Source organism: Haliotis cracherodii, unplaced genomic scaffold (genome assembly GCF_022045235.1).
Source record: "Haliotis cracherodii isolate W230 unplaced genomic scaffold, xgHalCrac1.p SCAF_7, whole genome shotgun sequence".
In the NCBI taxonomy this organism is placed as follows: Eukaryota; Metazoa; Mollusca; class Gastropoda; order Lepetellida; family Haliotidae; genus Haliotis; species Haliotis cracherodii.
In genome coordinates this window covers 5,135,089-5,279,267 of record NW_027266330.1, presented here as the reverse complement: position 1 = coordinate 5,279,267, position 144,179 = coordinate 5,135,089, and the positions used below count along the sequence as shown (strand labels likewise).

Below are 144,179 nucleotides of genomic sequence, written 5' to 3'. Positions count from 1 at the left end.
GAGATTGTAGTTTGATAAGATTCGCCGGGCTTAAGACTGCAGTCCGTGTTGATATCATGCACACACCACCCCTTTAACGGCCTCACTTACTGCATGACTCGTGTGCTCAGCTACACCGGAACGCAGGTCAACAAAGCCTTCTTGCAAGTGTTATTTCCCGTGAAATGAAATTGTTACCCATTGAATTATTTCTTCAATATCACTGGAGCCAGTTGTTCTTTGGTTGTACTTTATAAATAGTTATAAACTACTTGTTTGAAAACCGATTATGTTTTTGTAATAGTTTGTAGAGAATATGTGTGTTGATATCGGTGCGGCGTAGATTGTGATATGAGGTAACAGGTGACACGTCAAAGTTTTTCATAGGTATGGTTGATCTGTTTACTCTGCTTGTCGTCTGTGTATGCAATGTTTGTTTTATAACCTCAAAACTGAATCAGTATTAACGTATTACTGTGAGAGTAGTATGATCAATTAACGAGATCATATGTCAAAAAGGGCCTTAAGTCAGTGTTTGGTGTTGTCGTTGTTAGAACGCACATTATCCTTGTCTCGCAGATGGACATTAATCATAGTGCAGTGAAGGAAAAGGACTTTTTGATATTCACAGAAGGGATTAGAGACCAGTGGAAATAATACCATGTGGATTCTCAAAAACTCAAAGATGTGTTTGAATTGCTTTGCGATCTCAAAAATGTACCAAGTTAATAACGTCAAAACACCACTTAACTTGGTAACCATAGATATTGAGACATCTCTCTCTTTGAAGTCTAAGGACAATTTAAACATTACGACAATTTAATGTCACTAATGTTATATTTGGGATAACACTTTCTTAGTAAAGTACAGATTCTAGTACTTTTTTTTTTGATTCGAACCCACACCTGCCAGGGTGAGGCACCTAATCGCCAGCACACAAAGTCAGCGATCTAACCCACTCAGCCACCGAGGCTTCCACAAAAAAGAAAGTCCGACAACTTGTAGTCTAGATCCCGTACTTTGAGTACCCCCCTGACAAATGTAAATTGGCACGGCTCCCATGGCCGAAAGCTATGAATACACAATGCCATTTAGAAAGTGGTCAAATGTAACTAATGTTATATTTGGGATAACACTTTCTTAGTAATATATATATTCGAATCCCGGACGGGACTCAACCCCAAAAAAGTACTAGAATCTGTACTTTACTAAGAAAGTGTTAACATTAGTTACACATACACTACTAGATGTAGTGTTTCTTGAGCCGTCTTGCTATATATTAGATTATCTTTGGCATATCGAAATTGGCTGTACATCTTATCACTGGTACAGTTTATCACAAGCTAAAGACATGTTCCCTTATATTTCCGCTGCAAAGTGCTTTTGTTTTTGCAAGCGTCATTTCATTCCGTTTCAGTGTTTCATCTTGCTATCTTAGTTTCACATGAAACATTTGAAAACTGGGAAAATGGGAAAGTTAAAGCAATTTACTATATGCATAGCAAAAAGGTGTTCAAGGTGTTTCGCGTGGAGTGTGTTGCTGTGTGAAGAGATGGATTAAAGTGGACTCACAGCCAGTTCTGTCCTCTTCATCTGTGTCACACGCACTGTCTTTATCAGTGTCCTGGTCCGTAGATTTATGGTCTTCTGTCATTTTCGTGTCAGTAATAACATTTTCCTCTGATGATATAAATATCTTATATAATGACTAGAAAATAATGACAATATTCAAACAAACTGACTGTATATCATATGATTATGTTATTTTGTGATAGGTGAGGCCGTAAACTCACTGTATTGACTTACTGGTTGGAATTGAACAACAACCTTAGTTTACAAAAGGTTATAGAAATGTTTTGTCGCCTTTAATCACACAGGCTATGGACCCTTCTCAAAGCTTTCTTGAAGATGATCCCAAATATGATCGTGTTCTCCTTCACGTTCTTCCTTTTTACTGGGGCACTGACCATTTGATATTCTGGAATATTGCCACAAAAAGTACATTGTTGCAAGTGTTTTGTTTTTTTATAAAGAACATATGCAGGCTCATAGTTTTAATTTAAAAAAAATATATTTTGCAGTTGTAGCTGAGACAAAATCACAGTAGTCCGCTACCTGTCTATGGAACTATGTTTCATATTCTCTCTCTGGGGAATCCATGTTGTCATAACATATCTTAGGTAACCATATTGATACTCCCTGCCCAAGGTTAACACTTGCACATTCCCTGTCCGAGGTAAATATGGTGCACGTTACCTGTCTGAGGTAAACATGTTGCTCATTCTCTGTCCAAGGTAAATGTGTTGCTAGTTACATGCAGCTGTCTGGGGTAAACATGCTGCACGTTACCTGTCTGAGGTACACATTGTTGCACGTTACCTGTCTGAGGTACACATTGTTGCACGTTACCTGTCTGAGGTACACATTGTTGCACGTTACCCGTTTGAAGTAAACATGATGCACGTATCTGTCTGAGATAAACATGATGCTCGTTCTCTGTCTGAGGTAAAACCATACTGCACGTTCTCTGCCTGAGATAAACATGTTGCACGTTCTCTGTATGAGGAATAAACATGTTGCACATTATCTGTATGAGGTATAAACATGTTGCACGTTCTCTGTCCGAGGTATAAACATGATGCACTTTCTCTGTATGAAGAATAAACATGTTGCACATTATCTGTATGAGGTATAAACATGTTGCACATTCCCTGTCCGAGGTAAATATGGTGCACGTTACCTGCCTGAGGTAAACATGTTGCTCATTCTCTGTCCAAGGTAAATGTGTTGCTAGTTACATGCAGCTGTCTGGGGTAAACATGCTGCACGTTACCTGTCTGAGGTACACATTGTTGCACGTTACCTGTCTGAGGTACACATTGTTGCACGTTACCTGTCTGAGGTACACATTGTTTCACGTTACCCGTTTGAAGTAAACATGATGCACGTATCTGTCTGAGATAAACATGATGCTCGTTCTCTGTCTGAGGTAAAATCATAATGCACGTTCTCTGCCTGAGATAAACATGTTGCACGTTCTCTGTATGAGGAATAAACATGTTGCACATTATCTGTATGAGGTATAAACATGTTGCACGTTCTCTGTCTGAGGTATAAACATGATGCACGTTCTCTGTCCGAGGTATAAACATGATGCACATTCTCTGTCTGAGATAAACATGATGCACGTTCTCTGTCTGAGATAAACAAGATGCACGTTCTCTGTCTGAGATAAACATGATGCACGTTCTCTGTCTGAGATAAACATGATGCATGTTCTCTGTCCGAGGTATAAACATGATGCACAATCTCTGTCTGAGATAAACATGATGCACGTTCTCTGACCGAGGTATAAACATGTTGCACGTTCTCTGTCTGAGGTATGAATATGTTGCACGTTCTCCGTCTGAGATAAACATGTTGCTCGTTCTCTTTCCGAGGTATAAGCATGTTGCACGTTTTCTGTCTGAGGTATGAATATGTTGCACGTTCTCCGTCTGAGATAAACATGTTGCTCGTTCTCTGTCCGAGGTATAAACATGATGCACATTCTCTGTCTGAGATAAACATGATGCACGTTTTCTGTCCGAGGTATAAACATGATGCACGTTCTCTGTCTGAGGTATAAACATGATGCACGTATCTGTCTGAGGTATAAACATGATGCATGTTTTCTGTCTGAAGTATAAACACGATGCACGTTCTCTGTCTGAGGTATAAACATGTTGCACGTTTTCTTTCTTAGGTATAAACATGTTGCACATTCCCTGTCCGAGGTAAATATGTTGCTCATTCTCTGTCCAAGGTAAATGTGTTGCTAGTTACATGCAGCTGTCTGGGGTTAACATGCTGCACGTTACCTGTCTGAGATATACATTGTTGCACGTTACCAGTTTGAGGTAAACATGATGCCTGTTCTCTGTCCGAGGTATAAACATGATGCACGTTCTCTGTCAGAGGTATAAACATGATGCACGTTCTCTGTCAGAGGTATAAATATTTTGCACTTTCTCTGTCAGAGGTATAAACATGATGCACGTTTTCTGTCTGAGGTATAAACATGTTGCACATTCTCTGTCTGAGGTACAAACATAATGCACGTTCTCTCTGTCTAATGTATACACATGTTGCACGTTTTCTTTCTTAGGTATAAACATCATGCACATTCCCTGTCCGAGGTAAATATGTTGCTCATTCTCTGTCCAAGGTAAATGTGTTGCTAGTTACATGCAGCTGTCTGGGGTAAACATGCTGCACGTTACCTGTCTGAGATAAACGTGTTGCTCGTTCTCTGTCTGAGGTATACACATGTTGAACGTTTTCTGTCTGAGGTATAAACATGTTGCATGTTCTCTGTCTGAGTTGTAAACATGTTGCACGTTCTCTGTCCGAGGTATAAACATGATGAACGTTCTCTCTCTGAGGTATAAACATGTTGCACGTTCTCTGTCTGAGGTCTAAACATGGTGCACATTCTCTGTCTGAGGTATAAACATGATGCACGTTCTCTGTCTGATGTATAAACATGATGCATGTTTTCTCTCCGAGGTATAAACATGATGCACGTTTTCTGTTTGAGGTATAAACATGATGCATGTTTTCTGTCCGAGGTATAAACATGATGCACGTTCTTTGTCTGAGGTATAAATATGCTGCACGTTCTCTGTCTGAGGTATAAATATAGTGCACGTTCTCTGTCTGAGGTATAAACATGATGCATGTTCTCTGTCTGAGTTGTAAACATGTTGCTCGTTCTCTGTCCGAGGTATAAACATGATGCACGTTCTCTCTCTGGGGTATAAACATGTTGCACATTCTCTGTCTGAGGTCTAAACATGTTGCACGTTCTCTGTCTGAGGTCTAAACATGGTGCACATTCTCTGTCTGAGGTACAAACATGTTGCACTTTCTCTGTCCGAGGTATAAACACGTTGCACGTTTTCTGTCTGAGGTATAAACATGATGCATTTTTTCTGTCCGAGGTATAAACATGATGCACGTTCTCTGTTTTAGGTATAAACATGATGCACGTTCTCTGTCTGAGGTTTAAACATGATGCACGGTCACTGTCTGAGGTATAAAGATGTTGCACATTTCCTGTCTGAGGTATAATCTGAATCTGAGATTAAAATGTTGCAAGTTCTCTGTGTGAGATAAATATGTTCCACCTAGTGAGTGTGAGTGTTTTTTTTTTAACGTCACATGGGCAATATTTCAGCCATATCGTGACGAGAAGTTACATTTATGATACATTTATCATACATTTATGATACATTTCTGATTTATTTCTGATACATATATTTAGACTGGATAAAAAGCTGTCAACGAAGGACAGTAGAATAACTAGAATATCACAGACTTGATTTAAAACTAGTTGAGAATAGTAAAAGGCAGTAAGCATTAATGAACACTACAATATAAAAATGGGCTAGAAATCGTCAGCAACTGAAGGGAGATCACCATATAGGGGACCATGGGGACTTACAGTAATTTTGCTTCCTACATGGACCCCGGCAGGATTTATATCATCCCTTAAGTCACTTGCGACACTTAAGCCTTAGATTAAAATAACGAAGATACTACGTTAAAAAGCCTTGTGTGCATAAAAATACTTCGAATGATATGGGACTTACATACCCTCTTAGGGAAACAATAATTTTACGCTACTTCAACCCCACTCAAGGGTACAGCCACTAACAATCTAAGTTATGAATTTTGCACTACCAATTTTTAAAAACAATACAATTAGTACATCAAAATTTATGAACAAGTTCTATTTCCTTTAAAAAACATAATATTAAACGAGAATAAACATCATTAAAAAGGTCCTTAATTGTTTTTACATTTATAAATATTTATCCCTTGTGATTGAAAAATCAACACAGTCAAGCAGGACATGCTTGACTGTGATTCTTTCATCACAAGGGATACAAAATGGAGGATCCTCACCTTTTAACAAATATTCATGGGTATATCTTGAATGGCCAATACGGCATCGTCGCATAATGACCTCTTCAAATCTGGACTGACAGCCCAAGTGTAACCGATATATGGTTTAATTTGATGTAATTTATTAATACCTACTTTGGTGTCCCACTTCTTTTGCATCAGATCACGGATGTAAGATCTAATGACATGTTTAAAATCAGTGTAGGGGATCAGAAGTGGTGTCACATATTTGTTGAGTGCTGCCTTGCAGCAGCATCAGCCATTGTGTTACCAATGATACAAACATGGCTTGGTAACCAACAAAAGACGATGTCATATTGGCCAGTAGCAAGATCATTTATTAATTGGAGAATCTGGATCAAAAGTGGATGTTTGGGTGACATATTTTTTATCGCCTAAAGGCATGAAAGTGAATCAGAAAATATTTTTTTTGTTTAGATTGATGACTGATATATTTTAGTGCTGTGAAAATGGCATGTGCTTCTGCTGTAAATACGGAACTGTTATCTGGTAATCGTGAAGATATTGTACTGGATCCAATGACAGTGGCACTAGCAACTGCGCCACCATCCTTGGATCCATCTGTAAATATAGATTTATAAGAGTCGTAAGTGTTTCTTAATTGAAGGTATTCTTGAGCTACTCATGGAGATTGTGAGCGGGAGGAAGGTCCAGTCCCATGTCCCATGGACTGGGACTGAGGGACTAACCTCCATCTCCAGAGGCTCAAAAGGATTATGAACCTCTATAGGTGTAGTTATAGGAGAAGGCGCCTCCAAGTGCTGTAGTGCCCTGCCTTTCTTTTTCAAGTGCTTTTAGTCTGCTTCGACAAGTGGGCTTCACATGAAACTGTTTGCATTTTAGTGGATGTTTCTGGTTCAATCAGTTCAGTATTTTTAGGTGTCGCAAGCAAGGTCTCTGTTTGGGAAGCAGATGTTACTTTTGACGGAACTTTGAGAGAATCTCGGTTTCATCAATGGTAATCTGTTCATCCTGAACCCAAGAGATATCGGTTTGTGTAGAGATTGTCGTATACGACCAGCATACGTCTTGGTTGACGGTGTTTGCAATGGAAGTAACTTTTTGGCCTCAGTGTAAGAAAGATTGTTTGTGACTTTGATTTTTAATATTTTGGCTTCATGTTCAAATATAGGACAGGATTTAAACGAGGACAAGTGCTTTCCGTCGCAGTTTGCACATTTGATGTCACTTGTGCAGTCTGAACTGTCATGAGTTCCACTACAACGGAAGCATCTTGCCTTAGCAGTGCAAAATGTAGCTCGGTGGCCGAAATTTTGACACTTATAACACCGGAGTGGATTTGGGACATAAACCTCCACTCCGATGTTAAAGTAACCAGCTTTAATTGATTTAGGAAGAGTTGACATTGCAAAAGTGAAAAGATAAGTTTGTGTGTTGACACTCTTACCATCCTGTGTCTTTCTGGTAAATCGTTTTACTGCAGTGACGCCTTGGTTTTGTAATTCAGTTGCTATGTCCTCTTCTGCCATGTCTGACAGACAGCGAGCGCAATCTCTCACAATACCTCTGCAAGAATTCAGTGTCTTGTGCACTGAGACAACAACCTTTGTGTTAACAAACTGCTGGAGACCCAGCAGATTAACGGATTGTTGTCTATGTGCACATTCAACAAGGATTGAGCCAGAACGAAGACGTGTGACATTTTTGACTTCCCCACAGGTACTTTGGATTCCCTTGGAGATGACAAAAGGATTTAGCTTTAAAGGAGAGCTATCAGCAGATGAAATGACGATGAACCTAGGCCAAGAATCGGCCACTTGAGGAGATACATCTTCATCAGACGAGACAGAATCTGTATGCCTACGCTTGTTTGTTTTTGAAGAACCAGAGTGCAGATTTTGAGATATGTTGTAAGTATAAGTTTCAGCATCCCTGCTCCCCACCCGCCATCGAGTGTCAACAAGGACGGTGTGCAGTGGAAGCCAGGCTACAACACCAAGGTTACAGGGATGTTATACTCCAGAAATAAAGACTTGAAAAGCTATGAAAACTAAAAGAAGTAATGTCAGGCTGGTACGGCCCATGACAAAATTCCCAAGAACCACAGATTTCAGAGGTCTGTATCACCAGATTGGCCCATGAGCCACCGCCTTCTGGCATAGGACTCTAGGCAATAATATACAGATATGCATTAATAACAATATCATATTTCAAAATGAACCAGTTTTTAATATGATATTTCTGAGATATGTTTTCCATGCACAGGGCATAGCATGACCAACCGATTGATAGAATCGGGCCAATTCTACGACCCGTCTAGGCGAAGTAAGGGTCGAAGTGGTGTGTTGGGCAAAAGGAACAATGTTCCTGGAACCAGTGCCCTCAACCACCAGAATCCCGTCCTCCGCCGACACAGGGGCACAACCCACGGCAAACGGGTTGCCCAATTCGGTCGCCTTTTACGACCAGCAATGGGGTGCTGTGGACAAATTCTACGACAAGTCCACACTTGGAAAGAGCTATTATCGCTACCCAGCACTCACCACGAGGAGGTTGCTCTTCACGAGTGAGTGAGTGAGTGAGTGAGTGAGTGAGTGAGTGAGTGAGTGAGTTTAAGTTTAACGTCACATAGGCAATATTTCAGCCACATCGTGACGAAAGAAAAATTGACATCAACAATATATTTTAAACGGTATAAAATTCTGCCGACGAAGGGCAGTACAATAACTAGAATATCACAGATTTACATAAAACCAGTCAGAGAACATGTAAAAATATATTAATCATTTTACAACACAACATAAAAACAGGCTATAGATCGCCAACAACTGAAGGTAGATCACCACGCTAGGGTCCATGTGGACTTAAAGTACTTTTGCTACCTGCATGGACTCCAGCAGGATTTACACCATCCCTTCAATTGTTGGGCGATTATTGTCAACTTAGCCGAATTAAAAGAACACATATTCTGCGATTAAAAACATGGTTGTAATAAATATACTGTGAATGACGTGGACTTACGTACCATCTCCGGGTGACAATAATTTTACACTACTTCAACCCCCTTCGAGGTACAGCCACTGACAATCTTAGTTATCCAGTTTATTCGACCAATATTAAAAGATCATTTATTAATTACAAAACACATTTATCAAAATTTATGTACAAGTTCTATTTCTTTTAAAAAGCTAATTATTAAATGAGACGAAACATTATTAAAAAAGATCCATTATTGATGTTACAATGAAATATTTATGTGATGGAAAAATCAATACAGTCAAGCAGGACATGCATTAGATCACGTACATAAGATCTAATCACGGGTTTATAATCACTGTATGGAATAAGAAGTGGTGTCACAGATTTGTTGAGTGCTGCCTTGGCTGCAGCATCGGCCTTTGTGTTCCCAATGATTCCAACATGGCTGGGTAACCAACAAAAAACGATGTCATATTGGCCAGTAGCAAGATGATTGTATAATTCAATAATTTCAATTAAAAGTGGATGCTTACATGATATATTTTTAATAGCCTGAAGACACGAGAGGGAGTCCGAAAATAATATAAATTGCTTATTCCTAGTTTGTTTACCAATATATGTTAGAGCTGTTAAAATTGTATGGGATTCGGCTGTAAAAATAGAACTATAACCAGGCAGTCGTGAAGACATAATCCTAGATCCAACGACGGTGGTGCTAGCAACCGCGTCACCATCCTTGGAACCGTCTGTAAATATAGATTTGAATGTTTGATATGTGTTCCGCAGTTCATTAAATTCTTGTTGAAAAATTTGTTGTTTTTTCGGATTTCTTAAGTTTAGTTAAGGACAGGTCAACCTCTGGCTGTACCAACTGCCATGGGGGAGAGGACAAAAGCTGAGTTTGAGCTATATTTTCAAGATTGATTTTGGCAGCAGAAATGTCAGATTTGATTCGTAGACCAAGTGGAGGAACAAGGGATGACTTTTTATGGTACATATCCTCATAGAGAGGATTAAAAACGCAATCATATGCAGGGTTAGTATGATTTGAATAGAGCTTTGTGAGGTATTGAAATGAGAGTTTAATTCAACGTTGTTTTAGTGAGGGCTCATCCGCCTCTACATACAGGCCATTGACAGGGGATGTTCTAAAGGCTCCAAGGCTTAGCCTCAGGCTTGATGCTGAATACTATCTAATAATTGTAAATTACAATAGATGATGGAGCCATAATCCAGTTTAGAGCAGATAGGTGTCCTGTACAATTGGAGGAGGGTCTTCTGATCCTCTCCCCACTTTGAATTTGAAACGACTTTCAGAAGGTCAAGTGCCTTCAGGCATTTATTTTTCAAATACTTGATGTGTGGTAATAAGGTTAAATGGTGATCAAAAATAATACCCAGGAATTTAGCCTCTTTTACAACTTTAATTGGAGTGCTATCTAAAACTAAATCAGGGTCTTTAAGAGGTTTATATTTTCTACAAAAATGTATACAATTTGTTTTGGATTTTGAAAATTTCAAACCATTTTCCAACGACCATTTATTTATTCTTATTTAGACACAGTTGTAATTGTCTTTCTATAGCACGCATGTTTTTACCACAACATGATATGTTTAATTCTCCCATAACAGGGCTTGATCTTCAATCGCCAGCAGTGGTTTATTTTTTTTCACCTAATCTGATTGGCTGCCTGAGAGTGGAGAGTTGTGTCATCGTGTTTTGATTGGCTGGCTAAAAATAATTGACGGCACTATTTTCGGATCGGGGATACCCGAGGTCGTCTAGTACAGGAAATCCCCAGCAGGCAAAACATTACCGTAGTGACAATGTTTCCATTGCCGAAAGTTGATGACCGAAGGAAAGTTTGTGGGGGAAGAAGGGGTATGATATATGGAGATATATCACAGAATTTCGGCTTCCCAATGTACCAGATTCAGTTGCAGAATGAGAAGACGGTAACCGAAGCGAGATACCGCATCGATATCACGGGACCAGGGGAGCAACTCCGGTACATTCTTTACTGGGCGTTTTCAAGGCTAATAACAAAGCTCATGAAACAGTTAATTAATTCATGTAAAAGTACCGATGAAATAGTGAAACAAACCATATTGTTTGGTATTTTTAAAAAACAACAACTGTCAACCACATAAGAAATGTCACCTTCCAACAAAGTTTTGATCTAGAGCCGATCGATCAAAAACATATTTCATAGATCTATTAAATTAATCGAGACTTAAATTTCATATTTTAAGAAAATAAACACTCAAATAATTTGGATCTAGAGCAATACTCAATTTTAATGCAGGAAACGATCAATCTTTGCTGGACGGACCGTACATCTCACGACCAAGATGTTTTGCAACCACAGCAGTTGTTTCCCCTTTCAACAGGTGGAGTTTACCAAGATCAATATAATTAATGTATTTTGGCCTATAATTATTTGGTATTTCTTAAACATTAAGACTTCAATTATTTAAACATACTATCTCAGGACAATTAAGAAACTCATTATGAAAAAAAACAACATTACCCCGTTAAAACTTGAATATATTAAGTCATACCTAAATCTAAATAAACTCCAGAGAGTAAAATATGAATTTATATTTTTTCTTAACTATTTTGATTTATTATAGGGAGCAGACAAAATGATGAAGATAAAGATAGTGGGCACCAATCAACCTTTTTTAGGTATTTTTTTCAAAAGCAATATTCTTTTTTTTCAACAATGATGTACATTTATGCATCTTAAAATATATTGTGTATTTTAGATAGGATGAAATAATCTCAAAATTAATTTCTTATTATAAGTTTTAGGTAGAAACTCAATATCACAGTCAATTATTTTCAGAATTTACAGACAATACAGAGTATTAAGACATGTAGAATTAGGTTTGTCTCAAGTATATTCTTTAAACCAAAGATTTATTATTTACCATGATTACTGAAAAAACCCACTTCTTTAGAAATGCATTAGGATTGTCTAATTTTAATTTAAATACTTTTTGCCAAAAAAAGTCACATATGAACAGGCCCCGATTTCTCGAAACAAACTTAAGTTTTTACTCAAATCTCAAACTGAGTATGCAAAAAAACTCGAATCAAACTCAGCAAAAACTCAGCTGAGTTTTCAACTCAGGACTTAAGTCCGATCTCAGTAGGTTTTTTTTATGTGATGTAAGCGGCCTTGGCGCGAGATTTGACTTCCGTTTTCAATGTAAACACTGGACCGTAAACACTTTGCCGTTTGCACATGAGTGTCAACGTACGAGACACGACGGTTTCATGTCGATGGTGGCAAGAGGAGGCCGAATTGGACCGAGGGGGAGAGGTAGCTACTTGTTGAAGGAGTTCATATGCGACACGATCGCTGTTTTGGAAAATTCAAGGGGTGCGGCATTGGCGCAAAGAACAAGGAGCAGTCGTCGGGAGCAGATTACCGAGGGCCTAAATGCGTAAGTTAATGCACATTAATATTCGGATGTAACATTGAATGTAGAAATCGAAATACCTTGCTGGATACACTGAGCCTTTGACAACGAGAACCATAGCATGTCTACACGCATCCCAGCCGAGACTGTCGGACCCCATCGTGGCGACACGTATTCATAGCCCTCATTAAAATAATTAACACTGCCAAAAATTCACCAATTTTCTAAATTCTGGACCTGCCTTTGTTAATGATGTTGTTGAAAATGAATGATATAATGTTACAGTAGCCTATTTTAGTAACAGTACATATATCAGTGAGAATTTTTTAAATAATCGAAAATATTGGATAATTTGTGAATGACATATTTGAAAATTGTATATTGAAATGAAGCAAATCGTATTCCAGAAAATACAATTATGTGTGAATATTTGCAGATGAGGTCAGGAAGCAATATGGTACTTGAAACAGAGATGTATGTTTTAAAAATGATACTGTTTTTTTTTGTATTTTGTATGCAACTTGCTATTAATTATTATTGTTTGCACAATTTCATAAATGTTTTCACAATTTCATAAATGTTTTCATCATTTTCATAAATAAATATCCCCATCTTCCCTTGTATTATTCACTCATAACTCACTGTAAGAAATATGTTAAAATACCTCCTATTTTTTACAAGAAACAGCGACATGTTACAATACAATTATTATACATACATAAGATTATTCAGTCTTGCGTGACCATTGATACAATGCCGAGGTATACCGGTAATGAACATATTCTAAGTGATGGAACTGTTTATTGAAAATGTAGACATTATGTTCTGATTAATTTATCTCAAGTTTACATAACACATTTATCAACAACACAATATTTCATTGGGTGGCGTCTCCTGCAGTCTACAGGCGACAGGTTTATTCAAAGCTAATATGTATAGTAGTGCCAGTGCAGTCAAACAGGTATAAACCATCAGAGGTAGGGCTAAGTACATGTTTGCATATGTGCTAATGTTGCATTACTTATTGTGCTGTAGATGGGGATTCAGCTGCAGTTTTACTCCCATAAGCAGTGACACCAACAGAAAGTGCCTTTTGTGACAATGGTAAGACATTATAATCTTATGTCAATAGTATATGTATTTGTATGTATTTGCAGAAATACAAGCTGCCCCTTCACCACAAATAGTTTTCCCTCCAAATTTTTGCTTGCAACCAGTTCAATACACACCAACAAGTTCAGCATGGGACTCATAAAATGAATCTTATGCTGGTATGACCTGTCGGTGGCCATGGACATCCTTACATACTATCAATACAAGATTCATAAGCAATGAGCACAGGCGAATGATTTATAACATTCTCAATATATATATTCAGTGATCCACATCAACTTGTCCAGACTACTGATATGCAGTATATGATTTTGCATCAGTGTTGCAGGGACAGGAGCATGGATGTCTTAATATCCCTGGTTGGGATACTACATACAGCGCCAAAAGTAACCGAGGCCTCAACATGTACAAGCGGGGAAAAAAACACAGAAAAAGTAACGTTTGTGAGGAAGAAATAACCACACAACAAGGGAAATGTTCTTATTAGATAATAAAGATATGAGAAGAAACTGAGTAAATATTGGCAAGCTAGTTTTTCATTGTTTGCCCTAAATTTGTGTTACTGAATGTAAGCCATTTTTGCCAATTTCCTTCAATGAACTCTTACTTTAAGAGAAATGAAAACCTGTGTGATGATGAGCAGGTATATTCCTGATCCTTGAGTTCAATAACATTACATGTAACCTAATCTTTGCAACTGAACTCATATATTTGGTTTGGCCCCCAAAACAATTTGATCAATTTATTGGAATGGATGTTATATGGATAACACTGATAACATTGATAAGGGAGATAATCTGATTTTTAATCAATGTTTTACTGTTAATAAATGTTGAACTTGAAATACTATTGTGGATTTATTTACTATCCCCTGCTATGAAGTGGAAGGGGGACAGATGAATGTGTGCTGTCTGTCTGTCCATTCACATGAAATATGCCAAACTATTGGAGGTATTCTTTCAATAAATGTTGACCATTTTAGTCATGCAAAAATGTTCTTATCTTTCATTACTACAGATGCATCTATACAGATAAATTTCAGTGGAAACAGTGGGTTTATACCACATCAACTGGACACTTAATAATGCACACATCCTCTTACACAAATCAAACATTTTGGTACACAATTACATATGTATATATAATCACATATGATGCACATATGTATTCATGCATCAAATTCACACCTCAGTTCATAAGATGTATCTGCTTACAGAATGAACATTTTAGTCATTCGTTAAAACAAGCATCAGGTATGGTGACTAAATCTTACCTTCCATACATCAAATAGATTTATGAAAAGAATGACTCGCATATGTAATTTCTGACATTAACACCACTCCATTTTCCATTCCAGCAGAGGGTTCATGATGCAAATTAATTATGTCTTTCCTATCAATTCCTATGTTGTGAAGTACTACACATGCTGTGATAATTTGACAGGCCCTCTCTGGTGATGTTCCAAGGCCACTATGTAAACAAGAAAATCGCCGCTTTAAGATGCCAAAGCTTTGTTCTATTAAAACTCTGGTTCGGACATGGCAGCGGTTATATTTTTCTTGACTTCTAGATGCTGGAGAGAGGAATGGTGTCATCAGGTAGGTTTTGCAGGGGTAGGCTGAATCCCCTAACAAAAAACCTTTGTATGTGCCTGTAACATACAAAAATAAGAACACATGACATATCAAATTCTGTCACCCAAATATTTGGAACGGCAGGGGAGATAAATTGATAGACATGATCACACTATACAAATGAGAACTTAAGTATTTCACATCATAATGCTAGCGCTGTCTGTCTGGTAAGGATGCTAGAATATCGTGAATGGTGCTTTTACATTTCTTCATGAAAACATTGCAACATGCCAGCTCAAGAATTATTTAACAACTTCAGTGGTTATGTGATCATAATTTATTTCTGACAAAACCGGCTTTGAGAAATATTCACGTTACTTGTATTTTTTATTTAATAGTCATTTGTACCGATGTTCATAGCAACTACAAAGTCTGGTAATCAAATGTGATACCTACCATTTTCAAACGCAACACTGATTCTGCTGTCCCTGAATATCCTGCTGTCATGTACACTTCCTGGCCATTTTGCTACACAGTTGATAAATCTGTATTCTGCATCACAGATCATCTGAAAGGGAGCAGAGGCCTGTTTTCATTGGTACTGAAATATACTTTCATTTGTAAATAATGACATTAAATTCCCATTATTTGTTAGGGATCATGTAATCATAATTTAATTTTTTGTTGGTGTTAATAAATACATAACTTGTGTGAACCATTTATATACATACCTGAACATTCATCAAATGATAGCCTTTACGATTCAGGTAGTCACCTTCATTCACCTTTGGGCCTATGATTCTTACAAATGTGCCATCTACACACCCTAGCACATTTGGAAATCCTGAAAGAAAATGATTTTATTTTTAATTGGTTGGAATCTTATATTTGTGTAAAAACATTCATCCTCCTAATTAAGGTTAAATGAAGTGAACATAATATGGAACAGCAAAATACTTGTAAATATTACTCAAATAAGCATGTCAAGTTTCAGCTTTATGAATAAACTTACTGATATGATCAAGGTCAATGCACACTACTTTTGAAAATGTCAGATAATTCAAATACTTGTTAATGATTTATTATTTGATAAACATACCAAACATTCTTATTTTTTATTATTTTTATTGGTTAATAGGATGATGGTGGATGGTAATTTCATATTGATTCATACCTGAACATTTTACACTATACAATTACAGAATGTAGCCTAAGGGAACTATTATGCCTGTTCAAAACAATGCCGTTTTCCGTTTTCTAAACTCCGAATTCTAGCATTGCTCTAACTTGCACATAGAGTTATGCCCCCTTTACTTTTATAACGTAATGTTAAAACGGTTGAAAGATCGATGAATTACCTGCGATTTTGTGAAACTTCTGTTTTGTGGTGTCTGCGTCTGATCCTGTCGGCATCCTCACAAACTGGTAAGCAGCTGAACATAGACTGGTGCAAACATCTCGGACAGACCGGAAGACCGACGGTGCAGATATTGCCGAGAAGGAGTCAGAAATTAGGGAATAAAAGCCTCCCGTAGCAAGGAATCTCAGCGTAACAAGTACCTGTGTTAGGGGTGGAAGGGGGCTGTTACGTTGAGTGGGTCTTTGCAGTCTGTTGGACACGAGTGACACGATGTAAAGAATCGTTTCCGCCCGAAACCTAAATCTAAGGAACAAATCATCGTCCGACATGTATTCCAGTGGGTTTTCACGATCGGTAAGCCGCCTGGAAATAACCTGTCTCCTTCTCGATCTCCGCTTACGTCTATTAGCAATCGCCATTTTTGTCCGAATAAAAACTTAAGTTACCATGTAGGCTTACTTAAGTTTTATGTGGTTTCGAACTCAGTTTGAGTCGAAAATTGAACTCAGTTTGGTTTGAGAAATGCATTTTGCTGAGTTTTCTCAGATTTGAGTAAAAACTCAGACTTGAGTTAGTTTTTTAACTTAAGTTTGTTTCGAGAAATCGGGGCCAGGTCACTCAAATACATATTTAATATGTCTTGTTTTCATGAAGATAAAAAGAATGTTTAAGAACATGTTAATTTTAAACTACCTTATCAGTAAGTCTTAATTCTAATCTGATAAAATAACAAAAGAATAAAGTTTGGAGGTAACTGTTGCAGTAAAATTACATTGTAAAATTACAAGGGTATTAAAATGCAAATATTTGTAGAACTACTGAAATGATAATTTATTGTTTACATACTATCCTATGTATTTATGTTTCACACACAAAAAACTATTGTGCTTGTCAAATTCACATTGTTTCTTGTCATTCACAAATATGGGGAAATTAGATGACTCATTTAGTAACATTTGGTGTCATGATGTTAAATATTATGTTCAAAAGAAAAACTGTCACCTGAAAAGGGTTTTTTTATATCATAAAAACACATGGGCTCACAATGTTCAGGAACAAAAAAACTTGTAAAAAAGATGACTTGAAATATTCATCATTTTACACATTAAATTATTCACTGTAAAACTAGTTTTAAAGAGGTAAATTCGTCCAAAAGATTTTCAATCCATTGAAGGATTTGAGAAGATGTAATCAGCTGATCAGTTGCCTGAGTTGGTAATATTATAAAATCTTGCCTGATCAATCCTGCTGACAGTTCCTTTGGGCACTTGTTTTTCGTTAACAATAGTTCACAATATATAAGACAATATTTAATTTCCTCTTAATTGGGTTTATAACATTTGTTTCTAGCGAACAAATAAACGAATAACGTATTTACACTAAAAAGTGGGCCTATTTAGTGTTGCGCATTGACAATGATAGTCACGACGAGACGAATGCAAATAAAGTTATGGGCCGAGAAATCCAAAACCATTAACAAATATCAAATCACATTACTAATTCTCAAAACGTTACCCCCATCAGCTTTTAATAGTTAACAAAAAACATAACACGAATGCTAACAAGTGGCTTGCCTGTCACGGAAACTTCGTGTGAGTTGTCTTCGCTAGAACCTTTTTACCTGTTTATGTTACAGAACATATTCGAAAACGACGCTGGGGGGAATCCCGAGTGGTTACTAAACACGGGAAATCTTCAACTACGAGCTCGACTTTTTATGGCATATTGTTATGGGAGAAAAAGGATTAACCACTGTGTTCGGTTGTTACCGAAAAATCTACACACGAGTGATTAATCTGTCACGATTAGAACGAGGCAATCGTGACAGATTAATCACTCGTGTGTAGATTTTTCGGTAACAACCGAACGCAGTGGTTAATCCTCTATATCATCCAAAAAAAGTGATCCATCAACTGAATCGTTTAAAACTTTGGAAAGACTATTTATCTTAATGCTGAACAATGTAACAGATAAAATACTGCCTTGTGGGACACCCTGATGCTGATTATAATGATCAGACAGGTTTGAGCCCACACGGACTTGAAATTGTCTGTGTGATAAAAAGTTGGATATAAACTGAGGCAAACTCATGTAAATCTTTTAAAATACCATGTTTGCATGTAGTGTCATATGCTTTTTCTAGATTGAAAAAAATAGACACTGCATGTGATTTGTTTATAACGGCATTCTTAACAAATGATTCCAATAGAACTAAATGGTTAATGGTACTGCGATTTTTACGGAAACCACAATGAATATTTGTAATTCAATCATTTGATTCCAAGTACCAGGTTAATCTATTATTTGCAAACGCAGCTAGTCAATGAAATGGGCCAATTATTGGAAGGATCAGTATGATCACGTCCAGGTTTAGGTATGGGAACAATTATAGCCTCACGCCATGAAGAAGGAAATTCTCCTGACGTCCAGATTTTATCAAATATTATCAAAAGGGTTTCTAAACAGGATTGCGGTAAATGTTTTAGAAGTTGATAGTGTATTTTATCAGACCCTGTAGCAGTATCATGAGCTTGCCCAGGGGCAGTATGAAGCTCATGAATGGAAAAGACTGCATTATTGGAATTAAAGTGTATAGTTTTCTTTTCCTGCTGCTTTTGGTAGTTTTGAAATTGAGGAACATAGTTAACCGAGGAAGAGTGCTTAGCAAGCGTGTCACCAAGTTTATTCGCAATATCTGATGTATCAGTTAACAATTGATCCCCATCTTGAAGATGGTGTATGCTTGATTAAGTACCCTTACCTTTGATTTTCTGAATCATGTTCCATACCTTGGAAATAGGCGTCCGTAAATTAATCGTAGATACATAATTTTGCCAAGATTGGCATTTGTTTTGTTTGAAAGTGCGCCGTGTTTTAGCATTTACAATTTTGAATTTATTTAGATTATGTACCATCGGATGGCGACGGAAATACTTTTCAGCCTTTTTCCGTGCTTTCCTAGCTTGTTTAAATTCATTGGTAAACCATGGTTTATGTATGTGAGGATTTGTGGAGGACTTCGGAATACATTCATCAGCTATTCTATTTCGTTCATCAGAGAAAAGTTGTATAGGGTCCGGAACATCAATTAAAAACTTCAGGTTTGAGTTCGTTTGTAGAAAGGATTTCATATAATTGCCAGCTGGCTTTAGTAAAATTCCGTTGTGATGATGGAGGAACATCAGAAGGTGTAACAGATTTTAAAATGGAAGGAAAATGGTCACTTCCACAGAGGTCGTCGTGGACTGACCATTCAAATTCACTTATTAAGTGAGAATCTACAACTGATAAAAATCCAGACAAGAGTAAGTACCAGTTGTGGGATGTAGATATGTGTTAGAGCCATCATTAAAAAAGAAAAATCATTATTTAAGAAAAAGTCTTCAAGTAATTTACCCTTTGTATTGCTGTCAGTACTACCCCAAAGTGGGTTATGGCCATTCAAAATCTCACAGTGTGACTGTGACACAGACTGAGCCGGAGTCACAGTCTAAGGCACTATTTGCTGCTCAGGCTGAATCTCAGTCTGCGAGGCAGACATGGAAGATTTCTTGCTATCTCCAGAAATGGAATGTGTAAGTGTCTGATTGTCGGAAACCCAGCAGATGTTTGTTTGACATGCACTGTCCAATTTGCGGGTTGGGGAGGCAACTGCAGCAGAGTAGGAGAATGAGGAAGGAGTTGTATGAGTTTGAGTTGGCAGTAATTTAATGGCATCGGAAAATGAAATGTTGTTGGTATATTTTATTTTGAGAATCTGTGAGTTAGAAGAGGAGGAGTATTCACCATGGCAGTTTGCACAACGGATGTCTGCTGAGCAGTCAGTGCTGTCATGATGTTTACTGCAACAGAACCTCACAGGTGATTTGTCACAAGACCTGGCCCCATGCCCAAACTTCTGACACTTGTAACATCGGATTAGGTATATAAACGTCCCCTCCAATGTTGAAGTAACCCGCTTTGAGGGAAGAAGGAACTTTAGGAAGAGAAAATGTGAGAAGGTAAGTGTTAGTGTGCACAACTCTGTCATGATCTTTCCTGGTGAATCTTTTCACACAGGTGACTCCTTGAGATTGAAGTTCTACAGCAATTTCCTCCTCGGACATGTCAGAAAGACATCTGGCACGATCTTGAATGACACCTCTGCATGATTTCAGAGACTTGTGAGCAGATACAGCAACTTCAGTTGGTCCAAAATTATGAGCATTATGTAGGTTAATAGACAGTTGTCGTTTTTAACATTCGACATGCAGGGATCCGTTCCGGAGACGAGTGACATTCTTGACGTCTCCGCAAATGCCTTCAGGGCTTTTGAAACAACAAAAGGGTTGATTTTAAGTGGCACTCCATCAACCACCAGAAAGCGGGGCCAGGAGTCAACATTAATTCGTGACGTACACTCATCAGAGGATGAATTAGTATCTATGTCTAAATGTCTTCTCTTTTTTTTTTTAACAAGAACCAGTGTATTGGAGGGTAGCCATGATAAAGAAAGCTGATTCAACATCCCTGCTCCCCACCCACCATGGAGTGTCAACAAGGATGATGCTGTAGTGGAAGCCGACTACAAACATCAGGGCTACAGGGATGCTATACTCCAACAAGAAGGACACAGGTAGCTAAGTATGTCAAACAGAATAATAGTCAGGCTGGTTCGGCCCATGACAATTATCTCCAGAAAAATAGAACCCGGAGGTCAATTATGCCAGATTGGCCCATGAGCCACCACCTTCAGGCTTTTGACTCTAGGCAGTGTTATAGTCATGCATTGGGAATGAATTATAAAGTTCATAATACAAGTAATAGAATATAAAGTAGTAACCATGCCAGGGCATGACATGACCAGCCGATTGATAGAACTGGGCCCATTCTACCACCCGTCTAGGCTAAGTAAGGGTCAAAGCAGTGTGTTGGGCAAAGGAACACTGTTCCTGGAACCAGTGCCCTCAACCACCAGAATCCCGTCCTCTGCCGACACAGGGGTGCAGCCCAAGGCAAACAGGCTGCCCTATTCGGTCGCCTTTTACGACCAGCCATGGGGTGCTGTGGAAATATTCTGCCCCTGTTCCACACTGGGGAAGAGCTATTACGGTTACCCAGCACTCACCACGAGGAGGTTGCTCTTCACGAGTGCCTGTTCCCTTTCTGAGGTAAATAACACACACAAGGAAATAATGAATGATATTTATTCAGAAACGTCTTCAATTATTTAACTCATCAACTGATATGATTATTTAGTGTAGTTCACATGGTGTTCGATAAAGAAACCTCTGTCCATCAAATCCTGCAACGGGTATGTGTTAGAGTTCATATCATCCAAGGTCAATCGATTCCTTTGCTATATTTGATCTCTCTGTTTCATACCTTCAGCACAATTGGCCAGCTGGTTACAGCCGACGGTGAAACTGAACCATCATTTTCAAATGTATAGTCATAAATCTGTTGCCAAATATACCGTGTGTTGCGCCTTTGATCTCTCCTCCATCCTTGATAGATTCCTTCTCAAATAGGTTTTTTGACAGCCGTTATCCAACGTCATATTTATATTCATTATTAAGAGCAAAGATATTAAAAATAACAAAATGGAATTTCAAAGCATATAAGAACCCATCACCTCTCATAATCGGAAAACAATCAAGTTAAAATATACGCTGACTATATACTTCATATAAAACGTGAGGAATAATATGATATAAAGTGTATAAGCACAGGCATCTGGAAACAATAGTGTCCTATGTAATGGACAAGTACCACAAACGTTAGGTTGAATTTAGAAATTTCTGCTATTGGGAACATCTTGATAATCATGTCACTCAGACAGTAGTTCTTCTTTTGTCGTTTCCTGTGCTATTATTGTTTCCATTAGTTGTGTATATATGACAACATTACATAGTGTGTAGGATGTGTATGAGTACAGAGTTCATTTCTGAGAAGCATGGCAACATGGTGATCAAGCCAAGCAAAATAGCGTCATGCCATATTCATTTAATAACACATAGGTATAAATGTCGGACTTTGCGAAGAAGGTTTACTCTGTTGGTGTGTGTGTACTCCGTGAGTGCATACTCAGTGATTGTGGACCCGACAGTCCCTTATGGCTTCTTAGAAATCATCTCGCCCAGTAACTACATGCCCAGTTGTAAGTGTTGACATGCAATCTACATGTTTAACACATATTTGATACAGATGCCAGGATAGTTGGCAACAAAGTACTTTGCTTATTATAGACTACACCACCACCTCTATCAAGTTCAACTTGAATACACACAACAACAGGAAGCTAATCGTAAATATATAGTTACTACTGTGTTCTGTTTGTAACCATTACACAATAAAACCCATTTAACTGAATGTTTAAAGCCTGAATTCTATTACAGTCCCACATGTTTGAAACTGCACAGTTTTGTGACGCAGGTGCCGAAACTCATCTCCAGGTGTAAGCTTGCCATTCTCCAAAGATATTTGTATGTCAAACAATCTGTACAGTTGATACAGCTGCGGTCAGGAGACGTTCAGTAATCGAATCCTGTTCCTTGGTGTTAGGACATGGATGTGCGCAGTTGCATACGGGACCGGTTCCCTGACATGAACTTCACATGAGTCGCAAAAATTGTCGTAGTCCAGGTCCAGTTTGAAATGATAACATCCTGGCTTGGGGCAGGATGTGTAGACTTCAACATCAATTCCTTCAAGTGTGCCTGTCTGGAATCTCCGGTCGATATTGATAGCTTGGAATCCTGATTGAGAGAGTCCCTGAAAAAAATCACAGTGAGATTTTACCATAAGAAATAGATTTGAAAACGCGAACAGTGTCACTAAATATTGCAATATGAAAGGTATTACGAATTTACACCTGTACTACTTCAACATCCTTTTAAACTGAATGGTCGGAATACTGATATTTTGTTATGCACGTGACAGTATCTGATAGTTGTATGTATTTTGGGAGTTTGGGAGTTTATTTGTTTAGCTTGTATCAAGTTTGTTGTAAACATTATACACTTCCAACTTCAGCTTTCCTAATTCTCTGGTTCAGCTTACCACATTAGTAATTGTCCACAGCCTCAATCACTTAGTGCGTAATCACACAATAGCGCCCCTTTGTGTTCAACTTTATCGTTCACTGTCTCCAGTTTAAAGGGTTTAATTTGAGCACAGCTTATACACTGAACAACAAAAGTTCCTGTGACAGTGAATAATATTTAATGTAAAGTTATGTTCTTTACCAAATCTGAAACAATTTCGGTTTGCAACAGATAAAAGACTCCTGTAAGTGTTCAAATGATTTAATTTGCCACACTAACTTCAGAAAAAGCGTGATTTCGTAAAAAAAACACATGAACATGACAAAATGTCAATTTACAAATCAATAGCGTGCGTGTCCACCTCTGGTTGCGAAGCAAGCAACACATCTTTGTCTCATGGAATGGACCAGGCGTTGCACAAAGTCCTGTGGGATATCTGTCCATATCTGCTGGAGCATGTTTCGAAGTTCCTGGAGTGTCTGTGGAACAGGTGGTTGACGTCAAAGGCGCCGATCCATCTCATCCCACATGTGCTCGATTGGTGAGAAATCAGGGGAGCGAGCCGGCCAGGGGATGACATTCACTTTGTTTTGTTGAAGAGGATCCTGAACAAGTCAAGCAATATTAGCCCAGTTGAAATGTTGAAAGGTAATGCCTGGGCCATGACGACGCAATAACGGTAGAACAACAGGGCTGACGATCTCGTCGCGCTAGCGCTGTCCACTGAGATTTCCCTCTACCACTATCAAACGGGTCCTCTGTCTTGCTGTAATCCCACGCCATACCATAACGCTGCCTCCCCCGAACCGATCTTCTTCCATGACACAATGATTGACGTAACGTTCACCTTGACGTCGGTACACTCGAATCCGTCCATCGCTGTGGCTGAGGTGAAAACGAGACTCGTCAGTGAATGGAACTTGTCAACACTGCATGGCCGTCCAGCATAGACGCTGTCTGTACCACTGTAGACGTGATTGACGGTCGAAGGCCAGGGATGCTTCTTGCAGCCACTGTTGCTGGCTGGAATCAATTTCGTATCTGTGTTGTTCGAATCCAGTTGTCTTGTCGATTATTGGTTTCGCGTGGCCTGCCACTCCGAGGATGGTCTCTGACTGCATTCGTCTGTTGCCAACGTTGCCATAAACATAAAATGGTGTTTTTGTGGATGTTGAATTGTCTTGCAACATCACGTTGACTCGATCCTGCTTCAAGCTTACCAATGGCTCGCAGACGCTCATTTTCAGACAGGCCTGGCATTTCGTAATGTTAAAAAAATTGCATATAATTTTACTAAATCTTCAGGTACTGTGATGCTAATGTATGATTGTGTGAAGTATGAAAGTAAGAATGTAAAACATATGTGTTACATATTGGTATATATGAATGTGTAATGTATAAATTAGAAGAAATACCTACTGTGTTTTGATGCAGTCCCACTGTAGAGTATATGCCTCATATTTTAATTTGGAACCGAGTGCTTTAACCATTATGGCAACAACTCTTTGAAAATTGGGTTCTATTGCAACGCGTAACAACAAGGGGTACAAAGGTCCGCAGTCTTAGAACATTCTGAAAAGTGGTAACAGGTAGTCATATATGTAACAAATATCAAAAAAGTTTCATTTTGCACATGTGATGAAAATATTCATTTATTTGTCGTGCAGATGTAGCTGTACCTGTGCACAGGTCTGTGTCTGCACTGATGAACCCAGGTCCACACACTTGGTTGGTTTACCAGGTTTTCTATATATTTCTCATATATTGTATATTGTATGTCTACTATCTATTGGCAGTTATAACTTGTTGTATATCGTTCAATTTAATTAATATTTGATGTCAAGATATATTTATATTTTGTCTATTGAATGTTTTACAATTGTTTCAGGGTTTAATTTCAAATTTAGTATTAAACACCTGTGTCTGTCCTTCATGTCATGACGCAGTCTTTCTTTCACTCTTGATATATCTGTTATTTTCAGTTGACAAACTAAGAATGAAATTGCTGTAAACATATTAAAATATGTAAAACTATTTGTGGTATGACTGTAAATTATTCGTGGGGAAAGAATACAGAATATGATTGGGAATGCATATCTATTTTTAAAAAATTAATATAACTTCATAAAGATATGATGTGCAATGAGTGAAGTCCATTGCTGGAATATTGCTTAAAGCAACATTTAACCATACTCAATCACATTGCAAGTCCTGGCACTTATTCGAAAAGGCAATTGGTTCATTTAAACCTTCTTAGTGTGCTAACAACAAGCTCGAGCTATGAATATGTTTTGGCTGAATAACGAAGGGAGGTGAGGGTACGCTACCTCGATACGTGTCTTCCTTGTGGTTGTCACTTGGGGTTCAGGATTAAATTTCTGTATTTTGCAGCCTGTGATGCGGATGACATCACCAGCTTTAAGGTTGACAGCATCATCCCCCCAGACGTGAACATTCACAAAACCTGACCCGTCTTTCAGTTTGATTTGACGGTGTGTCATCAGGAACTTTCCATATGCATATTCTTTAGTGAGAACTGATTGCTGAAACAGAACAACTTAAACCATACAAAACTGCGTACAAGATGAATGGATAGGATGCAGAACAAAAGGAATCATTTTTGTAATCATATACCATCATGTTCACTTCATTACAGCCAAGGTTAGTGGGTGAAGTGTCGGTTCCTCACAATATAGCTTGAGATCAAGGTCCGATTCCTACGCTGATAGAATGAATGAAATTCATTTGTGTCCCTTATCATGACATTGTTCAAGCTCTACTCTCTCACTCGTTTGATAAAATGCAACTACCATGGGTATTGCAACTATTGCCATACTGCTGTTGCTTTAGCTGCTGCTGTTGTCTCTTTAACATTAAGCCTGACTGGTCTTTCATGCTAATCAGTATAGGTATTGCAGTTTACAGTTTTGTGCGTCTGGTTGCAGTGGTGGGAAGTTTCTAAAAAAATATTTACGATCACAACATTACCATCAACATAAACACCTAGGTGGACTTTCTATTACCATATCAAACTTACCTTCACAATCTTTCCTTTAAGGGCAACCCATGACTTGGCCGTAAGGGCACAGGCTCTCTTAATGGAAACAGTCTCTTCTTGTCCAAAGGCGTCTTGAGCAAGAGAAGGAGGAATTTCGATCCGTTCAACTCTTGTTGCTGTTGATTCCTCGTTTACAAATAAAACATTTCCGCTCCACGTAATGTTTTCCAAGATAAGCCCATCATCAACCTTGAATTTGTTAAACAGGTCCTTGTTCCCAACACAAATGTCAACGGCAGATGTTTCATCGGCAACTACTGCCATAAACTGTTCCTTGCCACGTCTTATTTCAGTGTTGCTCCTCTCAACAACTGTCACACGCACTGATAGATGCGGGATTTTTGGTGCCGTCTTAATATCTTCAAGATTCATCATCTGGAATATCATAAAGTTGTTTTTACGTGTATCAACTGTTGTGATGGTTTATTTACCCTAAGTTCATTAGTTTCTGTTTCAATGTTTCATTTTGCCATATTCTGTATTAATTTCACATGATGACAATGCGATTTGAAATCACATTAGTATACACATGCACAAAAGTTATGCGCCACCAACCATATTTGTGTGCTGTTACTTTTGGCACTTAATGATGACTATTATAACAAGATGTATGATTGTTATAAGCCGTATATGTAAACCTCATGTGATGCAAAAGTTTATCTTTTGTTCCAAAAGAATATGAGCAGAAGGACCAGAAATTGAAGGATTAGAAAACATTGAAAAACTTTTTTTGTCATGTAACTGTCAAGATATCAGCAGACCATATCAGGTGTCACATAGACACCCTAGGGAGTGCAGAGTCTATTGCACGACAGAAACGTCAGTAACGTGTGTATGATCCACAGACACTGACCACAGCTTCAACCCTACGCCTTATACTAATAACAAGTCGTTGAATGCTTCTCTGAGGCAAACGGATCCATTCTTCATGAAGTGCAGCTTCAAGTCCAGCGAGATATTGAACTGGGGGATCACGATGTCTGATTTTCCGTCCAAGAATGTCCCAGAGATGCTCAATCGGATTAAGATCCACACTACAGGCCAGCCAAGGAAGAGTGGCAATAGAATCTTGATGCAAATAAGGCAAAAATGCCGGAGATCTGTGTTGTCGAGCATTGTCGTCTATGTAAACAGGTCTTGTCTGAAGAGGATAGTTGTCAAAATGAGGGATTACCACTGGACGAAGAATGGCATCTTGGTATTGTTGGCCATTCGGGTTTCCACGAATTGTCACCAGCGGAAGTTTGCAGCCGAAGTAAACACAACCCCATTTCATGACAGACTCTCCGTTACGTGCTAGGGTCTTCTGGATGTTCCTTGGTGCAAAACGAGTGATATGTTGCCTCCAAACACGTATTCGACCATCAACAGTTCGTAGCAGCATTCGACACTCGTCAGACCAATGGATCCTTCTCCAGCTGGCCAAGTTTGAACGACTACTGGCATGTACCCCTGTCAGTGGAAGACGTTTTACTGGTCTTCTTGCATTATAACCAGCTGCTCTGAGGCGACGCCTTACGGTCATCATCGAGAGTCTCTGATGGGTAATCCACTGCAGTCTGTTGAAGTGGCAAATGGATCTCGTCTGACTATCCTGAAAAGACGGCTATCCTCTCTGTTAGAGGTCGTTCTTGGCCTACCAGACCTATGTCTGTCATTGACATCATTGGTTTGACCATGTTTGACAATCAAACGAGCGATAACACTGTGATGACGACCCATTTGTCTTGCAATGGCCCTGCATGACATGCCAGCATTTTTCATGACTATAACATTCAGCGTTCGTTAACTTTCTCCTCACCATGGCTGATTTTCAACCTCTATTGGAAGGGGAATCCCACACAGGAGCAAAATGTCTGAAACTTGAATTTCACTTTTTATAGGGTAGGGGAACTGCAGCAAAATGTAAAGCACGCTTTCCTTGTGGTAGCTGGACAACTTTGGGTTCATGAAACTATGGAAGCCTTCTTCAGTCATACATCATCATATTTCGTATTTCTGATTCCCACACATGAAATCAAGTGACAATGAATATGGTGGCGCACAACTTTTGTGCATGTGTATATAAGCATAGCATACAACAGATATATCAAATAATTATGATACTTGGAATGTTGGGTCTAGTTTGGAGAGAGGAGTATACTCCACTAAGGAGCAATGGATAAAACAGATAACTTGACTCACTGGGTGACCGCTGTCTTCCTCACTGTCTTCATCTTCACTGCAAGGTCTTTCCTCCTGAATGCTGTTTACATCACCATCTTTTTTAGTGTCTTCATCCATAGGTTCATGGCTCGCCACCATATCCGTATCAGTTTTAGCATTTTCCTCTGCAGATGCTGCTGAAATGACTACTAAATATTTACATAGTAATCAAACATATAGACTGCATATCAAACGACTGAGCTACTTTGTGATGGTTGAGGTCTTGTACTTACTCCAACATTTACAGATATAATCACCATGAATCATTTTACTCAACAATGTATAGTACAGACCGATAGTGTTTACATATTTCCTTGTCTGTATGTGTATGGGAATCATACAATGGTCTCTGCTTTTAGCAGAGATTTCTTATGATATGGAAATGGTTTTGTTACTTATATTTTATAGTCACTCTGCCTAACTTCTCCAAGCAGTCTTAAAGATGTTCCTTAATATGATCTTGTTCCTCTTCAAATGAAATGTTTGAAATCACATCCTGGCCTTTTCATCAAGAAAAAACCAAGGGTTTCGATCTTTTTATTCCTGTGTTTGATACCTCCTATCTGTTGCATCTGGTCGCGAGTGAGGACCTTATTTGCGAATAGATGGCCTATGAGACTTGTACCTGTCAGTTCTAGGTCAGACATCAGTGATACCTCAGAAGGATTAAAGCTGGACATTTTCCTGAAACAAACATGACTTATTAATAATATGAGTTTAGATCATACTTTATGCCACATAAAATATATTGAAAGGAGTTCTCTCAAGCTGTACCCCACCCTGTTTGTGGTCGTCTGATTACATAATTATTTATTGTAAAGACGTCTTCAATCTAGGTGTTTAAATAGTTTGTACACATGTGTTTAGATACTGCTTGTTGTCAAATATTGTCTTTATATCGAATACATATGCATAGAGCCTTTAAGTAGGTATTGATACGTTTGTCATATATCTAATATCTGAGTGAGTGAGTGAATATGCGAGTATAGTTTTACGCCATTTTGTACAATATTTCAGGAATATCTCGACGAGGGACACCAGAAATTGGCTTCATACATCCAATATGTAATATATTTACATAATAATCTTAATATAACATATATCAGGGGATGGTTTGCTACCATAATACATAAACATATCTGACTTAAATGTAATCCATGCTGCAATGGCAAGAGAGAGATGATTATGGCAACTATTGTCCAAGTACGCTGAGGAAGTCCATTCACAATGGGATTCATTCAGTTCCCTACAATATAACAGCAGCAGTGAATAGCATGGAATATTCCCTTTCTTCCTGGTTGATGGAAGATATCCAACGACACTTCTGGATATCACCCTTCCTTCCCTGGATATTCCCAAGTCTGCATCTTCCTATGTGGTTTCAGTATTGGAAGGTGTAGAGCTGACTTGCAGGTGACTTGTTTTGTCGTGAATTTACATTTGCTTGATTTTAGAGTCCTGCTTCTTTTATCTTTTTTGAGTAATGCATGATTCAAATGTTCAGAAAACCTTTAAAAGAAGCTATTGTGATTTCATCTACATGTATTAATATGTAAAGCCAATTAATTTCTTTTAGTGCCTGAAATGTTTTTTTTAAAATGACATATGAGCATTTTTGAGGCCGAAAGGGAGGCGATTCCATTCACAAACAACATGTAATAAATGCCGACTTGTGTTATGTATCTGGATAGAGTGGTATTTGCCAAAAGCCACAAGCACACTCAAGGACACTTAAAATGTTAGCATGGCTGTCAACAACACCTTCAATAAGTGACAATATATGAGTTTGGTAACTGCATTGAGTCTTCTATAATCTACAGCAAAGCGATAAGAGCTATCCCTCTTTTTAAAGGGGTACTGATCTACAGCAATTCACCAGGATTGGTGGTTACCTTGGTTACTGTTTTTCCCGTGAGTACCCTGATGATATAGCAAAAATCCAGACTAGTTTTGCGACCTGTGCTACGCCGTTTCGAAGCTCTTTTGTCGTTTTTATTAATAGTATAAGGGCGTATGATCAAATTGATAAAAAAATGCTTGATAAGTTTTGCTTGGCATTGTGTGACTTGCCTCTAAGTTTATTTAGCTCTCCTTGCAGTCGGTAGCCCAGTCTCTTGTCACGCTCAGTTGTGTTAGGGCACTCGTGAAGAGTGGTGAGTGCTAGGTAATGTCCACACGGGGTAGAATTTGTCCACAGCACCCCATAGCTGGTCTTAAAAAGTGACCAAACTGGGCAACCTGTTTGCCGTGGGTTGCGCCCCTGTGTCGGTCGAGGAAGGGATTCTGGTGGTTGAGGGCACTGGAGCCAGGAACCAGCATTCATTTTGTTCAACACACCACTTTGACCTTGACTTCACGTAGACAGGTGGTAGAATGGGCCTGATTCTATCAATTGGCTGGTAACGCCATGCCCTGAACATGGGAAATATTGACGTTGAATGTATTTTGCTTTAACAATATTTTGATGCACATTGCACAACATTTTCTATTGACAATACAGATTTTGCCTAGAGTCCTATGCCAGAAGGCAGTGGCTCATGGGCCAATCTGGTTATACAGACCCCTGAATTCTGTATTTCTTGAGATGCATGTCATGGGCAGAACCATCCTGGCACTTGTTCTTTTAGTTATCATCACTATTCATGTCTTCATGTACTGGAGTATAACACCCCTGTAGCCCTGGTGCTGCAGACTGGCTTCCATTGTATCAACGTCCTTGTTGACACTCCATGGCGGGTGGAGACCAGGGATATAGAATTATATTATCACATCATGTCTCTCCACAATCAATCTGGTTCTTCTAAAGCAAACAAACGTAGACACATAGAGTCTGATGAAGTGTCTTCACAAAGTTCTGATTCTTGGCCAAGGTTTATCGTCACTGCTTCTGCAGTCTTCCATTGAAGCTAAACCCTTTTGCTATCTCCAAGGGGATCCAAGGTGTCTGTGGAGAAGTTAAAAATGTCACCTGCCTCCGTAATGCTTCACTGTTAGTGGAATGTGCTACGAGCCAACAATCTGTCAATCTGCTAGGTCTCAAGCAGTTTGTTAATACTCAAGCAGTTTGTTAATACTCAAGCAGAGGGATTATCAGATATTGAGCTCGATGTCTTTCATACATGAGTGAAGAAGAAAATGTAGCCGAACTTTCCAGTCAAGGTGTCATCGGTGTAAAGCGTTTCACCAGAAAGCTGTCCAACTGTTCCCAAATCCATTAAAGCTGGATATTTCAACATTGGAGTGGAGGTACACATACCGAACCCACTCCGATGTTTTAACTGCCAAAACTTTGGTCATGGGGCAAAGTCCTGTCATGGGAAAAAGACTGTTTGCTTCCATTGCAGTGGAGCCCATGAGAGTTCCGAGTGCACATCTGAATCTCTCAAGTGAGCAAACTGCAGTGGGGAGCATGTAGCCTCTTCCAAATCATGCCCTGTCTGAACGTGAATCAAAGATACTGAAAATTAAACACACTTATAATATTCCATATCACAAAGCCAAAAAACTAGTTCCTCTCTCTTCTCAAGCTACTTCAACAATTACTTATTCAGCTGCAGTTTCCTGTTAATCTATGTCTTGCCAAACATCAATCAGTAAATGATGATCAGATCATTCTTGAGCCAATTGTCTCTGTACCAACAACATCAGTATCAGAAACACAAACAGATGTCCAAGGACACAACAACCAGAAATAACATCAGACCAAAAATGTGTTCAGAATGAATTAGTTCAGGGAGTTACCCATCAAACCAGACATGAAAAGAGAAAAATGAGAAGAAAGACCAGGGCCATCCAACACTTGGAGTTGCCTTCTTCCCTCTCAGCCCCTGTCCAGGTTCACAATCAGTTTGAACCTTTGGACATGGAGGTCAGCCCTTCACTTCCTGTTCTTAGGACTGGGCCTCCCTCACGCTTGCGTTCACCGGTTGAACCACCAAAGGACACAGCCATGTACTACAGTGGAATTGCAGAGGACTGAAGAATAATTATAATGATTTACAGTTATTGATTCAAGATTTGGAGCCATCAGCATTTTGTTTACAAGAAACATTCTTGAAAAATACGGATTAACTCAGTATCAGAAAATATGATTCATATCATTTCTTTTCTCCTCAAGGAGGGGATCTTCAATCTTTGTGAGGCAGGGCGTTATACATAGTCCTATTCTTCTCGATAACCCTTTTCAAGCTGTTGCAGTTTTTATCACTATGCACATCGTTTTTACTTTCTGCTCACTTAACATTCCTCTGTCTTCTTCACTTCAGCAAACTGATCTTCAAGCTCTTTATGACCAGCTTCGTAAGCCCTGTATCATAACGGGCGTAATCCATTTTGGGGTAGTGTCCATACAAGTAGTAAGGGAAAGATTCTAGAAGATTTTATTTCTAATAATGATTTATGCATTTTTAATGACAGTTCGAAAACTTATTTACATCGTGGTACAGGTACTTACTCATGACTTGATTTGTCCATTACAGACCCAGATCTGCTGAATGAATTTGAGTGGTCAGTCCACGATGACCTCTGTGGAAGTGACCACTTTCCAACCATTCTGACACCTGTTATCCCGTCTCATGTCCGCCATCCTCCAGTTGGAATTTTTCGGAAGCAAACTGGCCTTTGTTTGATCTACTGTCTTCAAGCAAATTAACACCTGATTTGTTTATCAACGTTCCTGACCCCGTTCAATTATTCTCTGATGAATTAAACAAAATTGCTGATGAATGTATTCCAAAGTCCTCTGCAAATCCACACATCTGTAAACCATGGTTTAACAGTGACTGCAAACAAGCTAGGAAGGCACAGAAGAAAGCTGAACACTTTTTCCGTCGCCATCCCATGATAAATAATTGGAATAAACTTAAAAATGTAAATGCTAAAGGCAGGCGTACTTTTAAACAAAATAAACGCCAGTCTTGGAAAGATTATTTTTCAAAATTAAATTCAGGATCGCCCATGTCTAAAGTATGGAACATGATACAGAAAATTCAAGGTAAGGGTTCGAAATCTAGCATCCACCATCATAAAAATGGGGATGGACTATTAACTAATAAATCGGATATTGCAAAAAAACTTGGTGAAACGTTAGCAAAACATTCTTCCTCCTCAAACTATGTACCTCAATTCCAAAAATACCAAAAACAGCAGGAAAAGAAAACTATTGATTTTAAATCAGATAATGTGGTAGATTATAATGAAATATTTTCAATCCATGAGCTTCATACTGCCCTTGAACAGGCTCACAATACTGCTACAGGAGCTGAAAATATACACTATCAACTCCTGAAGCACTTACCAGAACGGGGGCACGGGTGGCCCAGTCATCTAAGGCACCGCGATTCGCTGTGCAGAGTTGCGTCCCTTGGGCACGCCAGAAACCTATGATTGTGGGTTCGAATCCCGGTTCGCCCCGATTATGTTTCTAGGTTTGTCAGCACCATACCCGTGCTCGTGGGTTTCACCGAAGTGGTAAACGTCTGAGACCTGCATCACTTTGGGCTTTCCTCCCACATTAAGCTGACACGCCGTGATATAACTGGAATACTGTTAAAAGCGCTGTTAAACCCAACTCACTCACTCACTTACCAGAACCGTGTTTAGGAACCCTTTTGTTAATCTGGACATCAGGTAAATTTCCTTCTTCATGGCGTGATGCCATAGTAGTACCAATACTGAAACCTGGACGGGATCATACTGATCCATCAAATTATAGACCCATTTCATTGACCAGTTGCGTTTGCAAAACCAGGGAACACATCGTCAACAATAGATTAACATTGTACTTAGAATCTAAGAATTTAATAACAAATATTCAGTGTGGTTTCAGAAGGAATCGAAGTTCTCTTGACCATTTAGTTCGGTTAGAGTCATTTGTAAAAAATGCAATTATTAATAACCAGCATGCAGTGTCTATATTTTTTTACTTAGAAAAAGCATATGACACTACCTGGAAACATGGGGTTTTAAAAGATTTACATGATTTTGGATTGAGAGCCCGTTTGCCTCAATTCATATCCAGATTTTTAACTGACAGACAATTTCAAGTCCGCATCTGCTCAACCCTGTCTGATCATTATAATCAGGATCAAGGTGTCCCACAAGGCATTATTTTGTCTGTTACACTATTTAGTGTTAAGATAAATAGCCTGTCTAAGGTTTTAAATGATTTACTTGATGGTGAGGTGAGGTGAAATTGGGTTTAACGTCGCGTCCAAGATTATTGCACTTATATAGCGACGTGCATGCACGTGTATGTGTGTGTGTGGCTGCTTGTACTAGTCCGGACTGATGCCGATTTATAGTGCTAGCTCACTGAGATACCATGCCGCAGTTTAACACGAATACCCCACTCAGACACAGTATACTGACTCCGAGCCGACCAGTCCTTGTTTTAGCCCCTTAATGCCGAGCGCCAGACAGGGTAACAACAAGTACAATCTTTTAACGTCTTTTTGTATGACGCGGCCTGGGATCGAACCCTGGACCTTCCGCTCTCCGGGCGGACGCTCTACCACAAGACCACGGAGGCGGTCTTTACTTGATGGACCTCTATTCGTGTATGATTTTAATATTTCATGCCGTGGTAATATTATGAATACTGTCGAAAGGCAACTAAAATTGTGTCCAAATAAAATCCATAAATGGTCATTAGAAAATGGTTTTAAATTTTCAAAATCTACAAAATAAACTGCATCCACTTTTACAGAAAATACAAACCTCATAAAGACCCAGAACTAGTTCTAGCTGGCAATCCTATTAAAGTTGTAAAGGAGGTCAAGTTTTTGGGCATCATTTTCAATCACCATTTGACCTTCTTACCCCACATTAAGTATTTGAAAAGTAAATGCCTGAAGGCCCTTGACTTGTTGAAAGTTGTTTCAAATTCCAAGTGGGGAGGGGATCAGAAAACCCTCCTCCAACTTTATAGAGCACTTATCTGCTCCAAACTGGATTACAATGTATGGCTCCATCATATATGGTGGAGCCTGTAAAAGTAATTTAAAATTATTAGATAAAAGACATCATCAAACCCTGCGGCTTTGCCTTGGTGAATTCAGAACTTCACCCATTAATAGTCTGTACGTGGAGGCTAATGAGCCATCTCTAAAACAACGTCGTATAAAACTATCATTACAATACATCACAAAACTATTTCCAATCAATCTTATCCAGCATATGACTGCGTTTTTCCTCCTCTATATGAGGATTGGTATCAAAAGAAACCATCCCTCACTCCACCTCTTGGAATAAGAATAAAACTTGAAATATCTGCTGCAAAAATTGATCTCAATAACATCTCTCCCACTCAAATACTGTTGTCTCCTCCATGGCAACTGGTAGAGCCACAAGAAGATCTTTCCTTAACTAAAATAAAGAAATCAGACACTAACCAACTAATGTATCAGCAAGAATATAATCAATTAAGAAGCACTTACAATACTTCCAAGTCCATATTTACTGATGGATCCAATGACATAAGCAGTTCATCATATTTTCTGATTCCATTTCCTGTCTTCAGGCCATTAAAAATATTTCATATGAACATCCACTTTTATGTGAAATTATAGAATTACATAAGCACCTTGCGACTGGACAGTACGGCATCGTCTTTTGTTGGTTACCTAGCCACGTTGGAATAATTGGTAACAGAATGGCCGATGCTGCTGCAAAAGCAGCACTCAACAAATCTGTGACACCACTTCTGATTTGACGTAAAGCATTAACTCACTCACTCACTCAGTTGTGTTAGTGAGCAAATCGACTCACGGTACCTAGCGGTCAGTGTAATACAGCCGAGAAGAAGCCAGAGAATACTGCCACTTTAACCATGACAACGGGAGAGTGGCATTCAGAAGAACTGGGCTGAATGATTTTAGCTTCTTACACTTCTTGCACCTGTCTGGGACATTCTTTTCAAATGCTGTGTTTTGCTTATACAAAGGGAGTCTAATGGGTCTGGCGTCACCTGTTTCTATTTCGTGATGATGTAAGTGAGTATGTGAAAATCCTGATCAATCTGAGGGAAAAACTGATCTGTGTGATTGGAAAAATGCATTTACTATATAATGGTAAGTAAGGATAAGAATTTATGGATGAACAACTTCTTTATTACAATTAAGAGCGACGTTTCGGTGTAGGTTCTAACACCGTTATCAAGCAAGTGATTTACAGAGTGCAGTAAGCAAGTATATGTACACGTAGGAGGCAATGTTTATACAGTAGGGTAGATATACTGGAGTAGCGAAGCCTGCTGTGTACACACAAGGGCAGTGATGATGACCATGGGTGAAGTCAGTGCCATGATACAAAGGATGAAGCCAGTAATGTAAACAACGGGATTATGGCTGATTGGGGTCTTTGATGAGTTGATGGTACGCCAGGGGTATGTAATAGCCTTGGTCACGGTTGATTGAGGGCTGAAGTCTTTTGATGTTGATGGCTTCTTGTAGTTGATGTACTCGTACAGAAAGATAAAAACGCCAAACTTCAGACCACTGTTTATAGGAAACCCACCCACACAGATCAATACTTACACTATGCATCCAACCATCCACCTCAAGTCAAGAAGGGAATTGTATGAACCCTAGCAAGACGAGCCCACAGCATCTGCTCCACGAAGCAACATCTAACTACTGAACTTAGCCACCTCAAACAAGTATTCACACAGCATAAGTGCTATCCTGAGCAGCTAGTACAACAGACGATAAAGACCATCACCAAGAAATCCCAGAAATCCCCACGTCCATAGTCTGCACCCTTTGTGATCAGCCTCCCCTACATTGGAACAGTTAGCCACAAAATCCAGAGACTCTTAAAGAAACAGGCCAACAGTGATGTAGTCTTCAAAAGAAGTCAGACTATTCAGAACTCTATTCAAGCCACAGGGAAACCACCATCCAGCCACAAGCCAGAACCATCAGGAGCAGTGTACCACATTCCGTGCAATTGTGGACAAGCTTACATAGGAGAAACATCCAGGCCCCTCAAAACCCGAATTAAAGAACATCAAAGCTCAGTCTCCAAAGATGACTCTAAATCAGCTCTATCAGACCACATCCGTGACAACCCAAGCCACAACATCCAGTGGGAGAGAGTCACAACCCTCGCCACCAACCTCAAAGACTTCAAGATCAGGAAACTACAAGAAGCCATCAACATCAAAAGACTTCAGCCCTCAATCAACCGTGACCAAGGCTATTACATACCCCTGGCGTACCATCAACTCATCAAAGACCCCAATCAGCCATAATCCCGTTGTTTACATTACTGGCTTCATCCTTTGTATCATGGCACTGACTTCACCCATGGTCATCATCACTGCCCTTGTGTGTACACAGCAGGCTTCGCTACTCCAGTATATCTACCCTACTGTAAAAACATTGCCTCCTACGTGTACATATACTTGCTTACTGCACTCTGTAAACAGTGCACCCAAGGGAAACCGACGAGGACCTCGACATATACGCCAAAGAAGCTAACACTATCCAAACCCAACCACAAATAACTAGCCTCCGCAGGATTAAATCAAACAGAAACGGGAAAACCACCCCCACACCTATTGTAATAATAAACTTCAAAAAAACAGCTAAACACCCTGAAGCCCCCAAACATATCACTTTCGGCGCTAACCATAACTTAGAGGTCAAACCATACATCAAGCAAGTAAAGCAATGTTCTAATTGCCTACAATATAATCACACCGCTAACCAATGTACTTTCAAAAAAACTAAATGCAAAAACTGTGCTCAAACGGACTGCCCAGGCATATGCACACCCTGGTGCATCCACTGCAAATCCATAAAACACTCATCACTCTCGAACCAATGCCCCCACAGACTATCACTCACCCAACAGGCCAACAGACATATAGACATAAACACGGCCAAAATCCAAACCAAAAAACCCACACCGCAAGCATACAAACCACTACTACCACCCCCACCCCCAAACAACAACACTCACGCACGCAAAACAGTATACCCAGTCTCCGTATGGGACCCAAATCAGCGAGACGCATACACCGCAAATGAAATAAACACCCCACACATCCCACAAACTCACACTCTCACCCTCCCCGCCTCTCACCCTACAATTACCACATCTACACCCGCAAGCAAAACCCAACGCACAACGACCACCACACAACCAGCACCAACACAAGCCATCACAGCCACAAGGGCAACAACACTCCCAAACCTACAGGCAACCCCCGAACACCCAGTCAACAGGGAAACTACAGAAACCACTCAGACTCTCGCACCCAAACCCAGCATGCAACCCACCACCGAACAGATTGACCAAACTAAAGACAACTTAACCGAAGAGGACCAGTACACATCCTCAGAGGAAATAAACGAGCTTACCTTGTCAGCCCCAAAAACCAAAAGCTATAGAAAAAAACTCACCCAAAACGTAGCAAGCAAAAATCTGAACAACTTAGTCCTCCTACTAGCTTACGTGTTAAAGCAGTCTAATCCAGAAGCCAGCTCCAAAGCCTTCTTTGGTGTAGCACATAAACTAAAACTCGTCACCACCTCTTTCGAACGTTTCAGCAGCAACCTTAATAACCTACTAAAGTAAATACCTAAACCAAGCCTAAACCAAACATAAATCCACCCATTTTCCCAATGGAAGGCCTAAACATTTTTCAATGGAATGCCAATGGCCTCGCCGGCCATGGTTCTGAACTCAAAGCTAAATTCAAAATAGATAAAGGTCCCCATGTAGCTTGTATTCAAGAAACCAAATTCTCACATAAAACTAAATTCAACCTACCAAATTATAACGCAGTGAGAACCGACAGGTCCAAAACCATGCCAGGCAGAACAGGAGGAGGTCTAATCATCTACGTTAGAGAGGATATTAACTACGAGGAAGTTAAAGTAAACACTCCTAATCTAGAAGCTAATGGAATCCAAGTCACCATCAATAACCAAAAAATAAAAATCATTAACATCTATCACTCAACACTAAAACCAATTAAAGATACAGACCTAGATGTCCTTTACCAATTAGGAAATAAATCAACCATCTTCCTAGGAGACTTCAATGCCCATCATCCTACCTGGGGCATTGCAGATAAACTAGACAACCATGGACAACTAATATCAGAGTGGATCGAAAAAAATGACCTAATACTATTAAACAATAACCAACCAACTAGGTACGACAAAACCCACCACACCATGTCGGCTATCGACTTAACAATATGTACGCCAGACTTAGCACAAAGTCTGATGTGGGACGTCCACCCAGTACCTCTAGGCAGCGACCACTTTCCCATAAATATAACCCTAGGAAATATAAAAATACCAAATCAAACCCCTAAACAGGAACCTAAATTTCAGTACAAAAACGCCAACTGGGACCAATTCCAAGAATTATGCAACGAAGCTAATCTAAACGATTTAGAAACAACAGACCCCGAAACATTCTGTCAAAACCTAACTAACTTCATAATCAACGCAGCCAAATCCGCAATCCCCTTCAAATCATCCAACCCAGGAAAACCCACTGTCCCTTGGTGGAATGAGGAAATAGAGCTAACTAGACTAAAACGCAAATCAGCTTTCAACAGAGCTAAACGAGACCCCTCTCATCTCAAAACAGCTCATGAACTTAACCACCAAGTGCAAAACCTAGTTAAAACTGCTAAAACCAAAAACTGGAAAAAATTCTGTGAGGAGCTAAATCACCACACCGACGCTAGGAAGGTGTGGCGCAAAATTCACGCCATCCGAGGCATCAAACGGCACAAAAAAAGCCCCAATATAAACAACTCAACTAACCCCACCCAAAAGGCCAACAACCTAGCCAAACACTTCTCTAAAGTTAGCAGCAACAGTAACTTCAGTAAGAAATTCCAAGATACACTAAATAAAGAAACCAAATTCTCCAAAGAAAACAGACAAGACAACCTAGAAATAAATCAACCTTACACCATAGAAGAACTAAATCACGTACTAAACAATAGAAAAAAAGGAACAGCCCCTGGCCTAGACCTCACCTCTTACCAAATAATCAAACACTTACCTACCAAACTACTCCAAACTTTACTTAAACTATACAACCTAGTCTACCTAAACGGACAGGTCCCATCCTCATGGAAGGAAGCTCTAGTAATCCCAATACCTAAACCAAATAAACCAGCAGATCAGGCAAACTCCTATAGGCCCATCTCCTTAACCTCAAATCTCTGCAAAATAATGGAACTTATGACTAAAAATAGGCTACAGCACTACCTAGACCAAAACAACATCATAAACCCTGACCAAAGCGGCTTCACTCCTGGCCGATCAACTCTCGATAACCTTGCCCGACTAGAACAGGATATAAAAACAGGACAGTTAAACAAGCAATACACCATAGGCATATTCCTCGACTTCTCTAAAGCTTTCGATATGGTATGGCACCAAGGGCTAATACAAAAACTAAAAAAAATAGGACTAAAAGGTCAAATAATAAACTTCATCCAAGATTTCCTAAACAATCGCAAAATTACCGTGGGTATAGACCATACACTATCGGACCAGTGTCCCCTAGAAAATGGCACTCCCCAGGGCAGCATCCTCAGCCCAACCCTCTTCAATATAATGATAAATGATCTATTCGAGGGCTTATCCCCTAAACTAAACACTTCAAAATTCGCGGATGACGGAGCCCTATGGATCCGCACTAAAAGCATTAAAATGGCAGAAAACTTAATCCAAAAATCTCTAAATAAAATACAACAATGGGCAGACAAATGGGGCTTCTCCCTTAACTCAGATAAAACAACAGGAATAGTATTCAAACATAAAAACATGAAACCTGCCTACCCAATCCTCCAGCTAAACAACCAAACAATCAAATTCCAAAAACAAACAAAATTCTTAGGACTTATTTTCGATCAACACCTCACCTGGGAGGCTCACGTCCAAAACCTAAAAACTAGATGCAGCAAAGACCTTAACACATTAAGATGTCTCACCGGCTCTAACTGGGGAGCCTCCAAAGATACTCTCCTCTCACTATATACAACACTAATTAGATCAAAACTAGACTACGGCTGTGCCATATACAATACCCTAAACAACTCTCTTTCTAAAAAACTTGACTCAATACAATATCAGGCTCTCAAACTAATTACACGCACCCAACATGGCACCTCTTACACCTCACTTCAGGCCCTTACAGGAGAAATGCCACTAAATCTACGCAGGGAACATCTAAGCCTTAATTTCTGGGCCGCGTCCCAAACAAACCCTCTCATCCAAAACCTAATTAACCAAAACATTAGCCCAAGAAACCAAGCTCTAGCTCGCAAACACCCCTTACTCACCCCAATATCCCAAAGAATAACTAACTACCTCAATGAACACCAAACTCAAAATCTTAAACAAAACTGCAAAAAATCAAATATCTTCACCCCTAAACTCAAAATACCCCAAATAGACACAACGCTAGCTAACCAAATAAATAAACAAACCGACCCAAACATAGCTAAAACCACCACACTTGCATACATACACGAAAATTGGCCAAATTGGTGTCACATATACACTGACGGATCTTCAGACCCGATCTCCAACCACACAGGCTTCGGAGTCCATACCACACAACCAGTTATATCCACACAATCTTACCGACTCCCTAACAACCAATCAATATTCACGGCCGAACTTATGGGCATGGCCTCAGCCCTGCATAACCAACAATCTAAAAACAACAAAAAAATCCTAATTCTCACTGACTCCCTTAGTGGACTACAAGCCCTCCAAAACAAAAATACCAAAAAACGACCTAAATTAATAAACCAAATACTTAAAAGCTCCAACGACCTAACAAAAGCAGGCAAACAAATAACCTTCTTGTGGATCCCCGCCCACGTAGGAATTTACGGCAATGAAAGCGCCGATAAAGCAGCTAAATTATCTCTCAAAATACCAGAAATAAGCCTAAACCTACCCATCTCAAAATCAGAAATTAAAAGTGTAAACAAACAAAAAATAACCAAAAAATGGCATAATCAATATCAAAACTCAAATAGCCAAATAAAAAAAGTGCTCAGAAAACCACTAGCCAAACCTAAAATCCTACACCCCTCTAAAAAAATTGACAGATTAATTACAAAACTCCAAACAGGACACACCAACCTAAATAACCACCTAAAACAACTTAAAAGACACACCACAGGCAACTGCCCCCACTGCAAACAACCCGAAACCACAGAACACGCACTCATTCACTGCACCCACTATCAAACACACAGAACCACACTACAAACCGCCCTCAATCTAAATAAGGTTCCTACTCTAGATGAAATACTAAACCCTCAAAATAAACTAGAAAACTTCAAGGCCCTAGGCGTATTCCTAATCAAAACAGACCTAATTAAGCGCATCTAAAAATTAATTAATCTACCAATCCAAAATCCAATAAACATACAAACACGCACCTCACCCGGCTCCCTTAGTTCCCTCCTCCACCCACCTCGGCATTTATTCCAAATTTAAAAATTTCAAAAAATCAATATAAGCAACCCCTAAAAGCCCCCTCTTGGGTTGCACACACCACTTTCACCCTTCTCGGAATACACTAAATGGTCCGGCCAGGCCCGTGTGCGAAATACGCTGTAGTCGGAAAGCGCACGTTAAATCTTTTATATCAGTCAGTCAGTCTCTGTAAATCACTTGCTTGATAACGGTGTTAGAACCTACACCGAAACGTCGCTCTTAATTGTAATAAAGAAGTTGTTCATCCATAAATTCTTATCCTTACTTAGTACTCCAACTTCTAAATGCCTATCAAAGAAGTTATATAATGGTACTTTCAAAATTTTTAAAATGCCTTTGAGGACAAAAGCATCTTTACATTCAAGGGTATTGTTATAGTGCAAATCATTTCAATAGGTTTCTGTAAAACTTCATTTATCCAAAATACCTAACTTAATATATGTTTCCAAAGTGCACAGAAATTCTCTCTCCTTTCTCTGTTTAATGTGTACAGCAAAGATTCGGCGTATCCCCTCTAATCAGAAGCCCCCTCCGGGCAGGACTCTTAATCCCCAGCGTTATCTATAAATGTCAATTAACACCTGCTTATATCGCGGTATCTTACATATGGTCATTTTTCACAAAAAAATTCTTCAATATGTTGCTATTTTCATTCACAAATCACCTACATCTGTACAGTTATTATGTTTAAGTGAACAGTGAGAAACTTTTAACATTCTTTCCATGAGTTGAATTTGAAATGTGCAGTAAATATAATTTCTCAGCTCTCTCTTCAGAAGAAAATAAGATCCTGCCAACCACAACTAGTGCCGATGAACAAAACATCTTCTTCAGGAACAACTTAGGGATGCAAAACGACAGAGCACATTATTGCGTCATTGTAAACAATTGGCTACCAGTTCCCTCGCAATGTTAAGGTAATACAACAATATAGTGGGTGTTGGAAAAATGATTGGAGGATGAATTATACATGCGAGGTATAAACGTGTATCAAAACTATAATGGCGTAGACTATGCATATGGTTTTACAAATTGTCTTCAGTTTACAAAACACTTCTTAAACCAGATGTCAATAAGCAATGTGATGCCAAAGGAGGATAAAGCTATACGACATTTATTATTACACAACTTCTATATGTATCGAAATTAACTTCACCATCACCCTTGTTAGGGCTCCTAGGTAGAATGACTTACAACAGCCTTTATAGCGATGCATGAAGCAAGTTCAGTCTTGTCTTCAAAGTCTTCTGCGCTGGGTGTATGTATTTTTTCAGCCTTGTAATCCTACAAAGCGGGAGGGGGATTTCCAGTGGGTTCTGTCCACCCCTCCTTCCGTCAGTTATTGGAGGCCCTTCAATATGTTGAAACCAAATTTTGCACAAACATCTGACTAACCATGCTAACTGGTGCCTTTTTGTGTTAAGGATATTTTAGGATTTTTCTCTTCCAGTTTCCATGTCAAAAATTCGGCATAGGTTCAGATGAGGGTGGGGCTTGTTTCCAGAGGAAAGGTCAGACACTGTTCAATATTTCTGGACCATATATTGTTTTATTTCAGTTTCCATGATAGCAAATTGGACTTTGTTCAAATGAGAGTAGGGTTTGTATCTGGGCGATAAGTTAAAGAACGTTAAAAAATTCTGGATCACACTTTCCGCACAGATATCAGTAGGACCCGTGAAGATCCCGGGGTCTTCAGCAACCCATGCTTGCCGTAAAAGGCGACTATGATTGTCGTAAAAGGCGACTAATGGGATCGGGTGGACAGGCTCGCTGACTTGATTGATGCATTTCATCGTTCCCAATTGCGTGGATCGATGCTCATAATATTGTTCACAGGATTGTTTGGTCCAGACTCGATTATGTACAGACCTCCGTCATATAGCTGGAATATTGCTGAGCACGGCGTTAAATAACAAACTGAGAGAGAGAGAGAGAGAGAGCGAGAGAGAGAGAGAGACATGAACTGGTGCCTTTTGGTGTTGAAGAAAATATTTTTTCCTGTGTTATTTGGAAATTTTGGACAATGTTGAATGAATGAATGAATGAATGAATGAATGAATGAATGACTTACAGTAAAAGGATCCCTTCTGTTATGTAGTTATTTTTATTTAGTTTCAATGCAAGTTGTCATTTTCTTTCAAACCAGAAGTAACGAAATCCAAATACAAAGAACCAATTAAATTGCTTGCTTTAAACTGAGCTAGAACTTTCTGGTTTCATAGATGAAGAAACCGATGTACTAATGACTTTGTCAAAAAGGAGCCCAAACTATTGGACTTTCTGGTATAAAGTTCAGATGCTGTTTGAAATGTGACATTATTCAAACTTGAAATAGTAATACCTTTCTGATAAACTGAGCTAGAACCATGAGAGTCTCCAGTTTAAAATTATGATGCAGTAAAACTGTGTTTTGTGTAGGCTTTAGAGACATGCAACTGAAACTGAAAGACGACTAACAGTCTTGTGGAAAGTGTTTTGAAAATCTGATCTAAATACAAAACATGAAGCGGTCTCACTGGTCTCGTTTATTTCTAATTCAGGGGGGTAAATCAGTGGAAGGGAATTGGCTATTTGGTGGTTATTGAATGATATCAGATCCTAGATTTTCCTGAAGCTTAAGTTAAACAGCTTGGCGATGTTACCTTGTTTTGACTTTTGTTAATCCGAGCAAGAAGAGGAGCACAAGTGATGCCTATGCCTAAATGTCTTTTCCATTAATTTTACACAGATGAGGAAATTTAATGAGGAATTCCATCGGCAATATTCCAGCTATATGACGGCAGTCTGTAAATAAGCGAGTCTTGACCAGAGTGTATTTCAAGTTTTAGAGACCACAGAAAGCTTGCAATTTGGCGCTTTTCTGTAGCCAACAGTCACAATAAATGAAGAGACGTCATATTGTGACGTACGATGTAGAACTAAACCTTGTGAAGTTTACTTAATTGTCTTAGGGGTACCCTTTCATTTTTTCTTATGAAGATGCTGTTCTGCAAATTTTCAAAGTATGTTTCATATGCGATTACAAAAAAAACATGTTTGCTCATATACATCACCAACCTTTGGCTAATATCGGGGTTTCCTTAATTCATATAGACATCCCACTACAAACCTGCATGTGCACTCGGCCCATTCCGCTTCACTCAACATCAAAGTCAATTTAGCGCGGTTAAATTTACAGGTAACCCAGCTCTACAATGAAAATACATTATGTTTAGCTCATAATATATAATTCAAAATGAAGGACATTCACGTTTGACCTCATTTGACTAAATCCTTGTTCTCAGCTAGTTATTTTGCAGCATTACAAACAGTTTGGCATCACTCCTGCCCAACTCTGTCCTGTCTTTGCACTGCTATACTTTGTACAGGGGCACAAACAGAAAAAAATGAGCGACGGCACCAACATATGCACCTGGGAAATTTCAGTTATCACGGCGACCCAAATATAATTGAGTGTTTGCCAGGCAAACCTGTGGCTGTTAATTCTTCCCCGCCCTTAAGGCCACGCCATTTCGCTAAAGTTAACCGGGCTATATTTTGTAAGAATAAACTATTGCGCATTGAGCGATTATCTCCTTTAGCTAAAGGCGTAGTATAGAAGTGATAACTCACGCACTGACCTTGCATTGCTGTACATCGTATCTTATTCAAGCTGTATCACTGAGAGTGAGTGATTATCTCCCTTACCCGAATAGCTCAATTGCGCACTGCCTTTGCAATGTATCGTATGTTATTCAGGCAGCCATCGAGAAACGTTCAAGGAAGGAATTTAGGCCAAGCCTGTCACGCGCACTCAATTTTCACACTGCAATTGCACCATATTGTTCAACACGATTAAATAACAGGCTTCTATAAAGTATTACTTTGTTTAATAAACAACACATGTAAAACAACGGGTTTGATATGAGAATTTGTTTATTAGTTGTCTTCATAATCACATGTATGGCGCTTGCTGTGCATAGTTGAGCACAGCATTGTTTTAAATAGTTCACTGTATGTAATGTATGGTACATACCGTTTCATGCGGCGGTTTACGCTTCTGCATGGTTTATTGCTTTGACAAAAAAAATAACTTCCAGCAGAGATCATACACCCGTATATGTTCTTTGCTTCTGGATACATCAGGTTGGTCTGTAGTTTGCAATTATTTTCCAAAAAGATAATACGGTTGCATGATATCTTCACGATGTTTGGGTTGAACATAGTAACTTTCCTATTAACAAATTTCAAATCTAAGCCGGAAGCAATCACAACACAAACCCAGTTAACCAAACGGAACCATACACAAGAGTGAGTGAGGTAGTTGGGTTTAACGCCGTCTTGAATGGTATTCCGTGTCAGCTTGATGTGGGAGGAAAGTCTGAAGTGATGCAGGACTTAGACGTTCACCACTTTGGTGAAACCAACGAGCAAGGGTTTTGTGCTGACAACAAAATCGGGGCGAACCGAGATTCAAACACACTGTCATAGGTTTCTGGCGTGCCCAAGGGACACAACTCTGCATAGCGAATTGCAGCGCCTTCGGCGACTGGGCCATCCGTGCCCCCATAAACAACTGTAAGAAACTATTATACAACAAAGATGTTTTAGATGAGATATGTATTGCGGAACATTCCATGAAGAAACAGTGGCAATATTACACAATCACAAACTACAAAATACATGCACTATTAACGACAATTAAAAAACACAGGAACATTCAACATTTAAAAGAGGTACATTATAACAATTTAATTTCTAAAATAAGTGTATTATAATGATATGGAAACAATATGAGAATTGAGCAAAACTTTGGTAATGTTGTACATACATGTACAAGGAATTTGTTTGTAATTGTTGATATGTTAACAGATCTTGGACGTTGTTTCTGGATAACTGTTGGTAAACTTATTAAGAATCTGCTCCTTTTAACAGAGTGTACCTAATTCTTTATCATGATTGGGGATTATTTGTGATTCTCTTTCTTGGTTGCGTAATGTTGTTCATCTTCTGAGACATCACATGTTTCACAGAGACGTTGTTCAAATGGGGTTGGTGTTTTTGTATATCTACAATTTTTTCAATTTTTAGTTTGTGATTACTTAAACGAAGTTATAAGAAAAGTGACCTATGGCCTTTGTTTTTCCAATATGTAAGATAATTCTCAATATTTATAGATAACGTGACCAAACTGTATGTTCCTAACTTGCTGCTAGATAAATGGGAATCCATTAATGATTGCATGAATTTTAACGTTTGAACTGAAGTATATTTAGAGTGGATTCATGACATTTTTGGTGTTTACTATTTTAAAAGTTTGCTTTATTTAACCCAACCAACATTTTGACCAGACATATTGATATTTGCTGCACAAGCATGCTTTAGAATGACATTTGTTGTGTTATCTATATAGGATTGTTTTTTATTGGTACTAATAGTGGGTATATATCAAGTTTTGCCTGACAGGCCCAGTTTTCTTGCCTGGGATTTCTTTGTGCTGACCAATTAAAGACACTGTTTCTTTTATTGTGCTTTCCAAAGATAAGTACATTAATAACAACCAATTTGTACTTAACACAAATTCTCTCCTCCCATAGCTTACACTTCCTTCCTCTGCACATACCATTATATTGCGGGGAGCTATTGATGCTCTGCAGCAATCTCTACTTGTATGACCAACGAATAATGTGATCGGGGCGCAGTTACAAACACTCGGCAAGGGCACTCGCTTTAACCACTAATTGTAACTCTGACACTGGGGACCCTTCCCCTTCCCAGAGCTTCTGCCCCTGATTCCCCACAGGGGCTGCACAAATGTAGCGAGGTGAAGTCAATTGGGTTTTACGTCACGTTCAAGATTATTGCACGTATATCGCGACGTGTATTCGCTATGTGTGCGCGTGTGTGACTGCTTGTAGTAGTCTGGAGTTATGACGTTTTTAAAGTGTTAGCCCATTAAGAGTGAGTGAGTTGGGTTTAACGCTGCTTTGACCACAATTCTAGTTATATCGGCGTAGCCCAAGAATATACCATGCCGCAGTTTAACATGGATACCAGACATCCCTGACGATCTGTCCTTGTCTTATCACCTTAATGCAGAGTCCCAGGCAGGGTAACAACAAGTACAATCTGTTAATGTATTTTTCTAATGACGCGGCCAAGGATCGAACAACCAACCTTCCGCTCTCCGGCAAAACGCTCTATCCACAAATTAAATGCTCCTTCATCTCTGAGATTATATGAGAGAAGATATTTACCTCATTATGTCATGTTTCCACAGTAACCTTGTATATACTGACAACCACATGCAAATGTGACCCACGCATGTTGATTATTTTTTTTAACGGAATAATGTACGATCCATATGATACCATTGCAATAAATTGATAGCAACTTAACAAAGTTGCGTCCCTTAGTAGTCAAATCAAGTAAATCACCACTGTGTGATGAGCCGCTTCAATAAGATTGACAGAAGTAATGGTCCCAGAGTTTGTATGTGTTTTTGTGTTATATTTTACGAATACGTGTTATATTTTGCGAACAAACGTTCTTACATAGGATAATTGTCACCATCCCTTATATTTGTTTTAACACTTGGTGTTTATATTACATCATCCCCTACGTTTTCTGAAAAGTTTGTATCGTAACACATATCAATAAACCCAGAAACCCTGCGCTTAAAACTTGTCTGGCAATGTAATGGGTATTATTGGCCTTCATATTGAAACAAAACTGAATGTCTGCATACAGACTGGCAACGTGCAAGTTGCTAGTGCAAGTTAGAATCTCCAGAAATGACGTCATGAAGTTATTTTTATCGTGAAATAATCAACGCTTCGTTCTTCATTGTTCTTTGTGATGTATCTTATAACTATCTTATATTACAGGATAAAGTACAGTCAGCGCCTTTGATCTTTTAGCGAAGCATTTTTGTATGCCACATTATTTCTCTTTGTCCCCATTCTGCTTTCACTCCGACGAAGCCCCAGCATACATGTACATGTGCCAGCTAGCCTAATCGAAGTGATAAATGTCTACGTTGTTTGGCTTTTCTCCAAGTCTGAACCCCTCTTTAAGGCAGGTCTTAAGTCCACTCTCAAGCACTCCTTTCTCTTGACTCCAGTTGCCTTAGAGTTCATGTAACACGAGAAAGATATTTGCAGCTTGATATATTTACATAACTGCACACGTACCAGACAGAGCCACACGCTCACAAAATGTAAACTTTAAAATTTACAAACAGGAAGGTCAGCCAGTCTATCCTGCTGTGCATGATATATGACCACCTAAGAGGCCTAACTGAGCTGATATTGTTTGCATAACAGCGAACTGAGATAAGGCACGTAGTTTAAACTCGCTGTTAAATGAACACATGACATACTGATCAATATTACATAGCATGTGAGATATGATAAGTAGTCTCATCAAAAACCATATTTTGGAGGCAAGGGGAAAGTACATACTGTCTTTTCTCTGGTTCTGACATGTTTTACATAAGTTTGTTTATGCAAAAGTGTTATGAAGGTGAGGGATTTCCCTACTTGCCTCAGGACAGGGCCATGATATGTACGCCAATCCCAGTAGAATACAAAAACTCACTACCTTTTTTTGTTTTGACATAGATATTTCACAAATATAACTTGATTTTATCTATCTCAGAAAATGTTAAATACACTGAACACAGACCAGCAGACACAGATAATACATTTTAGAAAATACTGCTACGACCCCGTAGCCTTGATCATATCTGGATCTGTTTGCACTTTACCTATTGGAGTTGTACTATATGTTCCCGTTTTATTCAGGTAAAATGTGTTTGTGACAGGTGCAACCGGTGGGTCATGACACACATCCTTTCGCGAACAGCTTGTATCACAACTATTTGATAGTGATTCAAAAACGCATGTTTACGACATAACATAAATGGCAAAAAGAATGGCACAAAGGACTTTCAGTAAAGATTTTGTTCTGATTATGGTCTTGGTCGTAGTTATTTCAAACACAGAAACAGACCCTTCACCGCCATGTCATCAACATATCAGACAGGCCCATACCACACCCCACTCTGGATATAACTATGTAAGCAGCTTTCCTCGTAAAGAACCGTTATTAATCATCTGATCTAATGACATTATGTTTGGTCTTGGAAAATATATACAAAGAAACAATATTACTTTAATGTTAACCTAGAGTTGTGTGTTTTAATATAATTAGGTGATTAGTCATTGATCTTGTGTGATTATCTATTGAGCTCACGGACCGTCTTCGTGGTCTAGTGGTAGAGCATCCGCCCAGAGAGCGGAAGGTCCGGGGTTCGATCCCCGACCGCGTCATACCAAAAGACGTTAAAAGATGGTACTTGTTGTAACCCTGTCTGGCGCTCGGCACTTAGGGGCTAAAGCAAAGACTGGTCGGTTCGGAGTCAGTATACTGTGTTTGAGTGGGGTATTCATGTTAAACTGCGGCATGGTATCAGTCCAGCCTAGTACAAGCAGCCACACATACACACACACGTACATGCAAGTCGCTATATAAGTGCAATAATCTTGGACGCGACGTTAAACCCTATTTCACCTCACCACACCTTTTGAGCTGACAATTTGGATTTGAGGGTTAAACCTTAAGTGTGTGCTTCAACTACCACAGTAGATTAAACTCGCAAATGATCCGAGTATATAACAATCTCCCGAGTGTCATTTGATATCAAATGTTTCAACACGAGTCAATTAAGAAGTTGCATTTCAAGTTTTAGGGCCAAAAGAGATTGAAATTTGGCGCTTTTCTGTAGCCAACAGTGACGCCAAACGTCAAAATGACCATAACTGTAACGTTAGTTTAGTGGGTTGATCTGTGCATTAATTAAATAACCAACCAGGCCACGGTTATTACGAAATGTGCCACGGGGGAATTTATATTAATTAATGAGAAACATATTTCATACATGAACTTAACACACATAGACACACGCACACAAGCACGAACATAACACATACACACATACACTGTACACAAGCACATTAGAACACACTACCAAACCATCATCATAAGATGTTGATTCATCTTATTCCCCTAAAGCAAAGTGCTCCCTATTCAATCAGGTATTAGTTTTCTATTAAGTGAATTGATATGTTGAACATTTCAATAGTTGAAAACAATCTCAGAATACATGAAGTTCCTCCTACCTTCTGTCTGCGTATACTGCGTCATGTATATGACCTGGCTCTATTTATAGACAAACTGGCTTGATCTGGTCGTCGTCGGGGTTTCACCTAAAACGGGTAAATGAGTTTAAATATTTAAATTTATAAATTCAGAAATCAATGACATATTTTCAAAGTCTCACGTTTCATTAAATATATCACATACACAGCGAGAAGTCATTGTCCCTCATGTTTATTTCACGGTAATGAAATATATCCACAGCAGTCACCCTGATAATATGATAGATTATCTCGTAATTTGGTCATGCGATTCTCACAGTAATACGTTGATACTGATTCTGTTTTGAGGTTATGTTGCATACACAGACAACAAGCTGAGTGAACAAATCAACCTTACCTGTTAACAACTTTAACATGTCAACTGTTACCTCATATCACAGGTGATACTAGGTACTGCACCGACATCAGTACAGATTCTCCACCAACTATTACAAAAAATAATCAGTATACCAGCATGAAGTTTATAACTATTAATAAAGAACAATTAAAGAATAACCGACTCCAGTCATATTGTAGAAATAATTCATCTGTAACAATTAAGGAGGCTTACTTGACCTACCTTCCGGTGTAGCTGTGCACACGGGTATTAAAGTAAGAGGTGGCTGCTAAAGCAGTTTTGTGCATGTTATCAACACGGATTGCAGCAATTAAGCCCTTCTAATCTTACATCAGTAAATACTTGAGATATCCTCCCTTATAACCAAACTAGACTCTCTCACGTTCTCTCGACTATAGTTGTCTCGGCAGGCAGGTTTGGATACTATAAAAGGGTTGTTACTTGAGCATGTTTTATGAAAGGAAACCTGATTTGTTTTTCTCAAGAACAGGACTCGGGTTGGATGGTGTGTATATAGTGAGTGTAGACCTGTCGGGAAGGAATGGACTATTTCAGATAGTGTTTTCCCGATCTGTTAGTGCTATATAAACATAAATGGCAGCAAATAATTTCTTACTTTATCACAAATAATGCGGTTAACCGAGGCTTTATATTCCGGCGAGGTTCCGAAATTATTACCTTAGTGAATAGCAGTTTCTCTAAACCTTCAGTTATTTTAAGCATGACATTATGTCGTAAAGACATCATTATCCTCATGTGTTCCCATATCATAAATATGGTATAAAAAAGATAAATAGAGGTTATCACGTGAGTGTGTTTAGGGGTGGTAAATAAAATATAGCGTGATAACCTCTTTATCATATAATGTCATTCTTTGATTCTGTGCTTCAAAATCGCTTTCCCTCTCTCACAAACATTACTTAAACAATGCAAGTTTTCCTGGAATGCGCGCATTAATATTTATTACGTCACAGGGTAAATGATGTGCCAGTCGGACAGTGACAGTAGCCAATATATTTCCAACTGAAATCTGTTTCTTATACAGTGTCGAAGCAACATATACTCAAAACAACAATTGTTTTTTACGGAAATCCAAGGTCTGTTCGCTAGAGTAACTGCCCTTTGTCAAAAGAGAAGCTACTCTAACCCTAGTCTATGAGACATCATGGCCACGTTTTGACGTTGTTGACAGCCGGTCTGTCCTGTTATAACATTAAGAAGTGTAGTCAGATGTACACACAGCGACAAAACGAAACAAGGTAACAATTCAAACATATTTCAGCCAAATCCAACCATCTTAATTAAGCCGCAGAGGTCTACAAGCACAGATATGGCTACTGATCCCTCTTGGCTAGGCCTACTGCCCTTGCAAAATTGTTTCGAAATTCTCCAAAGTTCCCAAAACTTATAAAATGCCTTAGTGACGCCACAGTTAGACACTGATTTTAAGAATATTAGACTGTTCTTTTGAGAATGATAGCAACTATATCTGTAGTTTATCCAGATTCTCGATGGTTAATTCTGACTCGATTGCCGAATGACAAGGGCGACGCTATGTTTGTTAATAAACACTGAAAGTAGTTCCTACTTAATCTTTGATATTTGCATCTCTATCCACATATGATCCAAACGGATATCATTGGCTTTATCATGTAGAGAAACCTACCCATTATATGATAAAGTACATGTATCCTTTCATTTCCCTGGAAAATTTACAATGGCAGCCAACAACAACACTTACTCACTGAACGCCCAAACCATAACCTGAAATATATGAAATATGTACGAATACATCAGAGATCTGTCAACCCAGATATTCTGCCAGTCCGCTCGTTGCTTCAGACACCTCATTTTTAGTAACATATCCACTGGACCTGATACTTTGTGGTGTGCACCGCATGTTGTTGGAATGCTAGTAGCGTGTCAGTCTGCAGAGATATCTTCGAGTACATTGTCTTAGACATGCATCACTTCGGGCTTTCCTCCCACATTAAGCTGACACGCCGCGATATGACTGGAATACTGTTTTAAAAGCGGCGTTAAACCCAACTCAATCACTCACTCACTTAGACCGTTTACATGGCTCACATGTGTCACTTAATGCTGTTATCAAGAGTTGTCATGGGAACTCGACAAGTACGCATACTGTGAACTTGGACAGCCATGTATTAATAGATCCAAGTCGTGTACATAGTCCAGCACACTAAAAGGTAGGCTAAACCTAGTTACATAATGATATTAATGTACCATTTGGTTAACAATAAATACAAAATAAAAAGTACATCACAAACTTATGTCTAATCAATAACTCTGATTTGACAGACATGAAATACAATCTATATAGCATTATTTTGCCATATTCAATTGCAAATGCCCGTGGTGGTAATTCTTAAGACATATATGACCTGTATGATATGGTAAAAAATAAAAATAAAAAATGACTTCATTGAGAGTGCTGGGTGGGTTTAAACGTTGATGTACACGTTTGCCATTGACGTCCCAGACGTTTTCAATGGATTAAAGTTCGGGATTAGCTAAGGGATGACATGGATGGTTTGATGTTGGAGGAATTAGGTAACAACCCTGGATAGATGGGCATGTGCATTATCATCTTAAAAGATGAATTGATACCCATCACGTTTTGCAAATGGCACCACGGACAATATGTAGCGCTGTATGATCAGTCATTGTGATGCCATTGTCAAATACCATTATAGACCCACACCCAAAACGATCATGATAAAAGATGTTAACGCCCATACAATGCTCCTTTGGACTTAAAACTCGATTCCATTGGTCATGGAAGCCAAGCGTGAACCTCGATACCTCAGAAAACATGACATTAGCCCAATGTCGATTGCACCAGTGTTCACGTTGTCTACACCACTGACGCCTCTGATTCAAATGATGTGCAGTAAGTTGTTCGATGGCACGTGTACGTCATGCACACACATCATATGTGCAGATAATTTTGCACCGTCAGGGGTGTACTCTTACACCAATTGCCTGTGCAACTAGTCCCTTAACTGAGTGGCAGTTTGCAACCTAATCTTCATGCCATCGTTCTGACTGATCTGTCCTGGGCTTGAGTTGTTGCCCTTGGGCGCCCAGAGCGGCGTCGATCATCCACGTTTATCCATGTGTTTATTGCTTTTTAGCAACACTATTCTGACGTGTGCACACCTGCAACATGCCTGTGGCACATAAACTTTCAGCATGCTGCCAATGTCGCATGATCAATTTAGTATCTTCCTTTACAATTCAATAAAATGGCGTCAATAAAGTATGTCTGACTGTTTGATTCCAAGAAAACAATATGCGTCTGCTCACAACCGAGACTGAGTGACAATGGTAAATCTGACATACAAACCCTTGCATGTGCTGTCAGATGTAGCCTGTTACAGAGCCTCGCGATGTTGTATTTGGGAGCTTTATGTAATTTACTGGTGTATTAACCAATATAAGATAGCTGCGCGATAAATCGCGATTTGAATTTGTGCTCGCAATTTGATGACGTCATATTCCAAAAGTGGAAGAGATATGACAATCGGTATTAGGAGAAAAGGTACAGATAATCGACATGAGGATATTGTGAATATGCGGGAAATACCAAACCTAACCCACCTGTTCGTAAAATAAACTTGTCCGACATTTCCGAGGTCGGATTCTATTCAGGGAGTCATCAATGAGGGAGTCAAAATGATGCTGCGCCCCTCCTGGTTTATCCTCCCTGTAGTTTTTATTTGTCGTACGATACACAACTTCCACTCGACATTTATTTCTTAAATACACGAAAACAAAAACAGTAAATGCACTATCGTGTCACCTGATTTTCTTCGTGTTTGCAGACCACCCTTTCATGACAGGGTCCAGATTTTCGAAACATACCCAGCTACGATTTATATTAACAACTTATGATCAAAGATAATATATCTTAGTTTAAGATAAGATATGTTTTCGAAACTTTCGTTAACCTGTCGCAGATCCAACAGTTGGTTGGTTGGTTCGTTGTTTAATGCCGCTCTCAGCAATATTCCACCTAAATGAGGGCGGTCTGTAAATAATGGTGTCTGGACCAGACAATGCCACTTTTAGTGATTAACATCATTAACAATTGGGATCGATGACATGCATCAACCAAATCAGCGAGTCTGACCACCGATCCCGTTAGTCACCTCTTACGACAAGCGTTGTCGCCTTTTACAGGAAGCATGGGTTTATGAAGACCTATTCTATCCCGGATCTTCACGGTTCGCAGATCGCGTACAGAGCTACGATACCTAACTGTACTTCTGACAGAGAACTCAGTTGTGTCAGAGATTGAAACAAGCGGGGTGTTTCCCAGTGACGTCATAGGAAATTTCCAGCCGCTAGCAATAACAACATGGAGAAGTGACACGGAATTCCAGATCACATTGTCAGGGCCACTGTTTGACACTATTTGAGTGACATTCCCTACAATCCTACATATGCCCTACATGTAGACGTTTTGTTCTTATGATAAAAGATACCATGACTACCCGAACACACATAGCATCCGTTTGCAATGTAAAGGCATTTTTCAAACCCAATAAATGTTATAATCAATAAGTGTTGTGTTACCACAATATAGCTATGAGAATTTAAATAATGTGGAAAAAAGATACTGCACTATTTTCCCTTCAAATGATCCCCTCGCGAGGGCGCAGAATTTTATGTAAACACATCGCGTACAAAGTCAGGGACGAAAGTAAGGGACGTTATTCTAAATGACAATGACGAGACCTGCGATTGAACAGCTGGCGTTCAGCATTTAAAGATGCGTCTTCAAGTCTGATGTTACGTGATGGATACAGGGTTAGTTTCACAATACTGCTTGGTTTTCTGTGTTTATGTCAAAAGTCAAGTTTATAGGAAAACACAAACATTATATTACACCAGGAAACACTCACAGCAAAAATTGTTCAAGATGCAATATTGCAAGTTATAATGACAATGTAAGCTTGATAAGTTTGTTTGGTTATTCATATAGCCAATATATTTAACAAATAAACACTTAAATACAATACCAATAATATCATAACATTGTATTCAGGTGATTTAATATTTTTTGCTATCTATCAAGACCCATAACTCTTTTCCAAATTTGAAAGTGACACCCATTTTCGTTTACCAAGGTAGGCAATTTAGGAATTGTCAGATTATGTTGTCTCATGGACGGGCCACAAGGTAACGCGAACATACATATATTGTAGTCCTTTCTATCCTTTAAAAGTAAGCAGAGCAAATAAAATGATTTGTCTGATTTAATCTGACTGGGAAGCGAAATAACCACAATGAAAATTTGTGAAATCTATACTCGAAACACAGTTCGATGACGTTTGGCTTGTCTGACAGCATGAGGGTCATTTACTAGTATTTGTCCGGTGACCCTATCCTTTACAATGATACTATTGTCTGAATGGTCTCATGTATCTATATCTTTTTAACATAGAACGGGAAAGGTACACTTACATAACATTTATTATTATAAAATCGGTCCATTGAATGCACAATTCATAGATTATTGTGGTGAAAATGTCCATTTTATATTGATCTGTACATTTCATTCAATAAACGTTTTCTGTGAAAATATATTGGAAAGTGAACTTTGAACAATGTTCAAAATATGCTACTTTTTGACGATATTTTAAACCCAAACGAGCATGGGTAAACATTTTATTATTTGATTTTTCAAGTCGTCATTCTCGAAAATAACATACGAAAATCTGTGCTGTCACAATTTTAATAAATTGCTATATTTAACTGAACACATCTATGTCGTTAATCCCCTGTTTTTAACGAATGCAAATGTTAAACAGATAATGTTTAATCACTTGTTATATCACGTCAATAATATATATAACCTAGGTGTTGTTTTTAAAATGAAACAAAATACCATTACTTTTGCTGGAAAAAATATTAAATATACTCTTCATACAAATATACTACACAAAATATCTGATCACATGCATTTCCTTTAAAAACAAGAAATACTACACTGTATAGTTTAAATTCAGTTGTTTAAACCACTAATCCCACACCATTTTAGATGTGAAATCTGATGAGAAACGCTTATGAGTTCGCACTTTGACACATATGTAGATTGATTTAATTTTACAAAATACAAAAATAAAGACTAAAACATTGACACTGTAACATTGACCAAGGTCCCTCTGGGCGAATACAAAGGGAAACCACTCTCAACGAGAGTACGAAATAAGATTAGCTGCCCCTAAGTTATCAATAAGGTCACATTTAGTCAGCATGGACTCGGATGGAAAGATATTGTAAGTTATCGGCTTCATAGTTATATGGATCGCTGTCGCGATTAAGGACATTTCTCACGTTAAATGTTTGATGCGTTCTTCGTGTTTTTAAAGTGTCAATTTGAATCGCACAGTTTAACAAAATGAAATGTCAATGTTTGAACGTAAAGCAGACTATTTGTTTTGAAAATTATCTATGGCAAAATATGCCACTGTCCTGAATGAAGATAAAATAAACTTACGACAGGTATGGGGCTATCTTAGATTTGTGACAATCTTACGATATCCTGGAGCTACGATACTTTCGAAAAAAGCAAACGGTAGCCTACGATTTCCTTACGATAACTTTAAGATATTTTAGGGCTATGGTCTTTTTGAGGACGACAGCTGTGCCGCGTCAGCCAACAACTGCTTACATTTTAATGCAAATTGTGGATGGCGGGTGCTACTGGTAGCCCAGGAAATAATACCCTTCTCACGAACAACTGGTGTCACTCATTTCAGTGGTCCATACATCTAATTTTCACAGTTATAGTGCACATTATGCATGATAGAATCTTGTTCGGTGGATAACAAAGACTGGTTATTCTCTTACATTGACATTGACGTTTAGTATTTAATAAAAAACTTTGCACTAACCAAATGTGTCAAATCAGGTCAATCGGAGGATGTACAATAAGTTCGAAGCCAGTCACGCATTGCAGCCATCGCGACCACAGATGGATTATCCTGGAGGGATTCTTCCACGACGTTTAGGCTTGATATTCTCAGGCAGTTTAGCATAATATTGGCCATTAATGGTTTGACATCTCGGAAGTTAGTATACCATTTTCCATTTGAATTTCAAAATCTGAAGGCATCACATTCTCGTCAGAAGCATTAGATCCAAGCATGCCGAAAACTTCGTCTTCACCCATTTCATTCCTCAGAATCTTCTCTTCTCTCTCATGAAAGATGCCCACTGTACTGGCTATTTGACGAGTGGTGAGTCTGCGATCATTCTAACCATATCGTGTATGTTATCTAATTTCCTTAGTGGTGGCAGTTGGAAGTCTTCCTGAGTTACTCTCTTCCCCTCTTGAACTCTGCATCATTTGCCACGGAAGGAACATCATCCCGTGAAGTCCGCTTAGATGGCTGTTGGAGTGTGCCCTTTCAGTTGGAGATACTTGATGACCGTTCCGTAGCTGATATTGTCCAATACCATCAACAGAAAATACCTAGTCACTTTGCTTGCTGGTTGTGTATTTGGTTCAAATGTATCCTGCAAGCATGGAAAGTATTTTACTTAATACATGCAAACTGTTAAGGGTGTTCTGTACATCCTTTGTAGTTAGGTTCAGAGCTTGTGCTTGTTTGCACATCCTCCTCCTTACATTCGGTTAGGGAAACTGTTAAGCAAGTTATGTTAATTAAGAGACTCCACAGAGTGGGGGATAACGATTATTAGCATAGTGTGTCTTCGTATCGTAATCATGACATAACCATGAGCCTTTGGCGAGCGTGAAACATATAGTTTTTTTCCTTATATATGATATTATCGATATTGAAACATGTGAGGGTAATGATGTCTTTTTGACAAAATGTCATGCTTTAAATAACTGAAGATTTAGAGAAATTGCTATTCACTTAGGTAATAATTTCTGAACCTCGTTGGAATATAAAGGCTGTGTTTACCACATTATTTATAATAAAGTACGAATTATTTGCTTGCAAACTTTGTTTAAATAGCACTCATATATTGGTCTAAAATATTCCACTCCTTCCCGTTCCGTGTACACTCACATTTCGACGCCATCCAACCAAACTCCTCTTAATGAGGACAAAATAGTTGAATTTTGCTTTTGTGTCTCCCCCTAACGGGAATGGTGAAAGTTGGGCGGTGTAAACGTATTTGACATGAGTTGTCTGATCAGTGTAGATTATTTTTTGTGACTGTTATGTGCATATATCAAACCTCACAATATTTTACACATTTTACATGCCACATAGAACAAAAATGGACTTCACTCAGACTTCAGACACAGGACCTCGGCACACGAGACAAAAACGACAGAATAACATGTTGAGTGAAACAACCAGTGTACAAGGAAATTAACCCGGCTATCAGCAATGTGAACTGTGATTGGCCATCGTTAAACATGTGGTCAGGGTGAGACGTGCAGCACACACCACTGCGGGGAGATTACCTGACTTGCAGCCGGACTGACGCTGATATTGAGGTACGTGGTTATTGTATGTGTCAGAGCGACCTAAAGCTAAATTATATCTGCCATATGAATGAACCTGTTGTTCTTTGGTTGTACTATATTACAAGTCATAAACTACATGCTGGCATTCTGGTTATATATTTGAAATATTAGATAAAGTGTGCTGATATCGGTGCAGTGATATGAAGTGGCTGTGACAGTGTACAATTTATGATAATATATTTCATTTTTTTATATTATTTCTTTATGTTTATATTTTGCAGATATTTGCCATATATTTCATGTAACATTGAAATTTCATTTTAATTACCCATCATGTCAAGGCCAAGCTGACCTAGCAAAACTAATTAACATCAACCATATGCTATCGCCAGTGTCTACTTAAAAATCCAACATGGTATAAGTAGTAAAATGTTAAAAGCTTTAAAGTGTTAAATCGTGTGTAAAATGTGATCTTGGATTCACAGATTATTTTGACTGCCCTACTGGTCTACGACAAGGATGTATTTTGAGTCCATTACTGTTTTCACTTTTCATAAGCGAATTATCAAATGAAGTTATTTCTAATGGAAAGCATGGTGTACAGTTATTCCCTGATTTAATAGAGATACTATTATTGTTGTTTGCCGACGATGTTATTTTAACATCAGATAGTGTCACGGGGCTACAGACTCAGTTAATTATTCTAGAAACCCACACAGAAAAATGGAATTTAACGGTAAATCTGGAAAAAAACAAAAGTTGTTGAATTCAGACGAGGTGGGGTGCTTTCAAAAAAGGATATTTGGTATTTTAGGAGGAAAAGGTTGAGGTAGTGTCAAGCTACAAATATCTTGGTTTAGCTTTTTATTCATTAAAAGTATATCTGACCTAGCACTAAGAGCAAAAAGAGCTTTGGTAGAATTGATTGCAACTTTCAGTAGAATTGATGTTATTTCAAAGTCAGTTTTCTTTAAGATATTCGATTCGCAAATACAACCTATACTTCTATATGGCTCTGAAGTGTGGGGATTTCAGCAATATGAAAAATTGGAAAAAGTTCATCTATTAGCCTGTAAGAAATTCCTGCAAGGAGGACAACAAACCCCAAATGCTATAATCTACGGGGAAACGGGTCGCTTTCCACTGTACATCAACTCCTATGTTGGAACACTTAAGTTTTGGCTTAAATTAATTCATATGAATGAAGACAGATTGCCAAAAAAGGCTTATAATATGTTATTGTATTTAGATAACTGTGGACGCCATACATGGGCTCTTAACATTCATTTACTTCTTTTTTCTCATGGCTTTGGTTTTGTATGGATATCACAAACAGTTGGGAACCAGCTTTCATTTCTACGACTTTTTAAGGATACTTGTATAAACATGTTTTACCAAAACTGGAGATCAGTCTTAAACTCTAGTTCAAGATATCATTTATATGCAGAGTTTAAAAGTCTTTTAGAACCTGAAAAATATCTTTCAGTTCTGTATGAAAGAAAATTTAGAAACATAATTGTAAGATTTAGAGCAGGTCTTTTAAAATTGAAGAATAATGAAGGCAGACATCTGTCGATAGAAAAGTCTTTTCGAATATGTCCAGTCTGTAATAATGGTATAGAAGATGAATTTCATTTTTACTCATTTGTTCATGTTATAATGATCTCAGAAAAGAATACTTACCGGCAAAACCTTGCCGATATCCTAGCATGAACCATTTCAAATCTATTATGTGTAATAACAATGAAGCAGTCTAAAACAGTTTATCACGTTTCCTATATTACGCTTATGCAAAAAGAACAAGTAGTACAATTCAATTATGACATAAGTCATGTGCCACGTTACTTTATCGTTGCATCTCTGAACAATTGGTATATTGTGAATTGTAATTGTATATGGGCCCGAGGCCTTCATGCAAATAAAAGTTCTTCTTCTTCTTCTTCTACTGGAACATCTCTTTGACTGATCACTGACTCACGGAATTCTCCCTTTTAATTTAAGGTAAATTCACTTGTACAAACTCTTTTATTTATGTCAAATAATATCATGATTCGTGATTTACTATTTATTTGATTATGGTGAATAGAAAATGGCAAATATTATGTATTTTGTGTATTTCTAAATAATCTCTGCATGAATATTGTCGTGCATAATATCTCAGTCATTATTGAATATGTAAATGAATTAGATCTATTGTCATGAATAGTTGTGTATTTATTGCTATCATGTATGATTGATTATATGGATAGAGAACCAGTACACATACACATATATAGAATTTATATGACAACCTTTGAGGTAAAATTGACATATGATTTAACTAATTGTATGAATGGTTCCTGAACGATTATTATCCGATGTTGTGTTGAAAGAATGAAATATTATATGTGTCATTATGTATACAAACTCTACCATGTGTAACGCTAATTCTCCCATCAAAATGAAATGTGTATTTAAGATTATTGTTTGATTAATATATAATGTATAACACATCGAACCTCACAATAAATACTGGAACATCTCTTTGACTGATCACTGACTCACGGAATTCTCACTCCTAATTTAAGGATAAGAATACATCTTGTTATCCCATAAGTAACGGGGTAACATGGCTCTTGACAGGCTAAACGTGTTCACAGATATGGCTGAGCTGCCCGTTCTACTTGTCATCTGTGTATTCATGTATGACATGTTTGAGAAAAAAACTGATCATTCACTGTATAGCCGAGTGAGTATCAACGTCTCACTGTGAGTGTGGCATAAACAATGTACAAGATTATCTGTTATTAAGGTGACTAGTATTAAGGGTATTTATACATTTCTTGAAAATACTAGATACAACAAATTCAACCCATCCTGTGGTAATCATAAGCATTTGAATTTGATATTTTAAACATTTAAATTAATTTACCCGTTTTGAGTTGGGAAAACCCGATGACGAGATCAAGGCAGTTTGTTATCAATAGAACCAGGTCATGTGCACAGCGCAGTATACACAGACACAAGCTTTCTTAGTTAACGTTTTGTTTCAGTTTGGGGATTGACAGTAACAATATATATGCTTTCTCAGTATTCAGCTTCATGCATCCACTTGTAGTCCTTCCTACATTAATTACCTAAGGTAGGATGGACTTCTAAATTGATCATTAGCTTCATGCATCCATTTAATTGTTTAAAATATTAATTGACAGATAGTATGTATGTTTGTTATGTTCGTGCGTGTGTGCAATCGTGCGTGTAATGTTCGTTGCGTGTGCTTGCATGCATGTGATCGCGCGTGTTATCGCGTGTGTGTACATGTCTGTTATGTTCGTGCGTGTTTGCGTATGTGTGTTATGTTCCTGCGTGTGTACATGTGTGTCTGTGTGTGTAATGTTCTTGCATGTGTGCATGTGTGTTTTAATGTTCCTGCATGTGTGCATGTGTGTTTTAATGTTCCTGCATGTGTGTGTGTGTAATGTTCGTGCGTATGTCCATGTGTGTTATGCTTGTGCGTATCTGTGTGTGTGTGTGTGTGTTATGTTCATGCGTGTATGTGTTATGTTCGTGCATGTTGGTCATTAAGTCTGACCTATCGGGATTTAGTCCCTTGGAATCTCACATAACCGAAACCATCACCTTACCAGCTGATAGAACAAGCTTTGCTGTATTCATCGGAGATATTCGATGTTTTCACTGCTTTGTTTGTTAAGTTTCGGGTTGATAGTGGTGAACTCTTGATCCAACCATGGTTACAAGTCGCTAAAAAAATCAGGTGGGTCTGGTAAAACGACGTTAATTGATGCACCGGGGGCGTGCCCGAGAAGGCTTGGAATCCAGCTTACTGAAACCTTTGTCAGGACCAGTTCATTCCTCAGAATGTTGTCAATTCTCTCATGAGGCATGCTTGCGGTATTGTCTATGTAACGTGTGGTGAGGCGACGATCATTCAGAATAAGATCTAGTATTTTATGAACATTTTCGTTAGTGTTGGCTGCAAAGTAAAGGGCATTGTTAACTAAAGTTGATGCCACATTTGGCATGGAATTTATTAGGCGTATTACACGCAAACTGGCTGCACCACAGGTCCTACATAGAGTGTGTGTGTGATTTTGGGTGAGTGGGGGTGTTGTTGTTGTTTAAATATGCACTCAAGAATATTTCAGCTGTATAACAGCAACCTGTACATAATGAATTATTGGGCAGACACCCAGACATCATGAGCATATATACGCAAATGAGTGAGTGAGTGAGTAAAAGTTTACATCGCATCGGCAATATTGCAGCCATATCGCGATGATAACAAGGTAGTTTCTACTATTGAGATGAAGTGGAAATTTTTAGGTGTCCAATCTGGTATGGAGGATGTTAAGTGAGTTCCAAGACGTAGTCCACTGTTGTAACTGAGGTTACAACACGGGTGGCTTGTCCTGCCTTTAGGAGCTCGACAAAAAGGAGAACTGTGTGGTAACAGTCTCTGGTCATCTGATGTACCCATAAGGCGTATATAGGTTTACGCTATTATCCTAACATTGTTTTATTAAGACATGCTCGAAAATTTACAATGGCAGCCTACAATAACACTTACTCACTGAACGCCCAAACCATAACCTGCAGTGTATTAAATATGTACAATTACATCAGAGATCTGTCAACCCAGTAATTCTGCCAGTCAGCTCGTTGCTTCAGACACCTCATTGTTCATGTTCTTAGTATCATATCCATTGTACCTTACACTATGTGGTGTTTATCGCATGTTGTTGGAATGTTTGTAGCGTGTCAGTCTGCACAGATATCTTTGAGTGCATTAACTTAGACTGTGTACCACGGGTTACGTGTGTCACCTAATGCTGTTATCAAGATTTGTCGTGAGGCAGGACTTGACAAATTCTGACCTTTGACAGCCATGAATTATTAGAGCGAAGTCACGTACATGATCCATGTCACCACATCCAAGAACAGGATTCGATTACTGAAGGTCCTCTGGCCGCAGCTGCGACAACTGTACATATTGTTTGACATACAGATATCTTTGGAGAGTGGCATGTCCACACCTGGAGATGAGTTTCGGCACCTGCGTTGCAAAACAGTGCAGTTTCAAGCATGTGGGACTGTAATAGAGTTCAGGCTTTCAACATTCAATTAAATGGCTTTTAGGGTGTTATTGTCACACACAAGTGACTATACCTTAAAGATTTCCTTTGCGTCCTGTTGTTGTGTGTAATCAGGTTGAACCTGATAGAGCCTATGTAGCCTATAGTTAGCAAAGTGCATCATTACCAACTACCCTGCCCTCTGTATCAAAGGTGGATTGCATATCAACACTTACAACTGGGCATGTAGTTACCGGGCGAGATGATTGGTAAGAAGCCATAAGGGACTGTCGGGTCCACAATCACTGAGTATGCACTGACTGAGTACACACACACGAACAGAGTAAACCTTCTGCGCAAAGTCCGAGTTTTATACCCCGCATACAATATATAAAGACCTTCCTATGTGTTATTAAATAAATATGGCATGGCGCTATTTTGCTTGGGTTGATCACCAGGGGAGATTAACTATGTAAACAAAAATGTTCAAAGCTTTCCATTCACATACATTTCACGGGGGATTAAATTTATGTTTGTTGAGATAAATGAATGTTAAGTGTTGCCATGCTTTTCAGATATGACCTTTGTCCTTTCTACATATCCTACACACTGTGTAAAGTTGTGATATATGCTAACTAATGAAGACGATAATACGGACACGACAATAAGAAGAACTACTGTCTGAGTGACATGATGATCAATGTGTTTCCCAATCGCAGAAGTTAGAAAATACAACCTAACTTTGTTTCAAATCTCCACGTTTAAATCACCATATATCCTAGCTAATCGCATTCATGGTATATAATGGTAGGTACAAGTGGTACTTGTCCATGACATAGGACACTTTCGTTTCAAGATGTATGTGGTTATTGCAAGAAAATGTAAGCTGCTTGTTTTATACTCTAACTTTATATGATATTGTTCCTCACATTTTATATGAGGTACATAGTCATTGATGATAAACACATTCCGGTGAGGCCTGGGTATACTTATATGCAAGACCGTTACAATTACTAAACGTATCATCGACAGACGCGCATTTGTTTTGCATAAAGAAATGTTAAGTATATATTTAACTTTATTGTTTTCCGATTATTAGAGGTGATGGGTGTAATATGCTTTGAAAATCAATTTTGTTATTTTTAATCTATTTCTATTTTATTAATGAATATAAATATGACGTTGGATAACGGCTGGCAAAAAGCCTATTTGGGTAAGAATCTATCAAATAGGCTTTTTGCCAGCTGTTATCAAAGGCGCAACGCACGGTTTATTTGAACTACACTACATAATCATATCTGTTGATGAGTTAAATAATTGAAGACGTTTATGAATAAATATCATTCATTATTTCCATGTGTGTGTTATTTACCTCAGAAAGGGAACGTGGAATATATTTACCTCCGACAGAGAACGTGCTACATTTTAATCTCAGATTCAGAACGTGCAACATGTTTATACCTGAGACAGAGAACGTGCGACATGTTTATACCTTTGACAGATACGTTTACGTCCATCATGTTTACCCAAAACGTGTAACGTGCATCAGGAGTGGTTGTTGTTGACCCATCAACAGATCCAACGTCTGACTGGAGGCATGAGACGTAGGGTGGAATGCGTCATCCGGGCGCGTGGCGGTTATACCCGCTACTGATCTGTTTCAGAATCATGTCAAGTAGAGACTTTAAGTAACATTTTCACATGAAACATCAAACATAACTCGTTTACTTATTCCTGCAGCTCCATACTTTTTTAGGTACTGTCTTAGGTAAAAAACAGTACCTTTGTTACCATGATGTTTTTGTCAGTAAATTTCAATCACAACTCACCAATATCTTCTTTATTTGTCAAATGTTTGTTCTATGCGGTGATATTGGCATCACCCAACTCCTGTGGTCAGCCATCCCATGCCATGATTTTTGCCATTTGTCATGATTCAGAAAAAGGGGTGTGCTTAACTTTTTTCCTTGTGTATATGTACGATATACGATATAGATCAGAGATCTGTCAACCCAGTAATTCTGCCAGTCAGCTCGTTGCGTCAGACACCTCATTCTAAGTAACATATCATTTGTACCTTAGACTATGTGGTGTGCATCGCATGCTGGTAGCGTGTCAGTCTGCACAGATATCTTTGAGTGTATTATCTTAGACTGTGTACCACGGGTATGTGAGTCACCTGATGCTGTTATCAAGAGTTGTCAGACAGGAGAACTCGACAAGTAAACATGTTGTGACACTGGACAGATCAAGCTATGTATCACTAGAGCCAAGTCATGTACATAGTCCAGCACAGACAGATATAAGGAAGGCCAAACCTAATTACATCATGATATTAATGTAACATTTAGTTATCTATAAATACAAAATATAAAAGTACATCACAAACTAATGTCTGACCAAGTACTCTGATTTGACAAAAATGAAATATTATCTTTATAGCATTTTAATGCCACATACCTTCTGTGGGTGTTCCATGCATCAGAGTGCAACACTGAGTTCATTAAGAGAGATGGGAGGGTGTTGATGTTCATGTACACGTTTGCCAATGACGTCCCAGATGTGTTAAACGGGGGAATGGTCAGGACTGAGTGCTGGCTATGGTATGAAAAGGGTGGCTGGAGGAATTAGGCAACAGTCCTGGCGGGATGAGCATGAGAGGCAGAGACAGAGACAGAGAGAGAGAGAGAGAGAGAGAGAGAGAGAGAGCAGAGAGAGAGAGAGAGAGAGAGGGAGAGAGAGAGAGAGAGAGATTCTTTATTTCCTCCAGAAGTTAACCTGTACATATATACAATAGAAGACAGTAGCACCAGTGTCATGCCATTCACACAGTACAAAAGGTTAGATCAGATGACATAATCAAGGTAAGGCTTTAGTGTAAGTACATAAGCAGAAAATATCAGTATAAAAGATTCCCATGTAACTATATCAATACATTGTGAGAAGTGAGTATCAGCACCAAAGAAAAATGACAACATATCTTCTTCATCTTGTAATTCCAACTGGACATAGGTTTCAACATCAAGCAGATCAATAAAGGTTGAAAACAGTTCATTTCTTTCCTGCAGTAGAGCTTCACAATGTAATATGATGTGATTATCATAATCAAAGGCATGCTTGTTACACAATGAACAGTCCCTTGGAGTTTTGTTACGTGATGAAACTCTAACACAAAATGTTAAACTTGACCTCTGTTCTGGGTACTAGTACTGATATGCTAGTTGCCATAATATATGGTTGGTAAGCTTTGTGTGTATTAGCATGAAGCGTGAAAGACCTGTATTGACAGAAACTTTTCTGCGCCACATATTTTCTTCATATTCATGAATGGTTTTAATAACCAGTTGCTTCCAGTTTCTCTTTGTAGGAAATACACCACAGCTTATATATGTACAAAGGTTGTTTCGTGGGTTATACTTGTTAAGAACTGATAATAAGTCTCCACATACAGATTTAGGATTAGTTGGATTTGCAATGTATGCACAAAAAAGATGTTTAACAAAACTGTTACAGGTTAAGTTACATAAGCGGCCAAGCAGCTGAAGTTTACAGTTATCGATATAGCCGATCATTGTCCAAGCCCAAGATTAGCAATAGTGGATTCTGATGGAGATCTTTTATCAAGTCCTTGTACAGTTCGCGCGAAATAGCGTTGAGTATTTTCAATGACATTAATGTTTTGACCCTTAATATCAAAGAGCAGTTCGCAGCCGTAAAAACTTGTTTTTAATATCATTCTTAACCAGATTTTTTACACTGGTAGCTTGATGTAGCTCAGAACTGTTGAGTCCCACAGATTTTAACGAATTAATACTTTGTCTTGCTTTTTGGCAACATTTTTCAATACTTGATTTACATGACAGGTTATGCGTTCGTAGTATGCCACCATACATGACAGAGCCAGATGTTGTTATATTTATATCACCAAGTTTGCAATTAATATCTAACCCCTTTTCTTTGTCTTAGAGAAGACAACAACATTACTCTTTGAAGGGTTATACGTTAGTCGCCACTTTGAGGAATTTTTAATGTACTGTATCAAGTGCGTTTTGAAGCCCTCGAGGCGATGTGCTCACAAGAGTTGTGTCGTCTGCAAGCAAAACAGTTGGAATATCTAGACAAAATACACAGATACCACTATTTGCTTGTCTAAGGGCTGTTATAAGGTCATTAATGAAGACTAAGAAGAACCAAGCAGAGAGAACTCTTCCTTGTCCGACACCTTGCCTTACATGGTATATATCTGACTGTTCACCCTGATAAGTAACAAAAGCATGGCTATTTGTATAGCTATGGTGTAATAACTTCCATGTATTTCCTCTGATACCCATTTGGTGTAATTTATAAAAAAGGCCGTCCTGCCATATTCTGTCGAAAGCCTTTTCATTGTCTAAGAAAGCAGCATATACTGTAGAATCTCGCTGTAAGTAAAATTGAATACTTTCAATAAGGGTAAAAACGGACATTATTGCCCCATGTTCTTTCCTAAAGCCGAACTGGAGCATGTCAGGGAAATCAGGATTTGACTTTATCATTTTTAGTTCAATGCGCTTAACAATAAGTTTTTCAAACAGCTTTCCAATGCATGAAGTTAAGGTTATACCTCTATAGTTTCGGGGATCCGATTTGTCATTCTTACCCTTGTATATAGGAATGACCATTCCTAGTCTTTAATTAAAAGGAATGTATTGTAGTCTTAACATAGCATTAAACAGGGCACACAGATATCTTATCAAAGATTCACTCCCGTGAATTATATGCTCGTTTGTAACTTTATCAGGCCCAGGGGACTTTTTTCTACTCAGTGTTTTAACAGTTTCATTTACTTCTACAATGGAAAATTGCCTTTCTAGTTCCTCATCATGTGCCCCTATCTCTTCGTGAATACGTTCTAGGGAAGAAGATATATCTTTTCGAAAATTTTCATCAAAAGTGTCTGAGCAATATGGCTGAGCTAGATCAGAGTAATATTTTCCCCACAATCTACAAATGTCCGAGGGTGTTGTGACACTCGACACCTAAAAAAACATGACATTAGCCCGACATCGATAATACCAGTGCTTACGTTGCCTACACCACTGACGCCTACATTTCAAATGATGTGCAGTAAGTTGTGTGATGGCACGTGGACGTCGTGCACACATATGTCATGTACTCATACACCAATTGCCGGTGCAACTGAGTGGCAGTTTGCAGCATTAATCTTTATGCCATGGTTCTGATTGATCTGTCCTGGGCGTCCACACCGGCGTCGATCATCAACGTTATGTGTTTATTGCTGATAACAGATTGAAAAAAGATGCAGTGTTTTAGCAACACTTGTCTGATTCTGATCACTACCCATCTGCAACATGCCTCTGGCACATAAACGTTCAGCACGCTGCCAACGTCGCATGATCGATTCTGTATCTTCCTTTACAATTGAATAAAATGTGTTCAATCAAGTATCTCTGACTGTTTGATTCCAAGAAAACAATATGCGTCTGCTCCCAACCGAGACTGAGTGACAATGGTAAATCTGACATACAAACCTTTGCATGTGCTGTCAGATGTAACGTGCTTCAAGGCCTCGCAATGTTGTGTTTGGGAGCTTGTAAGTCATTTACTGGTGTATTATCAAATATAAGAGAGCTGCGCAAATCGCAAAGAACAATGATGAACAAAGCGGGGCTTACTTCACAATAAAACATTGTTCTATAATGACGTCATTTCTGGAGATTCGAATTTCAAAAAGTGGAAGAGATATGACAATCGGTATTAGGAGAAAAGGTACAGATAATCGACATGAGGATAGTGTGAATAAGCGGGAAATACCAATCATAGCCCACATGTCCGTAAAATGGACTTGTCGGACATTTACGAGGTCGGATTCTAATCAGGGAGTCATCAATATTAAAATAATGCTGTGCCCCTCATGGTTTATCCTTCCTGCAGAGTTTATTTGTCGTGCGATACACAACTTCCACTCGACATTTATTTCTTAAATACACAACAAAATCAGTAAATGCACTATCGTGTCACCTGATTTTCTTTGTGTTTGCAGACCATCCTTGCATGACAGGGTCTAGATTTACGAAACGATCTTAGCTACGATTAATCGTAACAACTTACGTTCAAAGATAGATATCTTACTTTAAGATAACTTTCGTTAACCCGTCGCAGATCATACAATTCGTTGGTTGCTTTGTTGTTTCAGAATACTGCTTGTTTTTGTGTGTTTATGTCAAAAGTCAACTTTTTAGAAAAACACAAACATTATACCAGGAAACACTCACAGCAAAACTTGTTCAGGAAGCAATATTGCGAGTTATAATGACAATGTAAGCTTGATAAGTTTGTTGGTTATTCTTATAGCCAATATATTTGACACCGATTTTCGTTTTACAAAGGGAGATAATTTAGGAATTGTCAAGTTATGTTGTCTCATGGACGGGCCACAAGTTAACACGAACAAACATATATTTTAGTCCTTTCTATCCTTTGAAAGTAAGTAGAGCTAATAAAATGATTTGTCTGATTTAATTTAAATCTGACTGAGAAGCGAAATAACTACATTGTAAATGTGTGAAATTTATACCCGAACGTAGTTCGATGACGTTTGGCTTGTCTGACAGCGTTGCTGAGGGTCATTTACTAGTATGTGTCCGGTGACCCTATCCTACAATGATACTTTTATTTGAATGGTCTCATGTATCTATATCTTTTGACATAGAACGGGAAAGGTACACTTACATAACATATATTATTATAAAATCGGTCCATTGAATTCACAATTCATAGATTATTGTGGTGAAATGTCTATTTTATATTGATCAGTACATTTCAATCAATAAACGTTTTCTGTGAAAATATATTTGAAAGTGAACTTTGAACAATGTTCAAAATATGCTACTTTTTGACGATATTTTAAACCCAAACGAGCATGGGTAACCATTTTTTTATTCGATTTTTCAAATCGTCATTCTCATTCCATACGAAAATCTGTGCTGTCACAATTTCATTAAATTGCTTTATTAACTGAACACATCTATGTCGTTAATCCCCTGTTTTTAAAGAATACAAATGTTAAACAGATAATGTTTAATCACTTGTTATATCACTTCAATAATATATATATATATAACCTAGGTGTTGTTTATAAAACGAAACAAAATACCATTACTTTTGCTAGAAAACAATATTAAATATACTCTTGATACAAATATACTACACAAAATATCTGATCACATTGAAACAAGAAATACTACAGTGTAAAGTTTAAATTCAGTTGTTTAAACCACTAATCCCACACCATTTTAGATGTCAAATCTGATGAGAAACGTTTATATTGGTTTCGCACTTCGACACATATTAGGATTGATTTAATTTTACAAAATACGAAAATAAAGACTAAAACATTGACAGTGTAACATTGACCAAGGTCTCGTCGGGCAAATACAAAGGGAAACCACTCTCAACTAGAGTACGAGTGAGTGAGTGAGTATGGTTTTACTCCGCTTTTAGCAATATTCCAGCATGATCACGGCAGGGGACACCAGAAATGGGCTTCACACATTGTACCCATGTTGGGAATCGAACCCGGGTCTTCGGCGTGACGAGCTAACGCTTTAACCACTAGGCTACCCGACCGCCCCCAACTTGAGTACGAAATAAGATAAGCTCCCCCTGAGTTATCAATATGGTCACGGTCATTACTATAGCCTGCCGACACCCGTTTTTATCCTTCCCAAATTATCGAAAAGGTATGTTGCTTCACACTTCTTCAGCTTGGACTCGGATGGAAAGATATTGTAAGTTATCGGCTTCATAGTTATGTGGATCGCTGTCGGGATTAAGGACATTTCTCACGTTAAATGTTTGATGCGTTCTTCGTGTTTTCAAAGTGGCAATTTGAATCGCACAGTTTAACAAAATGAAATGTCAATGTTTGAACGTAAAGCAGACTATTTGTTTTGCAAATTATCTATGGCAAAATATGCCACCGTCTTGAATGAAGATAAAATAAACTTACGACAAGTATAGGGCTGTCTTAGATTTATGACAATCTTACGATATCTTAGAGCTACGATAGTTTCGAAAAAAGCCAACGGTAGCCTACGATTTCCTTACAATAACTTTATGATATTTTAGGGCTACGGTCGTTTCGAGGACGACAGCTGTGCCGCGTCAGGCAATAACTACTTACATTTTAATGCAAATTGTGGTTGGCGGGTGCTTCTGGTAGCGCAGGACATAATACCCTTTCAGCGAACAACTGGTGTCACTCATTTCAGTGGTCCATAAATATACTTTTCACAGTTAAAGTGCACATTACGCATAATAGAATCTTGTTTGTTGGATAACAAAGACTGGATATTCTCTTACATTGACGTTTAGTATTTAAGAAAAAACTTTGCTCTAACCCATTGTGTCAAATCAGGTCAATTGGAGGATGTTCAATAAGTTCAAAGCCAGTCACGCATTGCAGCCATGGCGACCACAGACGTTTGCACAGAGGGATTATCCTGGTGGGACTACACACCAGGAGGGATTCTTCCATGACGTTTAGGATTGATATTCTCAGGCATTTTAGCGTAATATTGGCCATTAATGGTTTGATATCTCTGAAGGTAGTCTACCATTTTCCTTTCGAATTTCAAAATCTGAAGGCAGCACATTGAGCTGATAGAACTGACATCGCCTTCTGTTTTAGAGATGTTTCCACGACTTTGACAAATTCTCGTCAGAAGCATTGGATCCAAGCATCCCGAATACTTTGTCTTCACCCATTTCATTCCTCAGAATGTTCTCTTCTCTCACATTAGAGATGCCCACTGTACTGACTATTTGACGAGTTGTGACTCGGCGATCATTCTAACCATATCTTGTATGTTATCTAATTTCGCAGTTGGAGGTCTTCCTGAGTTACTCTATTCCCCTCTTGAACTCAGTGGCCACGGAAGAGAAGCATCATCCCGCGCAGTCCGCTTAGATGGCTGTTGGAGTCTGCCCTTAAGAGATACTTAATGACCATTCCGTAGCTTATATTGTCCAATACAATCAACAGAATATACCTGTCACCTTGCTGCCTGGTTGTGTATTTGGTTCAAATGTATCCTGCAAGCATGGAAAGTATTATACTTAATACATGCAAACTGTTAAGGGTGTTCTATACATCCTTTGTAGTTAGGTTCAGAGCTTGTGCCTGTTCGCACATTGTCCTCCTTACATTCGGTTAGGGCAACTGTTAAGCAAGTTATGTTAATTAAGAGAGTCCATAGACTGTGAGATAATGATTATTAGTGTGCCTTCGTATTATGACATAATCATGTGCCTTTGGTGAGCTTAATACATATCGATTTTTCCTTATATACTCTTCAAAAAAAAGAAATTTGACACTGACTTTCAAAATGTAAACAATGCGATTGTTTCAAAATAGGGCACAGAAACCATAACTGAAACACTGTTTGAAGATCAATGTACACAGTGTTCAAAACATTAATCGTGTCTCCTAAACAGACACACGTACACGATACAGTTAATGTCACAGGGGTACAGAAAATGTCAGTATCCGTTGTGCCCACCACGTGCATCAATCAATGCTTGACACCGACGACCCATAGAAGCAATAAAGTTGTCAATAACACGCTGTTGGATGTGCTACCATTCATGCTGAAGTGCACCAAGAAGCGCCGGAAGTGTTTGGGGCAGTGGATTCCTTCTGCGAACGCGTCGATCCAACTCGTCCCACAGATGCTCAATCGGGGGACAAATCTGGTGACCGGGCTGGCCAAGGTAATGTCAGGATGTTGTTGTGCTGTAAGAAGTCCTGACAAACACGTGCAATACACGGTCGAGCGTTGTCCTGCTGGAACTGTCCGCCATGAACGTTGACGCGAGGAAGAACGTAAGGCTGTACGATCAAGTCTCTGTAACGCACACCTGTCAATGCACCTGCCACATGCACGAGAGGCGTCCTACCACCGTGATGAATTCCGCCCCATACGATGACACTCCCGCCGCCAAATGGGACAACCTGCTGCACACAGTTGGGGGCGTAACGTTCACCCCGACGTCTGTAGACACGTGCGCGCCCATCAGCACGTGAGAGTAGGAAACGGAACTCGTCAGTAAACAGTACATTTCTCCACCTTGCACGTGCCTATCTAACCCTCTGTTGGCACCAAAGCAGACGGTCCGCCAGATGACGTGGGGTCAATACATGACGTCGAACAGGTCTTCGTGCAAAAAGTCCAGCCTCCCTCAGTCTGTTGCGTACCGTTTGATCTGATATTCTGCGTACCCAGGGATCTGTGTGGTTGTAGACGTGGCTGTGGTAGTGCGGTCTCGGAGGTGTCGCAGCCGGATGTATCCTGACCTTGGTCTGTCGTCAACTCTGTTGGCTCTGTTAATCGGGTCAACTGTGCGGAGAATGTCTGTCTGGGCTTGCATGCCTAAATGCAGGATCCAGTGCTGCACGTTTTTTTACAGGCGGTTGCGTTTGGATGAAGCTGTAAAATTTATTCCCAAACGCTACGTTCATGTGCTTTGCATGTGTTTTCGCGATTTATAGACACATCATCTCTCTGTTTGACTTATTTGGTTCTCATTTAATGTAATTATTTTAGATGTTTGGCAAAAAGTGGTTTTACATCTGTCAAGTTTCTTTTTTTGAAGAGTATATAATATTAACGATATGGAAGCACGTGAGGGTAATGATGCCTTCTTGACAAAATAACTGAAGATAAAGAGATATTGCCATTCACTGTGGTAATAATTTCTGAACCTCATTGGAATATAGAGGCTGTGTTTACCACATTATTTATGATAAAGTACGAATTATTTGCTTGCAAACTTAGTTTAAATAGCACTCATATATGGATCTAAAATATTCCATTCCTTCCCGACCCGTGTAAACTCGCTTTTTCGACTCCATCCAACCCGAATCCTCTTCATGAGGAAAACATGGTTGAAACAACGGGAATGATGGAGGTTAGACAGTGTAAACGTGATTTGTCTTATCAGTGTACATTATTACTTGTGAGTATTCTGTGCATATATCTATCCTCGCAACATGTTACACATTTTACAGAACAGAACTGTACTTCATTTAGACATCGGGCACGGGACCTCGGTACACAAGGTACAATGGACAGCATAACATGTTGAGTGAACCAACCAGTGCACAAGGAAATTAACCCGGTTATCAGCAATGGGAACTGTGATTGGTCATCTTTAAACACGTGATCAGGGTGAGACGTGCAGCACACACCACAGATTTTTGATTACCTGAGTTGTAGCCGGGTTGACGTTGATGTTGAGGTACGTGGTTATTCTGTGTCTGATATCAGCTGTAATACTATAGTGCGCAGTTATCCTCTTAAGCTATAGAGAATAGGATTCATTAGCAGTTCCGACGTGTCAGGGCGACCTAAAGCTTCTACATTCTGTAAGGGAAAACTTTCCAACAGCAATTTTATCTCTTACAACACACACTTTAGTTTAAATAACAGTGACAAAACTCTTTCCATAGTCATAAGATATATCTGCCGAAAGCAGAGTCTTGTACGGTTAAAGTCACTTTAGATCAGACGTAGCCATTGAGAGTGAAACGAGTGCGTCTAGTTTGATAAACTATCTGATGGTTATTAGGGAAGATATCACACGTATTTACTGATATAAGATTCGCAGAAATAGGTAGTTGCAATCCGTGTTTATACAATGCACACCACCGCTTTAACCTCCTCCACTAACTGCATTACTCATGTGCTGTTGACAGATATGTTGTTCACAGATATTGTTGATCTGCTCGTTCTACTTGTCATCTGTGTATTCATGTATGACATATCTGAGAAAATAACTGATCATTCACCATATAGCCGAGTTGAGTATCAAGTATTACTGTGAGTGTGCCATGAACAATGTACAAGATGATCTGTTATTAAGGTGACTAGCGTGGGTATTTATATATTCTTGAAAATACTAGAGACAACAAATTCAACCTATCCTGTGGTAATCATAATCATTTGAATTTGACAATTGAAACATTTAATTTATTTACCCGTTTTGAGTGGAGAAAACCCGATGACCAGATCGAGGCTGTTTGTCTATACATAGAGACAGGTCATGTGCACTGTGCAGTCTACACAGACACAAGCTTTCTGGGTTATCATTTTGTTTCATGGATGATCTCCATAAGACAGTTCTCCAGGAAGATGTTTGCTTTCTTATAGAGGAATTAGATATGTCAAACTCATATCTGTTTGATAAACTTTATCAAAAATATGCCACTGGCGAGGACAAACAGGAAATAATTGAAAACCAAGACACACGTCGTCGTTAAAAAAGGAAGTTGATATCTTACATGGAAAGAAAACCGTTATAAGATTTTAACATTTTCATGTCAGCTGTTCCAGAACATGTAAAGGAGCGTTTAGAAAAACGGCTTCAAAAAGGTAAATAAGCATGGAAATAATTTTGTGGCCATAAAGTTATGAAACAAAACAGGACTACTTGGCAATCTGCTATGCATGCCTGATCTGTCACATTATTTATTTCAGAAAAACAGCGGTTGCTTGATCATAAAGATATGGAAACTTCGAAAGAAAATGAATCAATGGGTGAAGATGAAGCAATGTTTGAAGGTTCTGATGATGACAGTACCAGCGAGACTGAGGAGGAAGAGGAAGCTTGTTGCAGTACAAAGGCTGGTTTTACGTTTGAAAATAGACGTGTCATTGTTTTAAACTGTATTAACGTCAGCCCGTTTTTACCAGTCAACTTTGTAAAGCCATTTTGTTTCCTGCTGTATATCCAATCAACAGAATGTAGACATGCTGCTAGTTACGCATAAGTGTTCATTCATTATCTGTCAATCATGTCAGCTGTATGAGTAAATGAATGTTATTCAATACCACAGTCATTAATATGAAAGCGCAGTCACTGTGTGTGATTTGACAGACTGTGTGTCATCCCAAACCCACAGTATGGTGAACTGAAAATGCAATCCACCACTGGTTTATTCTTTACAGGCCGCCTCACGTATCCACTCCCTCGCTACCCATACATAAATGTGAGGTGAGATTAAGGTGGGGTTACCGTCACTTTCAAGATTATTGCACTTATATAGTGAAGGGTACGTGCGCGTTTGTAGTAATTTGTACTAGTTCTAACCTATGCAGGTGTTATAGTGCTACCCTGCTGAGATACTATACCAAAGTTTAACATGATACCACACTTACTAAACACTACTCACACTATAGTGACGACATGCCGACCTGTCTGCGGAGGTGGGATGAAATATGAATGACTACGAGAAGGAAGGTTAACGGTGTATTGGGTAAATTGCAACATATCATTTTCTTACCTTCCAGCTGGTGCCAATACAAAGTTTTAATTTGGACTCAGAGGAAAGACATGTTGACGTGCATGTAATGGTGATTGGGGAACCGGAAAGGAAGACCGACACTAAGATGAAAGCCGTTGTCGCTGATAAAACGTCTGCAGTGAACCTTTGGATTTACGATGACAGCCTTTTCAAACATTTTAGGGATCAGGCTGGTGTTATGTTGCGAAATGTAAGATGGAATGGACGTATTTTGGAGGCAAATAAACGTTCATCTGCAAAGGTGGCTTCGGGATTCAAGATCTCAGATCACATTATTGCAGAAGCTTTAGGAACAGGACAACCTATTTCCACCGAGAGAGCAAATGCATTACCCGACCTGAGCTTGATGTGTTTGAAAGGGAAAGTTGTAAAGGTTCGTTCATCAGCTAATATGCCTCACTGAAATACTCAGTGTTGTAACCCATGAATAAAGAGAGCTCTCCTATCGTGATGTTAAAGTACCCATGATCGGATTTAGTACTTATAACTATGCCTAAGAACATATATGTTTCAGTGTTGTCACAGCAGACATAAGAAATATTTGTTAGCTTTGTGGTTTATTGATGTAAATACAGTGAAAGTAATTTGAGCGTTTTTGCCATGTCTTATATTTGTTTCTTTTTCATTTGATATACAGAAATCCTTTCTTCTGATCCAACCTTGTTATGGAAATATGAAGAAGCTTTGTCAAATTAAGCTGAGAGATGACAAAGGTTTCGTTGATGTTGATGTTTGGGGAGACGATGCGGAAGACATGGAAGTGGGAATTGTTATAAAAATGACAAGCTGTAGAAAGCGGGAACCCCAGAGACCAGACGGACCACCTATCACCACAACACCAAACACATTGGTTAAGGTAATAAGTGATTGTTAGAATTATAAATAATTCTGCAACGTCAGAACTGAAGAGTAACGACTGTGCTTTCTGCACTGCTCTCCCTCTTCCCTTTGCAAATCAGATCGTTGTTTATGTGTATCATCAAATCTAAAGACATCAATACACCTTATTCCAATGATAACTATGCTCATCCGAATCGAACCCAAATTATGTTGATAAATTCATATTCTATTGCCTCGTTATATTCATTTGAGGTGGTTCTCAGCTTTTAACAGTCGACTGACAAGCATCTTCCATAGAATTAAATAGTCATGTATTAAAGTCAATTTTCGTACGTTTTCAGAGATTGTCTTCATCAGAACTAAAACACATTAATCTCGACAAATTGTACAGAAGAGGAACTATTCAGGCATTTGATGTTGACCTAGAATCAGACATCACACTCGATTCAGAGCCGAACATGATGACACGAGTTGATATCGATATGCTTGGAAGAGGAGGAAACCTGGACACAGTCATGGTGTTTTGGGCCCAGCTGATCCAACTGTTTGAGATATACAACATGCCGATTCCATCAATCGATGATGGTGAAAATATCAAGAACTTGTTGCAGGAACTTCAAGAAAACGAGATAATTATAAGGTACAAAGCATGTGGAACTGTGGAAAAATTCAGACGCTGCTAGATACGACAGCAGAAGATAGTTTAGACGTGCTTCCAACCTATTATTTCGAGACTCATTGACATTTTGTTTTAGACATTTTGCTTTAGAGTAATGCACTCGTTCTTGTGCAACTCTTATCAAAACGCTTTCCCCATGTCAGGGGTCGTAAAATTCCTTACATGTCCTTAATGTATCTTACAAGCCCAAAAATATCGTATTTTAACACTGATGTTCATCTTTAAAATTGCCTACGTAAAATCTCAAATTGTCAGCGCAAGCTTTTTTTCACTACACGTAAACAAGGTCTGTTTTGCCTCAAAACGCAGTGGTCCTACCATGACCTACCCCAACATAGAGCGTCGTTCATCACAAGACAAAAAGTAGTGCCAATGTTGTGGAAACATTCCCTGATGAGCACTTGAAAACATTGTTTAGTATAAATATGTTGGTGTGTTTCCATTTGTGGATTGGGAACAAGTTACCACAACTTAGGCGATCAACAAATAAGTACAACATACAACATGGAAGAAATACATCTGGGCTGGGGACGGGAGTGATGACCTCTGACATTGTGTATACTTATTACCGAGCCAGTCGCCCGTCTTCTTTTGAGGCAGCATATATGGCACGCAAAAAATGATATATGCTATTCTCAAATATGTATATAGCTTTATCTCCGGGGCTAAGTCATAATTGGTATCCGCACTTGGTAAATGACTCCATCTCTTCTTCTCTCTCATTATATCTTCCACATGGAGTAATTTGGAAGCTTTTCTCTGCTGTTTCATTGTTCTCCATTCCTTCTTTCTAAGATATTGATCTCCAAGAAGGCAGATGACATTACCATATTTTACACATCTTTGTATCATTGAGTTAACATTTGGCGATTCATAATTTCCATTTCAAACTCTTTTCTTTTGTTTTAACAATACCTCTACTTACATGTATATTTCATTTTTTTCATAATTAGGTCTTGTCACAAAGTTGGTCAACCTTGCATTATATAAATCTCATACAAAATAGCCTGTGATATTCCAGCTACATATATGATGGCAGTCTGTAAATAATCGAGACTGGACCAGAGACCCCAGTAATCAATTTCATGAGCATGGATCCTCGCAATTCTAGCCCGGATCGTCTAGTCTGGATATAGTTAAACATGAAGGCACAACCTCCCAACCCAGGCACGATTAAGTCGCTGGCGACCCCCTCCCTGTCAGAGACCCGTTGGCCCGTGAATTAGAAGCCAGTTGTGAATATCACAAATGAAGGGAGATATCCGAGCATATGGGGAAACCTTTTTCATATGAACAGTACCTACTCGCAACGTGCTTTCAGGAGAGGCTCTTAATGATTTACGTCAAATGTTAACACAAGCATCAAACACCAAAATTATGTCAGGTGTTATACAAAGTATTTAGTTCTCTATCAAGAGTATCCTGGTATACGTATTGTCACCGCCTGCTTGGAGATCCTGTGAATCTGTGGTGTGAGTATGTGAATGAGTTGGGTTTTTAACGCCGCTTTAAACAACATTTCAGTTACATCACGTTGTGTAGGCTTAATGTGGGAGGAAAGCCCAAGCAGACGAACATACGACGAACTAAGGGACGTAACTCCAGTTTCTTACCACCTGGGCTGATATCGATCATCATAACAGCCCAGCAGACGGGTGTAATACGGATTTGGTTGTTACACCTCCCGGATATGTTGACATATGTTCTCTGTTGGCTCTATCAGACATGCAATTGAAATGCCTCATGCCATAGATAGGTATATGATAAATAAAGTGATTCTTGCCGATGGCAAAGTAAACTGTATCGTTTCAATATGTATATGCGGTTGTTTTTATTGCAAAATAGGTAATTCTTTTGTTTTTCACTTTAAGTTTAAATTATCCCCTACGTTTGATTAATTATGGTTAGTGAGGATACAAGACGAGCATTAATAATCCCAAATCATTATCATCTATAAACGCTTATAATTAGTTTCGCAAAATACATTTAAAGTATATTATTATATTTTTCGTTGTCCAATTTTAGAGGTGATTTGTGATGCATTTGTGTATGTTTAATTTTCTTGTTCGTGTGAATAAAATGCTGCTGAAAAACCCCCTCGCATGTTTGAGTATGATTCTGTCAAGCATGGAGGCGAGACAAAAGGCGCCACGCATAATACATTAGACAACAGATATATATTACATAATTTGAATATTAATTTATCAAGGAAAGAGGCGCGATATCAAGCAGACAACAACAGTTATATCATTATATGTATTTGCATATGAATATGTCTGGGATGGTGAGGAGAGGAGAGGCAGGCGCTACGCAACATTTATTAGACGCTTTGAATATGATAGTTTTCTTAACGTAGTCGTTAAGCAAGTGGTTGTTTTGCAAAATAAATGTAAAGTATATCTTTCACATTTTCCAGTTATTAGAATTGATGGGTGTTGTATGTTTTTGAAGTCATTTCTATCCATTTTCTTAATCATATGTATAAAGATGCTGCTGGAAAACTACTTGCAGAAAACCCATTTGAGTAAGAATATGTCAAGGATCAAAGGCATCACGTTACAGATATATTAGTATTATGGATATTTGAATATCAATCTGTAAAGAATGGAGGCCAGATTGAAGGCGCTATGCATCCTTTTTCAGACAACAAATGTATTACTACTAATATATGAGTTAAAATTCATCAGATATCGTGGAGAGATCAAAAGCGCAAGGAATGATTTATTTGACAACAGATATATGTGCATATATTTGAAAATGAAGGTTCAGTATCACCGTTGGCTGTAGCCAGCTGATCAAAGCTGTGGGGAAGGTATGAAACAGAGAGATTAAATATTCCACAGGAATTGGTTCCTCTTGGATGCTTCTGTTGACTGAAAGAGACCGTCCACGGTGATATGAACACCAACAGGTACCCTTTGCAGGACTTGAGGGATATAAGAGGTGTCTTTATCGACCACTGTGTGTACTACACTACTTATATATCATATACATTTCATTCATAACTTCCATTTGTGTGTTATTTACCTCAGACAGGTAACGTGCAACATGTTTACCTCAGACAGGTAACGTGCAAAATGTTTACCTCAGACAGGTAACTTACAACATGTTTACCTCAGACAGGTAACTTACAACATGTTATCCTCAGACAGGTAACGTGCAACATGTTATCCTCAGACAGGTAACGTGCAACATGTTTACCTCAGACAGGTAACTTACAACATGTTTACCTCAGACAGGTAACGTGCAACATGTTTACCTCAGACAGGTAACTTACATGTTTACCTCAGACAGGTAACTTACAACATGTTTACCTCAGACAGGTAACGTGCAACATGTTTACCTCAGACAGGTAACGTGCAACATGTTTACCTCAGACAGGTAATTTACAACATGTTATCCTCAGACAGGTAACGTGCAACATGTTTACCTCAGACAGGTAACGTGCAACATGTTTACCTCAGACAGGTAACTTACAACATGTTTACCTCAGACAGGTAACTTACAACATGTTTACCTCAGACAGGTAACTTACAACATGTTATCCTCAGACAGGTAACGTGCAACATGTTTACCTCAGACAGGTAACTTACAACATGTTATCCTCAGACAGGTAACGTGCAACATGTTTACCTCAGACAGGTAACGTCAACTCGTTTACATAAGACAGTGAACGGGCAACAAGAATTTACCTCGTACAGACAGTGGGCAACATCTCAGACAGAACGTGAAACATATTTACCTCGGAAAGAGAATGTGAAACATGTTTAGCTCTGACAGGTAACGTGCAACACATTTACATCAGACTACCGCAGACAGGGAACGTGAAATATATCTCCTACCAGACGCTCATTTCACAGCCAAGAGGGTCTTTTGTACTTTAGTAAGAATGGATTGATTACATCACACAAAAACGATACAGACTGATCTTGGTTGATGAATTCAGTATTGAATAAATTAGGAATATATAACAAGAAACACCTGATCATGATGTACTATTATGGCGAAAAGGGACGGGAGATTCCAGGGCAGAACAGATTCCCAATACCCAATGATTGTTTGGCTGTGGAAATTCCAGGGCAGAACAGATTCCTAATACCCAATGATTGTTTGCTCGTGGAGATTCCAGGGCAGAACAGATTCCCAATACCCAATGATTGTTTGCTCGTGGAGATTCCAGGGCAGAACAGATTCCTAATACCCAATGATTGTTTGCTCATGGAGATTCCAGGGCAGAACAGATTCCCAATACCCAATGATTGTTTGCTCGTGGAGATTCCAGGGCAGAACAGATTCCCAATACCCAATGATTGTTTGCTCGTGGAGATTCCAGGGCAGAACAGATTCCCAATACCCAATGATTGTTTGCTCGTGGAGATTCCAGGGTAGAACAGATTCCCAATACCCAATGATTGTTTGGACCTTAGAGATTTCAGGGCAGAACAGATTCCCAATACCCAATGATTGTTTGCCCGTGGAGACACCAGGGCCAACTTACACAAAGCCATCTTAGCGCTAAGATAATCTTAACTCCTATACATTAACATATGCTTAAGATAGTCTTGGCGCTAAGATCGTTTCGTGCAAGTGGGCCCAGGGCAGAAACTTGCTACATAGATCAATCTAGTGATGAACTTGTGCCTTTTGATAATTTGTGATTTTGAAAAGCTCTTGTTCTGCTTGCTGTCATATTACAAAAAAGTGTAGGGAAAGCCTCTCGCCCGTCATCTACGTACATATTTGCTACTGGTTGTTGTGAAAACAACAGCAAACCATTGCAGGAGAAATATGTCCTTTATTCACAAGAGACCGTCATAAAAAACAATTTTACTTCCTGATTGAGAATAAGACAGTCTGTTTAATGATGACAAGTTCTGTTTAATAGAGACAAGTTCAGCTGTTTAATGACAATAATGTCAGGAAGTTGTGTTCTGATTAATGATGACAAATTTGTGCTGGTTAATGACAAGTCTCATGCACACAATAAGCATGAAAGGCTGCACTGGAGACCTTACAAAGTACTTGTTGATTGGGAGGTATGGGAACATATGGAAAATAGATGTGTTGACTATTCGCAGAGATCCATTTTGTGGAAAGTGGCCTCAATGCATGCTGGGGACATTTTGGGACAAACGGTTTGGTTTAGTATTCAGGGCACCACCCTTTTTGAAAAACACAAAAGAATTTGTTTGATTGTATTGTATTGTTTTTTCTTTAATGCCGTACTCAGCAATATTCCAGCTATATGACGGCAGTCTGTAAATAATCGAGTCCGGACCAGACGATCCAGTGATTGACATGAGCATCGATCCACGCAATCAACCACGTCAGCGAGCCTGACCACCCGATCCCATTAGTGGTCTCTTACGACAAGCATAGTCACCTTTTTCGGCAAGCATGGGTTCCTGAAAACCTATTCTACCCTGGATCTTCACTGGTTAAATTCATTTGAAGATTTGAAGGAAAATGGGTACACTTGTGTAAATGTTTATCAACACCGAATGTATGCCTCTGGTAATGTTTTAACATAAGTTTTATGACTATAAACACAATTTTCTTCCTGAAATAAATGCCCTTCATCTAGTATTGGTCAACTGTTGACCATGCACTCACCCCTTCACTGTAGTAACCCCTGCCAGAACACTCACTGACACTCTATGGGTCACAGTTCTCGGCACCTCGTCTTTGTGTGTACAAATATATGCCAGAAAAACAAGGCTTTAGTGAATGACAGTCTCGTCCATGTTACAGTATAGGAGCAACAACAGGGAGGTGAACTGTAACCCATTCATATTGTACCCTGCAGGACTTCTGGGTTGTGTGCACTCTGTGTGTGATCTATGAAATACTTTGTTCAGTGCACAGAGCACTAAAAGACGGATATCTGTGTAAATATATAGATTTAGAAAACTGGTTACCATGGATACAGATAATCTGGAAAATGTGTAAAGAGGAAAGCAGCAATTCACACACATCTGTTTGTATATATGTGATTGAAGCTAACCATACAATTATGGCACAACTTCTCTTCCATAGTATCAAAGCTCTTCCTTCCAAGATGGCTGCTAAGAGTTCTTCTGTGGGATTTTGATGGTCACCTGAGGAAACAAACCAACTGAAGTTAGACCTTTGCTCTTTATACTCCTTGGCTCATAATCTTTTAATCAAAATCATGTTTGGTGGCTGAATTTGATATTCCCATAAATTGGTTATTATTAAAATTAATTGCTTAAAACATTTGTCCAGGCAGCAAGATAAAAATTGATATGAAGATGCCACTTTGAGCATGTTGAGTGTTTGTTGTTCAATGCAACATGCTGCAATATTCGAACTGAATGACTTGGCCTGTGTATAACCAAGTCTGAATAGACAAACCAGTGGTCGATATTGTGAGCAAGGATCCATGTCGTCTGGGTGTGATGACACTCAATCAAAAAGCTGATCCATGACATCGCTTCGTATGCCAAGCATAGGTTGCCCAGAATCCCCACGGGACTTGGAGTGAGTGCAAAATGCTTTACGTTGAGTCAGCGATATTCCATCACAGTGACCTGTACTTGATCGCCTCTGAGCCAGAAAAGCAGTGATATATGTTTGCAATCATCACACTGACTTACTGTTTTGGTCTCTGTGTATTGCTTTAGGGCCTCCTCACCCCTGAAAATTGAAAACCACAAACATCAATACAGTTTCAGCTTCAAGTCTAATGTAACCTCAAGCAATGCTGGAGGAGGGAGACTGTATACTGCCTACATACAATGGGAAGTAAAACGTACAGACTCCATGCCATGTAAAGTTACTGTGACTTACAACGTTTAGTCTGTCACAACAATTTCTCACCCTCCCGAGGCAAGTGAGTTAGCTGACTATAAAAGTCTAGTTTCCAGCCTTGTCGAACGAACTAGGCTGCAATGTTGTAGCGCAACCAGTGGCCATTATGTCCCTCCTATTGACCAACCACTTTCCACCTATCATACTACTTGCAGTTTCAGTTTCAAGTCTAAAATGATTCCATCCAATCCCGGAGGAGGAAGAGGTAAACTGCACACATCAGTGGGAGGTATAAACTTGGAGACTCCACTCCAGATAAAGTCACTGTGTATTTGACCATGAAACTTTTAGTCTATCACAACTTCTTGGCAGTATCACTCCATATATGTGATTGATAAAAACGTAAAAGATTATCTAGACACAACAGTGTGATTTGAGCAATGAACAACATACCTGCAGACATTCCTGGTCCTACATGTCTGGGACCCGGACTTAAACACATAGATTTACGTTGTGTGATCATATGTTTGACTTGTCAATAGATAGATTGAATGTTGAAATAATATTCAAGCTATATCATGGCAGCCTGTAAATAATTACGCCTTTGTTTGGCGAAGGAGGGTTGACTGCATGGATAATGAACCACACCATCTCAAACAATGACACAATAATCAGAGTCACATTTGTTGGTTCACTTGGCAACCATTGTACGTGACTTTTTGCCCATTCTTAAACCCTTAGATGAAACGCATCCCTCCACCTCCTTCCATCAAGAGAAATAAGACAAATCTGTAACCAAGATATTACTGATAACAGCCCACTGTGTTGTCAACTTACAGTTCTCTCCCTTGCCCAGACATCTTGAAGCCTCCAAATGGTGTCTGACAGGTGACGATGTCATAGCAGTTCACCCTTCAAAACAGGTGAAAATAGAAATGGTTAAAGCTTGATTTCTTTACAAACGCAAGAAAATAATAATATTTTTTCAGTTATTTTAACGTTGCAAAACTTGATCCTCAGATATTCACCAGTTGACCTCCAAGACATCACAAAACCTAACAAATTCAATATGAATATAATAATTAACAAGTGCATAAGTGAGCGTGGCTCGCTAATACCCCCAACCCGCCTAGTGTGTCAGTAGTTACAAATTAAATAGCTAGGATAGGGTTAGGGCAACTTAGGGTTTGAAAAATTCATTAAAAAAATGGAAAATTAATAAAAACAATTTTTACTTTTGACTGCACCCCTTCATATGACACAGATTTTATGTACTAAGTTTGAGATGAATCCCCTGAATAGTTTAAGAGAAATAGCGCGGACAAAGTTTTTGGACGGACGTTAGGGTTTGAAAAATTCGCGAGGACAAAGTTTTCGGACGGATGGACGGAATCTTGGTATAAGTATATATATGTATATAGTTATACCAAAAAATATTACCAACATAATTTTGATCTATCTAAACTGTTAATGGATAGAAAGATTGGAATGCAGTATTTTGTTCAATTGCTTTTATACAGAGAAATGTCTGGTAGATCCTTTACTTCATCCAGCATCAAGGCAACATCAGTTGTCTTGTGAATAAAACGTCTGTATAGTGAGCATATCAAAGACATGTCACACCATAAGACGTTAAAAGATGGCACTACGTGGAGCTCAGCATTAAAGACATATAACATGAACGGGTTGTCTCGGAGTCAGTATGGAGTGCTTGTACCGTGTAGCTGATGTGAGAACTGCCACATTTTAGTGGGATATTACTATAAAACCAGCATTAATATGGACTAGAACAAGCAGTGAGGGAGTGAGTTGGGTTTAACACTGCTTTTAAGGGTATTCCAGTTTATGTCAGCTTATTTGGGAGGGAAGCCCGAAGTGAGGCAGGTCTCAGACGTTTACCACTTCGGTGAAACCCACGAGCACGGGTATGGTGCTGACAAACCTAGAAACATAATCGGGGTGAACCGGGATTCGAACCAATCATAGGTTTCTGGTGTGCCCAAGGAACGCACCCCTGCACAGCAATTTGCGGCACCTTAGACGACTGGTCCACCCGTGCCCCCCCAAGAACAAGTAGCAACACACATACATTCATGCATGTTGCCATATAAACACAGCCATCCTGAATGTGACATCAAACCCTGCTTGACCTCACCCATTCACCATAGACAGCAGTTTCACATGCACGCCTTTTAAAACAAACTGATCTTTGTCCACAACTTCCAGACAATAACATGTGACATTAATTCTTTTGACTTTTGACTGATATCTAAAAGTCATCACAAGTGTCCAAACGAGAATCTCAAATATTTGAGGGTTAAGATTTGAATGGTTTCCATGACAACACCTACTCACCATACACTGCCAGCCTGGAGCTTCTGTGACAACACAAGCGCCTTGTTGATGTCGTTTGTGATGACGCCTGCCGCCAGACCGTACTTGGTGGCATTCGCTCTCTCCAGAACCTCCTCCACATCACGGAACTTGATAATGGACTGGACTGGCCCGAATATCTACAGACAAAATTACATGTAGAGTGTGAGGGAGTGGCCTCGTAGTATTGCCACATCCAACTGACAGAATTACATGTAGTGTGTGGGGGAGTGGCCTTGTGGTATTGCCACATCCAACTGACAGAATTACATGTAGTGTGTGGGGGAGTGGCCATGTGGTATTGCCACATCCAACTGACAGAATTACATGTAGTGTGTGGGGGAGTGGCCTTGTGGTATTGCCACATCCAACTGACAGAATTACATGTAGTGTGTGAGGGAGTGGCCTTGTGGTATTGCCACATCCAACTGACAGAATTACATGTAGTGTGTGGGGGAGTGGCCTTGTGGTATTGCCACATCCAACTGACAGAATTACATGTAGTGTGTGGGGGAGTGGCCTTGTGGTATTGCCACATCCAACTGACAGAATTACATGTAGAGTGTGAGGGAGTGGCCTCGTAGTATTGCCACATCCAACTGACAGAATTACATGTAGTGTGTGAGGGAGTGGCCTCGTGGTATTGCCACATCCAACTGACAGAATTACATGTAGTGTGTGAGGGAGTGGCCTTGTGGTATTGCCACATCCAACTGACAGAATTACATGTAGTGTGTGGGGGAGTGGCCTTGTGGTATTGCCACATCCAACTGACAGAATTACATGTAGTGTGTGGGGGAGTGGCCTTGTGGTATTGCCACATCCAACTGACAGAATTACATGTAGAGTGTGAGGGAGTGGCCTCGTGGTATTGCCACATCCAACTGACAGAATTACATGTAGTGTGTGAGGGAGTGGCCATGTGGTATTGCCACATCCAACTGACAGAATTACATGTAGTGTGTGGGGGAGTGGCCTTGTGGTATTGCCACATCCAACTGACAGAATTACATGTAGTGTGTGAGGGAGTGGCCTTGTGGTATTGCCACATCCAACTGACAGAATTACATGTAGTGTGTGGGGGAGTGGCCTTGTGGTATTGCCACATCCAACTGACAGAATTACATGTAGTGTGTGGGGGAGTGGCCTTGTGGTATTGCCACATCCAACTGACAGAATTACATGTAGAGTGTGAGGGAGTGGCCTCGTAGTATTGCCACATCCAACTGACAGAATTACATGTAGTGTGTGAGGGAGTGGCCTCGTGGTATTGCCACATCCAACTGACAGAATTACATGTAGTGTGTGAGGGAGTGGCCTTGTGGTATTGCCACATCCAACTGACAGAATTACATGTAGTGTGTGGGGGAGTGGCCTTGTGGTATTGCCACATCCAACTGACAGAATTACATGTAGTGTGTGGGGGAGTGGCCTTGTGGTATTGCCACATCCAACTGACAGAATTACATGTAGAGTGTGAGGGAGTGGCCTCGTGGTATTGCCACATCCAACTGACAGAATTACATGTAGTGTGTGAGGGAGTGGCCTTGTGGTATTGCCACATCCAACTGACAGAATTACATGTAGTGTGTGGGGGAGTGGCCTCGTGGTATTGCCACATCCAACTGACAGAATTACATGTAGTGTGTGAGGGAGTGGCCTTGTGGTATTGCCACATCCAACTGACAGAATTACATGTAGTGTGTGGGGGAGTGGCCTCGTGGTATTGCCACATCCAACTGACAGAATTACATGTAGAGTGTGAGGGAGTGGCCTCGTGGTATTGCCACATCCAACTGACAGAATTACATGTAGTGTGTGGGGGAGTGGCCTTGTGGTATTGCCACATCCAACTGACAGAATTACATGTAGTGTGTGAGGGAGTGGCCTCGTAGTATTGCCACATCCAACTGACAGAATTACATGTAGTGTGTGAGGGAGTGGCCTCGTGGTATTGCCACATCCAACTGACAGAATTACATGTAGTGTGTGAGGGAGTGGCCTTGTGGTATTGCCACATCCAACTGACAGAATTACATGTAGTGTGTGGGGGAGTGGCCTGTGGTATTGCCACATCCAACTGACAGAATTACATGTAGTGTGTGGGGGAGTGGCCTTGTGGTATTGCCACATCCAACTGACAGAATTACATGTAGAGTGTGAGGGAGTGGCCTCGTGGTATTGCCACATCCAACTGACAGAATTACATGTAGTGTGTGAGGGAGTGGCCTCGTGGTATTGCCACATCCAACTGACAGAATTACATGTAGTGTGTGGGGGAGTGGCCTCGTGGTATTGCCACATCCAACTGACAGAATTACATGTAGTGTGTGGGGGAGTGGCCTTGTGGTATTGCCACATCCAACTGACAGAATTACATGTAGTGTGTGGGGGAGTGGCCTTGTGGTATTGCCACATCCAACTGACAGAATTACATGTAGAGTGTGAGGGAGTGGCCTTGTGGTATTGCCACATCCAACTGACAGAATTACATGTAGTGTGTGAGGGAGTGGCCTTGTAGTATTGCCACATCCAACTGACAGAATTACATGTAGTGTGTGGGGGAGTGGCCTCGTGGTATTGCCACATCCAACTGACAGAATTACATGTAGTGTGTGGGGGAGTGGCCTTGTGGTATTGCCACATCCAACTGACAGAATTACATGTAGAGTGTGAGGGAGTGGCCTCGTGGTATTGCCACATCCAACTGACAGAATTACATGTAGAGTGTGAGGGAGTGGCCTCGTGGTATTGCCACATCCAACTGTGTTTCAGTTGTGATAGTGTCAGAATCCACACACAACACGCAGCAGGACACACCTCCCTATGAATCCCCATACAGGTACGCACCCCACCTCTCTCCCACAACCTACCTCCTCCCTGGCAATCCTCATGTTGTCCATCACATCCGAGAACACTGTGGGCTTGATGAAGTAGCCCTTGTCGTACCACCTCTCTCCCACAACCTACCTCCTCCCTGGCAATCCTCATGTTGTCCGTCACATCGGAGAACACTGTGGGCTTGATGAAGTAGCCCTTGTCACCCCACCTCTCTCCCACAACCTACCTCCTCCCTGGCAATCCTCATGTTGTCCGTCACATCAGAGAACACTGTGGGCTTGATGAAGTAGCCCTTGTCGCCCCACCTCTCTCCTGCAACCTACCTCCTCCCTGGCAATCCTACTGTTGTCCGTCACATCGGAGAACACTGTGGGCTTGATGAAGTAGCCCTTGTCGCCCCACCTCTCTCCTGCAACCTACCTCCTCCCTGGCAATCCTCATGTTGTCCGTCACATCAGAGAACACTGTGGGCTTGATGAAGTAGCCCTTGTCGCCCCACCTCTCTCCCACAACCTACCTCCTCCCTGGCAATCCTACTGTTGTCCGTCACATCGGAGAACACTGTGGGCTTGATGAAGTAGCCCTTGTCGCCCCACCTCTCTCCCACAACCTACCTCCTCCCTGGCAATCCTCATGTTGTCCGTCACATCGGAGAACACTGTGGGCTTGATGAAGTAGCCCTTGTCGCCCCACCTCTCTCCTGCAACCTACCTCCTCCCTGGCAATCCTCATGTTGTCCGTCACATCAGAGAACACTGTGGGCTTGATGAAGTAGCCCTTGTCGCCCCACCTCTCTCCCACAACCTACCTCCTCCCTGGCAATCCTCATGTTGTCCGTCACATCAGAGAACACTGTTGGCTTGATGAAGTAGCCCTTGTCGCCCCACCTCTCTCCCCCGTACTGCAACTTGGCTCCCTCATCCTTGCCACTCTTTATCATGTCCAGGATCTTCTTGAACTGGGCATCATCAACCTACAGCAAACAGAAGGCAGGACTGACCACAAGACTCAATACGACTTGCTTATCAGTGAGCTACAACAACAGGGCGGAGGACTTGCAGCAGTGAAGACTGCTACAGTTATCCAAGCCTATGTTCTGAGTCAGACAACAAACTAGAGGAGTTTCCATGGATGATGCTGATAAAAACCAATGACCATGATCAGTCAGGATCTTGGAGTCTCACCAATGATCAGCAAATTATGGCATGACATGGGGACACAACTCTGAACCATGAATTCATGGATAAATACGACAATAGCACCAGTATCCTACGGTCGGGTTCGGGTTCAGCTCCTCCTCAGGACATGTGATAGTACTTTATTATGATTAACAGGAACAGTTGGCAGTCGTTTGTTCTCTCCCAACTGTACCTTCATATCAAATAGTACTGCTACTCGTCCTCTATCACTTAAACTCTGTTGCATCTTTAGGGTTACATGTGTCTGCCATAAATATATGTGTCCTTTGAATTTCGTTATAATTTCAGTAACACGCATGGCATATTCCTAATGTTTGACCAACTCCTTTATTATGTTGATACACATTCAGGAGTAGACAACTCGTCAGTGGCTACTTTTTACTTTTTTAAGTGGTGTTTGTGAAATATACTAGCTTTTGGTAGAATACACTATAGTCTCTGACTAACAGGCTAGTGGCCATGTCTAGCCCGGACATCTGTAGTAAGCAGACAACAATATAACTGAGATTGAATGATGTCATATAACAGACTTTGACCACAAAGAGTTATCACCTGAGGCCCCTGCTGTGTCATGACATCGTACGGATCTCCTACAACTCGGTTCTCCGCCATGGTTTTCGCAACCTCTACAAACTTGTCGTAGATCCCTTCCTGCACAAACGTCCTTGACCCTGCACAGCAGTTCTGGCCGTGGTTGGTCATGATGGCTGCGTGGGCCCACATGGCCGCATCCTGAACTGTGAAAATACACACATTTAAGAGTTGACTTCAATATTTCTTTAATTTCTGGAGTTGAAACTGGTGTGCATTAAACTGCATAGCAAAATGCAAAAACAATTCTTACAACATAAATATGCCAACAATAACTTCACAGAATGCTAGTTTAATCATTAAAATACAAACAACTGAAGACAACAGGAAATGAGGGACATCACTCAGAGCATTAATGCAACACAATCAGCCAATCAGAACCAGTTGTCCGTTAGTGGGTGTGGTCAGTTTTTGTGGGGTTCATTGAAACTTATTTCTACAAAAATATAATTGCTTAGTTAACCAATCAAATGTCACAGAATCCCTTCCAATTTATTTACATAAAAATCAGACAAATTTTACTGAAAACTGTGGTTGTGATGTTAAGCAAAGTAGGTCCCGGTGAGTAGGTGGATGGGCGACCATGTTCGGAGCCAAATGAGGGATTCTAGTCCTGCCCCACACAGAAGCACATAATAGTACATGTGGTGTCTCCCGGGGCAAGTGACTTCACTCGCAATGTGCCTCTGCCCACCCAGCAGGGAATATGTACTGGGTAGGATGAGTGGTGATGTGACTGTTAACCTTCTAGCATATCACAGGCAGCTTGGGTTGAATACTCCTCAGTGAGCAGAGAACGAAAACTCATTGCAAACTGATCTCGTGACCGGTTACAATAATTTAGTGATTTGTGTGATGTGTGATGTAGCTCAATATATATATGATTATCATGCCCAGGAAATCAGGATCCTCCAAAGGTTGTCATACTGAGAGACTCACCGTCAGCATCAGCCAGGATGATTAGGGGACTCTTCCCCCCAAGCTCCAGACTGACCCTCTTCAGGTTGCTCCTCCCCGCAGCCTGCATGATGAGGTGGCCGACCTAGGTGGGGAGCAGGCAGTCACACACAGGGCAATGTTTGGTCAACAAACATGTCAACAATTATGGATTATGACTGTGAAATAATTGTTATTGTATTACTATAATATTGCAGCATGTAAATATAGCGCACTGTTATTTTGTAGTGGCTATTTTCTTTAAGAAAGAGTTCCCTCCCTTTAGTAGTGCAGAGAAGAGTTGCCTCCCTTCAGTAGCTTTTGCAGGGACGAGACGCACATGTTGTTGTCAGTATACATAGCAGTATCATAGGCAACAGGCCTCAATGTTGCGACTAAAATGGTCGCTAGTGCGACCTATATTTCAATTTGTCTACTGTCTAACATTCAGAGGTTTCCAAATGGCTACCTTGAAAAATATCTTGTGGCAGCATAATTCTATTGCTATACATATGTAGACACAAAAATAAACATGTCTGCTACTAATTGTAATCGCCAATAATTCCTCTGCAAATAAAGAACCGAAATACATAAATATTAATGTAATTAGTATTTTATTTCAGGTGATAGTTTATTGGATAAGCAAGGATCTATTAATATAAATTGCATCATTGTTCGAGTCACAAATAACAAAAAATCAAGTACAGTTTCTACAAATATACAATTCCAAGACTAGTGCTATGACTTGTATATATATTATAATAATTATTTGATAAAAGATAATTTCAAATGCTTTTGGCTACCAACACTATTGACTTGACTTACTTCAGTGGAGCCTGTGAAGGCCACCACGGGCTGAGCCGTGCACAGTGTAACACCCTACTTACTTCAGTGGAGCCTGTGAATGCCACCTTGTCCACGTCCATGTGTTCAGCAATGGCGGCGCCGGCTGTGGGACCGAATCCAGGGACAATGTTGACCACCCCAGGGGGGAATCCAGCCTGCAACACAAGACTCACAGTCAGTTATCATCAAAGTTTGTATTTCTGAAACATGCATATGGGACAAAAGCACTAAATCATGTGCTAAACATTAGCACGTTTATACAAATTTTATCCATTGAAAATATATGGCTAAACCATCAGAAATTCCAAAGAACATACAGAAATTGCTCAAATAAGGACAAAACTGCTGTGAAACTGACAACTCAGTTGTTGAGAGAGACCCTTCCAGGTACTGCTGATGACTCTGTAGAGTTGTTGTTTGGAGGCGAAGAAGAGGCAGGGAGGTTTTGGAGAGGGGGATGTTGTTACTGTGGGGTGTGTCTGTGAGGGGGTCTGTAAGGGAGGTCTGTGAGAGGGTCTGTGAGAGGGTCTAAAAGGGAGGTCTGTGAGGGAGGTCTGTGAGAGGGTCTGTGAGAGGGTCTAAAAGGGAGGTCTGTGAGGGAGGTCTGTGAGAGGGTCTAAAAGGGAGGTCTGTAAGGGAGGTATGTAAGAGGGTCTAAAAGGGAGGTCTGTGAGAGGGTCTGTGAGAGGGTCTAAAAGGGAGGTCTGTGAGAGGGTCTGTGAGAGGGTCTAAAAGGGAGGTCTGTGAGGGGGATGTTAGGGAGGTCTGAGAGCGACGTCTGTAAGCGGGTCTTTGAGGGGGCTGTAAGGGAGGTCTGTGAGTGGGTCTGTGAGGGGTGTCTGTGAGGGGGTCTGTGAGGGGTCTGTGAGGAATGTCTGTGAGGGGGTCTGTGAGGGGTCTTTGAGGAAATCTGTAAGGGGGTCTGTGAGGGAGGTCTGTGAGAGGGTCTGTGAGGGGGTCTGTGAGGTATGTCTGTGAGGGGGTCTGTGAGGGGGTCTGTGAAGGGGTCTGTGAGGGATGTCTGTGAGGAAATCTGTAAGGGGGTCTGTGAGGGAGGTCTGTGAGAGGGTCTGTAAGGGGGATCTGTCCTGCTGGTTTCACCTACCTCCTTGATGAGTGTCCCTGCATACAGGGCAGTGATGGGGGTCTGTTCGGCAGGCTTCATCACGACGGTACAGCCACAGGCGAGTGCAGGAGCCCACTTCCAGGACACCATGGCCAGGGGGTAGTTCCACTGAAGTAACCATGTCGTTATATCATCAATAACATAACTAAAACACATCTATATTTAACTGTATGTACTGTAATTCATAAACCAATTCATTGATATTTTCAAGGACAAAAAGCACAAAAGATCACTGTGTGCTGTGGTATTTTCTAATAATCATGCTCCAAAACTTCTAGAAATCCAATCACTGTTATTGGCCAATATCTTTTCACATTATTCTTAATGGCATCAAGTTACATCTCCATATCAGGCAGCAAATGATGTATCACACTGGATTGAAAAACGTGTGAAGATCCGGATTAGAACAGGTCTTAAGCAACCCATCCTTGCCGGAACAACGACTATGCTTGTCATGAGAAGTGAGTGACTAATGGGATAGGGTGGTCAGGCTTGCTGACTTCATTGATGCATGTCAGCTTATCCAAGTTGCGTAGGTCAACGCTCATGATGTTAGTCACTGGAATGTCTGGTCCAGACTGGATTATTTACAGACATCACATAGCTGGAATATTACTGAGTACGGAGTTACCCAAACAAGCAAACAAACACTGCATGAAAGACGGATGATATTTTAGAAAAAGACAATATTTTTGTGTAAACTAAGCATGCTAAGTGTGCATAACTCACCGGGATGATCTGTCCACAGACACCAACAGGTTCACGCCGAGTGAATGTGAAGTAACTTCCATCTGCAGCATCAACACATCGGGTTACATACCCAAACAGAAGACAGACAGACTTGACAGAAGATGAAGCTGGGAAAACACTCGACTCAGGGACTAGGCATAAACATGGCACATGTTGCACAAGGAAATTACTGCCGATTAATCTGAGCATATGGACAGCAGATGTGGGTTGTATCACTGAATCATTTTTTTTTAAACTGTGACTTCGTTGCAAAGGGCTGTCTGGTTTGCCTAGTGTTTATAGCGTTCTGTCATCATGCCGAACACCAGGGTTCGATTCCCGACATGGGTACAATTTGTGAAGCGTATTTCTGGTGTCCCCCGCCGTGGTATTGCTGGAATATTGCTAAAAGTGGTGTAAAACCATATTCACTCACTCTTACATCATTGCAAACCGGTGACAGTGCTTACAAACCCGTAACATATTGATCATGGCTATGTCTATCACATCTGTTTCATGCTTTTGATCTGCTCAAATTTAGTTCTGACCCGTAAAAAGTATCAGGATCATATACATAAAATTGTGGTGACAAAATTTTGTCCTGTACTGAAAAGTTTGATTCCATGCTTAAAATTCATGTATCCTTTATCTATTTCTCTCTCACCCCCTAATAACCAAGCCCTTTTTTTAATACATCCCCATAAAATAATCCCTCTTTTAGACACTTGACAGTTTCACAAGGTAGAACATATGTCAGTGAGATAGGAATCAAAACTTGACGTGATCGGCACCTCTAAAGACAATGGTTCCGCCGGAACTTATATAAACATAGAATCAAATTTTGTCAACATTCAAACATCAACTGAATGAATGGTTTACACTGTAGATTTTGAGTTAAATTCATGAAACAGTAGCTTGAAACCAATTGCACATAACTGTAGAAAGGAGCAAAAATTACAATCAATTTCAAACAATTTTACATGTTTCCTTACATACATCTATCACTTTGTATCGATGCATGACTAGTACAATTCTCCAGTCAAAGGAAAGGGTATCTGAACACTGGGTTTATCACTGCAACCTTCTCCCTCTCGTACTGGACAACTCACCGACAGGGATAGTCTGGCCAGTGATCTTGTCACACCAGCCAGCGAAGTAGCGGAAACAGTCAATGGTTGCTCCAATGTCGTCTACAGAATCCAGGAATGGCTTCCCATTGTCCAGAGTCTCCAGGCTCTAGTAGCATAACCAACAGAATCATGTCAACACAGCAACAGAATCATGTCAATATAACCAACAGAATTATGTCAACACAGCAACAGAATCATGACAACACAACCAACAGAATTATGTCAACACAACAACAGAATCATGTCAACACAGCAACAGAATCATGTCAATATAACCAACAGAATTATGTCAACACAGCAACAGAATCATGTCAATATAACCAACAGAATTATGTCAACACAGCAACAGAATCATGACAACACAACCAACAGAATCATGTCAACACAACAACAGAATCATGTCAATATAACCAACAGAATTATGTCAACACAGCAACAGAATCATGTCAATATAACCAACAGAATTATGTCAACACAGCCAACAGAATCATGACACACTGACGCATCAAAATATTGTAAAAAAGGTTCTCATAACATTACCAATATGATGACACTGCTGAGGTACTCTTGTGCATGTCAGGCACAAAACCTGTTATCCATGTCAGAATGATAAGGCCTGATTGGTTCACATGGTCTTGAAAAAAATATGACGTATCCTGGCTTGGAGGGAAATATATTTCACAGTGGGAGAATAAATCCGTTAGATCCTGCCATGAGCAAGTCAGGCTCCACAAGGTTGGTTGGTTGGTTTGTTGTTTAACGCCGCAGTCAGCAATATTCCAGCTATATGACGGCTCCACAAGGATTTCTGAGGGAGAATAAATCCCTTATACCTTGCTATGAAGCAAAAAGCTGCATGCTTTTCTGAGTCAATGACAAAGTACAATATAACCTCAGCTCAAATGAACAGCTGTTTTCTGTCAATATTGAATTTGTTTTAATTCTTTTACTGTTTCATATTAAAACATGTAGGTATGATACATGTTGTAATGGGATCATGAGGGGTAGAAGGGGTTTTATGTGTCCCTCCAGCTTGTAGCGCCGCGATATAACTGGAATACTGTTAAAAGCGGCGTTAAACCCAACTCACTCACTCACTCCAGCTTGTAGTATAAAACCTAACGTGGGACGCTACAACTTATAATGTATGCAAAGTTAGGTCTCTGAGGTCCTTCAATATGCTTCAACAGAGATCAGCCAATCAAATGACATGTAACAGTTTCACATCAGCACATGAAACTATGCCTGGCGATGAAACAGGCGCAAATTCATGACATCCTGGGACAGCATCAATTTATGCATTTGGTTGCAGTGGCTGGAAACATCATACCAAGACAAACAGACACTGTGATTGGTGGGAACTGCACATCGACCACCCTTATCATCATCACCTGGGATGTTCTTTCAGAATCAAAATGTATTCATATTGTATCAGTACCCTGTGTATTGTCCAAGCCCTATAAAGAATCAAAATCTCTTTATGGTGTCATGAACATATCAAAAGGTTTCTCTACACTACATTCCTCCATCATCCGTGAATACACACAGCCATTTTGAGGTGTAGTCGCTATTTTGCTAATCACAAGAACAACTGTAAAACATGTCACTCACTTTTAACAGTCGAATTATCTTGAAAAACAGATCATCATCTGAGTATTTACAATGTCTGAGTGACCCCACACCCCTTGTTATAGTGCGAGTAATCGCAATAAACATGGCTGCTAAAAAATGGATGATGTCCAAAAACCTATGACCCGAAGAATAAAAAGGACCCCAGAGACTCTCTTCATTTTCAGATACTACAGTAATCTAGACTTGCCCACTTTTATAGACTTGCAAGGGCTGTATTGGATATATTTGTTTCAGGGTCCCTATGACATATTGGAATAGGGCTCATTTGACTTCTGTGAGTTATTCATTCATTTCATCAGCAGACTAAAGGTAGACACACATCACTTACACACTTCATATCAGGACAATGTGGCCACATGCGATGGAGAAACGTAGTAGATCCATGAAATAAGATGTTGGAAGGCCAGTTTGTTTTGATTGCTTACCGCAATGTATTCCTTGTCTCGCTCCAGTAGATCGGCAAACTTGTTGATGAGAGCTGCTCTCTTGGATGCGTCCATCGTCCTCCATCTTGACCCCGTCCTGAAGGCCGATCGGGCGGCTGCAACTGCCAGGTCTACATCAATCTGTAGGATGCAACAAATCACGATGGTCATGATGGCTTAGAGGTAAATGAATCGGGGCCACATGACCTAGTGGTTGATATCATGAGCAAAGTCTCATGCCATCTTGTTGTGATGACATGCAATCAGCCTCGTCATCAAGCCAGACCACTCATTCAGTTTGGCATCCATTGTACAGTGATGTCAGAATTAGAAATTGGCACTAGTCCTAAAGTCCTTCCCAAACTACCCAATGGTTCAGGTATCACAAGGACTAGTAGAAATCTGCAATTTTAACGGGTTAGCTATATGTTTTCATTTTAAGGACTGGAGGACTAAAACAGTTAGTTTCCATCACTGGATGTCATGTGTTATGAGTGAATTGTCTGGACAGACTTCATGTGGCTGTATCCATGGTAATATGTGCGATGGTCCAAAGGGGAGCTATAGGATAGGCAAACTGCTACAAAATGTTTACATATTGGAAAACATGGTTAAGACTGGTAAATCTAAACTTAATTTACATGTATACTCAATTAACATACAACATGTCAAATGTGAATTGTTTGTTACGTTTGTTTGTATTTTAGGACACAGCAGTATTGCAGCTATATCACCATGGTCACTACACATAAGTATATGAATGGGGTCAGATGAGTTAGTGGTTGATATTACGAGCAATTTCTCATGATGCCTTGTTGCAATGACATGCAATCAGCCTTGACCACTCATCCATTTTGGTTAACTTTTTCAACCCAATCACTAATCTGGACCAGACAATCCAGCAACGGTATCAGATGGTCAGACTCACTGACTTGGTAGTTGGATTATGTATGTCATCATATCCCAATTGTGTAGATCGATGCTCATTATTTCAGCCACTGGATTGTCTGGTCCAGATTTGATTATTTATAGACTGCCATCATATAGCTGGAATATCGCTGAGTGTGACATTAAACAAATAAACTATATGAAAATACTGTAAAAGTTCTTAATTTTTACCAAAATCGTTCCGGACAATAAAGAAAAGGTACTCACATTAATTCATAATGTCCACATCCAAAGTCGCTTTCAATGCTCACCTTGTCTGCCTCCTGAATCTCACAGATTACCTCCCCTGTGCATGGGTTCAAGGTCGTGAAGGTGCGGCCACTCTTAGCATCCACCCACTCATTGTTGATGAACAGCTGGAGGAAGAAACATCAGTCATAATCAACTGAACATAGCTCGTAAAATATTGTTATAACGTCAATGAAGCTGACCATCCAGATCTCCTCCTGAAGTCCTCAATTCTCAACAGGGACCACTTTGTGATGCAATATTTTCCTAGTACATTCACCAATACTGCATTGATAAACATCTAATATGACAAACATGTTGTGACCAACATCATACCAGTCATATCAATCATACCAGCAAGTGCATATCGTAACATAACTGACAACACAAAACACTGCTAAACGGATTTCTAAAATGACTTGTATGCATCCATATCTGGAAGCAATTTATGCATCATGCTGTATCAAAGGCAGATATAACACTTCTGTACATTCATCAACATAATGATATCAAAGGGAAATTTAGACTTCAGGTAAGAGAAAGCAGTCTGTGTTTTAACAGCTTACTGACATAACAAGAGGGATTCATCATGGAGACACTATGGAAAAATTTAGGGTGGTCAAGACATGGACATGGGGGTCCAAGGCATGGACATGGGGGTCTAAGACATGGACATGGGGGTCCAAGACATGGACATGGGGGTCCAAGTCATAGACATGGGGGTCCAAGACATGGACATGGGGGTCCAAGTCATAGACATGGGGGACCAAGTCATAGACATGGGGGTCCAAGGCAAGGACATGGAGGTCCAGGGCATGGACATGGAGGTCCAGGGCATGGACATGGGGGTCCAGGGCATGGACATGGGGGTCCAAGACATGGACATGGGGGTCCAAGGCATGGACATGGGGGTCCAAGTCATAGACATGGGGGTCCAAGGCATGGACATGGGGGACCAAGTCATAGACATGGGGGACCAAGTGTCATAGACATGGGGGTCCAAGGCATGGACATGGGGGTCCAAGGCATGGACATGGGGGTCTAAGGCATGGACATGGGGGTCCAGGGCATGGACATGGGGGTCCAAGGCATGGACATGGGGGTCCAAGACATGGACATAGGGGTCCAAAACATGGACATGGGGGTCTAAGGCATGGACATGGGGGTCCAAGGCATGGACATGGGGGTCCAAGACATGGACATGGGGGTCGAAGGCATGGACATGGGGGTCCAGGGCATGGACATGGGGGTCCAAGGCATGGACATAGGGGTCCAAGGCATGGACATGGGGGTCCAAGACATGGACATGGGGGTTCAGGGCATGGACATAGGGGTCCAAGGCATGGACATGGGGGTCCAAGACATGGACATGGGGGTCCAGGGCATGGACATGGGGGTCCAAGGCATAGATGCCTTGTATATCACAATACTGATGTATTGATAATGTTTTTATGTCGATACTGTATCAATACAAATTTATGAACAGCAATACTAAATGAATAATTCATGTATCAACACTACCATGGTGATGATGGACAATAAGACGACTAAAACTCAAACTTAAACATATCATGGATCAGCCTAGTTCATACTTAGCATTAAACTGATTAATTGCAATGAACTTCATAATTAACTGATATATATATATATTTCATGACACGTTGGATTTATATAATGGAGCATTTTATCAGCTGATAATGGCGGAGTGAGGAACATAGTTCATGTCACTTAATCCTCCAAGAAATCAAGGAAAAAAAACTGGGTTAAGTTTCAAAACGCAGCCCAACATCCATTTTGAATGTCAACAAAGCAAAGACTATATGGATATACCAACTCTTCTCCATGACAATATACAAATTTTCACAAAAGTAACTTCCTGTATTAATGGCCACCATGTGAGAATTAGGAATTTTGCACAACTTCTAGTGGCCAAAAAGAAAGTTGAACTTAGAGTTTACAAAATGTCATATGCTAACTTCACATTAATCAGCAACATTTACTGGCTAATCCACATGCCATGGCAAAGGGCAAACAGGCCGCCTTCCGTGGGACATACATGACTTAATTGTTGCTGATTAAACAAAAGGGCAAACACGCCGCCTTCTGTGGGACATACATGACTTAATTGTTGCTGATTAAACACAAGGGCAAACACATCGCCTTCTGTGGGACATACATGACTTAATTGTTGCTGATTAAACAAAAGGGCAAACACGCCACCTTCCATGGGACATACATGACTTAATTGTTTGTGATTAAACAAAGGGGAAAAACACGCCGCCTTCTGTGGGACAAACATGACTTAATTGTTGCTGATTAAACACAAGGGCAAACACGCCACCTTGTGTGGGACATACATGACTTAATTGTTGCTGATTAAACAAAAGGGCAAACACGCCACCTTGTGTGGGACATACATGACTTAATTGTTGCTGATTAAACAAAAGGGCAAACACGCCACCTTGTGTGGGACATACATGACTTAATTGTTGCTGATTAAACAAAAGGGCTAACACGCCACCTTGTGTGGGACATACATGACTTAATTGTTGCTGATTAAACAAAAGGGCAAACACGCCACCTTGTGAGGGACATACATGACTTAATTGTTGCTGATTAAACAAAAGGGCAACCACGCCGCCTTCAGTGGGACATACATGACTTAATTGTTGCTGATTAAACAAAAGTGTGAACCTGGAACAATAGTCATTGTATAATGAAACTGGAACACAAGTCACTATGTCACGTCTTATTACTTTGGGTATGGTGCTGACAAACCTAGAAACATAAGCGGGGTGGGGATTCGAACCCCCAATCCTAGGTTTCTGGCGTGCCCAAGGGATGTTTCAAACAGACATTCTCCGGGACTCACAAGGTAGTGCATCCCTTTACAGTGAGAGAGCGAGTATGGTTTTACGCCACTTTTAGCAATATTCCAGCATTATCACAGCGGAAAACACCAGAAATGGGCTTCACACAATGTACCCATGTCGGGAATCGAAGCCGGGTCTTCGGCGTGACAAGAGAACGCTTTAACCACTAGGCTACCTGACCGCCCCTCATCCCTTTACAAATTGTACACAGATGTATTGCATCTGGGAAAACCTCGTGAGAATAACAGTAAGATTTATTTTTGTTGCTAAGTCATGATCCTTATCAAACTATTTACGTGACATTGACTTTGTGACACATTTGATCTCAATTTTGAAAAGGTTGTGAAACTCTGAGATTAATAGATAACCCACATTTCCATGCAATTTTTATTACAAACTAGATAACCCATATTTCAAAGTATTTCTTTATCCATAGCACAGCAGGTACAGGGGCTCACCTTCAATCAGTGACCCAATATGATAGGGTGATGACGTGCCAAACAGGTATTTGTATTAATAACAAACTCCCTACACAATGGATTAATGTTAGTTCTCAGAACATTTCATAATTTTTGGTTTTGTAATTACTTCATATTTTATAATGCATGCTGACAAAAGCCACACTTCAATGATCATATCCAACATCAAAACCTGTTAATATAAATGCCTTGCCCTAAACTGACAAGACCCGTGAAGAATCAGGGTAGAATAGATCTTCAGTCACCTATTCTTGTTGTAAATGCCGACTAACAGGATCAGGTGGTCAAACTCGCTGACTTGGTTGATGCACGTCATCAATCCCAATTGCGTGGATTGATGCTCATGGTATTAATCACTGGATAAGAACTTTATTTCTTACTAACTAGAGCTGATGAAGGCCCATAACATCAGGTCAGACTAAACATATATAACTATTAAACATATGAGGAGGGGATAGGGGAAAGCATGTACAGAGCTCGTAACATGGGCAATTAACCTACAGGAAATGCCACATTGTAATTCATGCACACATACTTCTTAATTATCACTCACAGAACATGAATGCGCATAATAAACTTACTAAAGGCGTTTACTGGCAAAGTTATAAAAAGGAGTGTCAGAGTTACATCCCCTAATGTACTGCAGTAATCGTGTGTGTGTGTGTGTGTGTGTGTGTCACATTGAAAGGCATGTCTTGCCTTGTGAGACCTTCTGAACATTTACAGATATTGTTTTCATCATTATATATCTCATACGAAAATATGCAGTTTTGTTAACATTATGCATCAGTGGAAGAAATCCAAAAGTATCTTCATTCATGAAAGTTAATACTACAGCACTTTTGGCTGTATATAGCTGTAATTCAAGAGGTCAATGTCCATCTAGATTATGAGGGAGCAAGTTGATACTGGTAGATGGTCCTGATCGGCTGCAGTGTTCAGTGTTAAGCAACTGAACAAATGTATCATAACAATACAGAATTAGTCTGTGTCTGGTATTTGCCAAACATGAACTACAGTAATGGCGTCAATACTTCGAGTTATGCGAGGTTCAAACCAACAGAAAATGATGACTGAAAAAGGAATATGCAGGGACCAAGCTTTTACTTAAAGACAACCATAAGTTCGACACATCAAAGTTCGAAACAGCGGTGTACTAGTATTTGATTTCTATTCAGCTGAATGATTCACAGAAGTTCTTCTGCCTTCCTTTATGCTGATGTATATTCTACTGCAGTAAAAGCAACACGGTGATACATCGTAGATAATGTAACTCTCTACACTATCTTCAGGAGTTATGTACATTTCAAACTTGACTGACTAAATATGATGTGAAAAACATCTCCATGTTTTTACTAAGCTGAAAAATTAATGACAACTGACAAAAGGTCCCAAATCAGAGTGACAACTGCCCTGTGACAACCCCCATCAGGACCCTCCTGGTACATGATTGTAGTGTATATTCAATCAAGGTTTGTAATTATATGCATATGTATGGGTCAGAGGTCAGGGTCTAATTTCAAGAACATTATATTGATGTGAAGTGGGTCAGTCAGATCCTGAGAGCGCTATGGTTGGTTTACAATTTACATGATATAAAACGTGGTAGCTCTCATGATATAGAATTTGAACTTTCTTGTATGAAAGGGTCAGTATGTTGACCGTTTTGAAGCATTGATTGTAAACAACAGCTGATAACCCCCGAGTTCACTCGGCTTTGCTCGCCTTAATCAACAAGAGATGTTTCTGCTCCTGTGACCACACCCCTGGTGTAGGTTTATCATGTATCTTAGATTACAACTAAATGACTGCATCGCCAGGTCTCTTCGATTACATCCAAGTTACTGTATCGCCAGGTCTCTTAGATTACATCCAAGTGACTGTATCGCCAGGTCTCTTAGATTACATCTAAATGACTGTATCGCCAGGTCTCTTAGACTACATCCAAGTCACTGTATCGCCAGGTCTCTTAGATTACATCCAAATGACTGTATCGCCAGGTCTCTTAGATTACATCCAAGTGACTGTAACACCAGGTCTCTTAGATTACATCTAAATGACTGTATCGCCAGGTCTCTTAGATTACATCCAAGTGACTGTAACACCAGGTCTCTTTGATTACATCCAAATGACTGTATCGCCAGGTCTCTTAGATTACATCCAAATGACTGTATCGCCAGGTCTCTTAGATTACATCTAAATGACTGTATCGCCAGGTCTCTTAGATTACATCTAAATGACTGCATTGCCAGGTCTCTTAGATTACATCTAAATGACTGCATTGCCAGGTCTCTTAGATTACATCTAAATGACTGTATCGCCAGGTCTCTTAGATTACATCCAAATGACTGTATCGCCAGGTCTCTTAGATTACATCTAAATGACTGTATCGCCAGGTCTCTTAGATTACATCCAAATGACTGCATTGCCAGGTCTCTTAGATTACATCCAAATGACTGTATCGCCAGGTCTCTTAGATTACATCCAAATGACTGTATCGCCAGGTCTCTTAGATTACATCTAAATGACTGCATTGCCAGGTCTCTTAGATTACATCCAAATGACTGCATTGCCAGATCTCTTAGATTACATCCAAATGACTGTATCGCCAGGTCTCTTAGATTACATCTAAATGACTGTATCGCCAGGTCTCTTAGATTACATCCACATGACTGTATCGCCAGGTCTCTTAGATTACATCTAAATGACTGTATCGCCAGGTCTCTTCGATTACATCCAAGTCACTGTACCGCCAGGTCTCTTTGATTACATCCAAGTCACTGTATCGCCAGGTCTCTTTGATTACATCCAAGTCACTGTATCGCCAGGTCTCTTAGATTACATCCAAGTCACTGTATCACCAGGTCTCTTCGATTACATCCAAGTCACTGTATCGCCAGGTCTCTTAGATTACATCCAAGTCACTGTATCGCCAGGTCTCTTCGATTACATCCAAGTCACTGTATCAACAGGTCTCTTCGATTACATCCAAGTCACTGTATTGCCAGGTCTCTTAGATTACATCAAAGTCACTGTATCGCCAGGTCTCTGCAGGGCTTCGATGACAGGATAAATACGCAAATGAAAACAGTTTTTCACAACTTTTAGGGTATTTAATCATGAAATATGTTCATCTAAATGTGTAGATTTGTCCAAAATGATACAGATGAAATAGAATTGAATGGACTGTGTGAGATGTGACAGTGTGTGACAGTGTGTGACAGTGTGTGACAGATCTAGGCTGGCCACATAAGTAATTTTGATGTATCATATTGTACTCATGTCATTGCAGTAACTAGTTTCAGATGGCAGGAAGATAACTGAATGCCAAAACCAGGAGAATATAAAACAAGTGCAGATAATATATTGTGTTTTTTTAGTATGCACACGACAGGTGTACAATTACTACATATGCTGCATATAACTCGAAATATTTCAAGGATGCCTTATGACTCTCAATGCAAATTCAATTCAACATATTGCTCACTGTTGAATTATGAAAATGAATTGTGTGGAACCTGATCCAACATAGAAACGATTGGAGTTGAAAGGTGGGGCAAAAGCACTTATAGTTTATATGTGCGTGTAACGTAAGAATCAAGTCTTTGAAAGAACCATCACTATTACGTATTACATGCATGGAAAAACTGCATCATAATTGTCATGATTCACAGATCTGGAAATTTTACACCTCACAATTAGCTGACGTTGGGAAAAAAACACATAAACTAGTAGCTGTACACCACACAAATAAAACAAACTGATAGGGTATATATATATATAATATCATAAGATGATGGACTAACGTGGACTTTATTTTTTTATTATATATATATATATATATTGAATGTATATATATATATATATACGGCCAAATCATATACATGTGTAATAATGATTGGTAATTGCACACACTTTGTCTAGGACGAGTCCAAATTTACTACCCGGGTACCCATCCCCCCGTTACCCGACCCTACCCGGGTACCCACTGTAGGTCTCAGGAGATGTCTCAAAATGTCCGATTGGGAGCAAAACGTATTTAGTAAGGTGGGACGAGTAACTCGGGTACTTCGGTCGGGTTGTTCCTCAGTAGGACCCGGATACCCACAGGACTACCCGGACCCGTGTATAGTCACGTGATATGTTGAATTGTTTGAAAGGCATTATATTACTTAGAAGTTGACGGATGACAAAGTGGACACAATTTATGGATAACAACTTCTTTAATTACTGTTAAGGCGACGTTTTGATATAGATCCTTATACCATTGTCAAGCAAGACTGAATGAGGATCATTGTTCAGAATATATATGTGTGTGTGTGTGTGTGTGTGTGTGTGTGTGTGTGCCTGCGTGCGTGTGTGTGTTTGCATGACCAGATCGTTTTATACGAGACATTTTGCCAGGGCTACGGTCAACCTATTCCCAGTAGGACATTTGTACCTATCTCTTGAGACCTACAGCGGAGTTCTAGATATTTTTTTGTCATTAAACAATATATCACGTGACTCACCACGGGTCCGGGTAATCCTGTGGGTACCCGGGTCCTGCTCAGTACCCACCCAACCCAAATAGTAATACCCGAGTTACCCGTCCCAGCCCTAGCACACAGAGTTACGAATTCCTGTGGCCAAACCAAACATAAGTAAGATTCACTGACTCTTGTCGTGTTGACTGAGAGGCTAATACTCACCTGGACCGTTCAACAAATGACACCGTCATTGACAATAGCAAAACAATGTCGCCAATCATTGACCCAATGTGGGGGTGTGACCTGAATACAACCGCCGACACGCGACCGACTTCCACACTGGTTCTAGACAGTGTCAACTACTTACTTGTTTGTATTTGATTTCTGGATTGCGGTTGGGCGTCGGATCAGACATTGTCACCTGTTTTAGCCTGCAAACACAAGTAGGAACACGACTCCACGTCCTGAGAAAGACCAAACAGATTCACCAACTTCTGATTTCGGATCCGGCCTTCACCTTTCGACACGCACTCCACATCACCACGTGCCCCATATTATGCATCGCGTTGAATGCTCTCGGCAGATGAAGATCGTTCGGGTTACGACATCGCTGTGAAGAGCTTTGTGGGATGACATTAAATTAGTTCCCGGCTACCTATGCGGCTTGTCTACTTATGGACTTCAAGAGACGGAGCTCAGTTTATGATGATTTTCAGGGCGCTTTCTTTTAGTATGTCCAAAGCAATATTGCACAACGACGAATCAGCAATATTTTAGGAGAAGACTCATCGGCGATGAATTGACAATTATCTGTACCTGTTTCTATGGTGGCCGAGAGGGGACATCGCTTTCTCGCTGTAAAGCCATATCCCCTCATGACCACTGTAGGCGCCAGGTATTGTCTGTTTCAATTGGGAGGGAATTGAGAACTTTTCTCATTATTTGCTTAAACAAATAATTTAACTTTACAGACGTTCACAGGTTTCTGAATAAAATGTAATTGATTTATTTATGGCCCTATTTAGTTTTATGTGGCCATCACCCCGAAAGCGCGTGGCAGATCATAGCAATACGCTCTAAATAAATCAGGTTAAAATCTTAATATATACTTTTCAAAAGAAGTTAAGTGAGTGAGTGAGTGAGTTGGGTTTAACGCCGCTTTTAACAGTATTCCATTCATATCACGGCGTGTCAGCTTAATGTGGCAGGAAAGCCCGAAGTGATGCAGGTCTTAGACGTTTACCACTTCGGTGAAACCCACGAGCACGGGTATGGTGCTGACAAACCTAGAAACATAATCGGGGCGAACCGGGATTCGAACCCACAATCATAGGTTTCTGGCGTGCCCAAGGGACGCAACTCTGCACAGCGAATCGCGGCGCCTTAGACGACTGGTCCACCCGTGCCCCAAAAAGAAGTTAAGAAGACTATGGTTAATTAGTCATGGCTGACTGTATTGCAAAATACAATCTTATAATTGTGGGTGTTCTATAACTTGTTTTCAGTAGTATATGATGGTACAGTGTGTCATACTGTTGTCCGTAAATATTCCTTTTTATATTTGATTTATGATCACCTTGTATTGTGTCTCTTGTCTTGTGCAAATCTACAAGTATATGAACCTGCATATTGTAATTTGATAAACACCGCTTTGAGTGAGTGAGAATGGTTTTACGTCGCTTTTAACATTAATCCAGCAATATCACCTCGTGGAATATTATAATATTTTATGTACATGTATATCTTATGCATAGTTTTGTCAAAATTATGTGTGTGTGTGTGTGTGTGTGTGTGTGTGTGTGTGTGTGTGTGTGTGTGTGTGTGTGTGTGTGTGTGTGTGTGTTTCTCTGTGTGTTTGTGTGTATGTGTGTTAACTGTTAACCATACAGTTAATAGATAGAGGACTGTTAAATAAATATGTATATTCCTGCTTGAGCTTATACTATAATCGAATATCTAGTCTCTCCCTGGCGAGAAAATCATACTCTATTTTACAAGCACTTTAGCATTAGATTTAATTCCCGAAGACAGTTTGATCGAACGGAATTATAATAGAACTCCTTAGAATAGCTGAAATACGAACTTGAATATAAAACCAAACAACTATCTACATTACGGTTTATTGAGAACAATATGTCATTCAAACACTGAAATTACATGATGGACATCCGGTAGTGTTACCATTGCTGGGGTGAGGACTCCGCAAACAGAATAATTGATATAACCAAAGTGTTGTTTTTGAGGAATTACACTACTCAGCGGTAATAAGCGGCGTTATTTGCTGTTTGTCTTGATAACTGGGCCTGGGGGCGGGGGATCCCATAAAACTCCTAAATGGGACAATAAATCAACCAATTACGTTTCACGCAGAAATCCGTGGATTGTTTTAAAAGGTGTCTAGCCGGTTGAGCCACATTACAAAAATGACTATTGCCGAATGCGCCCCATTTTCAGCTATGTGCATTTCACCTACTCTAGCCGGTAATTAATTAATCAGATTACCGATACCTTTAGATGAGTGTCCCACATTTAAATTGAGTAAACGTTCCTCATTGACATTGAGTTAATCCTGTTATTCATAACATATTCCAGTGACGTCCTGTTCACTCCATGTCAGAACCATGGCAAATGCACAAGTTCAAATAAAGTTCATTGAGAGTGGCAGAGGTGGCGTCATTTTGTACTATGATGGCTTTAAATTTCGGTGTAAGAGCAGTCGTGGTGAAATAAGATACTGGTCCTGTATTGTCAAGGAGTGCACTGCAAGGATCACAACTCAGGGTGAGTTGCTTCACGCCACCTCGTGACAAGGTGGATGATGTGTGGCTTGATGCCATTGCTGACTCTCCTGCTGGCCCTAAAGTGACTGCCTTCATGGACTATGTGACACCCAGTTGGGTTCAAGGAGGGGCCTTCATGCCAGAGATTTGGAATCACTTCGACAACCAAGGCCACCGTACCAACAATCACCTAGAAGGGTGGCACAACAAGATAAAGAGACTTGTCAAGAAGTGCCACCCGAAGTGCCGATCTACGAGGTAGTGAAGCTCTTTCAGCGCGAGCAGTCACTCACAGAGGTTGCAGTCCTGAGACCCTCTCACCAGTGGTCAGACCCTTCACGAAGAAGGAAGTACAATTCATTACACAATCGTGACCTGTAATGTGACAATGTAATATGACCTGTCATGATATCCATCAATGTAAACTATCCCTGTTATGATCTGAATAAAAAATGAGAAAACGAAACTTGTTTTGTTAAATACGATGATTCTTGTGCTTTGAAAGTTCTTCAGCTCTTGTCGAACAATACTACCATCTATCTGGCATTACATGAACTAAAACAGGACCTGAACTATGTACGTTTATGAATGTATGTGAAATAGGTAAGTTAATTATTTTCATGTGAAAGGAAAATATATCATAAATGTGCAAAAATAATCTACCATTACCAGTAAAGTTTGTTAGATATTAGTTTAGTTATCTGCATTAGACTAGAGCTAATACCCCTGTTGTGTCACGCTCAGCCACAGATGAATGTATTTGTGTCCCCGCCTTGTGTTCCAAGTGACAGAGAGGTGGTGCTGTTTAGAAACGTGGTAGAAGGGGGAAGTAAATATAGCAGGTCCAAGAGATGTCGCCATGGAAAATTCGGCAAAGATAACCCAGGCCAGTTTCAAAACCCACCACTAACGTGGCTTCTACGCCACTATTATATGTTCCTAGTCACGTGGCTGTCGGGGAATTTACCTTCCTCGATGTTGTGATAGGCTATGCAGTTGACTGTGGAGTCACCACCTGTAGGTCTTGCCCACTGCGCAGTAAACACGGAGGCGTGCTGGAGGTAAGTTGTGTTAGTGTGTATGTTTACATTTGAATATTATACTGTGAACTGAAATCAGAGTCGAAAATATATGTTTCTCCCATAACAATACGTCATAAAAGGTCGGGCTCGTAGTTGAAGATTTCCTGTGTTCAGTAACCACTCGGCATTCCCCCCCAGTCTCGTTTTCGAATATGCTCAGTAAGACAACTGCACCATAAACAGGTAAAAATGATCTAGCGAAGACAACCCACACGAGTTTTCCCGTGATAGGCAAGCCACTTGTTAGCATTCATGTTACGTTCTTTGTTAACTATTAAAAGTTAATGGGAGTAACGTTTTCAGAATAATTAATGTGATTTGATATTTGTTGATGGCTTTGGATTACTCGGCCCACAACTGTATTTGCATTCGCCTCGCCTCGTCATTATCAATGCGCAACACTAAATAGGCCCACATTTTTAGTGTATGTAAATACGTTATTCGTTTGTTTCTCCGTTAGTAACTAATGTAATGTAAATACGAATATGAGGAAATTAAATATTGTCTTTTATTGTTACATCAGTATTGTACATATTACAATATTGTAATCATAATAAACCCCCTCTGATTGGAACAGCTGGTTTGACGGCCGTATCACCGCTGAAGCTAATATTCATAGAATAGCACTTTTTTCAGTCATTGTCGGTACGCATATTTAAATAACTATATCTACAATTACAGGTTACAAAATGCATAGATGCGGTTACTACAATATTCAAAGGATGTGTGGCAATACAAGGGAATGTATCTACGTTTTGGAGACAACAGAGAGCTTTTCTATATACGACTGTGAGGTCACAATGAGCGATATGACGTCATAATGGTGAAGTGCGATGTAGACCGAAAACCTTGCAAAGCTTACTTTGTTTTCTTAAGGGATGCCCACCTCATGTTAGCTTACCAAGTTGCCGTGCTTATATGCTTTCAGTGCCTGTCATATATTCGAGTGAAGCATTACGGTGTAAACAAACTGCTTGAGTATAAACAGCACCATATTTTGTTCGGTGATTCCGTAATTCAGATCGATAACCCACTCAAAACACTGAACACTACCCATGCCGCTTCACTCAGTATATTTGCTAACACCAAAGACTTCGCGTTTTATTTAGTCATGGTAGAATGGAGATAAACATACTGTGTTTTCAGTGTAGAGCTAGATTACCTGTAGATTTAACCGCGCTAAATTTAACATTTGAAACCTCACGCTGCACGTTCGGTTCCAAATTCAATTTAGCACGGTTAAATCTCCAGGTAACCTAGCTCTACATTGAAAACACAGTATGTTTATCTCCTAATTATCATTTCAATAGTTATACAAATATTTACATTATTTTAATACCCTTGTAATATTACGTTGTTATTTTACTGCTACAGTTACATCCAAACTTTATTTTTTTCTTATTTTATCAGATTACAAATTAAGAATTACTGATCATAGGTAACTAAAATTTAACACGTTCTTCTTTTTATCATCATGAAAACAAGACTCATAATAAATATATATTTTAATGACCTGATCATATGTCAATTGTTTCCAGAAAGTATTAAAATTTCACATTGCTTATGTTGAGAAATGAGGTTAATGGTAAATCTTATAAGATGACCTCTAAATTGTTGGTCGTTTCTTCATCATCTATAAATTTGCTTACCAAGTTCTGAAAATTTACACATTACAAAATAGAATAATTTAGGGTCTTTGGTCAAAATAGCAACATAGCTTTCCACTCTCAGGCAGCCAATAAGATTGTGTGAAAAAAATAAACCACTGTTAACCTTGTAATGGGAAAATAATACAGAAAAATAACAGTTCTTATTTTTCATATGTCCAGTTTATCATCCAAAGAAATGCTGAATAATTATCTTTAAATTTAAGCTAGCCATGCATTTTGGGGTTCTTTATCTGCTATGATAATATAACAGTTGCATTACTAAAGAAATGCTTTTTTCAGGAAACATGGTCAATAATATAAACAACAACTTTGGTTTAAAGAATATGCATGAGACAAACATAATTCTACATTTCTTTAATACTCTGTATTGTCTGTTACTCCTGAAAATAATTAACTGTGACAGTGAGGCTCTACCTAAAAATGATAATATGAAATTAATTTTGAGATGATTTCATCCCATCCAAAATACCTAATATTTTTTAAATGCATAAATGTCAATCATTATTGAAAAAAATGTATTTTGAAAAAAATACCTAATAAGATTGATTGGTGCCCACCCTCTTTATCTTCATCATTTTGTCTGCTACCTATAAGAAATCAAAATAGCTAAGAAAAGATATAAATACATAGATCTAGGTACTTAAACTAAATACATTCAAGTTTAAATGTGGTAATTTAAAAAAAAATGAGTTTCTTAATTGGCCTGATATAATATGTTTAAATGACTGAAGTGTTCAAGTTAAAAAAAACCCAAACAAACAAATAATTAAAGGCTAAAATGAATGAATAATATTGATCTAGATAAACTCCAACTGTTGAAAGGGGAAACAACTGCGGTGGTTGCAAAAAAAACAACATCTTGGTCGTGAGATGTTCGGTCCGGCAAAGGTTGATCGTTTAATGCATCAAAATTGAGTATGTCTTTTGATACAAATTATTTAAGGTGTTTCTTTTCTAAAAATATGAAATATAAGCCTCGATTATTTTGAAATAACTATAAAATATGTTTTTGACGCTGGGTTACACAAACGATCGATCGGCTCTAGATCAACACTTCGAAATAACGAGGAACACGTCCCATTTTAATTCTGGAAACCCCAAAGTCCAGAAACGCTACGGTCTTTGCCGACTCTCGGTCAAAGGTATTTACAAAATTAAACATGCTGTTTTCATGGGAACATACCAAGGAAGAAAAAATGAATTTTTAAAAAAAAAAACCTCAATATTTACACTATCTCGCCCATGGGCCTGCCCATGGGCGAAGACTGGCCCATGGGTAGGCCCATGGGCAGGCCCATGGGCGAGAATATGTTCCTTTACTCAAAACTCATGTTTTTGTTTCGCAAATACATTAAATGTATTTATTCAAGTATCATGACACAAAATTTAACTCATTTTAACTTAATTCAACTATTTTATAGCGATATTGAAATATTTCGCCCATGGGCGAGAAAAAGGTTTGGCCCATGGGCGAGAATATGTTCCTTTACTCAAAACTCATGTTTTTGTTTCGCAAATACATTAAATGTATTTATTCAAGTATCATGACACAAAATTTAACTCATTTTAACTTAATTCAACTATTTTATAGCGATATTGAAATATTTCGCCCATGGGCGAGAAAAAGGTTTGGCCCATGGGCGAGAATATGTTCCTTTACTCAAAACTCATGTTTTTGTTTCGCAAATACATTAAATGTATTTATTCAAGTATCATGACACAAAATTTAACTCATTTTAACTTAATTCAACTATTTTATAGCGATATTGAAATATTTCGCCCATGGGCGAGAAAAAGGTTTGGCCCATGGGCGAGAATATGTTCCTTTACTCAAAACTCATGTTTTTGTTTCGCAAATACATTAAATGTATTTATTCAAGTATCATGACACAAAATTTAACTCATTTTAACTTAATTCAACTATTTTATAGCGATATTGAAATATTTCGCCCATGGGCGAGAAAAAGGTTTGGCCCATGGGCGAGAATATGTTCCTTTACTCAAAACTCATGTTTTTGTTTCGCAAATACATTAAATGTATTTATTCAAGTATCATGACACAAAATTTAACTCATTTTAACTTAATTCAACTATTTTATAGCGATATTGAAATATTTCGCCCATGGGCGAGAAAAAAGTTTGGCCCATGGGCGAGAATATGTTCCTTTACTCAAAACTCATGTTTTTGTTTCGCAAATACATTAAATGTATTTATTCAAGTATCATGACACAAAATTTAACTCATTTTAACTTAATTCAACTATTTTATAGCGATATTGAAATATTTCGCCCATGGGCGAGAAAAAGGTTTGGCCCATGGGCGAGAATATGTTCCTTTACTCAAAACTCATGTTTTTGTTTCGCAAATACATTAAATGTATTTATTCAAGTATCATGACACAAAATTTAACTCATTTTAACTTAATTCAACTATTTTATAGCGATATTGAAATATTTCGCCCATGGGCGAGAAAAAGGTTTGGCCCATGGGCGAGAATATGTTCCTTTACTCAAAACTCATGTTTTTGTTTCGCAAATACATTAAATGTATTTATTCAAGTATCATGACACAAAATTTAACTCATTTTAACTTAATTCAACTATTTTATAGCGATTATGAAATATTTCGCCCATGGGCGAGAAAAAGGTTTGACCCATGGGCGAGAATATGTTCCTTTACTCAAAACTCATGTTTTTGTTTCGCAAATACATTAAATGTATTTATTCAAGTATCATGACACAAAATTGAACTCATTTTGACTTACTTCAGCTATTTTATAGCGATATTGAAATATTTCGCCCATGGGCGAGAAAAAAGGTTTGGCCCATGGGCGAGAATATTTTCCTTTGTTCAACAGTTTTAGTTTCGCAAATACAAAAAGGGTTTTATAAGCATGACACATGATTCAACTCATTTTACCTTAATTCAACTATTAAAATATTTCGCCCATGTTATCGTCAGTCCCATTAAATAATTAACTAATTGTGTTCAGAGTGTATTGTATCATGTGAAATATACTTTATATTTTATCATTAGATTACTATTTAAAAAGGGCCTTTGGTTGGATGTTTCCTTTACAAAAGTTTTACAAATTTCACCTTTTTTACATATTGCAACGATACGCCAATTCAATGGCGACATTTTCCAACACATTAAAGTTTAGTTAGTTTCTTTTTCATTTCCCATTTTATGTCTCGTTGAAACATCACACTGGGAAAGTAGGTACACTAAGTATGCAATATACAGGTACACGTGCGCGTATTTTAATGGCAACAAAAAACGATTCGTCTTTCATTGCATAACGCCTGGCTGAATATCTCACATTCTAACGAAATCTCGAACTAATTATTTAATTATATGCGGTGTCGAACTGACCAATGGGAATTATGTTTATAGGCGATTGAGGAAAACTTGAGTGAATAGTATAACACTAAAGCAACTTTTAAATGCATTGTCACTTTTGGTTTGAAAATGGTAACAGTTCAGAAAAAACAACAGCCTTCTTATGATAATTCTCATATTCTCATTAGGACGTTGTATCCAATTATAGTGTCGGCCTTATTTACAGGTGATTCTACAACACCTGCTCTCGGTCAATTACGATCTACCACACCACGCGTGAATAAACAGTTATGCAGGTACCTAGCCTGAAAATGTATATTTATTTTGTGGATACATGTTTTACAAATTTTCGTTGATATGTGGATATATTAAGCACAAAGACAAAAAAAATGTTCATGAAAGACGAATTAGTGCCTTGAAATATTCATCGAGATGTGTATCATCGTTTAATGGGGTCATTCAATAAAAGTATGTGTGGAGGAGATATCAAAGGAGCCGCCCAATATACACAGTGTCTTCCAGTGAACTACCATCCCACCCTGTCAAAAATAGTTATGTAATCGGTACACAAATATATTTGATGCGGTGTCAGTGTGGAAGGAGTTTGAATTACGTCTCAGGTTATTATTGTTTGGAGTTCACATGTTTGGGCATTTCAGATACTAATTGAACAGAGTTCACCTGCACATGTCCACTTTAGTGAGACAGACTGTAACCAAAAATGCAATGAGCCGTAGCTCCTAATCCCTTATAACAACGGTAACAACAACCAGGGTGAGGACACAGTAAGGTTAAACCGTGTCCAACAGACAATCTCAGGTGGCTAACGCCATGTCTCCCATCAAGTCAGCTCTGTTTTTAAGCGCATAATTATGTTTTTACATATTGAAATAAAAGGAATTAAAAAAATCATATTTAACAAACCTACACATTACCAAATACAAAACCTTATAACCCTTTCTAGACTTCGTTCCAATTAACCTGGATCATTCAACTCGCTCGCGAAGGTCGTATACGACTTTTAAGTGAATACATCTACAGTGTATCATATATACTCATGATAAGCAATTATTTTCGTTCCTAATTCGAATGAGCACATTCTGAGGCTAACTCTGCGAAAGGACAGAAAAAATATTTCTTTGTACAATGCAAACGATACAAACGTAGCGGCTGATAATAGAGACAATGATTTAATAATCTGCAGTATATCATTTGTTCTCGTTCAATTTATTGTAGATATTGAAGTGATTGTAAAGTTTCAAGTAGTACTAAAATGTTGTGGTATTATGATGTATTTAGAATATGAATAGCGAAAAACAGTCACCATATCGGATGTACATGTATAACTTGTCTTCCATCACCACGCTTGTGCCGAGGCCCATGGTCATAAAATTAATCGGTCCCATAAAAGGAGCAAATAGTTTCGCAGATAGTACTTGCTATGGTTCACTCCCAATTGACAGACGACCTAATCATCAGACAGACCAGTCAAGTGTGACCAGTGTACCTGCCTGGTTTTACCTCCTAATTACTGAGCTGCCCAATACTGTCATACTGTGGGCAGAATAAGCGGCGCCAACTTGTTGAGTGATACAGATTAACCAGATTATGATTGTGTTTGTAAGTTGCGTTTAATCTGTGTCGGGTTGCAGTTGTTTTATTAGGCAAGACCAGGGGTAGTTTTTTCAATGAAACCTTTTAGCCGTTGAGTTTGTTTTGTATTCATTTCATTAAATACATTGTTAGGTAGAATAATAACACGTTATATGGATTAAACATCTCCCTAACCTGAGTATAATCTCATATGTACTCTAAGTTCCGTACTATATTACTTTGCGGAGACATTGAGTATAATTTTTGAGTTGGCATTGTATGCTGTCTGAATGACTTTACACAAATCCCTACGTCAATGGACCCGTGAAGATCTTCAACAACCCATTCTTGGCGTAAAAGGGCGACAGCGCTTGTCGTAAGAGGCGACTACCGGGATCGGGTGGTCAGGCGTGCTGACTTGGTTGATGCATGTCATCGTATCCCAATTGCGTGGATCGATGCACATGATTTCAATCACTGGATTGTCTGGTCCAGACTTATTTACAGAAAGCCGTCATACAGCTGAAATATTGCTAAGTGCGGCGTTATACAACTAACAAACAAACAAAATTTTGAGGACTTCACAACAATCACTATGACGAGGTATGCATATCTTGCAATCAACCTGAATCCAGTTACTGGAATGTCAAACCCGCTTGGTTAAAACAAGAATTGCAGTTAGATCCGCTATATGATGTAGATCTCTCATGTAGTCAAGAGATGCAATAGCGAGGCAGAACTATGTCAATTTATGAGGGACAGACAGCTACTCGAACATATAAAAACATAGCAGCCAAAGATAAAAATGAAATCATATCATGTACGAAAATAGAAATCATATCAACACATAAAGAGAAAGTGTATGAGTACTAAAAACTTGCAATAGATATGTGTACCCTACGACAGTCTACAACACACTGACATCGCATCAAATATATTTGTGTACCGATTACATAACTTTTACTGACAGGGTGGGGTGTCAGTTCTCGCGAAACGGACGACACTGTGTAAATTGAGCGGCTCCTTTGATATCGCCTCACAACATACTTTTAATGAATGACCCATTAAACGATGATACACATCAGGATCGCGGAGAAAATACAAGATTCGTTCTCGTTGAATACATATATCAAGGCACCAATTCATCTTTCATAAACTTTTTGTGTCTTTGTGCTTAATATATCCACATATCAACGAAAATATGTAATACATGTATCCACAAAAAATATACATGTACAGGCTAGATATTTGCCCACAGCAACAGCATAACTGTTTATTCACGTGTGGTGTGGCAGATTGTAATTGACCGAGAGCAAGTATTGTAGAATCACCTGTAAATAAGGCCGACACTGTAATTAGACACAACGTACTAATGAGAATATGAGAATTATCATAAGAAGGCTGTTGCGTTTTTCTTAACTATTACCATTTTCATACCAAAAGTGACAATGCAGTAAAAGTTGTTTTAGTGTCACAATATTCACTCACGTTTTCCTCAATCGCATTGAAACATAATTCCCACTGCTCAGTTCGACACCGCATGTAATTAAATAATTGTTTCGAGATTTCGTTAGAATGTGAGATATTCAGCCAAAAGTTATGCAATAAAAGACGAATAGTTTTTCCATTAAAATACGCGCACTCGTTACTGTATATTGCATACCTAGTGCCACGTAATTGCCCAGTGTGATGTATCAACGGGACATGAAATGGGAAATGAAATAGAAACTAACTAAACTTTAATGTTGTGGAAAATAACTCCAATGAATTGGAGTACACGCACATGAATTCGTATCATAAACTGTCAAAACGTTTTGAGAGGTAAGGCCGGATTCATTAAAGATCGCTACAATATGTAAAACAGGTGAAATTTGTAGAACTTCTATAAAGGAAACATCCAACCAAATGCCCTTTTTAAATAGTAATGTAATGATATAATATAAAGTATATTTCACATGATACAGTATACTTTGCACACAGTTAGTTGATGCTTTAAAGGGACTGACGAAAAAATGGGCGTAATATTTTAATAACGCCGTAGAATAGTTGAATTAAGTTAAAATTTGTTAAATTATGTGACATGAAACTTCTAAGAACTATGTATATGCGACACTAAAACACAAGTTTTGAGCAAAGGGAAATATTCTCGCCCATGCGCCTGCCCATGGGCCAAACCTTTTCTCGCCCATGGGCGAAATATTTCAATATCGCTATAAAATAGTTGAATTAAGTTAAAATGAGTTAAATTTTGTGTCATAATACTTGAATAAATACATTTAATGTATTTGCTAAACAAAAACATGAGTTTTGAGTAAAGGAACATATTCTCGCCCATGGGCCAAACCTTTTTTCTCGCCCATGGGCGAAATATTTCAATATCGCTATAAAATAGTTGAATTAAGTTAAAATGAGTTAAATTTTGCGTCTTGATACTTGAATAAATACATTTAATGTATTTGCGAAACAAAAACATGAGTTTTGAGTAAAGGAAAATATTCTCGCCCATGGGCCAAACCTTTTTTCTCGCCCATGGGCGAAATATTTCAATATCGCTATAAAATAGTTGAATTAAGTTAAAATGAGTTAAATTTTGCGTCTTGATACTTGAATGAATACATTTAATGTATTTGCGAAACAAAAACATGAGTTTTGAGTAAAGGAACATATTCTCGCCCATGGGCCTGCCCATGGGCCAAACCTTTTTCTCACCCATGGGCGAAATATTTCAATATCGCTATAAAATAGTTGAATTAAGTTAAAATGAGTTAAATTTTGTGTCATAATACTTGAATAAATACATTTAATGTATTTGCTAAACAAAAACATGAGTTTTGAGTAAAGGAACATATTCTCGCCCATGGGCCAAACCTTTTTTCTCGCCCATGGGCGAAATATTTCAATATCGCTATAAAATAGTTGAATTAAGTTAAAATGAGTTAAATTTTGCGTCTTGATACTTGAATAAATACATTTAATGTATTTGCGAAACAAAAACATGAGTTTTAAGTAAAGGAACATATTCTCGCCCATGGGCCAAACCTTTTTCTCACCCATGGGCGAAATATTTCAATATCGCTATAAAATAGTTGAATTAAGTTAAAATGAGTTAAATTTTGTGTCATGATACTTGAATAAATACATTTAATGTATTTGCGAAACAAAAACATGAGTTTTGAGTAAAGGAACATATTCTCGCCAATGGGCCTGCCCATGGGCCTACCCATGGGCCAGTCTTCGCCCATGGGCAGGCCCATGGGCCACACTTCGCCCATGGGCAGGCCCATGGGCGAGATAGTGTAAATATTGAGTTTTTTAACAATTTCTTTTTCATTTTTTCTTCCTTTGTATGTTCCCATGAAAACAGCATGTTTAATTTTGTAAATACCTTTGACTGAGAGTCGGCAAAGACCGTAGAGTTTCTGGACTTTTGGGTTTCCAGAATTAAAATGGGACGTGTTCGGAGACATTTCTTATGTGGTTGATGGTTGTTTTTTAGAAATAGCAAAAACAATATGGTATGTTTCGCTATTTTACCAGTATGTTTACAAGACTTAATTAACTGTTTTATTAGCTGTTTAATTTGTCTTAAAAACGCTCAGTAAAGAATCTACCGGAGTGGTTCACCTGGTCCCGTAATATCGAAGCGGTATCTCGCTTCGGTTACCGTCTTCTCATTCTGCAACTGAATCTCGTACACTGGGAAGCCGAAATTCTCAGATACATCTCCACATATCATACTATTTTATGTCCGCCTTCCAATTGTCATCACCTCAGGTAGATTTTCGATTAAATAATAAAATGGATTGTTATAAAATGTTATTCTCGCACATGCCCTTTGTAGCTTGTCTCGGGCATCCCTTCTCCTCCGCCCCAACGTTTGAAAGAGGATATGTTTTAGCCTGAATATTCAGTACGTTTGCAGTCAGAGAAGATTAATATGTGTGAAATAGAAAGCTTTGACTAGTAGTCGGTCAAGCATAAACATAACTTGTGTTAGTTTTTCAACTCGAAGATTGTGTCGTGTTAGTTGTAGGTCTATTAATAGATTGTGTAGTGTTCTTCTGTGAGGATTCAATGTGTGTTTTCGTTTAGCAGTAGAACTACAGTTCTGTAGATTTTGAGTGGTGACACAATACTTGTTTTCCAATGAGAAGTACTAATGTCTTTATCTGATTAATAGTTAAAATTGATTTTGAGTAAGTACGAAGCATAAAACTATATACTACAGACAAAAAAGACGTAAAATATAAGATGAAATGATCATGAAGGTGTAATGATGATAACTGAAATGACTTTTGGGCGTGTAGATCTGTATCTGGTGTGTACACCATGTTGGGCGATACATGCTCATTGGGGACATGCCAGGGGACGTAGCTGCTTCTCGTCGGTGACCACCTGGGCAAGATTTCTGCCGATAATTCTAGCGTACGGAAAATACGACAGGACGTACAATTTCATCTACATACCGTTGCCAATCAAATGTAAGCTGTTAAGCCGTTAGGGTCACACCCTTCACAGGACGCCTTGTTTTCAGGCGGGCTGTATCGTTTTAAACCTCGGATGTTGAAATTGCCTTCCAAAATTCTCTTTAGATAACATGAGCAGATCTGAGTGTCGTTTTGTTGGGCCTGCCACGCCACAGATCTCACTGCAACCAAATCCGTTTGGCAGTACATCTCCGCCAGTTGAGAATTCGAATTGCGGCGCCTTGGGTGATTTGGCGGGGTTGGGTTGTGGTGATTTATATGCAGGAGATCGTGTAAGAGCCTTTGAATACATCAATATGAATATTACGTTCATCATCAAATCAATTACGAAGAATCAAAGATATGTCGACTCTCTCTCTCTCTCTCTCTCTCTCTCTCTCTCCCTCTCTCTCTCTCTCTCTCTCTCTCTCTCTCTCTCTCTCTGACACCATGAATACCGGCAAAATAATCTATGTGCATATATATTTTGTTCTCATATTTTGGACCTGAGTTAGCCCAATTGGATTGGTCCTCATTTGAAAGTTGTGTATACATACCCATGTCCACATTTGCCACTGCTCACACACGCACGCACGCACACACACACACACATATATACATATTGATATAGATATATATATATATATATATCATAGATACTAGTAACTATGTACTGCTGCAACACCCGTCTATATTTCGCCATTATTTCAAATTGCCCGGCAAATCAAGAAGTACAATTTCTCAGTTCGTACCCCGATCGCGTTGCTCATAATATCGATCACTGGATCAGTAATCTGGTGTTTGCCCGCTTGTGCCAAGCCAGGATTGGGTCGGTTATGATTAAACAGTATGTAATATCAATGTGACTATGCCAGATCTAGACTGATGCAAAGTAACCAGTATCAGCATAATACAGCATAAATTAAACTGTATTGGTTCAGTTCCGTTTTCATCATGAGCCCTGCAGACCCACTATTGGTCAGTTGCCAATAATGAATGTTGTCTTGGGTTAACATAAGTGGCATAAGGTTTTTCACGAGACTGTATTCTTGAAATGATTATATACTGGCGGACTACTTCCACATGCCTTGGCAAACCCCAGAGAATTCTCTTCCATGAATACACACAGAAGCGTTGTTTCCGATCATTTAGACCCTTTAATCTTGGACTCAGCGTGTCAGTATACATAAAGAAAAGTTAGAGAGTCATGATTGTTCACGGATGTCCTCACTACACCCATCCTAGTGAACAAAACTAAGAAATGCACACCCAATCTATCGTAGTATCGAATCGATCCCTGTCAAGGCAGACATTTTCAGTGAATTTACCTTAGTATTATTTGACACATCTTTATAATCACCTTTAAATGATCTGCCAACTGAACAATGATGACAGACACTTTTAATAGCCCCAGGTTCATAAACTTGACATATATGTAGATGTAAAACCACTTTTCTCAAAATATCCAAAATCATTAAATGAAATGTGATTAGAATTAGTGAAACAGAAGGATTGATTGATTGATCATTAGAAAGTTTTATAGGTGTTCAGGCAACTAGGCCTTCAAATGAATATTGACTTCATTCCCTTGTAATTGGGATGGTGGAACCTTATTTCACTAAATGACATTGAGTAAGTGAGTTTAGCACTACCACCTCTAAAACCAGACTGACGATCTTTACGTAGGCAGACATAACCTTCCCAAAGGAATTGCTGGTTAGGATTTAAGAATGTCTCCTGAAGACATAATATCTGGGGTTGGGTCAAGACTGTGAATAAAAACCTTAAATCCTGGACCGTAAGCATTTATTGATCTAGCATCAAGAGAGAAAAAAGAAGAAAGATTAAGATTCCATTTTTTACCCTTAGCCATGCTCGTGCGATCATCAGGGGACAATTTTAACCCCAAGAGGGACTGGGCAGCTGATGCTATAGTCTGGAGACCATCAGACTTGAATGAACGAGTAGGTCCAAGATTGGCAACTATACAAATAACAAAGTTGAGAAAATCAACAGGAGAGACATTGTTGAATTGTTTGAAAGAAGATTAAGGCATAATGTCAATTACATTCAACTTCCAGAGTTTCAGTCTGACTACTAGCAGTCAGCATGACTGGAAGAGAAACAATATCAGAAATTGGAACAACTGGAGTCAGTGGTTTAGTTACAGGAGGTGGGTTATTGACTTTTGGAACCTGTTCATGAGCAATATCAAAATCTCCACGCACCTTTCGAACAGCCCGAGAATAAGACAATTTACCCTCAAATCTGACTTCCTGAATCTGGACAGCTTCCTGGTATTTAATGCAGCCTATGTATGCCGCAGAGTGAGCACCACCACAGTTCTTACATTTAAGCAAACTTTCATTGTACTACTCAGATTTGTGCTTCCCTCCACAGTTAGGGCACTTATGATGAGTGCTCCTACACTTGGCAGAGACATGCCTAAAGGACTGACGCTTGAAGCATCGAAGAGCAAGAGGAACATACATCCGGATTGGAAATCTCTGGACGAAAATGACAACATGATCTGGTAGAGCCTTTACTGTGCATACGCAGAACCACTAATGATAGCTGTATGTGGATTAGTAGCATTTGTCGTACTATTAATGCATTAATTAAGAACTTGACCTTCAAAGTGACATTGAACTTCAAATATACCATCTGGGTGTCTTAAATAGTCATTGATTTTAGGCAAACCTTTAATAATATCCTATATAGAAAAGGTATTTGCAAACGGTGATAGGTATCTGTTGTATAAATCTATTTTCAATGAAATTAACAATGTGAGTAAAAAAAATGCACATTTTGACAAAATGGGTGTGGGTTAACATATTACAAATTTTTTTGAAACTCATAAAGGTTATGTGGAATATGAACACTGTCATCCCATCATAAGGCGTCTCGGCTCATTTTGAAATATCAAATGGCTTCGTTGATAATACTAATAATTAATTACATTTTGTTTAAAAAAACTTGAAAATGAAAATAGAGCAAGATTCACCATATTTTTCTTATTTTTACTAATAACTCAATTTGTTAGAGACTATAGTTAAAAGGATAATACTAATTCAAGTCTACTATGTGTAAACTATCACAAATGATAAAAAAAGGATTCAATGTATACACTACCTTTTTCGGGGACTATATTTGATTTTCTCTATTTTTACACCAGGAAAGTGCATTATGACCCCAACACATTTGACAACAACCACTATTTTCTAGTCTGCTTGATACAAAACATTAGGAAAACCTAAGTTTGCTTGTTCTACTATGGGGATGGGTATGTCTGCAGTTTGAGGGTCTGGCCACTACGTAATTACATATAGTTCCAACTCGATCGCTCCCAGAACATTCCAGACAATGCTGTAAGGTTCTACATAATGCGTGACCAGTCTCGCCGTTTCCGGAAGTTTACACACCACACTAGTATCTAAATATAGTAAGTTCCTGACGACTGTTTAGATTAAATGACACTTCATTCCTGACGACGAATCACTGCTCAACCGAATCTCAACAGAACAATGTAACACAGATACAATCATTGTTAAACAATAACATACACTGCAATATAACAATTTCTTAAATACAGAAAAAAATTATTGTGAACAAATTCAGCTGGTTCTGCTTCAAAACAACGTAAATTCTCGTGAGAGATTATGGACCTGTGTTTCTTATCAGGAATCCGAAGTTCAGAAACCCAAAGTGCTGAAACCTTTGTTATACCCTGTTATTGCCCCCAAATGGTCGGAACCTCCTCATGGGGGATGTATACTGTATTGACTATGTAACATGTGAAGAGTCGTCGTTCATCCACAATCTCATGTATTTTATCAACAATTGCCTCAGTGGTGGCATCTTCCTGATCTCTGCTGCCCCCCTGCCGACAGTGGCCAAGGAATGATAACCATCCGCTCACATTGATAACATGTCCTCATTTATGACTATTGGAATTATCCCTTACAGTGCTACCTGAAGACTGTGGTAGCCAGTTTTGTCCATATGCCGATGCGGTGTAAAATCATAACTCACTCACTAATCGTAGCATGTTACGCATGTTGTGTTATTTTAATGTTTGGCTAAACAGCCTCAACGCATGGACGTTGGCAGTTCGTTATTTGGAAGGACTGCCAACGTCTTTTATTCGTCATTTCATCCATATGGTATTGCTGTAGAGCAATCCTGTCAAAGATGTTCCCGTGCTCAGGTTGATCTGGTTGATATACATTCGGTGTGACAAAGACAGCATAGGTGGATCATGACCTACCCGGATCATCTTATTAAATTCTGTGGGCTCTGACATGTACCTTCCTAATGAGCTTCAGAAATCACGTACCAGTTGCTGGATATTTTCCTAATGACCATCAAACATCAAGCATGGGTACAGAGCGACGATGCTTCAGAATCAAGATAGTTGTTGTCTTTACTATAAATGCTGCTGTAGGTGCCATTTAGAATGTTTGACAATCAACAAAAGAGAAAAGTAGGAAAAGTTCTGTGAAAATTATTTCGATGTGTTCATTAGAAAAGTATTTAGTTAGGTGCTAACGAACGAATGACCGACATACATAGACTTGATATATCGACTCACATTGAATTGTCAAACAGAGATAATGCTAACACCATAAATTATCAATTATCAATTATGTCTCTTTCAGCACTGTTCCTCTTCTTATCTTGTGGTTTTGAGTTCTGCATCATGGCTTCACAAAAAGTTGTTCTCCAATTTAAGGCTGTTCATACCAAACAGAGAAGGAGACCCAAAGGAACAAAAGATGTAGGCTCCACGTTTCCTCCCCTGGCTATAGGTAAATAACCACATTCAAAATGTTTTTAGTATGTGTATCCGGGTATAAGATCAACTTCATTTTCCGTAGTAAATGAAGGCTGAGTAGGTTGTCTTGATAATGTCACTTAAGTCACGAACTGAGATACCACAGAAACGTTGCATTTCATGGGATAGTCAATACAATCAACCAATCAACAAGATGTATAGAGACATCTTTGGCAAATCCTTCATGATAACAGTGCGCTAATTGAAACATGCAGTATTGTCATTGTTATCAGTAGTGTAGTAGTACTTGTAGTACCGAGAGCTGTAGTGGTACATCCAGTAATTACAAACACGAGTACTTGGAATGTAAACTTGAGACCAAAACATTTGGTATATTTGACAATATGTTGTGTGTACCGAAATTGATCATATGTGGTCCATCATGTTGTCAGAGAATAGTCAAGAGTACTCTATTAATATTATGATGATCCACACTAACGTTCTACAACATATTACATGTTTTTTTCCAGGACAATTACATGTTCAAGGCGGAACTGACCATGCGAGTATTGAAAGTGGCAATGTGTCTGGGATAACATATAATATTGGTAAGATACTGGCTATTTGGTATCCTCATAATTAATCGATTAATATGAATAAGAATCTAACTTATATGGATGTTTGGAGCTGTTGCCTTTTGATTGTTACATGATAAAACCAAACCCAAACTCTGTTGTGTCGGTGAAGATAATGTCTGAACAAAACATTGTGTTACTTCCTTGCATGAAACTCATTGAGTACCTACACTATAACTGAGAAGCGCCAGGCTTAAAGCTCTGTTTTCCTGACGCTTAATGTGATGACTATCTCGTTTTCTGCCTTACACATATTGCCAAATATGCTATAAATATTATATAGAACGGCAATTATTCATTTTAAAAATTGGTAAATATCGTTATTTGAAAAGAGAAAGACATACCTTCATATGAATAACAGAATGCAACTGTTAAATCATCTGTCTCAACCAGAGGTTATTTTTCATGTATTTTTCCAATAAAGGACTGAAGTGTTGACATACTGCAATACTGTTAGTTACAGTTCTGTGTAAGTCGTATGCTTACATTATGATATGAACAAAGAAGGCGTTTACTCCATCCATGCTCTAAATTTTAGCAACTATCAAAGACTTTCATGCACCTCCTACTGGAGGTGAACTAATTAAGTTAATCATCAATCTGTTTTACTACAAAATGTGCGAGTGTATTTGTTTGGAACATATTTTTACACTGCTAGTCCCGAGTTGTGTTGAAGTCGTATGCTAATATTATGATATGGACAAAATCTATATCTTTAACATTTCAGAAAACTTCACAAACAATGTATTTCATACGTCACGAGATGGACTGCCTGCAACAGACAGTCCCAGCCCACTAAGTAAGTTGGTCTCCAATCTTTGTAAGGTTTTGCCCTCAATTCATTATCAAACCCATCCACAAACAAATAGAGCAGTGACTGTATTACGTTTGAAGCACATGTTACAACGATTTTGCAATTTAGTTTCTACAAAGCTTTAGATGAATGGCATATCTTTTCAAGAAAAGAATAGTTGCAAGTCAAATTTGAGGATATCAAGGGTGACAAAACCATAATATTGTTGCGATACTATTCCCATACAAGAATTGCTATAATTATGATATGATTGGTAGATCTTTTGTCCTACAATGTTATCCTTATTGATGTTGTCCTCTTTCTGGAAGAATATCCTTCGATCAAAATATATTTTGCATCCAATGGACGGTTAAGGGTTAACATTGTCTTTGTTTCATCGTCGATTGTAACTTTTTATTTAATTGTATTTGTCAGTGATGTCATGAATTTGATCCAGGGACAGTTGTGAGGCATCAGTAATTTGATCGATAGTAAAACTGTTAGCTTGTAGTAACCATAGTCATTTGTAATGAACAGAAGTGGTCACAAATTTATGAACAACTTTGTGTACATCCGCAAGAATAAGTGTATGTTGTTCTGTCGTTACAAACGACTAATGTATTACATTTATCAAATACAAATAACACAAATCATGTCATTGCAGATAATGAACACCCCATGACATCAACGCCGCAATTTCGACACGAGACCAGTAATCCAACTCATTCAAATCAAGTTTTTAATAAAGCTTGCCTTGAAGGAAAAAATAGTCGCGTGAAACAATTAATATCCAAAGGTGGTGTCGATATAAACAACATAAGCCCTGGAGGATGGACTCCAGTGATGACTGCAGTATGTCGAGGACATACACCGGTATTGAATACTTTACTGAAAGAACAGTGCGACCTTTCATTAGTGTTAGATAATGGTGACAACATACTTCATGTTGCATGTTCTGGAAGCAGTTTTGCCATTGTCAAAAGGTTAGTTTCAAACGATGAGATAAGTCTTGAGAAAAAGGATATTTTGGGTAGAACTCCACTGATGAAAGCAGCCAGCACTGGAAATGAGAAAGTGTTTGACTTACTTGTAAAAGAAGGTTGTAATCTTTCGGCAATGGATTATGAGGGGAACAATATGCTTCATTCTGCTTGCTCCGGTGGCAGTGTGCATATAGTAAGGTATCTTTTGCAACAAAAAGTAGCTGATATAGAGAGTGGAGGTGAGGATGGGATGACCCCCGTGATGGTGGCGTCAAAGAACGGACACAAGGAAGTGTTTGATCTCCTTAGAGGGAAAGGATGCAACCTGGCAGTAGTGGATGAACTAGATAATTCTATTCTTCATGCTGCCTGCTGTAGTCACAGTGTGTATATAGTCGGGTATCTTCTTTCAAATAGGATAATTGACATTGAGAGGAGAGGTGAGGATGGGTTAACGCCAGTTATGGTGGCAGCAATGAAAGGACAAACAGAAGTGTTCGATGAACTGGTAAGGAACAGATGTGACCTATCTGTTGTTGATGATCTGGGGGACAACATCCTGCATGCTGCTTGTTACAGTGATAATGTCAGTATTGTTAGGGACATTCTTTCACGGAAGTTAGTTGATATAAACAGTAAAGATTATGATGGAAATACACCATTGATGGTGGCGGCACAAAAAGGCAATAAGAAAGTGTTTGATCTACTTGTCAGCAATGAATGTGATGAGTTTGACGTTAGTGATAGTGGTGGAAACATCCTCCATGCCGCATGTCTTAGTAATGATGCAGTGTTAGTTAAAGAAATTTTGTTACGCGGTGTAGCTGACATTGAGAGTAGGGATGAGGACGGAGCAACACCAGTGATGCTGGCAGCTGCGCAAGGTCATAAGGAAGTATTTGATCTACTTGTAAATCAGGGATGTAACTTAAACGTACGAAACAGTGATAATCACAATATTCTTCATGCTGCCTGTAGTAGTGACAATGCACAGATTGTTGAAGACATCCTCTCACGTAAGATAGACCACATTAACAGCAGAACTTCAAATGGGCTCACTGCAGTCATGGTGGCAGCAGCAAACGGCCAGAAGAAAGTGTATGATCTACTTGCCAGGAAAGGATGCGACCTATCGGTAGTAGATTACATGGGTGACAATATCCTGCATGCAGCTTGTGCAAGTGATAATGTCAATTTTGTTAACTGCATTCTCTCACGTGATCTAGCTGACATAGAGAGCAGAGGTGAAAACAGGCTCACACCAGTGATGTTTGCAGCAGTGAGTGGTCAGAGGAAGGTGTTTGATCTACTGGTGAGAAAAGGATGTGATCTTTCTGTGACTAGTGATCAGGGAAATAACATTCTCCATGCAGGATCCTTAGGTGGTAACGTCAGCATCGTTGAATACATCCTTTCTTGTGACTATCTTCTGGGTCGCAATATGGTTGATATTGACAGCAGAAATGAGACAGGGTTGACGCCAGTGATGGCAGCAGCTATGAATGGCAAGAGGAAAGTCTTTGATCTACTGGTGAGAAAACATTGTAATATGTCAATGGTACATGATTCAGGTACAAACATACTTCATTTTGCTTGCTTTAGTGACAATGTACAGATTGTTGAGAACATACTCTCACATCACATAGCTGACATAAACAGCATAAATGAGGACGGACTAACACCAGTGATGATTGCTGCAAGTCAAGGTCAAAAGAAAGTCTTTGATCTCCTATGTGTTAAAGGATGTGATCTAAAAGTTACAGATCACAAAGACAGAACCATCCTTCATGCTGCTTGCTGTGGTGACAATGTACAAATTGTTGAACATCTTCTCTTACATAAGATAGCTGATATAAACAGCCGCGATGAGAATGGACTCACACCGGTGATTGTTGCAGCCAAAGTGGGTGAGAACAAAGTGTTTAATCTACTTGTCAACAAACAGTGTGATCTTTCAGTGCTCGATAATGACAACAACAACATCCTACATGCAGCATCTAGTGGCGGCAGTGTCTGGATTGTTAATTGTATTATTTCACGTAACATAGCTGACAAAGAGAGCAGAGGAAAAAATAGAGTAACACCAATAATGTCAGCAGCAGAGAATGGCCACAAGAATGTCTTTGATTTTCTGGTGAACAAAGGATGCAGTTTGACAACAGTAGATGATTCAGGTAGAAACATTCTTCATTGCGCTTGTGTCGGTGGCAATGTACAGATTGTTGAGAACATTATCTCACAAGGCTCAGTTGGTCTAACCAGCACAGATAAAGAAAGGCAAACACCGATAATGGTAGCAGCAAAGAATGGCCACAAGAACGTCTTTGATCTACTGGTGAACAAAGGAAGCAGTTTGACAACAGTAGATGATTCAGGTAGAAACATCCTTCATTGCGCTTGTGTCGGTGGCAATGTACAGATTGTTGAGAACATTATCTCACATGGCTCAGTTGATATGACCAGCACAGATAAAGAAGGGCAAACACCGATAATGGTAGCAGCAAAGAATGGCCACAAGAACGTCTTTGATCTACTGGTGAAAAAAGGATGCAGTTTGACAACAGTAGATGATTCAGGTAGAAACATTCTTCATTGCGCTTGTGTTGATGGCAATGTACAGATTATTAAGTACATTATCTCACAAGGCTCAGTTGATCTAACCAGCAAAGATAAAGAAGGGCAAACACCGATAATGGTAGCAGCAAAGAATGGCCACAAGAACGTCTTTGATCTACTGGTGAACAAAGGATGCAGTTTGACAACAGTAGATGATTCAGGTAGAAACATTCTTCATTGCGCTTGTGTTGGTTGCAATGTACTCATTGTTATGTACATTATCTCACATGGCTCAGTTGATCTAACCAGCACAGATAAAGAAGGGCAAACACCGATAATGGTAGCAGCAAAGAATGGCCACAAGAACGTCTTTGATCTACTGGTGAACAAAAGATGCAGTTTGACAACAGTAGATGATTCAGGTAGAAACATCCTTCATTGCGCTTGTGTCGGTGGCAATGTACAGATTGTTGAGTACATTATCTCATATGGCTCAGTTGATATGACCAGCACAGATAAAGAAGGACAAACACCGATAATGGTAGCAGCAAAGAATGGCCACAAGAACGTCTTTGATCTACTGGTGGACAAAGGATGCAGTTTGACAACAGTAGATGATTCAGGTAGAAACATTCTTCATTGCGCTTGTGTCGGTGGCAATGTACAGATTGTTGAGTACATTATCTCACATGGCTCAGTTGATATGACCAGCACAGATAAAGAAGGACAAACACCGATAATGGTAGCAGCAAAGAATGGCCACAAGAACGTCTTTGATCTACTGGTGGACAAAAGATGCAGTTTGACAACAGTAGATGATTCAGGTAGAAACATCCTTCATTGCGCTTGTGTCGGTGGCAATGTACAGATTGTTGAGTGCATTATCTCACATGGCTCAGTTGATCTAACTAGCACAGATAAAGAAGGGCAAACACCGATAATGGTAGCAGCAAAGAATGGCCACAAGAACGTCTTTGATCTACTGGTGAACAAAGGATGCAGTTTGACAACAGTAGATAATTCAGGTAGAAACATCCTTCATTGCGCTCGTGTTGGTGGCAATGTACAGATTGTTGAGTACATTATCTCACATGACTCGGTTGATGATGAAGAGGGGCGGAACAGGAGGATAGCTCCTAAATGTTGCTTGTGTTGACATTATCAGTAACCTTTCTCAGAGAGAAGGCAATGTCTCCTTTCTCACTTGACAGAACCTAAATACAGAGAGAGAGAGAGAGAGAGAGAGAGAGAGAGAGAGAGAGAGAGAGAGAGAGAGAGAGACAGAGAGAGAGAGAGAGCGCAGAGAGAAAGAAACAGAGAGAGCGCGCGTGGAAATGTCTCCTTTTTCACATGAGAGAGCCTACACATACAAGAAGCGACGTCTGCTTTCTGACATAACAGAGCCTATATAAACAGAGAGAGCCAACGTCTTTCATAACAAATTCAGAAAATCATCAGAAATTTCAGCATCAGAAAATGGCCAAGGGCATGTGGTTTGAAAGGCGATCAGTGTAGCAATTTTGTTCCCTCTTACGATGAAGATTGCTGACGTGTATGATACATAGTTTATTCTACTTACAAGTATGGTGATATTTGCGTTCCGATAGAGGAGAGTTAATGGTAATAATATATGTATTAGAAGAGCTTTCAGAGTGATGGTCATTTCACAAACCTATCAGTGAGACTGGATTGCATCATCTGTTATTACATGATTATTATCATTATAAGGTTGATATTCATAATACTTGTTCAATATTTGGTAATTCAATATATGTATTTACAATCAAGGTAGAAGACATAATGAAAGACTATTTATGGAAGGCCTGTACGCAATGTTTGAAGTAGAAAGTGATTAGTCATATACATGGGTACAGCATTTGTTAACGCTTCATGACTATGGACAGAGAGCAGTTGCTTCAATTTCTTATGATAACAATGGATTCTATTGTTTTTGTTTGCAAATCATGAATACATCAAAGGACGGTTTTTGTTGATTAGTACTTGATCTTGATAATGAATCTTTTCGCTGAGACAAGAATATTGTTAACTACATGATTGTATGTACAAACTCCAAACATGACAGTATATTTTGTGAATTCAAGTTCAATATTACTGTTGATAAATATGTCTACCTGTTACCAGGAATCCTTGACGTTTTCACATTCTTTATATATATGTGTTAAATCTTCTTTATAGCATTAACAGAATGTACAAATATCATCATCAACTAAGTTCATCACAAGTAATTCTGTCTTTTTGAAGATTGTTCTATAGACAAGCTATATTGAAAATCCAGCACCTTCCAGTCCTCAGAACATTTTTTTCTGTAGTATGAGAAAATATCTTTCCAATAAATAGGAAAAGTGAAAATACCATTCCCGTTCTAATTCTTGAATACTTTCCCTTTTCATCTCAGAGAACGTCAGAAAATCATTGTTGATGCTTAGTTGACATGAATTTAATTATTGTTTGAAATGACAACTTTCCAAGCCTTAGGAATATCGATAAACAGCTTTTGATAGTCCAAAACAGTTATATTCTGTATCTGCTCTTAAAATCTTCAAAATTTATGTTACCATTTTCATTACAAATATCTCTTATAATATGTACACCATGTTGAAACCAAATGCCTTATATATGAAGATTCAAAATGATGATTTAACCAGAGTGGTTTAACCATGATTTGTTCCATATCATCATTATCAAACTCATGTTTTCTATAAAATATGCCCCATACAGTCAAAGATCTCTCAAATATGGCAAGTATTCTGTTTATAATGTTACATATGGTTTCATTGTATTGATCACCCATAGGTCCTTTTATGCAGTCTAGGTAATGATTATAAATTAAAGTAATATTACTTGCCGACATTGCACATATCCAGATTGCTTTAGTCATATCAACATTCATTATAAGGCTAGAAATTAAACAAATTTTGTAAGTGTTTCTATGGCAGCATTTAGGCTAGTTTCGGATCCATTCTGAAAGAGTTGAGTATCATCAGCATATTGTCCTAATTTGTGTTCAGGGTTATTGTCATGCCATTTATGTTAGAATTAACCCTGATCTTTATACCTAATATCCCGAATACAAATATGAATAGATAGGGAGATACCGGCTCTCCCTGTCTACATCCCCTTTCTAACTAAAAAAAGATCAAATATCCCCATAATAATAAAGGTGGGTGGCAAAACATCGATATATGCATCAGAAACTGACCTTTTTGTGATCAAGGTTTATAGGATGAATATCATCATCTACTTGTATGTATCATGCGTATGATAGAAGAGCTATTTGTTAAACAATGCTTAAAATTATGTATTCTGCCACTTCCATACTTACAAATTGTTATTTGTATATAGGCATATGGCCTTCACACTGCATAAGGTATCGAGTGATTGATTGAAATCTAATACTGGTTGATACATTGCTTTTAGACTGTGTCAAAAGCTTTTTTCAAAATTAATTATAACATCATGGCTGGCTTGTTTAACTTTCCAGTTCCAAAGATAATTACATAGAGTATTCTTATTTCTTCAGTTATACATCTTCCAGGAATAAATCCCATGGTCCCTGGTATGGTGATCTCTCTTTAGTTACTGTCGATCCCTAGCCCATTTTTATATTGTGTTGTTCACTGATACTTATTGCTTTTATATATTCTCAACTAGTTTTATATCGACTCTGTGATATTCTAGTTATTGTACTGTCCTTCGTTGACAGCTTTTTATTTAGTCTAAATCTATGTATTATCAATGTACTTCTCGTCACGATACGGCTGAAATACTGCCGATGTGACGTTCAATCTTAACTCACTCACTCACTCCAGGAATAAATCCTGTTTGGTTGTCATGCATAACTGTATTCAATGTTGTCTTTAGTCTATTTGCAATACATGTACGTATCATTTTATAAAGGAAAATGAACAATGTAATTAGGCGCCATTTTTTAACACTTGTCTGTCTTTAGTATTTAAGTGTAAGCCAAAGCATTAAAAAACAACCAATATTCTACGATTACAATCCAGGAAAATGAAATATACTTTGAATGAAGTGGGTCTTACGTACCCTCTCAGGGGGACAATTATTTTACGTTCCTTCAGCCGCCTTTGAAGGTACAACCACTAACAATCACAGTTGTAAAATCATTCTACCAAATTAAAATCACATACCTTTTGCAATATATGTTATCAAAATTTGTCTATTCAGTCAATTTCCTTTAAAAAACCAAGAATCCTTGATGTATGAAACCTGGAAATAAGTATCCCTTGTGATGGGAAAATCAACAGGATATGCTTGACTGTGATTCTTTCATCACAAGGGACACATCATGGAGGATCTTCACCTTTTAATGAATATACATGTGCATAACGCGAATGGCCAATACGACATCGTCGCATAATGACCTCTTCAAATCTGTGGTACAAAAAGTGGTGTCACAGATTTGTTGAGAGCTGCCTTTGTAGCAGCATTAGCCATAGAGTTACCAGTGATTCCAACATAACTGGGCAACCAGCAAAAGACGATGTCGTATTGGCCAGTAGCAAGGTCACTGGATAGTTCTAAATTATCTGAAAGGAATGGATGACGTGAAAAGCTCAGAATGGGTTAGATTGTAATTTACTAATGTTTCGTAGCGATAATTTGATACGGCGTTGCTTCAATGAAGGTTCATCAGCTTCTACATCTCGGCTTTCCACAGGAGATGTTCGGAATGCGCCAAGAGTCTTAGGCCATGATGGTGAATCAAATCTTTTGTAAATTGCTTTTACAGGCTCCACGATAAAAGATGGAGCCATAATCTAAGTTAGAGCGGATCAGAGACCTATACAGGTGAAGGAGGGTCGTCAGATCACTTCCCCACTTTGTATTAGCAACAACTTTCAACAAATCTAGAGCCTGCAGGTATTTAGTTTTAAGATAGTTTCTATATCGAAGAAGATTGATACTGCATGCTGATTATTGACAATTGCATTTTTGACGAAAGATTCTAAACGTACCAGATGGTACTTCTATTTGACGGAAACCACATTGAATGTTACTTATAAGATTGTAAGTTTCCAAGTACCACACCAGTTGATTGTTTACCATTCGTTTCATGGTTTTGCACACACAGCTGGTTAGTAATATTGGTCAATCATTTGATGCATCAGTATGATCCCCACCAGGTTTGGGTATGGGAACAACATTGCATTACGCCACAAAGGAGTAAAACTTCCTGACGTCCAGATCTTATCAATTATATCAAGAAGCGTCTCTAAACATGAATCAGGCAAATGCTTCAGGAGTTTATAGTGAATATTATCAACTCTCGTTGCAGTATCATGTGCTTGACCTAGCACAGTATTTAGCTCGAAGAGGGAAAATACCTCAGTATAATCTTCTCCATTTTGAGAAGAAAAATTAACCCTCTTCTTTTCCTGTTGTTTCTGATATTAATTTTTTGAAACTTAGGATTGTAGAATTAAGAGCTGCAAATCATTATAACTATTCCTCTACAGTTCAATTGTATTAGATTCGATGATTGAGTCATAGTGGCTCAATTGGTGATCTCTCACGTGAATGTGAGGAAGGAGAACTCCTACCACTACTGTGAGATGATGGAGTAATCTCCATGTCAAGAGCATGGAAGGAGTTGTGGAGCGATATCTCCGACGAAATTTGAGGATTGGACATTTGACTTCTGTTCAACATTTTCTTATCTTTTATTTTTGTGGGGACTGAGTCTGAGTCTGAGCCTGACTGGTTGATCAGATCTGACCCATGTCAAATCAGTCTGACACAGAATAGATAAAGTTTGAACAGGACGGACGAGAGCAGCAGAGTAATTCATGATTCAAGGAGTTGTTGACTGACTGGCAACAAGTTGCTTAGCGTCTGCAAATGATATGGGTTTTTTTTTTTGGTAGTTAGTGTTAGGTCTACCTCCAGTTTGCCAAGGAGGTGTAGATAGGAGAACCGGTATGGTGAGATAGTAGAAAGATCAATAATAGCTGCGATGATATGTGGCTTAATTCTGAACCCTAAAGGAGGAACAAGTTTTGGTTTTGATAGAAATAAATTTTCATACATGGGATTAAACATGTACATGGGTTTTGCAGAAACCACATTGAATATTTGTTTGCAGATTATTGGTTTCTAAGAACCAAACTAATCTATTATTTACCATTCGCTCCTTGGTTTTACAGACACAACTGGTTAAAGATATAGGGCAGTGATTTGAGGGACCTGTATGGTCCTGGCCAGGCTTTGGGATAGGGACTACAATAGCATTATGCCATGAAGGAGAAATGTTACCCGACGTCCATATTTGGTCAAATAATCTAAAAGTGTTTCGAGACATGATTTAGGCAAATGCTTCAGGGGCTGATAGTGAATATAATCAGCACCAGCTGCTGCATCATGAGCTTGCCCAACGGTAGAATGTAGCTCATGGAAGGAAAACAGTTCATTATAGTCTTCCCCGTTATCAGAGTTGGAATTAACATTTTTCTTTTCCTGTTGTTTCTGATATTTTATGAATTCAGGGGCATAATTAGGCGATGACGAATGCTTTGGCAATGTTTCACCAAGTTTATTGGCAATGTCTGATTTATCAGTTAAAAACTGACCACCTTTCCTTAAGATGGTGAACAGAAGACTTTGATCCTTTGCCTTGGATTTATTGTACCATGTTCCATACCTTGGGTTACACTCCAGCGAGTCTCTGGTGAAGCTCCGATAATGCACCTGTTACGCACTGATATTTATCCGGGTTACACTCCAGCAACACTCTGGTGAAACTGCGGTTATGCACCAATTACACACTTGAATCATTCGAGTTACACTCCAGCGATGCCCTGGTAAAGCTCCGGTAATGCACCAGTTACACACGGGTGTCATTCGAGTTACACTCCAGCGATGCTCTGATAAAGCTCCAGTAATGCACCTGTTACGCACTGGTGTCATTCGAGGTTAAATCCAGCGATGCTCAGGTAAATCTCCGGTAATGCACCTGTTACGCACTGGTGTTATTTGGGCTACACTCCAGCTACACTATTCCCGATGTTGAGTCATACGCGCATTCTGATTGATTCGTCGTATTTTCGCACATAAAACTTCATCGATGAGGCCACGAGTCTTCTTGCAGGTTTTGGAAATGGGCGAGTGGTGACGAATGTCCTCTGTTGACTGATCTGTATCACATACCTTTATTACATTAATAAGAGAACAAAATATATTTTTTGCAGGTTGTTTTAGATTCCTCAGAAAATGATCACAACTATATGATGGATCGTATATCACAAACTATGTACGCACATACATGAGAAGATTTTGAAATTTGTGAAAGAAAATGCTTAGTCCAACATTTGTTACAATATGTGTCTTTGATCTTGTATATACCGACACATTTCGAAAACGAAAGTTGTGTAATATTTGGCGTAATGTCCCAAAATTCAAATGAAGTTGTTCTGTGCATGATACCAGACAACACTGTCTCCACAACAAATTCTGTGACGGTACAATGACACGCAATCAACCAAGTCACCGTGTCTGACCAATTGCGACCGATTCATTGTCACCTCTCACTACAAGCTGGAGCTCACGTCTCATCACCACGGGTTTGAATTTTACATTGTGGAAATTATTATTAAACCAAAACCCACTTTCTTATTGTCATTTTATTAAACATCTAATTTTACAATCCTAATTTGGAAGAACACCATTAGAATAAATGAGCTGAGTTGGTTGATAAATGTCGTCTTTAACAAAATACGTGTTTTTGTCGATAAACTTTGATGCTGGTAGAATAGGAGTTATCGTTCTTGTTTGAAGCAGCATCTGATGTTCATGCCTCTGCATTCCATCAAGGGACACCAGTCTCCTTTTGGCGCGAGTCAGTCACGAAGAATTCAGATGGCATTCAACATGGTATGTGTCCGCCATTAGCGTTAACTGTCACACATCTAACACGTTACTATTTGTGTTTCTGTTGTCGTACATCATATAAAAGCCCGTTGTTTATGATTCTTGTTCTGTATGTTTTGTTGATACCAATTTAGAGGGAAGAATTTGGCAGTAAGACTGGCTGTTATAAATAAAACCACTCTCCATTATAGTCAGGGACCCCATGTAGGGGGTTAACGCAGTGTTGAACAGTATTCCAGACATATCACGGCGTGTCAGCTTGATGTGGGGGAAGAGCCTGAAATGATGCAGGTCGTACACGTTTAGCACTGGTAAAACCAGTCAGAAAGAGCGTGGTGATTACAAATTGGGATCTGGGATTCGAACTCACGATCAGGGATCCATGCACGAGACGTGGCAGTAACTAGTAACCAGGTGACAACTTGACAACATGACATAGCCGAGTTTAAAACTTTATTAAAAACAAATTTACAAATTTCATGAGGGAAAGAACCAAATAATCACACATTCAAACAGCCACGTGTTCTTACAAGATTTACAATGAGACAATGAAAGGCGTATGACAAATATATAGAAATATATACATGTTTTATCATGGTTTTGTGGCTTTTGACTGCTTTTAGCTGTATATTAAGAATATCAGAAAATCAGACACTGTGACATGTTAAAAATCGAACCTAACCCTTCAAACACTTCAACGAGGATGATGTCAACTCAAGGTTAAACGTTTATACTTATTGAATGTTTGGCTATAGATATGAAATATTTATCGTCACCAATATCACTGGAATTTGCAATGACAAGGTCAAATGTGACCCAGATCAACTTTTCGATTTACTTTTTGACTTGTTTGTACAGTTTAATTATGGTTTGATA

At 39.1% G+C, this 144,179-nt stretch overlaps 3 protein-coding genes and 1 pseudogene across 3 annotated transcripts; 2 read left to right on the top strand and 2 right to left on the bottom strand.

Annotated features, from left to right (window-relative positions):
- Positions 1 to 14,848: 14,848 nt before the first annotated feature.
- Positions 14,849 to 16,859, bottom strand: LOC139448544 (putative nuclease HARBI1; annotated as a pseudogene).
- A 15,089-nt stretch (positions 16,860 to 31,948) lies between these two features.
- Positions 31,949 to 81,539, top strand: LOC139447998 (uncharacterized). Its single transcript, XM_071229497.1, has 5 exons — positions 31,949 to 32,039; positions 78,779 to 78,924; positions 79,592 to 79,978; positions 80,243 to 80,461; positions 80,787 to 81,539. The coding sequence occupies exons 1-5, from the start codon at positions 31,949 to 31,951 to the stop codon at positions 81,126 to 81,128; spliced, it is 1,185 nt and encodes a 394-aa protein (XP_071085598.1). The 3' UTR covers positions 81,129 to 81,539.
- Positions 81,540 to 86,571: 5,032 nt separating this feature from the next.
- Positions 86,572 to 111,232, bottom strand: LOC139447228 (aldehyde dehydrogenase, mitochondrial-like). The gene is made up of 14 exons (XM_071228464.1): positions 111,088 to 111,232; positions 102,923 to 103,027; positions 101,724 to 101,864; positions 99,646 to 99,772; positions 98,537 to 98,598; positions 97,787 to 97,915; positions 96,723 to 96,836; positions 95,839 to 95,941; positions 94,861 to 95,045; positions 93,918 to 94,082; positions 90,251 to 90,408; positions 88,733 to 88,807; positions 87,742 to 87,781; positions 86,572 to 87,222 (listed from the first exon to the last, which is right to left on the bottom strand). The coding sequence occupies exons 1-14, from the start codon at positions 111,133 to 111,135 to the stop codon at positions 87,190 to 87,192; spliced, it is 1,485 nt and encodes a 494-aa protein (XP_071084565.1). The 5' UTR covers positions 111,136 to 111,232; the 3' UTR covers positions 86,572 to 87,189.
- Positions 111,233 to 130,353: 19,121 nt separating this feature from the next.
- On the top strand, positions 130,354 to 136,611 carry LOC139447526 (serine/threonine-protein phosphatase 6 regulatory ankyrin repeat subunit A-like). Its single transcript, XM_071228932.1, has 4 exons — positions 130,354 to 130,462; positions 130,959 to 131,036; positions 131,791 to 131,862; positions 132,521 to 136,611. The coding sequence occupies exons 1-4, from the start codon at positions 130,354 to 130,356 to the stop codon at positions 136,549 to 136,551; spliced, it is 4,290 nt and encodes a 1,429-aa protein (XP_071085033.1). The 3' UTR covers positions 136,552 to 136,611.
- Positions 136,612 to 144,179: the final 7,568 nt, after the last annotated feature.

What these genes read in the sequence shown, in the direction of transcription:
- LOC139447228 (XM_071228464.1), bottom strand. Translation starts at nt 111,135, where the DNA reads ATGTCTGATCCGACGCCCAACCGCAATCCAGAAATCAAATACAAACAA. An exon ending in AGATTCAGGAGGCAGACAAG is followed by an intron (nt 101,865 to 102,922) that starts GTGAGCATTGAA and finishes TGCATCCTACAG; the next exon opens with ATTGATGTAGACCTGGCAGT. An exon ending in TCTGTGGACAGATCATCCCG is followed by an intron (nt 97,916 to 98,536) that starts GTGAGTTATGCA and finishes TGGTTACTTCAG; the next exon opens with TGGAACTACCCCCTGGCCAT.
- LOC139447526 (XM_071228932.1), top strand. Translation starts at nt 130,354, where the DNA reads ATGGCTTCACAAAAAGTTGTTCTCCAATTTAAGGCTGTTCATACCAAA. An exon ending in TGGGATAACATATAATATTG is followed by an intron (nt 131,037 to 131,790) that starts GTAAGATACTGG and finishes TTAACATTTCAG; the next exon opens with AAAACTTCACAAACAATGTA. An exon ending in AGACAGTCCCAGCCCACTAA is followed by an intron (nt 131,863 to 132,520) that starts GTAAGTTGGTCT and finishes ATGTCATTGCAG; the next exon opens with ATAATGAACACCCCATGACA.
- LOC139447998 (XM_071229497.1), top strand. Translation starts at nt 31,949, where the DNA reads ATGGGGCAAAGTCCTGTCATGGGAAAAAGACTGTTTGCTTCCATTGCA. An exon ending in TGCACATCTGAATCTCTCAA is followed by an intron (nt 32,040 to 78,778) that starts GTGAGCAAACTG and finishes TATTTATTTCAG; the next exon opens with AAAAACAGCGGTTGCTTGAT. An exon ending in AAGCTTGTTGCAGTACAAAG is followed by an intron (nt 78,925 to 79,591) that starts GCTGGTTTTACG and finishes CTTACCTTCCAG; the next exon opens with CTGGTGCCAATACAAAGTTT.